Source organism: Trematomus bernacchii, unplaced genomic scaffold (assembly GCF_902827165.1).
Source record: "Trematomus bernacchii unplaced genomic scaffold, fTreBer1.1, whole genome shotgun sequence".
In the NCBI taxonomy this organism is placed as follows: domain Eukaryota; kingdom Metazoa; phylum Chordata; class Actinopteri; order Perciformes; family Nototheniidae; genus Trematomus; species Trematomus bernacchii.
Genome location: NW_022987739.1, coordinates 8,960,111 through 9,104,289, shown reverse-complemented (window position 1 = coordinate 9,104,289; position 144,179 = coordinate 8,960,111). Strand labels below are relative to the sequence as shown.

Sequence of the window (144,179 nt, the reverse complement as noted above, 5' to 3'; positions counted from 1 at the left end):
AGAAAGCTGCTTTGCCCTTTTGCTTGATATGTTCATTGTTCCTATACTGTATGAACACACATTTAAAACGTTTACTATAGTTGTGACTCAAAATAATGCTGGGAGAAAATCATAGTAATTCAAATGAGGAATTACAACATCTCTCCTTTTAGCTCCGTTTTGGTCTCCACTAGGGATGTCCCGATCACCTTTTTTTGCTCCCGATCCGATTCCGATCATTTGATTTTGACAATCTGCCGATACCGATTTTTCCCGATCCGATCTTTATGCAATGCATTAAGAGGAAAAAAAAGGTAACAGATAACGGCTGGTCATCCAACGCGATGAATTCAGCTATCTTGGCTGTTATTTTTTTGGCCTTTTCACTGTTCTGGGGCAGTTTCTCTTTCCTTTTAAAAGTCTCTGAAAGTGTTGGTTGTTTCAGTGCCGTTACCTGAGTGGCCGCTGTGTACTCGTCGTGGTGTTTGTATTAGATTGGTCATGTTGAACGTAGCTCTGTTCTTTCCACCACGCGGAACCTCCGCCTTGCAAACATTGCATCTGGCTGTTACACTGCCTTCGCTTTCAATTTTATAATACTTCCAAACTCCTGACATTTTCTCTGTCCCGACTCCCGAGGCACCAGCTGAACGTAGCCTCTTGTTAGCTTACTGCTACTATTAGACACTGCGCCCACTGTTGCCAGATTTGAGAGAAATAAGCAACCAGGTCTATGAAAACAAGCCCAAAAGAAGCAACACATACATGATGTTGTGTAATTTTAACCCAAAACTAAGGCCTCAGGATGACTTTAAGACGTGAACATGGTCATTTTTGTTTTGTAACATTAAATAAAATGTATAAAAATATTTTATAAAAAAAAAAAAAAAAAAAGAAAAAAAAATTCCGATCCCCGATTTTTTTCTCCCGATCCCCGATCACGTGAAAATCACGTGATCGGCTCCGATCCCCGATCACGTGATCGGATCGGGACATCCCTAGTCTCCACCAACTACCTACAAGGAATTAATGATGCACCTTTAAGAAAGTTAAACATAATGAAGCCTTTACATAGAATCTTGCAACATTACTGCATTTGGCATGGTTGTGAGAATTCTGTGACACTTAACTAACTGTAATGTTAATACACATTGTGTGTATTCATTTAAAGACGGGTGAGAAAAACCTTTATTGGAAAGAAAACTAACATATTTCTGTTCTGAACCTTTTTTAAATATTTGTATCACTACTCTTAAACTCAGGTGTGTATATATAAATGCATCTAATCACATTTAGGGCAACTAACTAAAACAACCCGTCATAACAAAACGGACTTTACTCTCAGGCGGTGGGTTGTAGAAATTGGTAGGGACGCTCTTTGTTTGCAAACACTTTTGTTTACATCTGCAGAAGATGGTAATTGTGCTCTAATGAATTTGTTTTTCTCAACCCATCCTCTTGATTTAACGATGCCTGTGAAGGACCTTTTAATATATCTGATGTTTTTATCTCTTATTTTAGAATTCTAAGTAACCTTTGAATAATCCCCTTCATTCTCCGCTTTCATCCACACACTTCTCAAATAAGTTCATCAAATGGAAAGGGACATTTTATTTTAAGTGACAATAAAAAATAAGTTGCACACTATTATTTATATTAGTATTATTTTCTATTCTCCTTGCCTTAACATTTACCAAGCCCCAATGATCCTTTTCTTTTTAATAAATGGCCAAAGCAAAGAAATTAGACAAACAGCTATTCAAATTAGAATTACAGTCTCTGTGGGATAAGTGTAAAATTGCTTTCACCATCTGTGTTCCTGGCAGGCCAGGTCTGTAATGTGATTCCTTTGTGAACGTTTTCTTTTTGCATCAAATCAACTATAACACTGTTGAAATTACCAAATGAGGGTTTGAAGGTTGCATTTCTTTCAAGAGTCCAAATATTGCCAAATCAAATTGAAGTTAAGGTGAATGCAACCAAAAAGCCTTCACTAGGTGGATGCAGTCTAATTGTATCTACCTATAACTGTTTAACACAGAAATCACTGTTAGCTGTGACTTAAAAAAATGTTTATCATATAACACAAAATAACAGTTTGTATTACATTATTTAGGTCAGTCAGTCTAATTTTCCAGATGTGTTATGGTCTGTGTATCTCCCTTGTTTTGACATGTGACATAAAGACTACACAAATGAAAGCCTTGTATATCACTCATTAGCATCATCAATCAAACGTGTAAAAAGGTTTAAATATACAACATTGCCGACATGTGAAACTAGCTGTTGACATAGCTCAGATACATTAGGCCCTTAAACAAACCATTCCCTGGGAAATCATTTGTTAACATCATGCTTTTGGCAAAATCTGCCTGGGTTTTCGTTGTCAGAGGGTGCTCTGCTGTTAAATCAATTGGTGACCATCATTATTCTTAACTATGCTATAATGGAAAGCTATTTGTCCTTGCCAGATACGTATATATCGCTCATAAACCACTACGCATTTTTTAAAATCACATTTTTCATAGAGAATAGTTTTCTTTTAAACAATCCTGTATTTACATCTGCATTTTCTGATTTGTTAGGAACCATTTGAGCTTGATATTGCCATAAAACAGTAGTTCTCTTATATTTTGAGTGTGTGTTTTGACACAGTTAGTCAGCAAGCAGTAGCTTCGACTAACAAACATCTCATCAAGTATTCGAATGACAAACAACTTTGTAGGAGCCCATCCTGCTGTATCACTGCCTTGTCAGTCGGTGTCTTCACAGTTTATGTGTAACGTTTATCTTACTGAGGAAACTGATAAGTAAATAAGTCTCAGGGGAGCGAGTCCTCTGGAAATAGAGTGGGCTTGAATCCTTATTGGATAGTTTGTTTTTGGCCAGGAAGTGGCCCCCGTCCTGGGGTAATTTGACCTGGGCACGGGGGTCAGCAGCTTGTCACAATTATCCTTGAGGTCCTTTAACTTCCAGATTGGAGAGAGAGAAAAAAAATAACTTGTGTCTCCTGGAGCTCTCGCTCTGCTTTGGGCCTATCAGGAGTGTCACAGGAAGAGGAAGAATCCACTTGGCAATACCTTTATCAGCCCATCAGCACCGCTGCATGACATGGGAAGACAGCCAGACATTCTTCACACAGGAGATCAGTTTCTTGGCTCTGCCTGTGTTTAAGTGGGTCCTCTGCCACTTTACTGTTGCTGATAGTAACCCATTTGGCAGCCAGACGTGACTCTGCTGCCTGCGTCAAGGCTGATGTGAAGGCAATAAGCAAATCCTGTCACTGTAAACTTCTCTGCAGTCATTTTAGGAATGTTTTGAAAGCACTCCATTTACCACATTACTCACATGGTTTCTCAGGGTTTCTGTCTTCACATCGCTCTGAGAGATTATGATGTCTCTCTAACCTCGAGCTGTGTTTTTCTCTTGAGGGATCAGAAGGTATGGTCATCCAGAAACCTGCACACCTGTAGTAAGAGGGGCTTCAGCGTGTTAGCTGGGGACACTGTGACAGGACACTTCTTCTTCAGCAGGGAGCTGTCACGGCCCAGTTATAGAGGGAGAGCCAAATCATGGCAAAGCCTCGTGTCGTTTCAGTATTTCTAACTCAAATCTAGGAGCTTCGCTTCTGAAGATCTCACTGACTAGGAAACTACAATTTGAAGTATTTGTGTGATACATTACTAGTTTTTTTTTACATTATATGTATCTGTTTTTAAATGTTAAAGTACAGCGATAAATACAATGACATTTAAAAACATTTCCTCCCCCAACAGTGAATTTAACAACTTCATGGAAATATTGTTAGAGTTTAAGGGAAATGCAAGTTGGTTGGTTTTACCAAGCTTTGGTTTTAAAATGTTGTAGTCATGCCTTATACTTAGGCTTAGAGGCATCATTATAACATAGGATTTAAAAAATGTTTATCACTACTGGACTTCTTTTCACTTATATTTTATTACTATCAAATGTATATCATTTTGCCTTTTGAGTACAGATACTTTAAAGGCCAAATTATAATGTTTCGTGGATGTTGATGCACTGATTTCAATTAATACACATATTTATTTTTACACTAAATGATGGCTTAATGATTAGTTAATTAGACTACAACATTTCATGAAAGTTTTCTCCATAAACCCAGAGATGATTCATCAGTCAAAGAAATGCAGAAAATCCTCACAATTAAATTACTGAAGAAAATAAAAAATGTTGTTATTCGATTTATCAAGTTAATACAATTGCCTAATAATTCTCTGTTGCTTCATTAATCAGTGACTAATCGTTTAAGCTTTAATTTGAAGAAATAATGATCATATTATAGTGTTACCAGTGGTAAAGGTACAAAATAAAAAACAATTGGTGGAAAATGTTTACACAATCTTAAAATAAGAAGTTATGCAAGATGATCTTTTTCAAAACACTGACATTTATATATTTGCCAATTGTAGCTAGAAAGCTAACGAGTGATCAATAGTCATTCACTAAAAGAAAAAGTATTTCTGCAAGTGTTCTGTGAGATGAAGTGGGTCACACAGAAAGCATATTATTCACTCTCTGACGAGGCCATGAGTATGCATGGCACGGCACTCATTGTTAATCGATTTACATTTCTCGACCACCCTCATGTGCGTGTGCAAATGTAAAAGAAAAGATAAGTGATATCTGTTTTATCTAGGTAGATATTTATAATTGTCTCGTTTTCTTTTAACCCAGGTCATGTTCGTTTCCATGAAACATCTGTTTAATGCATGCTGGGAAAGGCTCAATCCAGGCAGGTAAGGGAATAGAGAATCCTTATTTATAGCTTGGTTTGAATAAGTGTGTCTGCACGGGTGTGTGGGCGAGACAAAGATAGATACAGACTAAACCAACTTACAAACATAACGATGTGGCTTCTCGCTAAGAGTTTAGGTCAGTTTGCTTATTTTTGATTTATTTGAATGTTTTGTTTCACCAGCGGATTAAACAGGAAGTGCCATATCCAAAACCCCTTTCCTGGTTCAAAGCCCCAATCCAGCAAAGTACATCTCATTTTAATTTCCGTTTATTTCCAACCGATGACCACTAATCAACCGAGTTTTGCCATTTTTCATGGGAGTGGCAGCAGTTTCCTTTGAGGATGCAGTTGAGGCATTTAGAAAATCAGCACTTTGTTTGCTTAACAATTTGTGGGCAGCCTTTGTTTATATGCAGTGTGTGTGAGTAAGGCAGCCATTTGCTACTGTGATGGCCTGGATCAGTTTAGACTAAGGATGCAGTGTTCCTGGTCCAAACCACAATGACGTTTAGAAAAGCTGTCTCATAGACCAATGTACTTCTCTGATGAATCACAACATACAAATGGCAGACTATTTAAAAGGACTTAATAACAATTAGGAGGGGGAATAGAAACTGGAGATTTATGAGATTCAGGCTACCTCTGAATGTCTCCTGGCTCCACTTAGCCACCTCTCTGCTGCTCCCTGCCTCTGTGCTGCAGCTGCAGTGCCATCCTGCATCCTGCCTCTTACCTCTTCTGTCAGCGAGGTTATTATGACCAGAGCGGTGAGAGAGAGTCAGTGCCGGAGGGCTAGCCTCGGACCTTTGAGCCACACCACCTTCTCCGTCTCCTGAGCTTTGTAAATGACCCTGCTCCTGGTCTTTCAGAAACAATGGACCAAGCCAAAAGTGAGCCAAAGTGCCACTAAGCAAGTCCACCTTTGTCAACAGCAGTACATTTAATATATTTCAATGCTGTACTTGGCTCGAGTCATTTCTGTACTTTTCTCCTATGAACTTTTAATATCAGTTAAGTTCAATTCCTCATTGTGCTGTTTTCCCAAGATAGACCAACTTTGTTGTTTAAAACAAATGCAATCTTTCATTAACTGGATTTATTTAGGTGGAATTACTAATATGTTGTATAATTGCCTGATAGACCGTAGCTACATTTAGTTATATGAAAATATCTCAGTGATTGTTTTTTTGCCTTACCACTCACACGATTGTGGGTGTTAATAATTTTCCATAAACCTTGTAGTGCTATGACTAATGATAGCCTTTGAACAATATGTTATCAGCATTTTTATATGCAAAGATGGTAGAAGGGCATGCAAAGTAGTAGACACAAACAATACAATAATAGTAATAAACAAAAATCGTACGGAAATGATTGCTGCAACAAGCTGTTCATAGCAGATATATTAAATATTGTGTGGAAATTACGCTTTGTTATAGCGGAGCAGTCACAGGACTTATTTACATAGCCAATTGTGCAAAACCAGGCTAATCAATTTAAAGGTAACATAATATTAAAGAATGACTCCATATTGTGGATGATTTAAATATGTTTGAGCCGTAAAATGAAACAGTAAGGAGGGGAATGTTTACCTATTTCAACTTTAATTGAGGACAGAATCCATTAATTCTTGTCTCCACAGAACCAAAGGTGCTATAATGTTCTTCTACTCTCATGACAAGTTTAGATCCGGGACCTCTAGATCTTAAACCAATATATAGCTTATTAATAGAATTTATGTGCCATATACCGTCTTCTCGGGGACAGGCTGCCTAATTATCCCACAAGCTGAAAGATATTGGTGTGCTTTATTAATGTTCCCCGGTATTGCCAGGGACAACCAATAAATACGGCACGGGGGAATCCACCAAATGAAATGGGAATATTTCAGCCTTTTAATGAAGCACTGTCAATGTGAACCACATATGCCCTTATTTAAATATGCACAAGATCCTTCAAAGACATATTATACAAAGGATGGGTAAGTGATGGCAGCTGACTTGCCTTTTACAACCCAAGAGTTGCTTCCAAGCGCCTTGGGTCCTTTCTCATAAGAAAAACAACAGCATTGCATACAGATAAGATGCCCACATCCTTTATATCCTGATTATTATGATATTGTTCACTAGGTGGATTTAATGAGCACCTAGGGGCCCTGGTATGACTTAGCTATCTTTTTTCAGGGTGTCTGATCCTGTTGGAACTAATGGGAAAAGTTTACATTGTGAACATGGGCATTTACAGCATGGGTCAGGACATCAAAGTACCAGCCCTGGTTTCTCTCACCTTTCATTGGAACATAATGGAAAATCAAACATCATTATCAGTACATCGAGCCATAAAAGACAAATGTGTGTGTTACTGCTCACACTCTGTTTTCCTCAGTGTTTTATGTGCTCCCTTAGGAGATGTTAAGGCCTGTTGCAGATCGACCATAAATCCTAAACTTGGTTTTTCTTTTTATCACAAAGGGATGTTGGTGTCTGGCTGAAGATTGACCATGGCTCAGGGCTGGATACAGAGCTATATGACAGGCCCCACAGAGGACTGAATGGACAGCGGTGTCTGATGAATGACCCGCCTCCTCCTTAATCAGAAAGCACTCGCACCGAGTGAGACACCAACAAACACCAGCGGCGTGGCAGCATGAGGCAAGTACAATGTTCTAATTATCCCTTTGGTGACACTGACTTTTTGTGCTATATGAACACAGTTTGTAATGATCAGTCCCCTTCAGTCAGTTTAGAAACTTTCCACGTTCCTATTTGAGTTTTTTTCATTTCGTACCCATATAAAAAAATCATTTACTGGATAAAGCTGGTGATGTTCAGATATTTTTATTCCATATAACCCATGAACGAACCAAATCCAACAGTGGATTAATTGTAATAACAATAACTGTCAATCTGATTTCCTCTGCGCCATGTTTGCCGAAAAAACTATTTTTTTTTGTTGCTAAAGTGTTTACTAGAACGTTAGTGTCAGTCCCATATACACTCTCCCGCTGCTGTACATACTAACTGCTGCAAGGCCTTTTTTTTTAATGCCACGCTGGAAAAGTGTCCTTGACAAATGTATGTTTTATTCCTGACTGGAAATTGTTTGCTAAAAGATAAAGTGATTAGCTGTTTCAGGATTTTTTTTGAAAGTATTTTGAATAAAACAAATTAAAAAGCAATTAATTGGCTTAGGATCAAAATCAGTCTTGCCCTTTACAATTCTAATGTTTGAGTTTGCTTAAAAATGTGAAATTATTGTTATATGTTTTATTTTTTTACCCCAGAGTTGCAATGTGTTTTCGAGAAAAGCTTTACAGTACTTGATTCGAAAATCATATTTTATTCGGAGTCCCGTTTAACACTGAATTGCAAAATGGAAATCCTAATAGTCCGAAAAGGCTTGTGTCAGTGGAAAAAGGTGACCCTAAATACATCCTTCAGTGTCTGCACACTGATGAGTGGAAGGAAGCAAACTTGTCCTTCAGAGCCTGTTATTATTTGAGCAAGCTATTGCGATGCACGGTGCACAGCGAGCCTGGAGCATAGGTTGCATTTTGCTGTACACTCCACTGCAAAATGAGACTAGTCAAGCCCTAATGTAACCAGCAAAAGCTGGATAAAAATCTATACAAACTCAATTATGAATCAATTTGAGTTTGTGTCAGACAGTCTGGTGCCAACAGAGTGGATTTTTTATTAACTTATGGTCTGGGAAGAATGAAACACTTTTCATTTGTGTACTTCAGTATGTTGCTTCATGATTCAGAGGAAGGGTGTTCACACTTTGTCTTAGAGGGACTTATCTCTCTTGGTGGTGGACCGGGTTGAGAGGCGCAGCGTTTTGTGTCCTAATTCCAAAATGTATTTTTCTGTTTGTTACTTCACTGCTCAAGATTGTCGAATTGCAAAGATGTGAAGCGGAGACAGACAGCCTTTTTTTCAAAGCAGAAGGTAGCTCAACAGTTGATTGAGTAATTAAAATTGAACGCCTCCCACATTGATTCTTATTACCACATTGCTGTAGTACATTTGAGTTCAGATGGATTTTTTTTTTACCCTGCACCCCACTGTCCTGCTCTAGCGTATCAAACTAGGTCACAGGCTTGAATATTCATGATCCTCTATGACAACTCCCTGCTATTCCATGTCAAGACCTATGTTAATTCTGAGATTTGCACATTTGAGCCTGCTTGAAACTCTTTAACTTCACTACCTCAAATGTTGAGTACTCTTGAGAGCCAGTTTGACAACCTTAGCCATGCCGAAATGAAAATATTTAGTTGCAAGACTCATCTAATATACCAAACATCCAGAGTGTGGATTTACCAAGTTATTTATTGGCTTCAGTGGACATATGGCTGCCATACTGAAGGGTCACTCAGGATATAGCTGTGATAGCTTGAGATGTTATTGATTTGAACAAGATAGCCAGGTGGCCAATGGGATTTCCAGAGAATGCTGTTGTTTTGCACATGGACACATTGTGCTCCAGTTCGCATGTGTCACTGGAGAAATGACAGTGGAGACATTAATATTCTGAATCAAGAATGGTCAGCAACACCCACAGCTCATCAACATCACAATACATCTGTCAATCATTGTCCGTCGTTATCATCAGCCATTTGCCGTCTCTATTATATTGTGTGTACGTGCACATGCTGGGACAGAGCATTAACACGTGCACACGAAACACTCATGGGTCCCATTGGTTCCATTAAAAGTTGCCCTACAGTAGTTTGTCCTTTTCGGTCCCTAACTCACACACCTGACACTTGCCAGGAATACCTGGTCCGTCCCTGAAGGTCAATAAAACACTAAAGAATTGCCCGACAGAAATGACAGCATTTCCCCCTGACATTTACACCCAGTGTGTGATGATGACCTCTCATTAGTAAGAAAGTGGGTCGTAGAGGATCCTGTAGTTATCAATTCTTGAGTGAGGAACGGAAGCTGTGTATACTTCATCTTGGGAAATAAAGCAACCCTCTTGGTAGTCATTTACTACTTTGCTGCCAAGAGCAGCATCATTAATTGGAAATGGTGTGGAATGCTTGGCATGGTCCTTTTCTAACAAGTTGACTGAGAACTGAGGCTTCACAGCCAAACTGTGGGTGCGTTAAGCACAGAAACAGTAGGGAGGAAAGCAAATGTGAGGGGAACGTGCAATGTTTGATGAAAAAGGGAAATCATTTTAGTTTGATAGGGTAGTTGTACATGCAGCCGTCTTGAATATACTGCCTTGTTGGATTTCTTTTCTCTATCTTTGCTGTTTTCCGTCCAGATCTTTTTTTCTCTCAAATCGTTCAAAATTACAACTGCCCTGTTGATGTATCTTGAAGATGATTATCCACTACGATCGGGCTTCTGTAGCTGAACACACCCAGGGGAGCCTCATCACCCCCGCTGTAATAGACAAGAACAAAAGGAGTGGAGAGCGAAGGAGAGGAGAGAGGCAAGAATTCCACTGAGCCACAACAAAGAACACAGTCAAATCTTCACCCCCTCACACCGACTACGGCAGCCGTTCAACATGCTTGCCGTGAAGATAGCTCGATCCTCATCTCACCCTGGGAGAGAGATATACTGAGGCATATTGATCATAGTCTGCTCACAGCTGTCATTCAATCAGACAAGTCAGAGCTTAATGAGAAGTTTTATTCCGGCCTCTTCTTTGTTACTCAGTGGCATTAGATGCTCCCCCCCTCCCCCTTCAACTTAGTATCTTAGTATGACATAGATGCTGCCCCTCGCCACCTCCCCCTGCCAAATCCAACATTTAAAGATTTATCTCTTAAATGAGAACCTGTGGTAAACAGGCTAATCTGTTTGGCAGCACTCACGGTCATGGCTGAATAAAACATTTGACAACGCTAAGCTCCTGAATCTTCCTATCTCTCCCTGGCAAAAGGCCTCTCTCTGCCTCCCTTCAGGGCTCCTTCATTGTTAATCCTACCGATCGCATTCTTCTAGCTTTTTGCCGTGCTGCAGGGGTGTGGCCGGACTTTTGTCTCGTCTGACAGAGAGTTCATTATGTGATTGGCGAGGAGCTAATGCAATAACGCTCATCACGTGCCGCTACCGGGGCCAAGTCCAGCCATTCAAGCAGCACTCTGCTCCTCTTCCTCTCCTCTCTCCCCCTGACTTGTGGAGGCAGCTTGACATCTCTCCTGTGGTGACAGGTTTCCTCTGAGGTATTTAACCACTTGTCTTGCAAAACCCCTTTTAATTGAAATTACCCATTGGCTGATAAGCTTCTGAAGTCTTATCAGGGAGGAGATATAGTGGTGAGGGTCTTTCATGCTGGAAGGTTTTACTCTTGCTCTCTCTCTTTCTAATTGTCTCTCTCTTCAGTCCTCCCCTCCAGCACTTCTTCCAGCCGACCAATGGACCATGCTTTATATCTCTTCTGCTTCTTCCTCTACTTTTACCAGGTTTAAGAATTGCCCAGCCAAGCATCCTGTCTTCGGTGGTGTTTTCGTGGCTTCGTAGCGTGTAATACACTACATGATCCAGTAAGCACTTTCGTCTTATCTGACATATACAGCCCTATGAACCCTTATGACACGCCTCCCCTGTTGTGAGCTGTGAGGACTCACTGGCTAACAAAGCTATTTCTGCTCCAGACGAAGTGACTATCCATGTGTGTTTTTTTCTTTAATCGACTGACTTTCAGGCAGCCTCATCAGTCAGCACGCAAACTGCTAATTTATCATTCCGCCGGTTCAGGCACATTACACACTAATGCAGAAGTACCATAATTAGGTCAGAAACAATCTGTTATTTAAATTCTGTCACAGTCAAAGCTTGACAACTTCCCTCCCACACACACTCCTAGTGAGACATCAGAATCAGCAGCAGAATCTTGTTATTTTTTTTTCAAAGTGAGGGTATATTTTAGTGACGACATCATTTTTATTAAACAACTCATTGTGTTTTTCCCACTCGGATTCTTCCTCCACACAATGATCTCCTTGGATTGGATACACTGGAGCATGCAGACTTCTTTTGTGAAGCACAGGGAGAAGAATGATGTTATCAAGTCCAAGACTGCTACACTGCGTTGGCCAATAGAAATGCACATTCGCTCGGTTCAGTATCCCCTCATTTCTTGTTGCAGCACACTGCACTTTCGAATGGGCTCCAACTCAGCGGGCTAAATTCAATATGAAAAAGCTATCGGCATAAAGCATGGTAAACAACCGCAATTGTATCCTAACTTTCCCAAAAATATCATGAATGCATGCACGGCAGGGACAGGCTTACGAAAACACACAGCTCAAAAGACTGCTTGTATGTTTAACAAAACACATCGCAGCTACCTGGGAAGATGGACTCAAGGATTTCTTTTGTTGATATTCAAATACTTTCCTTGCAAGTCAGTAAATAAACTTGTGTCTCAGCTCTGTTGGATACAATTTGAAGGCTATGCCCTGTCGGATGTAACTTGATGAGTACTTACTATGCTGAAGCCTGCATCACTCTTCAGGCATGTGACGCAAATGAGTATTCCAGTGGTCATTTATTATGAAGAGGCTGCTTTATCACAACTCTTGGTATGAACAAATCAATGTGAAACTGGTGTCACATCTGAATAATTCATCAGCCGTTATTAGGCCCTTTCATTTACATGTACTAATTGGAAGTACTGCTGCACACATGTCTGTATGATAATAGTTATGCTTTAGCTGTCAAGAGCTTTTTAAGGCCAATAGATCTCTCATACTTTGTCATGTATGTGCTTAACCATGTGATTGCTGAAATGATGTGTCGAAGAAGGGGATGTTAGATCAGGAAACAGCACACTGCTGATATGAGCCACCAATTAGTATTTTTTATAATATCTACCAGTTTTTTTTGTTCAAAATAGTTACATACAGTCTACTAGTAGTTCACCATGTGTAAATTCAGCCTAACGACTATAACAATGAATGAGTGTATATCCAAATTGTAATGTTTTAATTTGAGCTAAAACCTGTTATAACCAAAACAAGGCAAGAATTGCACAATGAACAGATAACAACCTCCAGTTTTCCCATGTGCCTGTTCTGCTAGAAATTACATTCATATAAAACTAATTTGCAATAGCAAATACGTTTTGACAGAATTTGCTGATTACATCTACTATCAGCACAAAAAGGAAATGTCATTAAATAGTATATTTGATCTGTAAATACTAAATGTATTAGCAAGATGTTCACTGAAAATGCAGTTCAAACCTGAGCAGCTAAAACATGATTACATATGTTTTTGGTCTTGTTGTAGCACTTGGATAAGGTTTATACAGTCTATCCTTAAAGGTGGGGTAGGTAATTTTGGAGAAACCAGCTCGAGTGCGCTAGGATTTGAAAATACACAGCCGGAACAAATCTGCCACTTCCTTACAGAGCCCCTCCTCCAACACACACGAACGTGCACATGACCAATGAGGGCACGAGATAAGTTTGTGCACAGATGGAAGGCTGACCGGCAGGTAGGCCATCCAGTTATTTTAGCCGGGCCGTGCTTTTTACAGTACTACGGCTTCCACAGATGACATTTTTGTATGTATTTTTTGTCAAAGCATATTCATTGCTATTGGGATGTTAAGAGCATTCCATGGAATATAAAAAAGGGTATCTCGAGCCGGTTTCTCAAACTTACCTACCCCACCTTTAATGTTAGTGAAAGATTGAAGTCTTGGTAAAATATATTTTTTTTTTAATAAAATATAAAATGTACTGTATATCCTACCAAAGTGCATACACAGAATACAAATCAGTTTTGACCCCATCCACCCAAATTCTTCCCTTGAACAAAAACACTGACTGCAAACCTAAGCTGGGCAGCAATTATGTTTGTATTCATTACAAAATCAAAAGTAGTTATACATCATTTCTTACAGTACAATTTGAAGGTGCTTAATATTTTCATAATAAAGGCTGAATTAAAAAAGATTCTATTCCACTACATCAATCAGTGTTAATATTCTACTTTTTACTCCACTACCTTTGTCTATTAGATACTTGTTGCTTTTCGTTTTTAGTTAACAAATAATAATATTCAGCTTAGGAAATACAAGTTAAATGTTGACAAGATGAATTCCCCACATTGAATCTAGCCCTTTGTCCTGTTTCCTGTCTATACGTTGTTTTCAGATCTGCCAACGAGTCGTTATTACTAGAAAAACATCTTGCATTGGTCCATTTAGATGTTTTTTTAGATTTTAGTTGTTATTCTTTATGTTCATGTTTATAATAGTGAACTTTAATTAACTACAATATCAAATGCAATTGTCATAATATTTTCACTTTGTAGCATTCTTACTGTTACTTGAGAATATTATCTGAATTCTTATTCTACCACTGCACATACTGCAACATATAAAAAGCAGGTTCAGTATGTAATACCTGACTAGCATACAGCACAGCTGAAGCAATAGAGGGAAACTGTATTTTTGGGTGTGACCAACAAGCTAAATGAAAGCCTTGAGCATTCATATTCCAGATTTATGTTGCACAGTTTTGGAGGGCAAATGAGCATATTAAGGCTACTATATGCAGGGAAAGAGGAGCCCAAATGTGCTGCAGATGGAGGGGAGTGTGGAAAAGGGCCAGTGCTCTGGACGGGCGTGACCTGAGGAACACCATGTGGAGGCAAGAGGGCCCGCTGGAGCCACCTGAGCCTTGACTCCGTCTGAAACAGGAGTGCTTCGTTGACAAGCCATCACTCCGAGACCCCGACAGCGCTTTCAGCAGACCCCCGTCCTCCCTGGCCCTTCTCCCCACACCAGCCCCCTGACACACACGCTCGAACCCTACACCACAATGTATGTCAGCACAGTCATTAGCGTAATTGCTGATTACGCGCACAATTGTCTCACCCAACTCTTCCAGACGTCCATCAATCCACAACTAGGTTGTCTTACATTCAGAATGAATGGCCTGAAAGAAGATTGTTCAGGCTGTTGACTTCTTATTTCTCCAGCAAATTGTGTCCTTTTTCTTTTTATGGCATAATTTGTTTGGCTCTGACCCGTTTAGTGAGATATTTACACCCCTCCGTCTCGAACAGACTGAGCAGTCAAGGCAATATGACCGGCAAGACGTCACAGGCACAAGATGAACACTCACCGCAAATGCCTCGTTTTGAGGTCTGCTGATGGATAAGTGGACAATGTGTCACAGACAGGTACTGTGAAAAATTGCCCTTGTTATGCCAGGAGACAGTCAAGGTATCTGTGGAATTCAAAGCGGTAAAAGTCCTTGCAGGCTTTTTTGACAGTCTGTCCTCCTTAGTGGAGGTAACAATGGTTTATATTAGGTCTGCTAGGTGTTGCTTGTTTTTTTTCCCTCGGTTGTCCAAAGTCTATTTATTTGAGAGAAAAGCCAACTGTCCAATCATAAATCAACCTCGTTGAGACTAACAGTTAATAAGCAACCATATATTCCTTGCCTTTCTAAAGGAAACTTTGAAAGAACAAAGTCTTGTTTTGGGTATTGAACATGTGACCTTCCTGTAACAGGACAAGTTTCTATCGATGGAGATCTCTTTTGATGCAGAATAGGTTTGCGTGAATTGAAGCAGCAGCTGCTTACACTCTCCGTCCAAAACATCGGTTTGATCAGTTGAAAAAAAAAGAAAAAAACTCAGCCGCAGTCACTCTGATTAACATTTCAATTTGTATTTGGGGACTAAAATCAGCTCTCCTTGTTAAAAATGCATGATTTTATAACAGCTCTGTGATAACAATATTAACCCATTCAAACAAAGGCTCACATTTGCAATTACACCAATCAGGAGGGATATCAAAGCGAGGGCATGCTGGCTCTGGCTGATGTATTCAGGCAACATCTCACTTCCTTTATCATGTTGATTTCAGGTGTTCCCACTGAGTTGCCCTTTATATGTGTTATTTGTGAACTTTACTTGAGTAGAAAAATGGCTCCTTCCTCATACCTTTGGTGTATGCTTGTGTAGTAAGGGTAGAACTGGTGGAGGTGATGAGGGCAGGCAGATAGAGATGACGGTGTAGGTGAGTGGTCCTCCATCAGTACCAGGTGATGAGTTTATGCGTCCTCACTCCCCTGAGGCCCCAGGGCCATGACCCCCCATCCATACCCTTACGCTCTCATTCATTTCACTTTCATAAGCACCAGTAATGACTTCGCTCCAATGAAAGGGACAGAGAGGAGGCCGAGACACTTGTTAGGGAGAAGTGGGATCTTCTTGCTGCAAAGGCAATTGGTTGTGCTCTTAGAAAACACTGCAAGTGGATATATAGCTATTACTGAGGTCATGCAGGACTGGAACAACAATAATTTTCACCTTCTCATGTACACACACTGCTTTATGCGGCTGACACTCAAACAGATTGACACATGCCTAAACATACACAGCCATGCACATAGACTGGCAGCACACACACACTCACACACACTCACACACACTCACACACACTCACACAGTGGCTGCTGGACCGGCGGCTCTGTGCATTGTAATATGCTTGGGAGCCTGTACAGGGATTAGCAGCTCATTTCAGTGGCTGCACAGTTGGCCTTCACAGTCTCCCAGAGGACGGAGACAGCTGTGCGGGGGTGCTGTTTGGAGAGCGGTTAGCAGTGTGTGTGGGTGTGTGTGTGTGTTGAGGGGCAGGGGGGGCACGGCGTATGCTTATCTGACACCAAGGGGCAAATTTGTGATGGTCCAAAACCAGCTTAACCAATACACACCATTGCACTTAACTGAAACGGGACCACGCCGCTGACTCCCGTCTCTCAGGAGACGTCTTATTATATTGCTCCTCACTTAAAACAATCTACAAGTTTGTGAGGATTTAGAAAGGCTTCACCACAGTCATGTGACGAAGCATGAAGGCATGTGAGAGGATTTGTGATGATTAAAAAAAAAAAAGACAACGACCCTCAGAGATCCAAGCTCATTTTAAAGTTGGTTCAAGCTAATTCGAAAAGATAAACACAAACATTGGTTTATTTTTTCAACAAAGTACTCGGGGCACACAAGGCCAAGACTTTGTTGTGATAATTACACGTGAAACCACAAACTTTAATTACATTTTTCCCTGACAAAGCGCTCTGGTGACTTGTGGTGATGGGATCCAGGTGGACCTTGTTATGAAAATGCGAGAAAGGTCTTGAGTGACGAGGGGTCATGTGAAGATGTGCCGCCGTTATCTTACACAAACCTCGTCTGGAAAGGAACAGCAGGTATATGCAGACACCTAAACACAAATAAATATGTAAGTGGAAGTGAACTCCTCTGTCAGCTGGAGACTTAGTTTCTTGACTTATGGCTTCTGAAGTGATGAGGTGTGAATTCTTGGATTTTATGACCTGTGCTTGAGCCTCTTTGGCTCTTTCTGCACTTCTTTTTTCTGTTTATTCAGCGTTTTTGCGCTATTTGCATTCCACGTCTGTTTTTAAAGCCATGCATTGGAGAAATCCAGCTGCAAAACGCTTTATCCTGATTAGAAATAAAGACGTTTAAACTTTTAACATTCCAACATGTTTTTAGCTTCCATGGGCCCGGTTGTCATTGCTGCCATTAGCGAAAATGCTGATCATAGCGACTTTGTTGTTACAGGTTAAGATTTCATGGCTGCTGGTGGGCTGACTTCCGGAATTCTCAAAAGTCAACTGTCAGCTCCAAAGCAAACACCGCCGAATCCAGGACGGAAAGGAAAAAGGAAACTGAGAACAAATCCGCTCCAAGAAAACCTCCAGAAGAGTAACGCACTGTGACATGAGACAGGGTCCTCTCCTCTGGTTATTTCCCAGACACTCTTAAGTTTTTTACAAAAATGGAAAAGATCACACCAACTGATGTCACCGTCTGTAATTTTGCAGACAAAGAATCCTTTGCTGTGTTATATCCATTCTATTATCCAGGGCACCATGAACTGTTGTGGCATTTACATGAGAAATGGGACTGGTGGTGAGCCTGGGCTCCATCTCAGTTAGTTGTCTCTCTAATCCAATCTAGTGCAATGGTGTTGGCCTTGCAGTACCAAGGCGGCAGCAGCAGGGGTCTGCCTTTGTGAAGAACCAAAGGGGGTTATCATTTTGAGACCCCCAAACCCGTAGAGGTCAATGGCATTGCTTTGCTGGCTTCCTCTTACTGTGTCGACATGAGGCGTGGAATCAAGTGGGATTTTGAATTGAAAGGCGGGTTAGCTTTGAATTACTTAAGATATGCAGACAGGAAATGATACCGAATAAAAACAGGTACATAATAAGATAAGATAGTACTTTATTGATCCCAATTTGGGAGATGTTTGTGTTGCAGCAGCATAAATAGACATGGCATTCTACAATAACAATTTAAAGACAAGAAATTAACAAGAAAGTAGATAATATACATGTTGAATTTACAAATTAACAATAACAAGATATAAAGCAAGGTATTATATATACATAAGTATGTGACAGATGGAATATTAAATATTAAGCTGAATATATAAATGTAAAATGTAGTGTGATTTCATTCCAAGAGAAACTATGGAGTATCAAGTAAAGTTTTGTCCATTGATTCTGTACTTGTCTATTGGACAGGTGGAAACCTTCCTGTTTCTAACAATTTCAAAAAATCTGGAAATCATACAATGGATGTCTCCCATATGTTTTTCAGAGCTATCATGATGCTTAAAGTGGGAGGCTCAAGCTGTCGCCATCTTTTCAGTGCAAAGGCAAGCAGAGTGTTGAATCAGAGCAGATTTCAATACACAACTTTAGGCCTTATTATGATCTAATCTGGGTTATACAATAATTCCCAGTTGTCATTACAGGGAAATTAGCTATTGAGACCAAACCTTTTTTATGAGACCGTAAACCTTTTTATACATGCTGTAAAGTTGGGAATTTTAATACTGGCCTCTATGGAAAATCACTTTTGGAGCCGGCCTCATGTGGCCATTTGAGGAACTGTTGTTTTTGGCACTTCCGTGTTGGCTTCATTTCCAGCACTGGTGGTTGTTGCTTGAAAAAAAACTCATAAATATTTATGAAGTCCTTAGAGACAAAGATAAGATACAATTACTTGTTGCCATACCTCCACCCATTGTCGTCCCCCCTGTTTCTACAGCACATCCTCAGCTGAGTTTAATGTTTGGGTGCTGGAGAGGTTTGAGAAGAGTCCCTGCCTCATTGTTCTGAACACAACAGCTGTGACTTAATGAGTCCATTTCAGAGTGCTCACCCTTTGCCCAAGTCTGAGCTGCTTCACTGCTGCCTCCTCATTGACCACATGACTATTGTCACCAAGGTATTCACTGGGTCTTAATGGTAAGACACACAAGAATGCAGCGATGGCTGAGCCTTTGCCACCTCGGAGCGATGGTGGGAAAGCTCCTGAACTCAATTCCAACGGCTTATGTTTACCATGACAAACCACTGACCTATGGGTTCACTATAGTAATTTGGGGAGAACCTCCCACACACACCAACACAGACATCACCAATCTCTCTCTCTCCCTCTCTCTCTGCAGGTCTATAAAAACGCACTCAAACAGAAACTGGGTCCTCTGTGATCTTGGCGGCTGCAGTTTGTGTCAAGCTGAAAAGGAGCAAGACATGTGATTAAGTACAAACATGCAACCAGACAGGGGAAGTTGGGATGTTGCCATAGCAATTGAGATGAAGCATCCATAAGGTTGAAACTCCATCATTCGACACATTTTTGTGGAACCATGCAAGTAAATGCATTTTACTTCCACTCTGAGGCGATTTAACTGGGACTGGAAACAATCTTTTCGTGAATGAATTATTCAGACAGATGTTGTGATTTTAGCTCATAGCGGAGGTTTAAAAACAGAGTCTAACATGACCATAAACCCTTCTTACTGTGCTTTATTTTACATTCACTTCAGCTGAGTTATAGTTGTGTTACAATGCTAATCGTGCTGAGTGTTTGGTTCCCATTTATCCTTGTGGACGGAAAGTAGCGCCTGTCAGCCCGTCTTATATGCATACAAAGTGGTGTGCTTCTTTATTAAGGACTATACAAACACGACTGTATTAAGAGCCGTGAGCAAAGATTGTGTTGAAGAGCCTGGAGCTACACGCCCTTAACCCCAGGAACAACACAGCATGGAGCTGTCATTCGAGTCAGGTATCATTAACACGGCAGGTCTGACTTCTTATTAAAGGCTGACAGCTTTATGATTTGCTTCACTTGTGCTATCAAGTAATTAAAAAGAAGGGGAAGCCTCGGAAATACTCGAACATGAAAAGTAAACGACTGAAGAGGTATTAGTGCATGTCCGTGTTATGATCTGTGCTGTAAATGGATGTCATGACAATTAATTCATTGAAATCCCTTACAGGAATCTGTTCTGTTACACTTACCTAACAACATGCTTAAACTATATTCATAATTACCATTTTAAAGATATATTAATTAACCTTGCCGGTTTTCGATCCCCATCGTAATGTAAGATCATGCTGTGGATTGGATTCCAGTCATGTGTTCTCCATACATACTTAGAATTAGCAGGGGCAAAAGTCAGGGTGTTTGACCCTCGACACGAACCTCAGGGAGGAAAAAGCTTGTTGAAAACCAGACGGGCCAAACTCAAGATAACCTTTCCCCCCCTTGAGGTTGTTCCTGTGAGGTACTTCTCCCTGTCTCCCCCGCCCTTCATCTCCTGGACATGCCATGCAAAGGGAATGACATGATATTAAAGCACTCGCTCATCAAGATTGAAAGGCGTACATTATTTTTTTGCCTTCGAGCAGTCAATTATTTGACAAGTACACATAATGAACAATGCAAGACTAGTCAGAATTTAATCAAAAGGCAGAGACAGGGGCTTAGTGCAGATGGGAAATGATTAACACAGTTAATCAAACATCCCAGCGTTAGGTTAAACATGGCAAGCCTATCCCATCATCGGGGAAAAAGGGATGGGTTCCATTGCACATTTCCATTTTTCCATTTCCTTTTGCCTGAGGAACAGTTATTGCATTTATTATGTTGACCCCTATTTATTCTGCGTCTCTCATGAAGGTATTTATGTTAGTCCTCTGACTAATTTCCTCTCTTTGGGGAACTAATGCAGAAGAATGTGAGGAAGCTAGCTTTGAAGAAAAGGAAAAATACCGTCTAATCCGAGTGGTACTCCTGTAAAGGTTGTTTGATTCTAAGATATTGTGACTGTTGAGAAACTTTTGTGAAAAATCACCCACAGAGTTTATAACACTAGCTCTTCTATATGAGACATTTGTCTTTCATTCATAATTGACCGCAAATTAAAACTATCAAGACCTTAGGTATCTTCCCAGCTAGCGGGGAACGTTCTCACAACTTTGGCTAACATTACCTACAGGTTCTAATAATGTTTTAAAGAAACGTTTTAATCTGATGTTCAAAGAACCTTTTTAGGATGTTTATTATTTCAAATAATGTTCCAATAGGGTTTAAGGTTTACTAAGACATAACGTTTTAACTGCAACATTCAGAGGATGTTATTAAGGCCTGAGATGACAGAACGTTTTTTTATAAAACGTTCCTTTAATGTAATATGTTAACAAAGGTGGAACGTTTTGCCTGCAACATTCTAAGGATGTGTTTTGGACGTTGTTGGGGTAACACATTAAAGATGTTCTTTATAAAACGTTCCCTCAATGTTACATGATAACAAATGAAGAACATTCTCCAAGCAACTTTCTGAAAATGTTTTCAGGATGTTATTCTTTTTTTATAAAACGTTCCTGTGATGGCAAATATTAACACGGTCATGGTCAACGTCAGATTTATTTCTAGAGTGCTTTAAAAAACAAAGTTGTTGCATTTTTTTGAAAAGGATGTTTTAAAAAATCTGATGTCACCATATTTTCCTTTTGAAAAAAACCAAACAAGCACGTAATTCATGATAAGCTGTAAGCAGATATTGCATGTTTGCGGTGGCATGTGTGAGTTCCCAGTTAGACATTTGTGGTTCTCAAAAAATTAGTTAAAAGTTACCATTCATTGTTCTAGGAATGTTTTCAGCGGGACGTTTTATTTTGGTTCCCAGAATGTTCTTCTGAAAGGTAGGATAACGTTCTTTAAAAACATTCTTGAAATGTTTGGTGATAACCTTCTTAAGATGTTTTTGATAACCTTCTTAAGATGTTTTTGATAACATTGTTAGAACATTATGCCCTACTGTTCTTAAAACGTTTTCAGCGGGACGTTTTATTTTGGTTCCCAGAATGTTCTTCTGAAAGGTAGGATAACATTCTCTAAAAACACTCTTAACATTTTTGGTGATAACTTTCTTAAGATGTATGAGCGCATTGAGACAATGAATAGGACGTATAAAAACGAATTGCATGCCAATATTCACTCGCATGCACTTATAATCACACTAAGGTATGTAGGCCCACAGTATTCATAATATCATGTGTAAAATATCAGAAAATAATCACACTTTTTTCTGACTATAAAGGTTGTGTCTCGTATGTAGGTTCTAACTGTTAGATAAGCTATTGGCCGTGTGTGGTTTGTGAGGGCTGCGTATAAACAGTGTCCGCTGTTTATGCATATTGGATAAAAATAGTTATTGCACCCTTTAGATTTGAGACCGACAGACATATGGAAGAACGGACCGACTGTCACTGCCCGTCCCTGAAACCCCTGTTAGTGTTTGTATGTGTTTGTTTCTACTGTGCCTGCTGGTCTGCTCTACACGGCTGGGAGAAATCTCCAATCAACCACACCTGCAACCTGCTCATCAGCCACACTATGAAAGCCTGCAGCCTGCACTCATTCCCTGCCGGATTGTTGCCGTGAAAGGTTTGTTGCGTGCCGCTCTAGCTTTTTGCCAGCATATTCTTTGACAACTTTGCCTGCTTTTGCCTCACACTCATTTTTATGTCTCTCCCAGGAGGAATCCAAGGCCTTCCACACTCCCAAGACCAGCCAGGCCTCTCTACCCACCCTGGAACAACTGTTTCCCACTGCCGCCATAAACAACCTCCACTCCCAGCTTCCCTTTTCTAATAAACAAATGTTACTTTCACCAGCTGATTCCGAGTCTGATTCTGTGTCCCCTCCAGTACATGTGACACCGACAGTGACTTGTACTAGCTGCTGGTCGCATTTTAAAAAAAAAAGAAGAAGAAAATACTTCTGATAAATCGGAACGATAAAGCACGTTATCCTACTCTAAAAATAATAACATTCTGGCAACATAAAAAAATATAACTTCCAGCTGAAAACGTTTTAAGAATAGTAGGGCATAATGTTCTAACTGTTTCAAACCGGCAGTGGTTAAAAACATACCATACAATCGAGTACAGTACTAAAGTACACATTTGAGGTAGTTGTACTTTAACGTAGTGTTTGTATTCCTCCATCTATTTCACATCTTCTTTCTTACAAGCATTCTTTACAATTGTTTTTACACAAAATAGGAACTTAAAAACATGAGTCACTGTTATAGATATAGATACAGTTTAATTGAATGGTACAGAAAATAGTCTCTTTGGACAATAAATCATAAATGTCACCTACACTCCTGATGGATTGATAATAATAATAATACAGAAATAGAAATACACAGCAGTCCTTTTACTTTTAACATTAACACTAACTACTGCACATTCATATATTGAATCTTTACCAATAATTGACTGTCTGGCAAATTCCCGAAGTGCAATTGTACTTATCGTGTTGTTTTGAATATCAACAGTTAAAAATGAACAATTCAATGAAGATGTGTTTTTACTTTGCACTCACTTTCAGGTGTTCTGTAATAGAACATTTGTCAATCTTCAAAATATTCCTTAATTTTGCGAACACGAGGAAAGTTTGAGCAACGACTATTGTTCCTTTCCCACTTTACCATGCAACAATAATTAGCTGTGATTACAAAGTATCTCTTGAGAAATTGGGACAGAACAATTTAGTTCATTGTCCTCAGAAAATGAAGTTGCCCGTCTCTTTTCCCCCTATTGGATTCATCTGTTCTTCAGTGTGCTAGGAAGAACACACCACTAATCAAGCAAACTATTTGATTGACTTGGAAAGATTTCATTCTGACTAATTTGGCTTAATAAACAGTCATCAAATGATTTGGACGAGTGCAATTCCAGTCCTATTAAAGGGTGTGTATTAAAGGATGTGATTTCCATATTGGCAGTATTTGCATACGACCTTGCACATTTTCTAAAAGCTTGTGCTTCTTGAGGCATGTGACTAGAAACACACATTTAAAAGAAAAAAGTAATCAGCAATCAGTTGTTTAGTCATATGAACAAGTTTTGACGAATTGAAAGACCTTCAGAGATTGTTGTTGACTCGGTAATAAGCATCTACAGGACTAGCCAGGCCATTTGTAATGCCTTGGTGAGCAGCCTCTGTATTTAGAACAGTAATGTTTTATGGAAATAAGCTATATGTATTTAAAACTTATAATTGTGTTCTTTTATACTAGCACAAAGCAGTTACTTTTAAATTAGTGGAATTAATCGGAATGCGAAATTGAAGGGAGGAATGTCTGTCCACAATGATGAATGCTTAAGTGAGATTTTGGTTCAATTAAAATTTCAGGCAATTATTATAAAAGATTATTGACCTCTAAAGGGACTGGTGAGGTCACATATTTCCCTCTGTCTTCACAGGATAGTATTCATCTTCATTAGAGAGAACAATTGAAGGCGTCTTCCTCTCGTACTAGAGGGTATTAACGCAGACAGATTATCCTCTGCACACTTCACTAATAAAGTTGATTTCTATTATTGTCTGTCCAGGTAAAGGCCGATTTTGAAGCATTGTCCTGCTCCTCCTTTTCATCAGTGCTTTTCAGACTTTCTTTTTCTTTGCCAAAGGAAAGGCATTTTTGTTTTGGTTGCTATGGGGTTGTTGTTGCTGACTGAAGGTCATTATGTAGGGCTCTATTGAGTTAAAGTAGGACTCTGATTATATATCCATTACTCTATTTATAGGACTATTCAAAATTGGGTCATGTTATGAAGCTGAACTACAGAACCAATCTTTTATTTGTATTTGTAATGCATCTGATAGATACTATATTGCATCTGGCCTAAAATGTCTAAAGTCTTACACTCTCTCAGCTCTTTGGGAATACGATGATGATATATTAATTTTAAATCTGTGTAAGACAATTGTAAAATAACAATGATGGGAAAAAAACGGTTAGCTTATTATTTCAGACTTCCTTGAAAAGATGATCACAGATGTTCTCTGCTGCCGCACAACTCGTATTAAAATAAATCAACTTGATGGATTATAATTGTGATAACATTGTGCTTGAGAGGAAACCTGTAGTTTCACATGTGTTGCGACCCTGAATAAATGGATCCTTCTTTCAACCCAGTCATTTCAGAGTATTCTGAGCATTCACTTGGTTTACAGTGAATGCCACATCTTTTGCTTGAAAAATGTGTCTGCATTTACACAACACAGAGCACAACACGGCAAAGTGAAGCAAATTGGAACCGTTGGCCTCTGTTGAACCGTATTACTTGTGACCATAGATCATTTTTTTATAGGTCACAAGTGAGGCACATCTGTTTCCACTTGGCTAAGTTTCCATACAAAACATTTGAATAGAGATTCTTCACCTATATCCGCTGCTCCACTATGCTTGTTTAAACCAACATGTGTCTCATACATCAAACCTCAGAAAGAGCAAAAGGTTATGTACCAGAGAGTGTATTTCTGAAAAAGGTTTGATTACACAACACACTTCAGAAAATTCTTTAGTGTTTACTCCATGATACCATTTATTTTTAAAGGATATGTTTATGTAGTGTGGTCTTTTAACACTCAACTTATTTGACAGTTGTGCAAGCCAGAGCCCAACATGCCCACACTGGACCTTGCTTTTTTCAAATTTGATCTCAAAGCCCCTCATGTGTTTGACTTCTTTTTAATTGTTTCCTGTCTGCTGGGTCAATTATAAGTCCTGGGCTTTTTTAGGGGGGACCGACTATGGCAGCATTTTTGGACGGAGTGATTAAATAACTGAAATTTGAGCAGAATGATGAGATCACTCATTGGGACTTGATTTGATAATATTGTACTTGGTGTGCATGTCGCAGCATACATATGCTGATATACGGTTAGACAGAAGTTGATGGAATGGGCTGCCTTTCTTTTTGTTTAGTGAGGAAAATAACAGAGAAAAACCAACACAATCTTACTCTTTTATCCATTATTGATTTTGAATCAGGTTCATACGTGTGTAAATACCCATTGATATTTTTATCTATCAAAATATGGGATTTGAGACAAGCTCAAAAGAATCGCCAGTAATCAGCAAGCAAATTAAAAACGCATACAACTATTTTGTATTTACATACAGTAATCCATTCCTTTTTACTTAGCTAAACAAAGTAAAAGCAAAACAATGTCCGTGTTAACCTAGGGCTGCTCGAATATGGCAAAAATCATAATCTCGATTATTTGGGTCAATAATTGATATCACGATTATTAAAAACGATTATCCATTTACTTTGAAAACATCAATTTATTGAAAATAAAAAGTGTGAACAGTATGTTTTTAACAGTCGATTACCCTTTTTTTTTTAATTATCGTTTTATTTCGATTATGTTGTTTTCATAATCGTTGCAAGCCAAAATCGTAATTGCGATTCAAATACGATTAATTGAGCAGCCCTATGTCAACCTAGTTTCACTTGTGAAAACAGTGACGGTTGATGATAGTTTTAAAAATACTTTAAAGGTGGGGTAGGTAAGTTTGAGAAACCGGCTCGAGATACACTTTTTGTTATATTCCATGGAATGCTCTTAACATCCCGATAGCAATGAATATCTTAAGTGCTTTGACAAAAAATCCATAAAAAAATGTCATCTGTGGAAGCCGTAGTACTGTAAAAAGCACGACCAATCATTTTAGCCGGCCTGGCTAAAATAACTGGATGGCCTACCTGCCTGTCAGCTTTCCATCTGTGCACAAACTTATCTCGTGCCCTCATTGGTCATGTGCGCGTTCGTGTGTGTTGGAGGAGGGGCTCTGTAAGGAAGTGGCAGATTTTTTCCGGTTGTGTATTTTCAAATTCTAGCGCACTCGAGCTGGTTTCTCCAAAATTACCTACCCCACCTTTAATATGCAGTCTTCAGATATTACTTTAACAAACGTTGTTATTCAATGGATAACATATTAATGTCAATATATTAATAAAATTATTTATGAATCAATCCTTTTGGAAAATGCTAATATTCAGCTGTCCCCTCCTGTCAAAATCCATATTTACAAGCAAGACTAAGAACTGAATTTCAGTCCAGAGCTTAAAATTGAATATTATTTATAACCTGACACAGGAAATTGGCCAGCTTCATGCAGAACTTACACAAAAACGTTTTTTAAATATTCTTAAACTTATAAAAAATGTAATGACAACGAGGCTACATTTTTTTGATAAGTCTATGCAAGCCCTGTGGCTTCCCTAAATAAACTCAGTGTCCAGTTCAACCAGTGCAGAAACATGGCCGCTGCGAGAGGTGCTGCTGAAGTGAGGTCAAACTTCACACTGCACGGTTGCCCATGGCTACATAAATATTAACCAAGCCTCCACTGTGTAGAGAGGCCTTCTTTGATTATGAGTCTACTCCGAGGGTTTGATATCCAAGGAGACCACCAGAGCCAGCTTGGGTAAATTGATGAGAGAATACGGAGAGAGTCGGTGTAGTAGCGATGTGGCGGACTTTCACTTGGTGAGGAACAGATCAAGCTGCTGGATTTCATGCAAACGAGGCAGGGAACGAAACATCACTAGTCTGCAGTTTGCATACTTGAAGCTTCACTTTGAACTTATGTGGCTGGTAGAGATGTGAGAAAGAGAAAATAGAAAAATGAAACCCTATTTCAGAGTCCTTAAGATGAGTCTCTGCGAGCTCACAGCAACATTAAGTCAACTTGATGTTTAAATGATGTCTCAATTACAGGAGCAGTTCAACACATTTTGTTTATTTTGGTCACATCAATAAGTAAATGGCACAGGCAAACTCTGTAGGTGTTGGTCAAGCCGGGTAAAATTCAATAGAGCTTTAATAAAAGGTCAACAACTCTTAATGAACAAACGATTGAGTGATCAAGGTTAGACGTGGCTTTGTAAATTGTGCTCTGAAGCATATAACCTGGCCAAATCTGTGTCCGTCATCAGGCTAAAGGACTCAGATTTGTTGGGGGTCAGCAGCGGTCCTGTGACTGGTCATGTGTGCCTGAAATGTCAATCATGTGCAAATATTTTTGGAAGGAACCAATAAGCATTGTTTGGTGAACAATTGAAGGTTAAGAAGCAGGCTCAGAGCCACATGGGAAATGGGGAGACATGTTTGCTCTCACCATGGATGACTGAGGTCTGTCTAAAGCATCTGCCATCATTTTCAACTGATATAAAAACAGAAAAACACTGAGGTTGCATTTTTTCTATTCTGCAAACACACCGTTGAATTTGTATTTTTTTGGGGAAAGTATATATATTAAAAATTCTGCCATAATTTAGTTATATTTTCACCTTTTTGAATGTTTTCTGGACTGCGCAAAAGAGCCAGCATTTATCTAGCACCATTTGGTGAGCGATTACGTGCAATATTGTGCCGCCTATGCAAGACATGATTATATCACAGTTTATCATAAACACTTGCACATTAACAATTTATGTGTAACCGCTGTGACTCGTCAAAGAAACGACTGCAAAAGCCTGGGTTTTGCACACAAGGTGGCCTATAATTTACAAAATAGTTGTAATTACCGTGTGAATCAAACGGGTATCTATGTCTTCACCTGCATATATTGAATCTGCCTGTGAATTTTACAGTTCAATGATTTATGTTCATTCAGAGAACAGCAACACAAGTCTAATGCCCTCTGTTGACAATCTGAGGAAGCAGATTCAAATGAATTCATGCAAAATGGCTGTTTAAGCTGTTCAACACTGCAGCCATATACACCACATGTGTTTTTAGTCTGGGCTTATAAATAAACATTTTCTCCACGTTTTATTACATCTGTTTTCTCTTTTTCTGTCCCGCAAAAGAGATGGCTGTATTATTATGTAAAATTATGCTTATGAAAACATAAATCTGCCCCTCTGCTGTGTTCACCTTCACCTGGCAAGCATGACTCAACTTCACATTTCCACATTGTGGGTGAAAGACAGATGTTATTGAAGCCAGGTGTGTACCCACGTCCTGCCTGATAATGTTTCTGGACAGAATTCCTCAGCCAGATCATAACATGCCCCGAGTCTTCCCCAAATGCAAAAAGAAAACTGCACGTTTTGTTTATGTCTAGATATTCTGATTTAAAGATAGAGGCCCTAATGAAAATATTTCTTTAAAAAACAGCAGCTGCTTGAAATTTGGATTTTCTTACTTTGAGAAGAATATTTGAGTTTTGAGGGTTTTAATAAAAATGTGAATCCCATACTTATATTGCACAGACTGAATTGTAATCACCTGCATTGTAAAGTGAATATGAATGGTGGACCACCAACGTAACATGCAGCTACAGTAATGAGTCAAAGGGTCAAAGCCACAGCAGCCTGACAAAAATCTGCTTGACTGCCGAATGCTATCATGAATCATGTAGAAGGAAAGTGCAGGGAGAAAAAAAACACACCCACAATTGAGGAGAGACTTGGTTAGAAAAACTGCTTGGCACTACACACACACAATTGGCTCCACGCACCAGCAGCAGCTTGACCACCGCTGCCCGGGCCAGTGTGTTATCCTGTGGGGCCAGTTGAAGTGAGCAGGGGGGGGGGGGCAAAAAACTCTCCCTGTACTTCCATGTTTCTTTTTAAGCTTGGTAGTATTACAGTAGAATAAGTCCTCTGTCATTGGTTGAATGGGCCGGACTGCCTACTGTGACAGAGCGTGGGCCTCTCATGCCCAAAAGGAAAGCAGTGATGCATTTCTAAGCAGAAAAAGGGAGCAAATAGGAGAGGAAATTATTGATAACCTCACTGTATGACGTGGCTAAATATTCTCTTGAGTTTAAGAAAAATACCTGAACTGAATTCTATCGGGCATGATAATAAGTCGATGTGATTAGTCTCCTTGCTCAGAACTAGACTCCGAGTCAGTGCGGATGTGGATTCCATGTCAGGTTTTGGTGGAGTCCTCCGCTCAGACTGCTCTGCAGACGGCAGCCTGCTCTGCACTGGCGCTGTTTACTGGAAGCCCGCTCCGCGCCGCTTCCACCAAGTGAACACTGTGAGCGGGATCTCTTCCACAGGCGAGCCGCTGAAACTTGTCTACACACTCAGAGGAGAGCAAGAGAGCAGCGTCGGCGGTTAAAGTAGCGGAGAGCGGTGTTTTCCCCCCAACAGACACTGAAAGCCCCACACTGTCCCTCTCAGCCACTCTTTTTTTCACCTAGTGGGTCCCCGAGCTCTGCTTCTTGTTTGTTGTCGCCGCTTCGGGAGGCACGAGACAGCCGAGAATAGCCGAGCCGCTCAGAGGCGCGGATGAGTCAGGACTGAAGCGCACCTTTCTGGCCATGGAAGTGTGTGTCCGGAGCAGGGGGATGTACGGGCTGAGAAGGGGACCTGCCAGCCTCTGTCCCAGATAAGGAGAGCATGCATCAGAGCTGTAGACTCAGTCTCTTCGCTGCAGAGGAGTTCCCATCAGACTGTCTTTCCACTATCTGACATTTTTACTTTTCACATCCCTTCTGACTTCATTTCAGCGTGTTTGGCCTCGCTGCTTTTTCAAGAAAGGTACGTTCTTCGTTTGCACCTTACTCTCATCGACACTCAATTGGACACGGCCATCAAGTTGTTGGTGGAGTGTGTAACAACTTTTCTTACGTCTTGCATTTGTTTACAGCACTCATTTAAATAATAGGCCTCTCTAGATATCATGCAAGTCTCGCAGTGTGTTTTAACTAGGACTACTTTAAAAAAATGTTTGTATTAGGTTGAAACTCAGTTGGTTTGATCAATGGACACAGCTTCAAAACTGGACACCTCTGTCTGTTGTAGTAATTTAAATGGTCCGAGAGCTAACGTGATATATTGAAAAATGGTTAATCAAACATAACCAGATGTGGATTGATATGTTCGGCCGCAGAGTTTGGCTGTATAGAAACTATTATAAAAAGTGGAGAGCTGCGCATTTTTGTGACCCAGAACATGTAAAGCACCATTTAATTGGTCTGTATGCCCCCAGAGTTGAAGTGTAGTTGTTGGTGGTGCTGGTCACCGAGGCTTTTTTTTTTAATCCACTGATGGTCTTGTTGGTATGAATAGGGATTTATGCTGGAAGCTTTGACCTTAGAAGCGATGTCGGTGTGATTTTAGAGAGCATTCACAGGCTAATCCATTATAATTGGGACCGAGCTATTTGTCCAAAGAAAGAAAACCAGTCAAGGCTCGCCTTGCAATGTTATAATTACTTTTTTTTTGCCAAACAGAGAACTCGTGATGCAACAAGCGTATATGTTATGGAAATCAATCACAAAAATGAGAACGTGTCACAAATGCGTAATATGTGGCTGTTTGATTTAACTCGAATCAAGCCGTCGCAGAGTAGCAGTAAAATTAGATCTTTTTACTGCACATGTATAATTTAGGCCCACCGATTCCGAACGCGTCTTGTCAACCATGTGTTAAAGAGTAGCCCGGGCGGCAGGAGCGCACATGCGGTGTGTGAGACTCCTCTGGCCCGGGAAACACAGCGCGGACAGCCGCTGGTGCATGGCAGCCCGGAGCTCAGCAGCAATACACAGAGATCGATCAGCGGATTGCGAAAAATGTAGTCCCAGTCTTCACATGCTAATTTTTTTGTTGTATGTTTGATTTTAAGAGAGAGTGAGCTACGAATTCCTGCCTGGATTAGAGTCCATGAATGTGTCTCACTTCTCTGTTTGGTCTCTAATATCCTTGTACAACACATTCATCATAGGTGTTCACCAGAGGAATTTACACTTACACTAAAATGTGATATTTGTTGAGCTTTTTTAAATGTAATTGTAATTCAAATGAGCATTTGCAAGTCCTGATTGAATAGGCACAACCTTCGAGTATTTTCTTTAGAAGATACAAAGCTAAAGAACAGTGGTTGGAGGATGAATTGTCTTTATCTGTCTCTCCATGCATTACAGCTAAATACAAAGGCTATTTGTGTTGAGTTTTCAGGAATGTGTCAGAAATAAGCTAATACACACTTTAATCAGGCTCCAGGAGCTGAACTTCCTTTTCAAGCCTCTTCATTGGGAACTCTGTTTTCATGTATGTGTGCAAAAGAAATGTTTAAATTAATGCAAGTGCAAATTCCAGCTGTTTGGAAGGAATACATTAGCATATCAAAGTGGTCAGAGCCCTTACACAATAGAAGGACGGGTTTTTTGGCTGAGCCTGAAAGGCTTGAGAATGAGTGTGAGATGGTAAAACTGAAAGACTTGTGTATCTCCCCCCTTTCTTGTAAGTACGTCCGTATGACATCTTGTGTATAACATAATCTCGCTTGTATTTGTTTGTGCGTTGGTGTGAGAGAATATGTCAAAGCGTTCACACAACAGGGTAATTGTATGGTGACTCACAAACAGTAAATAGTGGGGGGTTGAAAAACCTTTTGAATAACACAAAATGATAAATTCTTAAACATTATTATTTTTCATAATTAATATAGTAGCAATCGTATTTCTTTGTCAGCGCCTGTAAAAAACAGGTGCTCATTGGAAAACGTACAAAAATAGATAGCGGAATAAAGAAGGAAACTATCTGCTCGGATGTCTTGGTGTTTGATTTCTTCAGCTCTAGTATGCCATTATGAGTCCCATGTGAGAGAGAGTACCTTTTCAGTCTATAGCCTCGTTTCAGTTGTAGTGCGTCCGGTTTCAAAGAACTGCAGCTGCTCTTGATCTGCCAGAGCACCAGATTGCTCCTCTTTGCTTGTGCGTTCATCTCTACTCGTAGATCAATACAGCCCAGCACACTTCTATATGGGTCTGGGGGAGACAAAGTGATACATTTCCCTGTATTCTCAACTCTTTATTAGACACTCGCAGTACACAGCACTCTAAAGGCTCAGTCAGTGTGATTGGGTGAGTAAGGATGATCACATCTGAAAATGTGTGACATTGCGTGTTGTTTAATTTCTCGCTGCTATATCCCCCACCCTCAGATCAGCAGCTGAGGTTTTGTGCAATGTACAAATATTTGACTGATGCATTAAACAGATCATAACACAACTTTCGTATTTTGAAATTATATCAACACTTCCACTCTGGCTTTATTAAGGTAATTTGTTACTGAAATAATTCAGTAAGAATGCGCGCACAGTGACCGTTGGCCACATTTGCTCACTTTGTTTTAGTGTCGCACTCTCTCTCTCCAGCGTGGATTCCTCGCTGTTGTCTTTGTCTGTGCAGCGATTGTCAATATGACTGATTTAAAGGTGGCACTGTTGCAGAGTGGATTGTTTGTGTCGTGCCTTTATTCATGGTGAACATCACCCTAGCTGCTCCCTAGCAAAATCAAGCAAATTATGGAGGTTGTGAATGCGTCAGAAGTAGAGGATTGCATGGAGTTCAATCATTTAGATTTACATCCCATTTCTTATTTGGCGTGTACATTGTGGGTTTGTGTTTTCAGATGCAATCTATTCTGTTGCTAAACCACCTACATGGAGTCATACTGTGCGGATAACTGCTCGCCATTAAAGGGAAAAAACAAGGCAGTAAAAGAAAGCTATGGCAAATTTGATATAACAGGCAGGCCTTTGGTGGGCCAAAAAACCTCCCCTTTCATGACTGATTTTATTTTACGATTGGCAATCAGTAAAACTGTGCACCAGTGTGTTTCCCTCCCTGCCATTTTGTGAAACATTTGTTTCCACTTGCCAAAGGCCTCTGGTGCGGCGGGGGATTTGGTGCCCCTGAAATGGCAGGTGAAACTTTCTGCTTGCCTACATAATTTCGTAGCAGAACATTACACAGCAAGGACATAGGCAGCGGAACGTAAGGGTCAATTCAAACTCTGGTGACAAGAACAACAGGGATATGAGCCGATGGCTCTCACTGCTCTCTGTGCTGGTTAAGTGGCAGCGTCCCTGAGCCTATCTGGCATCTCTTTCTTTTTTTTGTGCGTCACTCATTTTATGCTTCTCTGAGAAGTGTTTAGAAGAAAAGGAAGTGCAAAGTGCAAAACTATGTCGTAAAAACGGTCCACTGGTCATACAACAATTGGGTGTAGCCTATTGGCCTGGTCGTAACTCTGTATCTTGCTTCGTGTTGAAAACACCACCTGAGTTTATCATAAGATATGCTGTGTGTTCTTAGCAGTGTGTGTTTAGGGCATTTATATTTCAATAAGGTGTTGTGCAAAAAAACATATTTATCTTACACATTAAAAATAGAATCTGCTAAAATTTGTATTCGTCAGTTGGATAATTTTTAAATTGATGGAGAAATTACAAATACATTTGTAATCATTGAAACATTAAAAAAAATATGATTATTACATTTTCTTTCATGATCGTTTTTTGCTCTCCTTAAAAATGTTTCATTCATTATTTTTAAAACTAAATTGAACAATAAATATGACACACACTCACGTACACACACTCACGTACATGCATACACAATGACCCCGTCTTATTCTTTGTGCTATGTGAACAGGACTTTTCCTTATCTGTGCGCAGCTGCAACCCTATTTGGAAAAATATTCAATTTCTGTGTGACAGAGAGAACCTAGGAGGCAAGTCTCTAAGCAAACAGCAGTTATTGCGGCTCTGCTATAGCAGCCGAGAGCAAGGCCTGGCTGGGAGAGAGGGGGGATCTGCGGACGTCTGCCAGGGGAAGGAGTAATGTCTCGGCTGGATTATAGGAGAGCGAAGCACTTCCACACTTAAAAGCCCCTTTTCCAACAAGACAGGGCTGTTATTTAGGGATGGGGAGGGTAAACACACCAGAGCAATATATTTCCTCTATACAGGCTGCTGCTGTCCTTGACAATTGGGACTGAATGCAAGTAAGATAGGCTTTACTCCTCGTGGCTTTTTTTTTTTCAAAGATAATTTCATGTTGGGCTGTGGATGTTCTTCAGTATATTCTGAAATTGTTCCAGTGAGGTGCAAACATGGTAAGCCGTTTTCAACATTACAGTATCATTTTATTTTGTTCAAATGGCAGTGTTTAACTGGAACTGTAGTCTATACATTGATGTACGTACCTGTGTTGAGTTGCTTACTATATGGCCATCAAGCGGGCTACGGCACTCTTTCAGAATACTGAATGCAAAAGGAGGAAGTAGCAACAACCAACTAAAATGCATTCATTTTTTTAATCCACCAATAGTATGTCTTCCAATGGGTGACATTGGAACTGAGAGTGCTTTGTGATTCGCTAGTTCCTCTTACGTGTGTGCATATTAAAATACTGAGCGCTTTGATTCAGAAAGCTACAGTAACTGCTCATTTATATTCAGGTCCGTATATGAATGTAGTTTTCAAAGCAACATTGATTTTTGAATGATCAAAAACACCAAACAGTAAAGTCAAACTGTAAATAAATAAATAAGCAACATGCAAATAAATGCACTTTTGACTGGTTACTTTGCAGCTGAAATCCTGCCAGAGGCATGTCAACATCTAATGTTTATGCTCACTTTTTGAACTATTTGCATCGCCACATACTTTATTATATATGCTTATTTGGTCATGCGGTTGCTTTGAAAGTCTGAGGCTTTGGAAAATGATATTTTATTGTACTCGATTTAGTTGGGAAGTGTGGAAGCTTTGTTCTTGCAAAGTAGTTGCCAAGTCAGATGGAGTTGAGCGTCTGGCCTGGGAGTTTCAGAGGAATATCACAGGCATGGTAACTTGCTAAAAACTAAGCTAATCAACAAAATAATTGTCTGTTCAATTGCTACCATGCCAGAGACATCAAACACAGCCGAGGTTGAAAAAACAATCAAATTATCTCTTAATGATTGCTCACGCTGACAGATGAGCGCTTGTGTGTTGGGTTTGTTTGTAAGAGACATATGTGGGGAAGAATGCACTTTGTGGTTGCTCGCTCATAAATTCTGTGTACATTTTCATAATCTGCATAGATATCCATCATCACCTGTAATGAAAACAATTTTATCTTATTATGTGGTTTTTGGCACTGAAACAGAGAGAACTGTATTAGTCTATTAATTTCCTGCAGAGAATCATGATTCCCGCTGCTTTTATCCTCGCACTACCCTCCATGTGTGGTCCACAAAAAATGTTTCTGTTTCCTCTACAGACTTAAGTTTGGCCCCTATGTCTGCTCTCTCTCTCTCTCCCACTCACTCTATCCCTCCCTCCTCGTCTCCCCCCCTCTCTCTCTTTCTCTGTCTTTCTCTCTGTGCGTAGATAATGTCTCTGCAAATGATTTAACCGCCCTCGTTGAGGCTCCTTCCAGTAATTGAACAAGCAGAGACTGGGTGCTTTACAGGAAAACAATAGTCATATTATCTTAGATCTCCACTACACCACCTTGGATTTGACTGCGCGGACTACATGGAGGGTCTCAATGGAAGAAAGAAATCAGGTTTGCTTTCTCTCTGCAAAATCAATAGATAAATAAATAAATAGGATGCCATGCATTTTGTGTAGGCGGGATATTTTGAAAGTGTCGCATGATTGGAATGCATGTCTTGCGAGAGGCACCTGGGGGCAGAGTGCAGCATTGGGTGGTACTTGGTTGACTTAAGAAGCATGCGCGCACGTGAGGCTTGGTAATAATTAATCAGGAAACAGAGGCAGATGTTGTTGCAATAATTATTAACAAAATGTGTGATAAATATGTATTATTGAAATTATTCAGTCCTTTTAAATCAGCACATTTACATTTTTGTAGAATTTACGCACAATTATTTTTTATTTCACTATTTATAAAAAAAAAAAAAAAATGGTAAGACAAACATTTTTACATGAAAATATGGCTCTAACCAACATATTTCAGCATGATTTTTAGAATTTGTTTTGTTTTTTGGCCGAGCAAGGGGCGCTTTGATTGTGTTGCTGTGGAGCAGAATTGACCTTGTGTCTCAGAATGAAGTTTTTCTACGCCTTGTTTCATACAGAGCACTCTTAGACTGAAATGGCCTTAGGAGGAGTTGTTCTTGACAGAGATACATTGTTTCAGGCAGCCAATAAACCACTGCACTGAGTGGCTACATCTGTGAACCTCATCTTGACTACAGTGAGGGGCTAGCAACAACACGGCAACTGTCACAGCTGCACCTGCTGCTGTCTCAGTACAGAGATCCCCTCTCTGTTGCCCATAGAACCGTATCACTCTCCTCTCCGTGACAAGCCAGAGGCAATGGTCTCTGCTTGGGTCAACTGGAGAGAAGCTTCTTGGGAAAACACTTGAAAACAAAGGACAAAATGTCAGTCCCGAAAAGAGATGTTAAAGTAAAATCTCTGCCCTGAGGGCCGGGATTTGGCTTAGTTGGAGCTTGGGTATAAAAATATTGTCTATGAAGCGATGGATTTAAGAGCGCTGGCTTAGTAAAACTGACCGCCACTTGAGTGTTCATTCTTCAGTGAATTTGTCGAGCTACAGAAAGAGTCAGGTTTGATATGACGGCGAGCTTGTCTCTCCCTAATATTATAAATGATGAATGGAGATAAATGGAGCTGACTCTTCTGTACACACACAGCCCTGCTTGTGTATCGAGGCCATTGAGAACATGATCTGATCAGCTAAGAAGAGATTCAGGAGCATTAAAGGCTTTTAAATCTCATATGTACTCATATGTGCTACACTGCTGATAAAAGTCACACAGCTAAGGTTTAGTATTAGCATGATTAAACCTCTATTTTTGCATACATTTGATTGGTTCCAGTAAATACCTGAAAGAAGAAAAACAAGAGGAATTAAATATATTGCAGAAAGAAATGACTATTAGATCACCATGCTCATCTCAGAAAAAGATTAGAGGAGGGGAACAATGCCGAGAGGATTTTTCAGCAAACAGAAGTGATGCAACATGTCCACTCTCCTGCCAAATTGAACTTAGGAGTGTGAAAAGCAATGCAAGGACATGAGGAGTAGGGCTGACGTGAATGCAGATATGTGTGGGATTAACACAAGGGAAGATTGAGCGACAGTGGCCGGTGACGTCTCTTTACAGCTTTGCTTGTACAGCTGTGCCAGGCCTGGCATTCACTGCTGCCTTTTGGATCCAACGCCAGTAATGAACATCTTAAATACTGCAGATAAGTTGTGTGTGTGTGTGTGTGTGGTGTGTGTGTGTGTGTGTGTGTGTGTGTGTGTGTGTGTGTGTGTGTGTGTGTGTGTGTGTGTGTGTGTGTGTGTGTGTGTGTGTGTGTGTGTGTGTGTGTGTGTGTGTGTGTGTGTGTGTGTGTGTGTGTGTGTGTGTGTGTGTGTGTGTGTGTGTGTGTGTGTGTGTGTGTGTGTGTGTGTGTGTGTGTGTGTCAAATTATTCATGTATTTATAATGACGATTGGAATGCTGAATATTGACACCTCAGTGTGTCTGTAAGATTTGATCTTCTTGGCATTTGAACAGGAAAAATAGCGTATACAGGCTGCCTTAGTAATTCATCATGCCTCCTTCTAAATGAGGTGTGAGGCGGCTCTGCTGGTGTGAATTCTGCCATAAATCACACATACCCTGACTGCTTTATCCATTAGACCGACCTGTTTGTTTATTCAGCTATCTCCAGGAACTGGTTTTAATAATTAAGATGAGTGTTAGAACTGCAGCTTCTACTTCACACCTGGTTTGACACATTGATGTGAAGAAGGAAGAAAAAATGAAATTAGCCACAAAATGACAATCCCGTTGAGTATAAACTTAATTATAGATTCCAGCAAATCAGTCTTATAGGAAGGTCATTATTTTTAGTCTTGACTTGCTGGTCACCTTTATTTCATGACAGTATTAGTTTGAATTTCAAAGATATTCTTTATTGCGTAACTGTCCTTTGAAGACCAGGTAACTCCACATGTTGGCTTTTTTTCATGTTTTATTTAGCCAATACAATATAGAAAACTGTTTATCTGGAAAAGTAAAGATCCCCCAAATGTTGCGATACATGGCTTTCCTAGGATAGCAAATAATGTATCACTTCATTTTTTGTCAAACCATTTTTTAAATCATTATTTTACACGTGTGATCAGCCACGTTGCATAGTGACCCTTTTAATGAGCAATAAAACGAAGTTCTTTACTCGTACTGCTGTAAAATAAAGTCAGGTTTCAGGTTTAACAGACTGTTTTATGTAGCTGACTGCAACTGCATAAAAACAGTCTATAAAAACAGAAATTAGTTTTTGAAGAACCTTCATTATGTGGAGAAGGATGACATTTATAGGCCCACATCGTCTAACAAATGAAACATTGAAAAGCCAAACTGGGCACACAGATATGACATTTTAAACTTCATCTGCAATATACCTGTTTACGCTCTCGTAAAAACAACAAATAGTCCCATTGAAGCTGGGTTAAGTGAGGACAGGACAGGAAGCTCTGAGCAAGCTGCACAAATTCTCAAGTACTGCATCTGAGCCCGGCAACATGTTTCATTTTTAGCTTCAGCATCAGCAGCTGAACCAATGTGATAAGTGCTCTTCTCTAGTAGTTCATGGAAATAGGGACAAAAACAGTGTAAAGAGGACAGTCAAATATGGAGGGTTTTTTGTCGTTGTAAAGAGTGGACCTAGTTGCATTTCCGTCACTCATCAGCTCGGGCTGATTACACAGAGTCTGAAGTGAGCGGACAGGAAGCGGCTCCGGCAGCCATTACCATCAGAAATAGGTCCAGCAGGCCCGGAGGTAGACGAGCAGCTGCAACTCGAAGAGGCCGAGACCTGCCTAAAGGATACAAAAAGTTTGCCATGTCTTGCCTGAAAACGTCCATCTATAAAGGTGAGGTAGTACATAAGATATTGGCTCTAAAAGATTTGCCGATGATGAACCCTAGGAACCGATGCACTGTAAATGGTGCTGTTGAAATGTAGCTAGCAGAAACTGAGTCTAACAATCAGCCAGCGATGGTGAATGTTGCAGACACCGCAACGCCTACTCGCATTACTGAGACGGCCCAAAAAAAGAGATCTTTTATTCTCTCACCTGAATAGGCTCGTAGGCTTCTGTGCATAATGGAAGCAGTGTAGCTCAGGGAAGAGTGTGAATACTTCACTCTAGAGCGATATTCTGTATTCTCTGCCACAGGATCCTCTCTGCTGCAGAGTTGGTATTTAAACTTTAACAGAAGTCAAACATTTTGTGCCAGGACAGAAATGTGTAATGAAGCTTTCCTAACACGATTCTTCCAACTGGAGCATGCAGTGATCGCCCCAAATAAAAGTGCTAATTGACGCTGAGGGTATTATGGTGTATAAAACATAGAACGATGACAGAGATGGGAAATATTCACAGGACAGAGCTGAATATTTATAAACTAGATAAGAATATCTCCTTTGAAGTTACAGTGAATCACTTCGTTTAACCTATGGTTGTTATTCATGTCTTTTTTTTGTTGAGTCACATTTGAGTTAAAAGTTATCTTGAATGTGAAAATGTGACTAACGGAAGGCTTACTTTTGCTTTTAAAGCTGATTTGTAAGATTTCTTAATTTTTTAACCCAGTAAATAATGAATTTTGCCCGTTTTATACCATTGTATTTGAAAAACACATTGGGTGCTCCCCGTATTGAGAATTGTAGATCCACTTTTTCACACATTTTGAGCCTAAAATATAAAATGTTTACTTTGTATTATAAAGCACAGTCTTAACACACAAGTGCGTTTTCTTATTTTTCATGTTTGCTTTTCAAAAAGGGCGGCAAAAGCTTTAACTCTGACTATGTATGAATCAAAGTGTCTTCGTATAACAAAACAATGTTAATATTTTGTAAACTCTTTGGACATGAGGTTCTCCTTTTATCGACGTGGCTTTGAATGCAGCATAGTGTTAAGAAACCTCCTCACAGAGACGCTTGTTGTTCAGAGGAGAATGTCCCTTCTCAGCAAGAGCCCTTGTCCAAGTATTGCCTTCTCTTCCAACATGGGACTGTTATCACACTCACTTCATATTCATAGTGAGCCTTCTTCTCCTGTCATTGTTTTGTGTAACTTAGAGCTGTAGCAATTACACTTCAGTGGATTACCTATGCAGAGATACAGAGATTAAATCTCTGCTTCATACTACCTCCAGTGCGACGGTTCAAAGGTACGACCCGTACTGCAATGCGCTATCGTTTGGCAGAGCACGAAATTGGTCAACCTTTCAGAGTTTGTTTGGGAATTTGAATCCCTTTGGTATTCAAAACAGGAGGGCCTTATGACAGGGAGATAATTTCCTAGTGAATGTTTTATCGCAGTCTGCTTGACAGTCTCCTGTATCCGTCTGCTCGCTCTCCTTGTGTCTTTAGATTCCCAGACTTTGGTCCAGCTATTCAGAGAAAGAGAGGGAAAAAAAGGAACAAAAAAAGAAAACCCTGTTTGTTTTCCCCCCCTTTTGTTATCACAAAAGAGCAAACACATATTAAACATACACAAGGTGCAGAAGCAGTGATTGCTGTATCTGCTGTCCCACTGTGGGTGGCAGAGGACGATAACATAAGCCACAGACCCATTTCCATATTTTTTTTCAATCATGTCAAACCTGAATCATGGTCAGTTGGAAGCGGGCATATTCTTAAAAATAGATATTTTGACTATGACAGATAATTATATTTTTTAACCTACCGTTTTGATCATATTTCTCCTGTGGCAAGCCATATGCTTATATTTGTGCAAAGCTCAACTAAAGCAGCTTTCACTCTCATCTATTGAATGTAAGCCAAGTGTTTGCTTGATGACATATCTGACATTGAAATTGAAGTTGAAACTTATTTTAGGAAATAGTCTCAATCTCTCTCTCTCTCTCTCTCTCAGTCCCAAAGAGTCTGATCTATTGTACAGTGAGATCCAGTGGCACCTTAGTTATTAAAAGAGGGGGTTGGAATGAGCCAATCTGGGTTAGTTTGCATCACAATCCCCCACACTGTTCTGATGTTATGCTAATGAACACTATGGAGAAAGCTCAGCCCCAAAACTGTCCTCTCTCTTTCACAGCTGAAAGTGGGGAGAGGGCAAGGAGTAGTGACACCGAAACTCTACGAGAAAGTCTAATGATGTAGCCTTGAAAATTCAAAGCAGCTCAAATGACACTATTTTGTAATGTAGCTGTGTATGAATGTAGTATTATATGCTTGGCTTTCTTCTTCTTTTTTTTTTAAAATCACTTTTCGTTGAGAATAAGTTTCATGTTATTGTGCAGCCTTGCGTGTAAAGCCTTCATTCTCTGAGCAGCGGTTAAATGCCTTTTTAGACATTTTTCTCTGTCTTTGAAAAACACTAAAACCATTGCTAATATGCCGTCATCAGGTTGAACAAGCACCATTACCTGTCAGGACAGTAATGATTGAAGATTTAGGGCTGACAAGTGATTGCATTCAGGAAAGGACTACACCCACTTCTTTTGTCTGAGTTTCCTGAACGAGACACAGTGCTATACCTTGTTTTAAGTTGACATACGCCGCTTCCCCTGTCTCACAAAGGCATTCAAGCTATCTGTTAGATTGAAAATAGATACGACAGCGCATGGGTAGAAATGTGCTAAGGTGAAGTAGGCTACAGATCCACTCTACTGCGGAAATAATTTGTGTAGGGTTGCTTCTGCTGTAAGGGTAAGGTCCTTGTGCTGATTTCTATTTTAGTGAGGACTGAGATTGTGTCCCTTATTTTGGCTTTGTTTGTCCTTCCTCCGAGCCACAGAAAGGTTAAAAGCCTCAATTAGACACTGAGCTAAGGTTGGCCACATTATGCACAATGCCTCTAATTTCAAGGAATTAGCCCCCTTCAAAAATCAAAATATACACCACTTTAGAAACAACAACCACTGTTGTGCATTTTAAGCATTATTCCGGGTGATTTAAGAAACATTTAAAGCGCATCTTTCTCGATGCTTGAATAAATGTGTACTGAGAAAAAATATAAAATGGTGCATTGATGAGGTGCATCCTGTTTACAGCGAGTACTAAGCCATTGTTAAATATACGAGTCACAAAGGAGGAGATATAACTGAACGAGCAAAGCAAACAAATAGGCTCAATATCAGAAGTGTACATTCAGTGTAAGCCGAGGATTCACTTCAGGAGATAATTGCTCAGTTTTGTTTTGGTTTTCTCATAGCCAACACCACATGACATGGATAAATGGCTTTTCTTAACGATTTTGCTCCGTTGCCACTGTAAATGCATCTCTTCCATTAAGTCATCTTCTCCGTTACTTTCGTCATGTTTTGTGTTGCTGCCCACTACCTTAAAAATTAATCATCCTGTTTATTAACGCCTCACGATCACAGTGCATTATTGATGGTGAGGGTCCTTAATAGAAGGATCGAGCTGGGTTTTTAACCATTCGGCTGCTCATTTTAAAAGGGGGAAGGGAGTAGGGTCACAGAAGCGGCTTACTGGTGCGTATCCGAGTAAATACAGCACATTATTATCGTAGAGTAAAACCACAGTGCATCCAAAAGGGCTCGGTGCCTTTTCTGCAAACAAACATTGTTGTTTTAGATGAATGGCAACACTCAAAATAAATAAGTGACACAAGCTGCTGAACTCAATAACACTTTTTCTGTGATTGTGACCTCACAGAGCAAATCTCTGACCTCAACTGTTTATTTGTTCGCCATAGTACAGTTTCAAGCATGTAAACACCATGAATGGCTCGGACACTTTTACCACACACGTTGGCTGTGTGTTGATGTGAATGTGCAGTGGCTCATTGCCCCCACTGCTTGACTTTGCTTGGCCACATTGTATTATTTTTGCATGAACGCAGCAATGATCGTACTCATGCTGAAATAGAGAAGATGAGTTTGGGAGAATATCTGGGCCGACTGCCGAGCTCAGTTTGTATAATCCCTGATTTATTTTTGACTAATTTAGTCATGGCAAACTGGATCACACAACAAATATTTTCTTTTCTGGTGTCCTAATGTTCTCTCAGACAAACAACCCTGCAAAGTATTTATTGGATTGGGTTTCTGGACTGGGGAGTATACGCTACATATTGAATGCACTCTGTGTATTCCAAGGTGAATTTGTATCGTGTCAAGGAGTTATTGGACTTGATTGGCAGTTGCTATCACCATGAGATGCCCATATAATGGCAGGGCTCCCATTCCTGACCTTCCTATTTATCTAGCTGTATTAATGTCAGCCTATTAATTCCTAAGCGGAGGAACATTTGGCAAAGACACCGTTTAACGGCCCTGGCTGAATCGTTCTTATCTCAACAGACCTGAAAGGAATAGTTTTGTGCTATCAGCAAGTGGAAATGACATTTTGAAATTTCATTTGAGATAATCCACTTCACTTCCCAGTAAAACATCAAAATTTCAACAAGAAATGTATGGAACCTGTATTCAAACTTTGTTACCGTGGCAAATGATCTGGCTATAATCCATGTGGACAGACAGGTGTAGGTATCTTTCAGCGCTAATAGGATTTGTGTTGCATTGCTAAAGTGATTATGATGCTAAAGATTAAATATATATTCAGGCAGAGGGCAATGTAGCACTCAGTGCCTGGGGTTACAGTTGATAAATAACACGTGAGACTCAAAACACACATTATTGGCGTTTTTAAATTAGGAAATATCCACATAAACATGGGATTCTCTGATTTAAAATTAGACCTGAAATAGTTATATATTTCATGATATCGTTTTTGACACTGCTTCCATTTTTGTTTCCATAAATGTATTGACGAGTGTGAGTGTTCCAGCGTTTGGCTTGTGATTGCTTTATTTAGTAGCCTTATGTCCTGAGGGGTAGTACTCTAATCGATTAATTGAGTGGCTCATAAATATGATCAATGGTGCAAACCCTAAGAGCAATGAGCATGACAGCCCCGCGCTTATGTCACACTGCGGCTCTCTTTAGCTTGCTTCGTATTTTCTTTGAAAATGTGGCTACAGTAGGTAATGATTCATTAAATCCAAACATTACGATCCACAGATTCAAAAACAATTGTTTTTATGTACTCTCAAATGTTGAAATGGGTTAGCTTTTGGCTGAATATAGTTAAACAAGGCATATTTGTCCTAATCAGACATCTCAGAATATGGTTTATTACCAAGGAGGTTTTTATATACAAGGAATTTGCTTTGGTGTAAAATGGTGCAAACATGAACACAGTTACATTCAAATGTCAAATAAAAGCAAATATTAAACAATCTATTATGAAATCAAGAAATGTGTAAAAAGAAACATTTATATATAAAAACAGAAAGTATTATAACTACCAATTCTTTTGTGAAGCAATGTGAAAATTAAAGTATGTTTGACAATTAGGAAAACACTTTTTTTGTCCCTTTTGTTCTGATAATATGTTGATTAACATCTTGAACAGAGAAACAATGAACTAGAAAAAAAAACTATATTTGCACAGTTTCCCCATTCTCTCCCCTTTACCTCCTACACCACCCCACCCTCAGCCCCCCCCCCCCCTCTAAACTCGCCCAACTGTCCCGCTGCGCAGCATGCATATTTGACCTGGTATTTCTCTGGCTGAGCCCCCGTCAGGGTCAGGGTCTGCGTCGGGGGCACCAGCAGTCACACAGGGTTAGGTTGGGTGTCATTCAGCTCCTCTGGCCCGGTGCTGCTCTCAATCATTCCCTCAACCGAGGGGTCATCCTGTGATTCCTCCCCGCCCCACATCTGACTCAGTGGGGCTCCGGACTCATCCCATCACCAGCCCAATCTCTCCCCTCTGGAGTGCGAATTTTCAGATTTACGCTTGCAAATTGTACATCTTCAGCAGTGTCAAAGTAGGAACACAATCTCTTTTGGGAATATATTTCCTCCACAGCTGAGGCTGAATGTTCTGTGACTGAGCCCAGTGTCCCCAGGTAGTTCAGCTTTTCCCTCAAAGTGGGTAAGAGAAACAGAGATAAGAGGAGTCTTATAGTATGTATGAATTCATGTATGAGTATGCTGTTGGGAAACCCAACAGAAACCGAATGTCTTGCTTCCATTCAACATGTGGTGGTCTGTTGGTTCTGATTTACATTTCAGTGAATCTCCGGCCCCATATTTCCCTTCCTTTGCATCCCTGTGATGTTCTGTGACAATTAACATCCCAACTCTTTCTTGAGGTTTGTTGAAAGCTCAGGGGCTAATTCAAGGGTCAAGCAAGACTTGCAAGCTGTCAATCTCTCATTGTAACTCGACTCCCCCTCCCCCACCCAGGTTCTTTATTCTTAGCCCCCCCCCTCTATTCTCCCAGACTTCGTTTTATAGAATGGCCCGACTCTTCTTCTATTCTCCTGTGGCCCTCGAGCAGCTAGAGAGGGACAACCAGGAGCTTTGTCTAAGGAGCCCGGCATTCTTTGACATCTGCCTCTTGTTTTCAGACCCCCGCTGCATTCAAATTTCAAACTGTCCTTTTCAATCAGCCCCCCTCCCCTTCCCTCTAATAACCCCCTTCCTCCCAGTTATCCAGCCTTTTATTTTTTTTCCTTAAGAAGTCCAACTGGGCTCCTGCAATTCAAAACTTCTGCCACTCACTTGTCGATTATAAAGCATTCTGTTGTTTTGCGAATATTTAACCCACACATATGTTTACCGCCTCTGGGCCCAAGCCCCTGTGGCTTCTCCATTTTTAGAGTACTTAAACACATGTCTGCAATGACTTCATATTTAGCCAAAGCAGTGCGATACATTTTAGCAGTCTGTGCTTAACAATCACGGGAAATTGCCTTCATTATCTGTCTGGTGCATTAGAAGCAGCCATGTTGAACATGATGCGCTTCATCATCTGTCCACCCACCCTCCCTCTCTTATAAACTCCCAATCCCTGCACAACAACACATTCTTGCAGATGCTAAAACCTGTTCTAAGATCACACCCAAGTCGAGGGCGATGTAAGAAAACAGTCGAGACATGATCGCCGTCGGTTTCTGTTTCAAGGCGGAGAGAGAAAAGAAACCCCCAGCTGAGAGGGGAGACCTCGGCACGTTTAATGAGAACGGCAGTCTTCCTTCAGTCTGCGCCTTTGGTGTCTCAGCATGTTAAACACTCACAGCATGATACAAAATATATTAAAGTTTAGGACTGTTATCATCGATTTACAGAACAGCCGTCCCCACGTACTAGGGATCTACATTCTGCATTTCTTCTTCGTAGCAGGGGGTCTCGACTGCCTGGGAGGCAAAGCTGTATAATCGTCTTTGTCTCTACATTCTGACACAGGAGGTCCGCCGAGCACGTTGCCTCTTTTTTCACACTATGATGACAGGCAAGCAAGAATAATCATAATGATTTAACACTATTATCTCGGGATAAGACTTATAATAGTTTGTTTACATTTGTAAACCCAAGTCCCTGCAGCCACCGAGAGACACACATGAAATGCACACTTTTTCACCTGCTCCTAATATAATTAATATTGTAGGTATAAGGTATTTCATTTGCAAAATAGGAATGAAAATACCACCTCTTCTAATGGTTTGGAGGTTAAATAGGTAATGTGTTTTGATGGAAGACTTTTAATTGTCAAACAAGTTATGGGCACAGCATGCGTCTGTATTGGGACTATCAGTGTGTGTCTGTGCACTCTAATCATTAGATTACAACCAGAGCAAGGCAACACACTAATTACTGCAACTACCATTATAGACCTTAACCAGGTTATCTTACCCGGTGTCAAGGTCGTAAGCCAAGCAGGCGTAGCATCAGTCTTTGAAATTGCACTTGGCAGGTATATCTGGAAGTGCCTGTGTTTTGATTCTCCGCACGCTCCACAGAGGTCACAGAGTGAACCTGATGCAAAGTGAGACTATATTCGATAAAAGAGTGACAAGGCTGGGGTTGGTGGGAAAATGGAAGTAATATTTTTGAGTGACAGTGATATAAATTGTATGCTGCTAACACCTAAGGTTCCTGTGAGAATGTTAAAACAATTATTACAGAGTATATCTCTTCATTCTTTTATTACATTGCTTTTTAATGTTCGCCTGTTAGTGAATTTAGTTTAAGTAATTTATTTATGCCTTTGGAAATGGGGTTATTGTGAACCAAGTAAACAAACTGTTACGCTAAGGTAGTATATTATTTTGTCCATGACAATATAATGAGCGACTTTTGTCATTAACAATTAAACGTATGGGTGATCTATGTATTGTCTTAGTGGACAAAAGAGTAAGAGCTTTGTACGCACGGATGAAGCTACTTAAGCCTATATGTGCACTGTACAGCTTATTTGTAGAGACAATCTGCTTAAATCCTTGTTATACTGTATGAACCTGTGTAAGCTGTAGGCTGATTATTTGTAGCCACTTGCTTGATGAACTTAACTTGTGACCTGTGCACTGATCAGCCAAAAGACTAGGCTTAGGGTTTTGTTTGGTCTCTGTGATCAACTTTCATTTGTCGAGTCTCATGACTGCATATTATTCCATTTAGGCTAAATACATCGTGGCTGGCTGTGCTGTGCTCCCGTTAACCTTTTTTAAATGGCTCTAAAATTAAAGGTCTCAGGTGAGGCCCAATGTCATACTAGATGAGCTGATTATGGCAGGCCTAATTATAACTTTGTTGGCTGATGTGTTCGCCCTGCATTTCTCGGCGATGAATTATCATGCTGTCTGAGAACTCAGACAAAATAGATCAAAGACTCTTCAGGCCGTGGATCATCTCTAGAGTGGAGGAACAAGCCGGCGCTAATTTGTGCAGGTCTGACTGTACTGTACATGACATGACAAACATAATTCCTCTCCGTCTTTTCAGTTGAGTTCTCCTTTTAACTCCTAGTGTGATGGAGTACACTATGTCCCTTGCTTTTTAACAAACATTTCCAAGCTGAATGCACAAAAGAAAAATGGCATGTTGTTTTTGAATGACTAAAAATTATTTAAAAAACATTTTCTAATGGGGTCCTATGTGCCTTGTTGCCAGAGTGATGCCAAATCCCATGGTGAATGTGCTAATGGTTCATGGGAGTGAGAGGACTGAGCTAAGCCCAGCAGTGTAAACATGCAGACAAAAGGGAGCCGTTAGTCGTGTGAAACGCATGCCTGGGAGAGCAGGTAGGCATTAGGTTTCACCCTACATAGCCAGAGCACTGTATCCGTGACTGGGAGGAGGCCATTTGCTTTTGTAGCAAAAGAAAGCAAAAACAAACACTCAAACAGACGAGTACTAAAGGGACAGGTATGGATGAGGTGGGGAGAGAGGAATTCTGGTGAGTCGAGTTGTAAGGGAGGGGATGAGGAGGGAAGGGGCCGGGGAGATAAGGTGGTCAGTCACAACAGAGAGAAATGACCATTTGCTCCGCAGTGTCTCTCTATTTGTTTGTTTGTTTGTTTGTTTGGCTAGGGCACGGGGGTGGAAAGAATCACAATACATCAGTCAAATAGAAGGACTGTTACATTTAAACCTCTACTGAGGGAAAGGTAGTGGGAAAGTCTACTTAAATAAACAGTATCATGTAGCTAATTAAAAATGTTGTTGTTTGATTGACCATGTCTAAAAATAACTAAACTACAAAAATGATATCAGTATTTGACCAGACAAGACAAAGTGTACATCCTCCGCTGTTATTAAAAAGTTTTTCCTTTTATTACTCAGACATCAACAAAGCTAATGCAGACCAATGCAGGATGAAAAGCTTTTTGGCTAATGTTCACCAAGCTATTCCCATCGATGTTTTTAGCATTTAATGTTGCTGTCAGTTAATTTAACATTTCCGCCATGTGGTTGGAGAGTTTTGATGCCGTGTCAATTTACAGTTGCTCAGTTCCTGAAGCAACTTTTCTGGCTAGTTGACAAAACTTTTTTCTGTAGGGCTGATTCCAATCTGTTGGAAGCTTTGTTCTACAATGGAGGGACTTTTGGTGAGAAGTATTCGTAGATGGAGATCTCCAATCAAGATCACTTTAAAATCCTTACTCATATGTCAATTTGAAGTTCTCATCAAGATACACATGTGTTCTTTGTATAAGGTACAGAAAATGTAATTTGACACAGCACTGATAAGGTTAGCATCACGAGGAGACGGACAGGGCGGGCCTTATCTGTTTGATGACAGCGCTGATCCCGCCCCTCCCTGCCAGTGAAATGGTTAGCATTCAGCAGCCATTAAGGGATTTCCCCTCTCAGGATTATTGACCTTATGGGCTTATTTTGGTGGCTTTGCATTGGTTTGTAGCATTTCACAGCTTAAGGTTTGTCACATTTCTGCAGTGGAATGTAAATGCAGCATCAAGTGTGACAGGGTGGATTCCTGTGTGAAATCGCATAGGGACAGAGCTCACCACGTGGAATACATTTCACCCCTGAACTGAACGTCTCTCTTGGTCTGCTCCACAGGTGACAGGATCAATGATGAGCATCTCTGAGACGGGTTGGCTTGGACTTTTCTAATCAGAACCTTTTTACTCGCAACACAATCCTGCCACAAACCATCAACCCCGGGCGCCATGGCATGCTCCCTGTTGAAACTACAGACCTTCTGCTGGTTTCTCATCACACTAGCACAAGTGCACTCCACGGAGGGTAAGTACTCATGAAACTTTTTCCTTTCTAAAACTGATTTTTTTTTTTCACATGCCACTGTTCTAAAAGCATATTTTCAATGAGTGTCTTTTCAGGCTCGACAAAAGCAATTGCCAGCATATTATTTGTTATTGTCTTATTTAGAAATATATCATGAGCAGTGAAATTGTGACTGAAGCCGGAGCTGCTCCTCTGAGTGCAGGCGGTGCTTGTGTAAGTAATGCAGCTCTAAAGACAGTGGGCACAGGCGGATGGGGGATAATCTTGAGTGGTTTCATTAGTTGGTAAATTGTGATTTGTCTGAGATTTTCTGCTTGATAGCGTCAGTTGTTCCCAGTGGCATCAGAGCTGGATCCATTTGTAAATTCCTCTCTGGAATGTCTCATGGCAGACACACACAGATTTCACACTTCGATATAAAGCTTGAATGTGTTTTAATCATAGTGCATTTAACTTTGATTAAATCACTCTCAGCTGTCTCATAATAACAAGATTTATGCAGCCAATCCATATCTTATAAAGTGTATCCTGTACATGTTAGTGTTTAATCACGAGAATAGAGGTGATGTTTGAAGATTTGATTTAGAAAAACTAGAGTTGGCATCTTTGCAGTGCAATACATCAAAAGCATGATTAAGGTTGTTGGTGCCAAATGTTCACTATACCTGTTTTACTGATTTTTTAAAACACTCAATAATGTAGGATTATTGATTGAAGTTTGAAAGGTAGTGATTCATCACGATGCTTCATTTACACTGCAGCAAGTCACACTGCCATGATGTGTTTTACCATATGTTCTCTTCTATCATCTGGCTTGGATCTTTTATATAAGATTTTTTTAGCACGTGGTCTCTATAGGCTTCAGTAATACACATTATACAGTATGTTTGCACCCTGACATATCATTTTAGTTACCTCACGCAAAGATAAGAGTTTGCCATTTCAAAGCCTAGGTATCTATACGTAAGCTTATTCAGGGGGCAGGAAAGATAGTACCCACCCTAGAGAGTTTCTGTGCATTGCAGTGCTTCTGGTTTCACCCCACACACCATAACAATCAGTGTTTTGAAAGATGGAAAGCCAGTTTGGGATCTATATGGTACATGACTAACTCCCAGTGATTGGTCAGGGCGCATACTGCCAAAGTGGATGTGATAAGGTTAATCTCTGTATGGTATGAGACTGTTTGCTGACAGGTTACATGTGACTCACAGGGGACACTCCTCTGGTAAACGGAGGGAGTTAGCAATCACTGTCGCCCAAGAAGAAAGGTTTATTCCAAATCAGGTGGAAGGAGAAAACGCAACAAAGGAATACACCAGGTTATTGACGACATTTATCATTCACCTGTTCCTCTTGTTGGTTCCGCTCCGCCCTCACCTCCCTCCCATTCCCCATCCCAGCCACAGAGATCAGCCCAGAAACAGTTCATTACAAACAATATCCCCAAGTTACCATGCTTCATTAAACTGCGTCTACCCCTAATATCTTTTTAATGCATTTCTATAATTGAATTAAATGGGTTATTAGAATGCTGTAAATAGTCCTAAGTTTGGTCCTTTTTTTCTCCCTTCGCTTTCTTTGCGTTTGAAGGAAGATATACACAGCCAAGATTGAAACTGTAGCTGTGGGGGATTGTGTTTCTCTCTGTTCTCCTTCTATTCAAATCATGCCTCATCCAGCACATTTTACTGCATCAGCCCGACAACTTTTTACATGACTCTGATCTGTATTTGTTCAGCCTACTCACTGCCATTCCAGGCGTTTCATCTCCCATTTTACTTATTTTATTCACATCTGGGAACAGAAAGGCTTGTATGTATCCACAATGGAGGCAGCCTAGTCAGTGACATTAGTTTCTAAAATTGATTTGGCTTATTATTCTAATTATGCTATATATAGATGAACTGCATATATGTCACGATGTTATACATATCAAAGTGTCTCTGAACCATATAATATAGAATTAACCATGCTATACTGGAGATATCATTCTATGTTTCTGTCCCTTATGTGAACAGCTTCTCCTTAAGTGCGACATTGTCTACAGTCATGGTAAAGCAGCAAATATTATAATAACTATTTAAAATACAGGCCTGTTTTATACCCTGTGATTTGATCTGGGAACATACATTTGAGCCAGTGCTCTCGCAGTATGTCCGTGAAACTACAAAATCCCAAGAGGGCCTTGTTGTGACATAGATACTGTAATCAAAATCAATATCAGTATGGACATAATAATTTGAGAAGAAACACTATATGGGATTCCGGGTATGACATGGAACTCAACATATTCCCAGTTCTAAGGGGTTGTCACATTTAAAGTCTAAAATTCAAGAAGAAATGTTGTTAAAGGACACATGAAGTTCAGTTTGCTCATTATTAAGTAGTAAACCCAGGCTGTTAAAACAGTTGCATCATGTCTTCTGTGGCTCTGGAGGGAGATTTCCAAAGTCTAATGATGCCATCCGAGGTTATCTTGGCTTGGACTTGAGACTTTCTGCTTCTTTTTTCTCACCGAGTTAGGTTTTTAGTAGAAACTGGGGGCAGGAAGTTCAAGGGACGTAGGTATTTAGCAAACAGGGAGAGTCTTAGCAAATATATTATGTGTTGCATTAGTCAAGGGGCAGAAACCAGTTTTGCCGAAGCTTGACCCATAATATAGACTAAAATACAAGATATCTTGGCCTCTGCTCCATTGATTTTTCGGTAAAGCTTCTTATGAAATATTGAATATTTGGGAGGCCTCTTTCTCAATGCACTACTTTCCTCTAGGGCTGTGCAATTAATCGTATTTTAATCGCAATTACGATTTTGGCCTGCCACAATTACGAAAACAACATAATCGAAAAAAACGATTATTTTGCTTTGCTAGGTTGTGACAGTGCACTGAAACATATTTGATCAAATGTATTTGTATTCATCATATTTATATATGTTTAGTAGCTTGTTGAAGTGCGCTCCAAAATATTTGTTGATCTTGTTTATTGGTATTTATTATTTTTGATATTATTTATTTAAATGTAGATATAAATGTATCATTTATTTTATTTATTTTTGTATTGGTTTTTCAGTTGAATTATACGTTCAGGGTAATCAACAGTTAAAAAGATACTGTTCAAATTATTATTTGTATTTAAAAGTTCAATAAATGGATGTTTTCAAAGGCTATGAATAATCGTATTTAATAATCGTGATATCAATTATTGACCAAAATAATCGTGATTATGATTTTTGCCATAATCGCACAGCCCTACTTTCCTCTATTGAGTAGTTTTTAACACACATTTTCAGACAAGTGGACAAACAATCTACTAACATCCTGTTTTTGTCTTAAGTGGGAAAGGATTCTATTGGCATTCATTCCAAGGACAAATCACTCTGAAGTATCACAGGCAATAGTCAAAGATTTCCCTGCGTAAAAAAAATTCATATACACGGTTATTTTGTTTGAAAAAGAGAGTATCACTTTAATCAGTATGTTTTACTCCGACCAGCTTTGATATTGTTTGCCCTCTGGCATTCAGAGTGATCTTCTTGATGCTGCAGGTTTATTTCCTTTTGTCCTACTAGTGTCCTCTACGGATGTCACCATAGCAACCCACCAGAAATGAGATGAAGGTGTCATTTTGTTTTTTTTGCAAAAATGTAAAAACTGTGGTCATTGCCCCCTTGCAACACATGGTTAAATTGGCTCACATGTCTTCCAAAATAATTACGTGAAGTCTGGTTGGGTTGGAGGGATTTGTCTGTATCAGCAACAGAATAACAATTCTCACCAAGCTCAGGCACACGCTCTTTTCAAAGGATTACAGGGACAGATTTAGAGAGCAGATCAAGATTCTTTGTCAAGAGGTAAGGAGGGCAAAGTGTGCAGCTAGCTGGACATGCTTGAAAAAACAAGGAGAAAATGTGTGTGTTACATTGTTTATGTGTTGATGCACCACATTTTACTGGGATGTTCTTTACTGTTTTGAAATCAGTGTCAGTGATCAAAAAATATCACCAGCTTCTTTATCATGTGTCTTTGCTGTATGGCTTTTACAGTATGGAAGCTTTACAGTTATTATAAAATCAGTCTCTATAGAAATACAATAAAAGCAAGGCAATGTTAAGTAGGTAATGGAGACTTAATGAAACAATGATTCAACGGAAATTGTTTTCCCTAGATTGTATATTGTCATTCTATTACTACGGAGCCTGGGGTGGTTGTATCTGTAAGGTTTGGGGGGTACATGAAGAGTTAGCCATGATATAAAAGCTGCGTTTCAGTGGCACGACTTGTTTGAACAAGTCTGACACTGAGAATGTCTGTTCCGTCTGTACACCCTGAAACCACACTATTGTTTCTTCTCAAAGCTTGAAATATTTGAAGTACTTGAGATTTCTCAAGGGCAACAGGGAAGGGCACCTTTAAAAGTCCTCTTTTTGTACTGTGTGAAAGGGAAAGAGAAGAGACTTAAAGCCTTCATCTCAAAGTGAATGGAGAGAAATAGACAATCAAGGTGTTCTGAAAATGTAATTACTGGAAGTAAAAGCCAAGGGCTTATTGTGAGACAGAACCTACAAGGACAGGACCGGCGCTTCCCAGTGCCGCGCCAACACCTATTTGCTCCGGTTAGCCTTTTCCTTTAACCATGAAAGCATATTTATATAATTTTCTGAAAATGGCCAATCCCTCAATTTTTTACACTCAAAAAAAGACCTGTGCTTTTTTCAAAATCAACTGTTAAAGGGTTCATACCCAGCAGGTAAATCCAATCAGTTCAACATCCAGATATCACAAGCCTTCTCTTCTGAGGCAAAGCTGTATCTATGCTTATAGGTGATATACTTTTCATTTTCTCCACAAGGGGCCTTTTTCTCAGCAATTTGGCTTGTACATGTTATCTTTAAAAGAAAGAACATCTAAATACTATCTGTCAAGTGTCAATATGAAACCACGGGCAGTAGGCCTGTTCTTTTGAAGTACTAATTTGTGCCAGAGTTGTGTCTGTAAAAAAATCAAATGAAAGCACCCCGCTGCGGCACCACACACCACTTCCCTGACCTCTTTGAAAACGCTGGCCCATAGCTCATTTGTTAATACAAACAAATAATTTATTTGGTAATTATTTTACAAAATGGTTATTTGCCAATTTAGCTAGTTTTTCTACAGCTTCCAATGTATTTTATTCTGGAAAGGGCACTAAACAGTTAAGGCTAAAGGGGTGAATCTTTCCTTTGTCTCATGTGTCTTTAGTAAACAACTTCTGTCGGTTTTGTATTTCAACCTTCCGCTTGATGTCATCCTGGTTGTTTGCGGCAGACTTAGGAATCTGGCTTCCCGTGGAGCCAGGCAGGCGTGGGGCCTGTGTACGTAGGCCCACCATGCTGTCATGTCTCTTTTGTCGCCAGCCAGGCTTGGCCAACAAGGAGACAATGACAGGGAGAGCAAGCAGTGGCAAGGTGTAACCACAGCCCCTGGGTCTCCTCCCTGCCGAGCACTTCAAATCCTCATTAGGATTTTCAGCAAAGGAAGGAGGGATTTCCAGGATTAGGGCTTTGTCACTCGTGGCTCCAGGTTGGTGTTTGTCATGCAAGAGCATGGCGGAGCTCTTGACATCTTGCCACCCTCCCACCCAAACACAGACCCTCCCTTCACCCGGCTACTGAGGCAGTTAAAATATGTTCCACTAACCCACAATGTATGAATCTCATAATTATTGACTCAGTGCCCTTGGCAAATGTTTTTTAATGCCATCCTAGAGGCCTATGTTTTGTGTCTGTGGGTTGCTGCATCAGCATTCTTCTTAATGGTTATTTATGCAGAGATAACCTTGGAAAGCATCATTAGTTTGTTGTGGTCTGTCGCCGTCCATAACTCAGGCTGGGATCTCGGCCGTGACACAGATACGACAGTTCAGACAGGAGGCACGGTGCCTTGTTGCAACTCCAGTTGCACTCCTCCACTTGCTGGTTATATAAGGGATACTGTAAATAGTATTTTATGAGGCTTTTTATCCCTTAACCTCTTACTTAATGGAAGTTTCCTCTGCTGTTTATTTTTACTCTTGCAAGGATGTGGCCATTTGTTTAATTAAGTCTTGCAGACTTCTCACACAAAACAACAGGACTGTGTTGCTTGACATGGCGCTCAACCTCTAACATGCTCCCTAATTGGGTTTCAGACTTGTCTAGGAGGGTGTTTCAGCGTGACAGAGCCTCAGACTTAGTGTGAAACCTACCTTCTCCCATCATTCTCGGTGCTGATCTTTGTGGATAATGGGCATTCACACGGGTCTCACGAGGCCCTCGCTGGGTGGGATCTCACACACCCTAGATTAGTCATCTACCCACATGTCCCTATTTGCGTGGTATTTTACCGTCATGCTTTGTCTCACTTTGTTTTTGCTCAGGTAGAAACATGTGGGCCCCTAACAAGTATATCCCAAACAATCCACCAAATATGTTCTTATAACCCATTGAGTCTCCTCTGAATCCAAAATACAGATACAAAAACAAACATAACTTATCAATCTCCAGTGCACTGGTCTATAACCAAACAACTATTATTCATGGCACATTTATAGTGTTGTTCTTTTGTTGGTTGTCTCTGATCGAGCCATGGCAGATGTGACTAACAGTATGTGGGCATCTTTTTGTAAGTAGGCTTCAATTTGTCAGAGATGTGCCTCAAGTTTTAAACTTTTTGTTTTCTCTTATGTTCCATATTTGTAACTTGCTGAAGCAGAATGAAAAAACAGTGCCGTTAACTTGCTGCATGATCAGATTTGAAAGGGGCTGGTATCTGTACCATGAAAGGCATGTGTATTGAGAAACTAGCAGTACGATTCTAGAAAAAGCAAAGGCTCTTTAGTTCTGATATATCTTCATGTTGCTAGAGCCTGTGTAGTTGACATCAAGGACTCCAGACAGACCTCACGCAAGGACTGCTGATGAAGTCTGGAGGGGGCAGATGAGGAGAATGTTTTTGATTATCCAGTCTAGATGTTTTTTTAAACCAGGAAGCAGTGTGTACCCCTACGCCAGACAAATGAGCAAGCTCAGCTGGTTTGCTTCTGTAATACTTTTGAATTTGAAGGTGATTAGACTGCAGTGTTCAGGTCACACGGAGTGCACTATTTCAATTTCTACATGCATAGGCCTCAGCTTCTTCTCTGAAATGGAGACGGATGCCAAGATTGTAAACTGTTATGAATTAACTGTTATTGTGCATGCTGTGTCATACTGTGAATAACATGTTTTTATCAATGTGAGCATTTCAGTCCCTCTGCTCCGTCTGATTTGAGCAACAAGCGCAACAGAGGGATGAATGCGTTGAAGTGGAGTGGAGAACTGCTATTTATGAAACCATTGAATCATGCCAGTGGGTTTTCCATCCCATATCTGCGGAAATATCTAATGTAAACAGCAACAATCTGCAGGTGTTCAAGGGGTATGTAATCACGTTTTCATTGTGAGGATGCTGTTGAAAGGCATGTTCTCTGAAGCTCAGGAAAGAGTGGTTTTGGTTGAGACGTCATGCGATGAAAACCGATTGCGGAACTCGTAATGAAAGATTCTGTCAGGAAGACAAAATATATCCAAAGGCTTAAGATTTTACAGTTCACTCTAGAGAGTCAGATGCAAGATATCCCTGGCTTGCCCTTAGTGGAATCTTCTTTGTCCTCGTGCTTCAGTCCTGATTTAGAGCAGCAGTAAATCCTGAAGAGGCTCCTGTAAACGAGGGTTGGTGAATCTACGCCCATACATATAAAGGATTTAGAACCAAGGCCTTTTGAAGGAACTCTGAGTGCCCATTTATGAAGCTTGTTAACTTAAAGAGCTTCACTGGTACATTCAGTATTTTCCGCTTTTGTTCAAACTTCCTACATCCTTTTCTTTGCAGTAACGATTCCCCCAGTTTAAGTTAAAGGTGGGGTATGTAATTTTGGAGAAACCAGCTCGAGTGCACTAGCATTTGAAAGTACACAACCGGAAAAAATCTGCCTCTTCCTTCAGACTTCCTTATAGAGCCCCTCCTCCAACACACACGAACCCGCACATGACCAATGAGGCCACGAGATAAGTTTGTGCACGAGATGGAAGGCTGACAGGCAGGTAGGCCATCCAGTTATTTTAGCCCGGGCCGGCTAAAATAATTGGTCGTGCTTTTTACAGTACTACGGCTTCCACAGATGACATTTCTTTATGTATTTATTGTCAAAGCATTTAATATATTCATTGCTATCGGGATGTTAAGAGCATTCCATGGAATATAACAAAAAGTGTTTCTGAAATAAATGACATACCCCACCTTTAAGCAAGGCTGCTAATACTTCAATAATAAGATGTTACAGCTCATTGCTCCATTTTTGTCGGCCATCATTAAGAGCGAAGAAGTTATGTAGTGTGGGTTTACTTGCTGACACACATAATACACGTCAGGTCCAGCCATTTAGGACCTGGTAAATCACCCCGACTTGACCGTGAGTGACTCGGCTTTTGACCTTCTGAGTCATAATGACCCCTGAGTGCAGCCATATGTCAAGGGCTTGGGCCTCTGCTCTTAAGCCCACCTCTCAATAAATGATGGGGCTGAAAGAAAAATAGTCTTTAAAGGCATGTTTACTTGGTGGGAGATGTTATAAATCAATATGTGTCCACACTTACTTGGCCATTAAGCTGATTCTGATTATGGATATCCGTCATTTTGAATCAGCCCATTTTACTATGTAAGGATTTCTCAGATGGACTATTGCCTCTTGCTTAATTGTTGCTCTTGTTATTTCCACCACCCCTCCTCCCATTCCCCAACAAACACACAATTCCCCAAATTATTTTTTAATGGCTTACAAGCAATAATTAAGGCCGATAAGCATGAGGGACATCTGATAACTTCAAAGTACCCCTGCTGTGACATGTGAGGGCTGGCATTGTATATGGATTGGACCAGATTCAAGCGAGGTTAATCCAAATTTGAAAATTTCTAGTAAAAATAAATAAATGGGGAACCTATATTTTGTCATAATAATCCATTCACCTCTAGGAAAAATACATATGAGATAGACCTTTTTTTTATATATTTTCCAGCCTCTGGAATGAATAGCTGCCTTGATGACATAAAGAAATATAATTTCACTTTGCTTTGCCAGATTCTTCTCAAAGTATTATGGGGTGGAATCCTTGGCACAAGAAATATTAAAAAAAAACTCCTTCATCCAAAGAATAAATAAATACTATTATTTTTTTTTCTGGCCACTGTAAAATAGAGTCACATAGAAATCAACCTAACCTAGGAGCAGGCAGGTCTGCAGTCTAGTCGGAATAAGAGCTGCATAAAGAATTCAGTTGGAGCAGCAGTCGTGTCATCAGGCCATGACTACCCTGTTGGTCAGGGAATTTAAATGCCAGGTGGGGGTCAGTAGAAGCACTAGCTGAATAATGTGGCACAAATGCATACACATGAGGGCCGAGTGTCGGTAAGAGGAACCACTGCTGTGGTCTGCTTGAGGAAGTGCACTTTGGGAATGCAAACCAAGCAGATGGAGCCTTCCCATTTGTGTGTTCTGCCACTGGTGACCCATTGGGAAATGCTTCCTTATTGAATCGAGGAGCATCAAACGCTTCATTGGAGCAGAGAAGGAAGTCTGCGCTACCCAATGAATGTTTGACCATTGTTTTTCATTACTTGAAATGGAAAATGTTGAAATAAAAAAGACCAAAGGAAGAGATGACAAGCGCATAGCCATTCCATTATGAACATTCTTTAGAACAAAAATATGACTCACATAATGTTTAAACTCTAGATCTCTTGATATCTTCGGGAATTGTGTCAATGATGAGGCTGAGTAATGAGGGCCAAAGGGCTTGCTGTTGCTAAAAGGAAGAGACTGGGACTGCACTATATCAGTTCTCCTGAGCAATGACTCATAGGATTAGTCCTCTGCTAACACACTGAAAGTGCAGGCAGCACAACTTTAAATGTAAGAGTTAAATACTCTATCATAGAACCAAATGTACCCTAAACCAATGGGCACAAAACCTTGACCTATCGTTCATCATTTTAAAATGTTTTGTAATTTAAGGCTCAAATATGCCAGTGATCATTTGTTTACTGTTACTCAATTTACTGTTTGATGGTCATCACAGCCATTTCATTACCAGAAGGTGTCCTTGCTTTTTTTGTGTGACCTAAAAAGCGCTCCCCACTTCTCCCTCCCTCGCTCTCACAAACACACACACACACACACACAAAACACACCGCCTGGCCCCAGGGCTATCCGATATTAGACAGTGAGATGACATTGTGTGCTTGTGTGAGTGCAGTCAGCCGACATGTGCAGATGATGTGAAGTCAATAATGCATTATGAAAAGAAAAAACGGATTTATGACCTTGATGAGCCCCATAGAGCTTAATTAGGCCTTAAGGTTGATTTACATACAAGTGTACATGGAATTTGATGAGGCTGTGTTCTCATGCTGGTGCAGCGCATTTTCATTTTGTCTCTCGGCAACACTTGATGCTTATATTTGTTCAAAGTCTTCCGGATTAGAAAAGGGAAATTAGAAACCTTTCTTTCCTTTTTGACTGCCAGCCTGCTGGTGTCCATGTTGTTTCTCTAAACACAGTAAAATGATAACAGCAAAAAAAAAACTTTTCTTTTATCTATGCAGGCTTATGTGTCTACAAGTGACAGTGATAGATGAGGAATAGCGTTAATCTAAGAAACAGTCCCTTTAGAGAGGACATTTCTGCTTAAAGAAGCCCACTTTAACACCAAAGGAGCGATGCGTGTCTGTGTCCTGGGGAGTCTTTTTTCATTGCGTCTTTTCAGAGAGAAATGACAAGATATTTTTCAGAGTCATGTACCTATTTCAAAGATGCTCCTGATAGCCCCCCTGCTGTTGCTATGGAAGTAGCGGAGATGTAAATGAACTGGAGTGAATTGGATGGTGGAGAATACAAATGAGGCTGGAATACTCGTTCCCCTGCTGCTCTTTGCCTCGTCTTCTCCCAATATCTCTCTTTTCCTGTCTCCCTCTCTCTGTGCGAGTAGGTTTCAAAGACCAAACAGTTCTGAGTATTCCACATATTTTGACACTACATAGCTCGCAGCCCTGTTTCCTACAAAAAGAATATCAAAAAATGCAATAAACTGCATTCTCAATGATGTATGCATGGAATTATCATGATAAAAAAACATCACCCACTTATTTCTTAGGTCTAGTAAAAGCTCATGGTTTGTGTTAAGATAAGTATGTTTCTTGCATTAGCTCAAACATTGGCTTCATCCGATTATTAACCCATTTTCGAAACGTCCCAAAAATGTATTCCAGGATAAGTACATTTATTTTCAAACGTAATTTATTTTCAAACAATGCAGTTTCAGTTTATGAAACATTTTTAGGAGACTAAACTGTTATGAGGGATGGGTGGATCTCCTTTTTATATGATTTTAATTTTTTCAAATGGCTAGAATTTCCTTAAAAATGCTATTATATTAAACAGGACCACTATGGCTTTGTACACATTTTCAGTGTGGTAGCATTTAGTGTGCTGATGGATATTGATGCAATACAAGAAACAGTAAAAACTATATTTGTTCCCCCTACAGCCCAACTGTGGGTTCTCACTGATCATCTCTGATACAACATGAGCTAATATGTCACTTCAGTGTAATCTGTTCCGCAGAAGTCATAGTTTTAACATCAGTTGTCCAAGCGTTTAATCCTCTACAGATGTTATGGTCTGAATTACAGAGGAGAAAAAACCTCTACATAAGTGACTGTCGTTTGCTGTTAGCCATGCCCAAAAAATGACATCAGCTTTCATCACACAGTGGAAAAAATAGAAACACAGTTTTGAGTTAAAGTTAATGTTAGGAAATTCAAAAGAATAATATCTTTCGAACCCATAGTGTAATTCTTTTGCAGAACGGCCACACAAAGTCAGCAGTCTATCTCATACCCTGCTGTTTGCAGGATATATGCAATATTTTCTTTCTTCTCCTCCTCTGTGTGGACCTGACTTCTTAAGAATACATGCTGTTGTAAAGGATATCTCTGGATTATAGAATCAGCCCTGTTGGAAGAGTCTTGACTTAAAAGTTTCTTTTCCTTCACAGACTTCCTTTGCTTGTACCATAGAGAGGAGGGGGTAAGGGGTGGGGTGGCAGAACCTGGAGGACTCAAGCTGCGTTTCCTGTGGCTCCTAGCTAATGCTATAGGCCACACTTTTCTTTCACCCCAAATCCCCCCAGCAAGCGACCTTGTCGGCTCAGGACTGCAGAATAATGGCGGGCCAGGCAAAAATGCTAGCTCATTTACAAGCAGCTGTTTAGTTCTCATCAGCAAAGAAAAATCAAAGGGGCCGCGTTAACGTTAGGCGACAACCATCCGGAGCGTCCCCGTCACATTTCTCATTGGCTCTCCGACAGAAAAATTATCTGGTTTCACATCAAAAATAATCTGGAGACCTCTTTTGTGCTCCGGCCACAATGATGGCAGCGTGAGTGGCTGAATGGGCCTTTTGATCAGCCTCTGCTATGCCCCTGGACTCACTCTTGAAGCATGTGTAATTCAAGTTTCAAAGGGTCATTTTGATAAAAAAAAACATTTACCGGAGGCAAGATAGTCCTGATGAAAAACGTATTTTTATTCATGCCGCATAAACAGCAATAGGAAAAAGTGGGATGCTTCTTGTTGAGAAAGATTCAAGTTTGTTGCCCTCATTAAACATATGGCTGTTCAGAGGCTGCATTTTATCAGTGTGTACTCGACATGTTCTCTATGTCTGTTGTCCCTTTGGGTTTGATCATGGTAATGTCTAGTTTCAAGGGACTACATGGGAGAAGGTCTCTGCATGGCTGATGACGATCCTAATGACACCTCGTTTGTGTGAAATAGGAAGACATTTTGTTCATTAACTCTGCTTCACTGACACTCATATCCTACCAGATGGTCACTTTCCAATTGATTTGGCTCATCTGCGGGAAAAAAAATGAATTAAAACATTACAGCACCAAAGAGACGGAACATAATGGATCCACTTTACATACTGGAGTTTCATGCGGTTCTTCAGCTACAGATTCTGTACGGGTTTAATGTAATCGCAAAGGTTACACATGGTAGTAAATGCCATTCTGGGAAGCTTTAAATTGAGGATCCTCATTGGTGTAATAAAGTGCTATAACCCATGAAAATAGAGGTCCTGTGCACCAATCAATGTCAATTACTATCATGTACAATAAGCATGTGTCAAAAGGTTGAATGATCATGTGCTTTCAAGACACTAAACAGCTGCTTCCTAACGCACAGAAAAGTGTCTCTAATTCTAATTTCAACGTGTTATTAAAATGTAATTTCAGTATGTGGGTGGAAAGAAAGAATAGTTAGGATTGTGCAATGGCACTGTCCATTGCTCCGCTAAATGCTCGCTACATAGAAGATGAAGAGGAATTTAAATGCTTTTGTAGTGGTGGTGGGTGGGATGGGTGACCAGAATGCGTGATTAGTATTGGCTTGGCCATGATAAGGATCTGACCAGAAATGTCTCTGGTGCACGATGTTGCCATGGTCACACAATGAGCTTCCCACATAATATTGTATTGACGATGCCTTGATCCTTTTGCTCCCTAGTGTTTAATTAGTGTAGAGAATGTAAAACTCCTCCTTTTCAGGTGTTCGATTGATAAGCATCGCTCCTTTAAGCCCTTGTCATTGGTTCGGATGCACGATCAAAGAGTAAAGGTATATCAAAGCTAGTGAAATAACATCTCATATTTCAAGGAGGTCTGAAATGTGTGCTTCCGAGGAGAGGAGGGTGCCGAGTTTCCCTTTGAGTCTGTGTGTATGTGTGTGACAAACACAAGTAAAGATTCCTCTCAGTCATGCGGCTCTGTTTTTGCACCCATTCACCAGTGGTGCGCGCCATTTTGTTTGCTCAGAAGCCTCTAAAACACGCTATAGCAACAAGTGATCATCAGAACGGGTGCAAAGGAAAAGTGATGTTCCATATTTTAATATCCATCTCATATTGATACTCTTGGCATGGTTGACTTTTACCGTATTGAAAGTAAATAATTTTCATATCATGCATTCATTGAATAATTATGCTAATGAACCCATGAGCAAAATAATGATTACTTTTCTGGCTCATTAGAATAATTAATTAATTTTGTTAAGTGAGACAGTAAGTATTGTATTTTGTTTGTGTGGGATTTACTGTGATCACATTATTCTCTTGTAATTGCAATGCCTTGCCGTGCCAAAAAATGATCAATGGTGTTTTTGTGTCTTCATAATGTCTGTATGAAAACTGAGGAAGAGGATTTATATGAAGTTGTCACATTAACCCTCCATTATATAACACAGAAAAACTTATACAAAAAATCATTATAGCAGGAGCTGATTTAGATTTGTCAGTGTAGCAGTATCAACTATGTTTGCCTTTTGCCTGTTTAACTAATGGATACTTCTGAATATAAATGCTGTGGTGGAAATGATGTAGCTGGGTCACACAACCACAGTGTGGAGAAGATATTTTCTGAGGAATCTCCAAAATTAAATAAATAATTGTACAAAACATGGTGAAAACACCAAAACATTGCTGACTTAATTGCAAACATTAACTTGAAGCCGTTGTTTGCTAAAATATTGGGTGTCCTGTATAGATTTGTCCTTGTCACTCATCTACCATGGACCAAAAATACCATCCGACACCAGAGTGAAAAGTAGTCCAGCCTCGGGTCTAATCAATGGGGAGAGGCTTTTTGAGGTTGTTTACGAGTGTGCTTTGGTCCATGATGCACCCACCCAGCTGGCTAATAAAGTGTGCCTAGATGACAGCAATTTAGTTTGATTTCCAGAGATTTGAACACAAAAATGCACCGTTATTACAGGGCCTGTCACGGACATGGTTGAAAAGTTGCTTAGTGCATTTCAGTATCCTTCAGTACACATTTATCTCCTCATTGCACCAGTCTGTTTTCCTACTCAAGCAGAGAGACTGCATTAATTCTAAATCTTTAAACCAGAAGCTGAGATTGTGAAGGCTCTGCCGAGGGATTTAAGTGTTATAACAGTGTTCCTGGGACGCAGAGCATCAGTGGGTTCGGCTGCGGATTTGGAGATCAAACTCGGAGGTCTTGCATATGGGCAAAGAACCAGTTGACTTCCAGCCTCAAAATAGGCCAGTGCAGGGTAATGTATCCCACCCAGTCATACGTAACTGCTGCACAATTGATCCATGTGTAGTGTATCTGACCTCTATAGCAGTACAACAAAGGATTCAGTCAACTTAATAGAAATAAATGCACGGTTTGTTTAAGAAAATAGTTATATTTAAATGTACATTCATTGGTGGGATGTATTATGTGTATTTATTTAGCTTGTGCATTTGATAGCTATTTCAATTATTACAATTTAATTTTTTCACTATACAAGGATATGAGTATTACAAATGTTGCTGTGCCATGGATTAATGTTTTACATAGGTTGTTATAGTAACTTCCTAAACAACATATTGCTCACTTTTGAAGGAGCTTTGCTGAAGTGCATCAACTCAAGATTGGCTGTCAAGTCTTGTTCCAAACATGTGGTGTTTTTATATTTCTCCTCCTGGGTTTTGTTCTCTCAAGACAACATCTTTGATACATTGTGTATCACCTTAAGCGTTTCTTTTTGACTCTAGAGGGAAAAGTTGCTGAAAAAATGAAATATGGCTGAAACCTATCATATGTGAAAGCCTTTATCTTTTCATGCCTATTGGTCACAAGTTTGCTGTCAAAAAGAACAAATAGAGAAGACTTTTTAGAGTGTTGTAAGCTCTCGGACAAATGAAGTCTTATGGAGGTTAAATAGGCAAGCTGCCCTCCTCTATGCAGATATATCCTTTGTTCACCCTGAGAGTAAAATGTGTGCCTGGTTGGTGCACAAACGGAGGCTCATGCAATACAAACTGACATTTATCTTCCATTATAAAATGCCACAGTAGTATTTCCTGACGAGGGATACAATACAGAATGCTAATCTAGTGCCGTTATACCATAACATTTAATCAGACTAAGATAATTATATTGGTAGTTAATTGATGAAGCGTCCAACAGGGGAAAATAAACCTGGCCTTGTTAGGTCGATTTATCAGACCTGGAGTCAGAAGCTTTAAGTAAACTGTTGTCACACTGAGAGTGTCTCACAACATGGCAAATATAAAAAAAAAAAGCTTTGTAATTGGAAAAACTGCATAAATTGATCAGTTTGACTTCTCCAGGTGCCAAACAAATGAGTGCACAAGAAGTAGAGTAAATATTTTATGTTCTTCGTTGTCCTGCGAGAACTAAACCTCATTCTGGACATAGAGGCTTTTGAGCATGTTTAAAAAGCTGTATTTTATGTATGTAGTTGACACACTCCGAACTCTCAATATCCCGCCCTTCGATTGTCAGCACTGCAAGCTAAGTGGATTGAATTGCAGTCATGTTGAACAGATGCTTGCTGTACTTTTTCATTTATGGTGGAAAAATGAGCTTTTCAAGATAACCACAAGTCTCTAGTGATGTGCTTTGTGGTCCCTTACTGATATGAAACACAGGACAAATGACACAACTGGGGTGGCAGATTGTTTAAATAAATAAATAAGTAAGCACAAAATGAATTCTTAATGAAGTTATATATTTTTCTCCCCATCACAGCAGCTGTTGGGTTTTCTTATTAGTGTTGTGTCAGTGTGCTTACTGTACATAAACGGTCGTAAGGGGTTACAATGCTCCAGACATTTTAGCCGACAAACTAGACTTTAATGACAATTATCGATTTTTCCAGGACCAGTTGGGCGCAGGGATGACATACTAACACCATTAGCTCACTGGTGCGGTTGAGATCTAAAATGTTCACTCAATATACTGATGTATGTCAGGCTGGTGGTCCAATCCAAGGTTCACTATCCTCATATCAGCGTTAGTCATCTTGCTAGTAACAGCCTTTTAAATAAAAAGGGTGGCACATGCACAAAATGCTGCTTTTTAGATATATCTGGCAAATCCAGCTCTGATATCCTGTGTCTTCTCTCTTTCATGCCGTCTTTCTCTGTGTCAGCTCAACCACACAGCTCCCTTCGATTTGCCCTGATAGAGCTCTTTCTCTCTCTTCTCCCTCAGGGTTTAGCCGAGCCGCCCTGCCATTTGGCTTAGTACGGAGAGAGCTGTCTTGTGAGGGTTACCCCATCGATCTGCGGTGTCCAGGAAGTGATGTCATAATGATCGAAAGTGCCAACTATGGCCGAACGGACGACAAGATCTGCGACGCTGACCCTTTCCAGATGGAGAACGTCAACTGCTATCTTCCAGATGCCTTCAAGATCATGTCACAAAGGTAAAACTGCTGAGATCTCAGTGCTGGACCAAAACAAATTATCACAAAATGAGGCATCTGCCAAACTTACAGGACTCAGAGAAAATAATTGACGGGGCTAAACACTTACAGTTTCCTAGTTGCCCTGAGCAACCGTATACGGACCAACCATTTCATTTTGTCTGGTTGCCTCTGTTGCCCATCTATCTTTCATTCTCTTAAGAAATCCTCCACATTTCTTGCCTTTGGAGTCAAATCTTCCTGCCAAGGAGAATAACACGGCTGCAGCTGGATTGATTTACTCCATCGAATATAGCAAAAGGGAATGTTAGTGTGAAGGAAAAAAAAAGGAAAAAGCAACAGTAGGCTGTCAGCATCCATAACCTAGAAGACATTAATGTTAGTAAGCACCGAGATAGCTCAACTTCAACATGAGAGAATTAGCAACTGTTTTTGAGTAGAGCATTTTATTTATTTTTTAAAGAAATCTGAGTCAAAGAGCAAAGCAATAAACTGACAATGGACATTAAATTCACATTTCAAAATATGAACATAACAAATTAACCTTTCAACAACATTCACTACAACTAAAAGCTATTTTCAATATTTCACTATTTGACATGACTGCAGATCGGATCCAACTTGCTGGAGGTAATTATTCTGCCCACTGTAATTTACTCTGTTGAATACATTACCTGACAAAAGTCCAATCTGGATGGAGTATGCTAACATTAGTCTATCACGGTTTGACTTATTACTGAAGCTGGGCCACTTGCTCTTAGCAGAATCCATTTAATGTGTGTGTGGTGTGTTAGAGTAACAGTGTGTGTGCTTTTGTGTATCTGTAACACAAAAGAGATAGAGACCGAAAAAAGTAGTTCATGTTACGTGAAATATGTTAACAATTGTTTTAGTTATAAATTCAATCATAAATGATTATAACACAGCAGGCATCCTCTCAACTCTGGCCACCAAAAACGGATGGCTGTTGTCCAGCTGCACAAACAAACCCTCTGGCTCCTTTTATAGAAAGTTGACTTATCGTGGTGATGTTGAAAGGATAATTGGCAACTGCTATAGCTTTTATAGATTAGATGATCAAAAGTTCAGGAATACATTGTAGGCATTGTCTTGTTTAATTCGTCACATCAAAAACTAAAAACAATTTATTGAACATCAAATGCAATGACAGTATTTACCTACATCTGCCTTTTTTTGAGCCGAATGTGATTTATTATTATTCGGGGCATGTGTGGTAAAAATAACAAAGCAATTTAAATGAAATACTTAAAGGTGTAATTTATTTCAGAAACACTTTTTGTTATATTCCATGGAATGCTCTTAACATCCCGATAGCAATGAATACATTAAATGCTTTGACAATAAATACATAAAACAATTTCATCTGTGGAAGCCGTGGCGCTGTAAAAAGCACGACCAATCATCTGAGCCGGCCCGGCTAAAATAACTGGATGGCCTACCTGCCTGTCAGCCTTGCATCTGTGCACAAACTTATCTCGTGCCCTCATTGGTCATGTGCGCATTCGTGCGTGTTGGAGGAGGGGCTCTGTAAGGAAGTGGCAGATTTTTTCCGGTTGTGTATTTTCAAATTCTAGCGCACTCGAGCTGGTTTCTCCAAAATTACCTACCCCACCTTTAAGGTAGGTACCATCTTAAGTAGTTATACTTTTACTCCACTAAATAGATACTAGATTTTACTTTTTAAAGCATCACACGTTTTTAAATTTTTTATTATATTTAACTGTTACAAATGTAAAATATTCAAAACTTGCTCCAGCTCAACCAACTACAACATTAGGACTTCTTAGATGCATATACAAAAATCATAATTTAATTAAATAACTATGAATATAAATCGGCAGACTGATTTCTAGAGTTTTGCAAGCGATAAAAAACTTTAATAAGTGTTTATTGCTACTTCATTTAAGTAAATTATTTGAATACTGTTTTCACTACTGGCTTTCCTTGACTTTAAGGATACTTATTTTCTACTTTGGTAAATCCTGTTGGTCAGATTAAGGGCAGGCTCTTGGCAGCCCAGATTTAAGGATTGATCACTGACCACATAAATGGCCCATATTTGAAAGCTGCTGTCTCTGTAGCTATCACTCATGTGCAAAGACGGATGATTGATGGTGGAATTGGAAAACAAACCCACGGAGGTGCATGGATTTGCGCGCATGCCTGCAACTCAGTAGGGTTCCACTGGTCACACACCGTATACATGAGACCTTAAACACGAGAACAGTTGTCACATAGGGATGCCATCTGAGCCAAAGTGCACGGGATGGAATGACATACGAGTGCCACAGAGAGAGAAATTGGTTGGTATGAGACCGTCAGCAACTCTGGCAAGCCGCCTTGGGAAATAAAAAGAAATAATGAAATAAAACAGTAAAGCCCCTTGTATTCAGGGGGTTTGTTGTCAAGCCCTATTTGATAAAGTCAGATAGCTGACTCACATTTTCTGTCTTGAAAGGCTGCAGCCCTCCTGCTCTCCGCTTGTGGCCCTGTGTATTAAGCTGCCCTCAACCTCGCTCGTACAGAAACAGCCCACTGAAGCACAAATAGTGATCCAGCAGGAGCCACCTGACAACAGGCTCGTAGAAACGCTCTCCACCAGCGCCCGCAGAGGACGGCTGTGCATACTCCGGCTCATTCCTCATATGCATATCCTGAGTGTGCCAGAGGCCGTACATCAGATGTTTTTCTAAATGTGATTTTAGCATTTCAATGCCACTGCTGAGCTATTGTACTTGGAGAAAAAATAGAAATATGTGTTTGAAGAAAAAGTCCTGTGATACAAAGGGTCCCTGTCAGGTGTGTGGGTTCAAAAATCACACAAGAAAAACCTCATGAGTTCTCGTGTGACACAAAAAAGGCCATCAAATGTTAAAAAGTGGCAGGTTTATATTTACATAGAGTGGTATACATAGATAACTTCTTTGTCAGTGTGAAAGTTATTCTGAGGGATGTCAACATGCACCGTGTATGTTTTTATTTAGCTGAAATGAAGCCATACATTTTAAAATTAAGGTGCAATTCAAAATGCTTTTCTTACCCCTTTAGCTCACACAACCGGTGTTATTGTCCACCATATTAAAAAAATAAAATAATAATTTATCCAAATTATTCAATTACATTTTCTAAAATAATTACTTTTGTAAAACAAAATATAACATGTTCTCATCTAAGATAGTTCCCCACAATTGTAACCAATCATATCATGACACCCATCGATTGACCCTTCTTGAAACTGTACACTGCTAAGATAGACCGTATAACTGGGGAATCACAGTGTCGAAGACCTACATTCATATTTAGGTATTTATCAAATCAAATCAAATCAGGTTTTATTTATATAGCACATTTAAAAGCGATTTTTGGTCGAGCCAAAGTGCTGTACATGTAATAAAAACACATTACTACAATATCAATAAACGACAATATGTTACAACAGATATATATAAAAAACAAAATTAAAATAAAAACACAAGGAAAAGTCAGGAGTTTAAAAAACAGTGTTTGGGTAATCAGAAACAGTTTATTGTCATGGAAATAGATTCAAGGACAACTTGACAAATGTCCAAGATTGCATCTGGGACTAATTACTGATTTGATTTGATTTTCTATCTCTTAATTTATTTACAGGAATAGACTAAAAAAGGAAGGAAATGTAATACCTTTACTGTCAAAAAGAATTATCCTCAAATGAGAAAGTGGTGATTTATTTCCCTATTTGGATTGTAATGTTTGTTTCAAGGCCCTTTCCTTCTCCACAAGTCCAAACTCCGCTGTGCGCCCTTCATTCTGCTGAGGTAATCCTGCTTAAATGTTCCATATATGGAGCAACACACCGCACACACTCTGTATGGAGAAAAAAAAAACATTTCGTACTGTACATTCTCTATCAAGAAAGGAAAGAAGAGCTACAATTATTTGTTGCCGTAATTACCCTGGCCTACTAGTTTAAGTGTGTGGGAAAAATCGCATTAGCACTTATGTGGAAAACTGTGTTCACTTTTAAACATCCAAAATTAATGTGGTCCTGAAGTGTGGAGAATTGGATTGAGGCTTCACTGAGTTTGATAGATCCCGTTGGCACTCCAAGTTGTTTTTATATCTTGCTGGCATATTATATTCATGAGCACAATGATTTTATGAAAATAGCCGTAGGACAGTTGTGGCTCAATTAGAACGTTCAGCTGCAAGCAATTAGTCGACTCAAGTGGGTGATAATCTGTACAGGAATTTTTCACGTGGACACCTCCCCGGCAGATGTGAAACTGCATGGCAGTACAGTTTGAAATAATTAATTCATTGATAATAATATTCAGCGTGGTGATTTCTTAATGTTGTCTTCTTTTCAAGATTTCAGTTTTTTAATTATTACATTTAATCATCTGCGCTGATAATAATGATAATGATCGCCACCACAACACATTCTTGCCACACAGACAACATCTTCTAGATTGGAATTTAAATGTATCTGAACATTATTTAGTGATACATTATGTTGTACTTGCCGTGAGCATCTGGTGCTTACTTGTTATTAAAAATCGGGCCAGTCCTTATCAGAGAAACTTGATGTAGAAAAGATGACAATGACACATCTTGGCAAATCAGTGTCACAAAAAGAACATATGATGAAATGGAGTATGAATAAGTGGCTTTCATCTATGGATTTCTCCTTGAGTAATGAGCTTACTTGTCAGTATTCGATAACAAGAACATTGATTGCTGTAACATAACATGGCTGGGTCCTGCCGTGCCTGTGGATCATGGGTTTCAGAGGAGCGTATCATTGACAAGAATGATCAAAGCAGAAAGCTCTCAAACACACGATGTGAAATTCATTAGTGGGATTAGAGGACAGCTAGTTGGTTAATAATGATCATTAAAGCGATCATTACCATTCAACATTGGCTATTTGGAAGTTTGTATTTTTTAATGATGTCATCAGCTTCAATGTGACAGATCTTTACAAACATTGTTAAGTTAATAGGGTTGTTAACAGCTGACTTGTAATGTTGAAATTATCCAGTAATATTAACATGTAATTGTCAATAGATGTGAGGCGGTTCTGGAGACTAAGTGATGCTGCTCACACTATTTATATCAGTGACAGGACTGCTGGCGAGGCTCTCCGAGGAGCTCCATCGCTGCCGCCTGACAGCACGTCGCCTTGTTCTTCCCCTCCTTACACACTGTGTGAGTGTTTATTTAAAGCGCAGTAGATTAAGATTTCATAAAGATCCAGATTAAGTTAGGGGTGTACACAAATTCATGAGCCATGAAACGGCTCTCTGGTCTAGATTAAATTGGTGATGATGTGCGTAATTTAAAAAGTGTATAAACCCTCATCAGTGATCCTCATTAGCCAAACTACTGCTTACACCAACATAACACTTGGAATGAATTAATTAAATGTAAAATAAATATTTAAATAAAGAGACATTTATTAAGGTAGGCTTACCTACAAACATGTTATATCATATCATATTTACATGCCAATATTGTTAATAAATATTCCCGTTTATAATGTTAACAATCATACCTGGCCCATATTTCCCCCAATAAAACATACATGCCTGGGTATTTTATCCATAAACTAAGTTTTATATTATTTTTACCATTGTCATAATATAAAGTATCATATAACCTGACCACCCCTATTTGACAACAATTAAAGTATAGATAATATCTATAGTTGCAATGTTTTTAAATTGTACCCTTTAAAACTTGAAAGAGGCATAAATCAAAATGTTGGTATTTCAGTGTGTTTAAAAAGATTACATACAGTGCCAGTATAAAGTAAGTATCCCTCTACACGTTTTTATCATTTATGAATTTGAAAGGCACAAATGTAATATTTTTATACAAGTATTCACCTTTTTCATATCCGTTACAATAGACTTAAGCAGCAATTTCAGTCTCATGTCTCAATGAGAGCTTTGCTAATTTCTTTGTCATTCTTCTCAGTTAAACTGCTACAGGACTGTCGAGTTATAGCGGGGGGGATTCATGAGTGAACATCCCTTTTCGAGTCCAGCCACAAAGTCTTGATCTGGGCTGTGACTCGGCCGCTCCAGGACATGATCATTGTTGTTTTTAAGCCATTCTTCTGTAGCTTTGGCTTTATGCGTGGGAGTGCTAGCAGCGTCTTGTAAAGGTCACATTTGGACCTGCAAAATGTCACAATAGTATTTCCATTGACTTTAGTGGCATAGCAATATACCTTTGCTGGATTGAAAATCAATAGGTGAGATGGACGGATGTGAGTCAGACAGCCATCCTCCTGAGTCTGTAAGAGGCCTGAATCCCCCTGTTGAGCCCCGTTGTCAGCTCCAGTAAATATAGCATAAACACAGACATATGACAGTAATTACAAGATTCTGGGATGTCTTACCCGGATATTGGGTCAGACCTTAAGTTAAAAGCAGGATAATAATGGATAATTTCTAAAGACCCGTTTCCTGAAACAATAGTGGGCCACCCCGTTAGATAGGAAATGGTCTAAATAAACTGATATTAGAGGTGATTGTTGTGTGTGTGTGTGTGTGTGTGTGTGTGTGTGTGTGTGTGTGTGTGTGTGTGTGTGTGTGTGTGTGTGTGTGTGTGTGTGTGTGTGTGTGTGTGTGTGTGTGTGTGTGTGTGTGTGTGTGTGTGTGTGTGTGTGTGTGTGTCTGTGTCTGTGTCTGGAAATGATTTAATGTTTCAATGGCCTGTCTGCTATCAACAGGCTTGCCTCTTGAGAGAGATGTCTGCCTTGATAATTGTGGCATGAACCTCATCAGCATTTCAGATGAAATGGAGCTAGACGGGTCACTTTGAGTTTAAGAGACGCTAATTTGATTGAAATTCAAACTGGGAGCACCAGGAAGTAGATTGTGCCTTTTTCTGTAATGTGCTCCCTTCACTCATGTCACTTTTCTCCTCTAGTTACACAGCAATTGTCTTCGCTGCTTATTCTTTTTTAATATTCTGAATTACAAGTGGCTGCTTAGGCTTCCTGAAAGCTATGGAGTGTTGAGGGATAGAAAATTGAGCAGTGAGTGCAAAACTATCTAGGATACGACAATTACATTTCTTGCCCTTAGTCTAAACTGGCCGTGTCACATGAGCAACAGAAGCCGTTTAACATCATGAGGAACCTGCATGACTGTCTGTACAGGTTCTATTTAAAAGCAATGCATTTAAAAGCATAAAGACAACACTATTCAAGGTTTTTTTCCTTCGGACATACAGTACATATGTGTGTGTGATTAAGTAAGTAAGCCTTTTGCTTACAAAAAAATAGTTTAATTATATTATAGGGATATTTGAAATGGTAACATGTTTATATTGGAAAATCATGACCTGAGCATTTTACATAAAAAAATGAAGATTTGTCTTTATTTTCAGCTTACGGTCAGTGTGTTTGCTTCCCTGATATAGAATACATCCCTTCTTGCGTACATTTCATATAAAGTAGCATTTCATTTGAAGAAGGGTATACATAAAAATACATCTTAAATGAAATATACTTCAAGCTTAAATGTCAATATGGTTAGAGTCGCATTTCAGCAAAGCAGAGTTGCAGCTAAGCTGATCTACTGTACGGAGCAGCAATGATTAAAATGACTTATCTGTACTTCGAGTTGGATTAGTGAGAACCAGATGTAGATTAGTCTTTTATGGTTTCGGCAGGCTTACACCTTTAACTACGTATGTTAGTGGAATAGAGTTAGTAGAATCTTTTATACTCGAGTCAATTAATTATTCACTTAGCACATTATCTTCATGTCCAATTATTCCTCTGACATGCTTTATGATGGCAGTGGAAAAGGTTAAATTGCATATGGCTACATGGTTTCAGGAGAGCTCTCTGTTACACCTTGTTGGCATCTTATCGGAGCCCTTCTCGCTGTCAGCAGGGAGTGCTCATTTTTAAAGGAGATTTGCATCAAATCCAAGCAGCATTTTCTGCGACACTCTAATTGTACTGATGTCTGCCTCTCCCAAAAGGTCAGAGATGTGATGGGATTACATTTAGAATACTTCAGTGTGATTAACAGGCTGCTAGGGAAATGGAGGCAATCAAAGCAGAAAGTAGCTCCATACTGCACTTATTTTTGTCACTAAAGATTCTGACTACTGTCCATTTATTACCTAAATATACCATAAAGTTATGATTGATCAATACAGCTTTAGGATTATAGCTAATGTTGCTGCTGGTGCTTTTAACACAAAACCAATTTGTCAAAGATAATGATAACATGGCGCTGTATATTTCCTTGATACAATTGGCGTACATTTTTTCTTTCCAAACAGTTGGGTTATGTCATTCCTTTAAGGGGCACTTGCCTCTTTACTTTTTCATGAATCTCATTTTCCAACTGGCTAATTATTCTTTCTCTTGGATTGTAAAATACATGATATTGTGACTATTTCCACATTTCCTTCAGTCGAATCATGTTGAGCAGTCAAGGTATTTATAGAACTAGAATGTTTCACTCTGGAGGGAAGTGGAGAAAATTCCTTTGACTTAATATTCATTATGTACATGATTAATTACTATATAGCCTCAGACTATCAAAAGATAGTCAGAGATATGATATTTTACATGTATTTAATTAGTGTGCACTTTGAGACCTGTGCCCTTGCAGGCCCAAATGCTGAACTTTTTATTGGAGGAATTTCAATTACATGCTCTCTCTCTCAAATGGAGGGCTAGGACTATAGCAGAAGTCATTAGGGCTTTTTCAATTGGTCTCAGGAGATGCTCAAGGTTTCACAGATGAGAAGAAATGAGAGTAACACAATCCCGTAGATCAGGGCGCTCCTGCTCCACAGCTGTAAAATTAGGGCGATATATCAGAAAGAGCCATCAACACTTATGTCAACATGGTTTCAAAAGATATATGAGCGTTTTTTCCCTAGTGCTTATATCCTGTTGTTTAATACGTTTGCCTGAGAAACGATGGCAGGCTTATGTCTCATTAGTGTCATGAATTTTATTTTTGATATCATTCTGTTTCATATGCCTAATATAAACCAGGCAGTTGATTCCTGGTCTCATTGGGATCTGTTAGAAAAAGCACTGTAAATTATATTGCTCCTGCATGACATGCTTATGCATGAGCAAGGGGACAGAACCATCAAAGTGACCATATAATATATGGAAAGTGCTGCAGAGTCATGAAATATTACCTAGAAAAACAAGCAGCATATTATGCGCCCAGCATGAGGTGCATGTTTTAATTCCAAAACAGTAATTCATTTCCATAAAAACAAATACAATATGCTGATTTTCTCATCTGTTATCACACGTGAAGGTCGTTAATAAAGTGGAACGCCCCTTGGGACCCCCACTAAACACAGATATAGACACAAATATGTGTCATTATGGCTCTGTAATATAATACACGGCTATAATATTACCAAAAGCAAAAAAATCTTTTGAATTGGCACACAGGAGGATTGGGTGAAAATAGAATAGGAAGAAGAGGGAGATGAATTGTTTCTGTGTGTGTGAAAGACAAAAGAAAAACATAATGTCTTATTCCAATTCTGTTGTTGCGATGTTATGTTTTCTCTTTCTTTATTATTAGAACACAGGAGCTGTTAGTCTTACTTGCTAAATAATTTGTGGTTGAGGTGGTTTTAAATCTGGGACCTAAACAATTCCCCCACCCCCCATACGCCTGTTCAATGCTATCTCAACAGTAAGCGACAGTCCCCCCCCCCCCCCCCCCCCCGCTACCTAATATTATTTTAATAACATTTGGACACACAGCGGCCCAAAACAAAGGCAAAACCCAAAGCACAATACAATGCAACCAGTAATACATTTTCCAATGATCTGCTGGAAGTGGGCGCACTGGTCCGTGATGAGAAGAAAAATATTATCTCTGGTCCCTGCTAAATCAGCAGAACAGACTTATTGATCTGGCTCCTCACGTTGCCAATAGAATTTTAAGTCCCCTTTGTAGCAGAGAAGGCTTGCTGGGGGTATAGATGTCATTATCATGATTTCAGTACAGCGAAAGGGCGGTCACCTGCAATTCCCCGGGCTTCAGAGCACACCACAGGCTCAATTAGACTGTCTGCTCTCCAGATGTTAAAGGCAGTCTACGAAATTAACTTTTGACATCGCTTCGCATGGCTGCCGAAATGAAGAATAAAATGTATAAACGTGATATCTAATAAAACCTTAGGTGCAACCTTTGGGCAAGAAAGTACCATAAATGACACAGATTTTGCTAAACCGAGAGCTGGTTATGATTATTTAAATTAAAACGTGTATTTTTTTTTTTTTTAAAGCTGCCCTAATTTGTAATTTTGGCTATTTCTGCTCTTTCGGATCGAGAATTACGGAGGCTGCAGTAGAAATCATTAATGAGACCTTTGATGGCATTTTGGGTGCACATTCAAGAGCCTCATCTAGCCACTCAGCATGTAGAACCATTCAGAGAAGGAGCAAGCTCAAATCAATAAGACGGGACATTTGAGTGAAACACAGACTTTGTTAATCCCGTTCAAATGCGCCTCGTAAAACATACATTTGGGGTGTCAAATAAAAAAATCACATAAGGTCCCCATGAATTGTAGTTAGTTCAATATCTTATTTTATTTATAGTTTTTCAATTTCAAGAAGGTTATGTGTAAACAACACACACCAGGTCTGCTTTGTAGTAAATCACCACTCTAAAGGCTGAAGTTACAGAACAGACGGAGCACAAACTGTGTGTAATTGCAAGATTCAATGAAAAAGTCTGAACAAGAAATGTAATAAAAAAGTGATTGACTTGACAGGTAATATTGCAAAGCCTTTTTGATTTTTTTCATTGGCCTATATACATTCAGACAAATTACCCTGGTACACACGGACTAGCACAGCGCAAAAAGGGATCTCTTAACCTTACACACAAAGCAGAGAAGACCTTACAGAAGGCACGGAGTGAATAGTGAGTTACCCTTTTAGCTAACAGACTGCACAGCATTGTAATAGCAGCATTGTTTGCTTGTTGGGAAATGTTATTGTTTGAAAGCCAGAGCAAGAGTTAAGAACACATGCTCTTCTCTCATCCTGCATTTACGCATTTATTTTCTTTGAAATAAGGGATGTGTTTATGTTGCTCATTTGCGTTTTTTGGTTTTGTTTTTCAGATGCAACAATCGGACACAGTGCATTGTGATCACTGGTTCAGATGTCTTCCCTGACCCCTGCCCAGGGACCTACAAATACCTGGAGGTCCAGTATGAGTGTGTGCCCTACAGTAAGTCTGACCCTTGTGTCATGAATTGAAACTCTCCCTCCTCCCTTCCCCCACACTCCCATCCTCTTCTTTGCCCTCTCTCTTTCATTAGTATCACACCATATCCTGTCTCATTTCTTCCTCTTGCCTTGTCCAGACAGTCTGCTCTAACACCTTCCAGCACCATTTTTCCTCTATCTCTTCTTCCATCTGTGTCACACCATGAACGTTTCATGAAATATGACCTGTAAAACCCTTTGGTCCTCTTTCTGTACTGCCTTTATTATTGATGTGCTCACCGTGTTTCCAGCCGACCGTGGTATCTTGTTATGAGGTAGCAGAATAGAAGAGGAAGGGTAGAAGAAGACAAGCTGACTCTCAATGATGTTTCATTACTCCAGTCTCGCACGGAGAAGTCTATCAGGCGCAAAACAGCTCACCTTGATGGCTTAATACACATCCGTACAACAGGTGTTGGAATATGTTAACAGATGTTTCATTATGTAACAGAACAGAATGGCTCTACTCGTAAGTCAACAAGGTAATATTTCACCTAAAGAGATAGTGTTAACATCTTTCTGCTCCTTGGATGCTTAAATATTCATAGCTCCCAAACAATCTTTAGATTGCCCTTTGAATTAAAATTCCCCTTTGTCCTTTAAGCTGCCATGTTCATTTGCAATCTGCGAGGGGAAATTCCCCCATTTAACCTTTACAACCTGATTAATAAGAAAGATTAAGATGAATTGCCAGAATCACTAATCAGTTGTACATCAAATAATGAGATTGTGGATCATTGAAGATAGTATGTTGCAGCTGTTCTGTAGATTTAAATGTATTGAGTACTCCGATGTCTTTAGATGTGTTTATACTCTAAAAACACATTTCCCAAATATAGCCCACATTTAAATAATGCAAAGTTCATCTACATATTACATATTTTATATTCAACACATTTCATCTACATTGCTAATTAGCGGTATACCTGTCCAAGGCGTCCCCTCAGTGTTGAATCCGAATGCATTAGCGAGCATCATTAAATGATGAATCCCATTACAACTTAAAGGTTAACCTCGTCAAGGCTTTAAAGACCTGTAATTAAAAATGGAATAAGCAATAATGAGTCGTTGAGTCCACCTTATTGAACAAAGACAAATCCTGTAGGTTTTACCCTAAACACCTAACAGCTTGGTTTTTTCCTTCTTGTTTTTTTCCCCTTCACCTCATAGTTAAGTGAAGTATTGATCCTATGTCTTGCTGTGTTACCTCAAACCTCAATAGTAGGATTAGCCTCAAGGTGCACTCTTTTCCGCCCACTGTTATGATTGTCTTTTACCTCCTTCTTGCACCAAGGAAACAGTCAACAACAACGCATTGTGGTGAAAAATAAACTTCTGCCCAAGGACTCTCAGTCCTGGCGATGTCTATCAAACGAAAGATCCCAACAAGTCGTCACTTCACTCTCAGCCATTTCAAAAATGCATATCTGTAGCCCCATCTTTTTGCTTCTCAAGGTCCATGCCCAACCAGAATAGGACCAAGAACACAGCATGTATCCTATCGCGACTGCCCTGGTAAGTGCTTAGTGTTCTCCCAGTCTGATCCAGTCCACACAGCCCAGCCTTTCCCACTCAGCCCTCATGTAAACTGTGATAGATTGTGATTCATAGACAAGTTCGTGTCATGTTTTTTCCCCTCTGGCCAATCCTTTGTCTCCTCTTCCCCCAAAATAAAATCAATATACATTTCAGCGTCAGAGTACTCCAGAGAAAGGAACATTTTAGTGGATTTACTGAGCTTTTCTACACCAGAGCTAACCCTTTCTTTAGATGGGAAAGCATAGACCCTTCCTACAGTTAGAATAGATCCTATGCCAAATGACTAGATTTGTGATTAAAAACATTGCAGTGGTTCAGGAGCTTAGGATCCCCTGGATTTGCTGGGTTACAAGACTTTAGAAGTTGTTTTGCAAGACAACATATTAAATCCCCATTAAGCTGATCAACGACGGGACAGTGTCCTCATTTTGACTCGTAGCCGCTGCCCCTCAAAGTCTATTTGTGCCATGAAATATAACCAGCAGCTTAATAACACAATATGATAAACAGCTGTTTTCCGTCTCTGTCACTGACCGAACATAATGTGCTACTTAATTATTTTTGCTCTATTGTCTCAGCCTATGCATAATTACACAGGCACATTTGGAATTGTTCTCTTCTGCGCAAGTGGCCTTTGCAACAACATTTCCACGTTTCATCCTCTTGGCTTCATAATTTGGTTCTTGTCATGGACTGCCCTCATTAGCAACAGTATATTCATGTTCCAGCCAAGGATGTACATTTCGCCTTCACCTGGCACTGAGTCACCCTTTGAATTGGCTTTAGTAATTGCTTGAATCAGGCAACATAAAAGCAGAGACCATTTTTTATTAAGACTGCTCTGTGCAAGCTTTTTGGAAAAATGCTTTTTGGAAAAAAGTTGCTCTCCCTATTCTCACTTTGCAGAACTGCAGATTTGCTGCCAGAGGGCATCCGCAGTCCTCTTTGCTAAAGTTTTCCTTTTTCATCACATTGCAATGCAGGGAAACCCCTCACTCCATGTGACAGTGTTAGAAGGATTATGAAAATTGAAGTTAAGCTGTAGCAGCATGATCTTTAGGTGTCTTCGCTTTTGTGTTCAGATGTTCTCCCTCATTAATTCAGTGTAGCTCGCAAAAGGCGTTAATTGAAATGAAACACGCCGAGTCGGCAGGTGACAGCAAAGCATTGGTTCAAGTGAAGATGTAACATTTGATTATCTACAGTGATTATTACAAGTTAATATCATTTGATTTGTAACAGTTATAGGATGTAGATAATCCTTTGAAATGCTGTACTATGTAGTGGAGAAAGTTTAGGGTCTTAGGGTTTAGTTTGGGATGTGTCTCATGTTTGTTTGTTTCAATGTTGCTATATTAAAAGTGACTGACTCTCTTCCCTTCCCCTGTGCAATCTGCAGGAAACCTCCTTGGCGACCTGACTCATTCTCTTCATCCACTGACTGATTTCTGATCACACTGATTGCTATTTTCTATTTCTTACGTTTCTACTAATATCATCAGGTCTTCGTGTTTTCCTTTTCCTTCCAGGTTTCCTTCACACGGCCTCTTCTTTCCTCCTATGTTTTATTTGGCGTTGGTGACTTCTGAGAACTCAACTGTTGTTAACTTGTTTACCTCCTATTGTGTTTGATCTCTTAGTAAGATGCAACAGACTTGATTTTCTTTCTGCGTGAATTAATTGACGGATCTTTCAGATTCTCTAGTTTCAACTGTCTTTGTCTGCCATTGAAGCCTAGGTCAGACTCAGCAATTAAAACTGATCCAAACTTTGATATGAATCTAAAGCTGGAGGGTTTCAGCATTCAAAGGAAAGCTAGTTTATGGTTGCTCACATCATCCCAAGCTACAAAAGCTGACTGCAAATATATACATTAGGTATTTCAACATTGATCCTTGCAGGCTCGCTGTAGCGGATCCTTTGTGTTGTGAAGCCCCTTGAGACTGAAATCTAAGAAAGACAAAAACCAATAGAAGTGTAGATCAAGGGCAAGAGAACTGACGCTGTATTTGGGAGATTAAAAACACTATGAGTACAAAGTTGCATTTTAAATGAAATGTTATGCATTATGCTTCTGCCTGTACCGATTCAGTCATTACATAAATCTCCCTTTTAATTTCAGTTTTATACTTTTAGACTATTCATATAATAATGTAAGTGGAGACAGAAAATGTAAATTCCTACATATGTAATGCACAATGCAATGTGCCTGAATCAGTTCACAATTTTCTTCTTTTTTTTTTAACTGAAATACCGGTATGTTTATTACATTTTAAGCTTAATTGCCCTGTTTTCTTTTTTTAATAATTCATTTATTTTAACATTAGAGTAAGGAAATCGAATCAACCAGATTTTAAATTCAACAGCGAGCAAACTCAACTTTTGCAGATTGGAAAGACAATACTTTTGAGCATTCTTGCAGTCTGACCTAGGCTTTAAAATAACAACTTTTTCTGATTCATTTTGGTAAATTTGTTATAAAAAGATTTCTAGAAATATTCCATCTTGTTGTTGCATATGGCATTATTTTCTAATTTGTAATCATCATATGTTGTTTTATAATCAGCCATTAACATCAGATGAATGCTTCTCGGTGCCTTGTTTCAATGAATTGAAACTTGTTGGCTAATTTATTGCAGACTTCTGGCATAGATCGGAAAGCACCAAATAACAAATTAAGTGAAGTCCTGTATTGTGAAATGTAATACACGCTCCGACAGTGAGTGCACATAATATATTTTTGCTCCAGTGACTTACACTGATTACCTGCTTCCTGCCTAAAGCCAAAGTTAGTTAATTTCTTTGTACGCTTGAGGCTTCAAAATTGTGAAAGAAGTAAAGTTCGATGAGAGTTTCAGGCCAAGACTTTTTAAAGATATTATTCAGATGTTGAATGATGAAATGGCACCGTAATTGTAATAAAATCGGCATGTTTGTCAGTAGAGATAAAAAAGTTATCATACTGCTTTAGTTAGCTTTATTTAAAAAAAAAAAAAAGTATAAAACAAAAAGACAAATTACACTCTTTCTTCATTATTGATTGTGTTTGGTGGTGGGTGGATTAAAACAGGCCAGAGTTTAAAAACAAAGTCACAACTCAATAAAATGCTGCAATGATTTGCATTTTACAGTAGTTTTCACAGGCTGGCTTTAAATCTAAGAAAATAGTTTGCATCACATTATAACTACAACTAAAGAAAGATCATTCTTGTGTGTGAATCACAGAATTGCCTGCCAATAAAAAACTATCTAAAGATGTTTTACTTGTAAATGTCAAAAAGTTATGCCAGCACATAAATGCAGGCAGTTGGCAGTGAAAGATACAATCCACCCACCACTGTGCCATTAACTTATTGTGACAATTGATCATTTTGTACTAATCTAATCCTTTTTCTAAGACAGGACCGAAGCGGCTGTATGTCACCGTTCTCACATTTGTCCTGCTTTCTCTGAATAGGTCTTCCCGTCTTTGTCTCATAACGTGTTTCTGCATGTGTAATCGTAGCGATGACAGTTAATTCATATTAATCTTTTTTTTTTCCCCTTGCACCCCTTTCATTCTCTCTTCCAACGCTTAAAATAGAAGTGGAGCAAAAAGGTAAATAAAAGACACGATCCAAACCCTAGCTCCTTGTTTTGTGGCATCTGGTTGTAAACTACCTATTTTCCCATGGTGGCCCCTACAAACACATCGCAAACGTTATCTTCAGCATCCCCCCCCCACTGTAATGTTAACGGCCAGTCTAGTGGAACAATGGAAGCCCTGATATTGGCCATAAAAAAAGACAGCACATGAGCTGCCATAAGATGTAAATGGGCTGTATTGGCTGCAGTCCACAGGGGCTTTCTCTCCTCATTCTCCCTGGGTGCTTAAGCTACTCAGCAGATTCTCATATTGCCTGGCTTCCAAACCCTTTTCCATAGCATGCCATGGTTACAGTGTTTCTTGGCCCTTTTTTCCAAGCTATTGCTTTCCACTGTCCCTTTTCTCTCAAGGCCCCCTCCTTTCTTTTCACAATTCTCCCCATTATTCTCACCTGACCACTTGCTGCTCTTTTCTCTGTTGATTCGTATGCCTCCTATGCCTCAGAGCACCAACCATAACACCTCAAGAGACCCTTACTGAAAGTTTTTTAAATGTTAATGGCTGTGACATTTGCACCACATCGTAATGACAAGCCACTCGGGTATATACCGTAGAATAGGTGGTGTAACCCAGACACGTCTAAGTACACACAAACATTTTGCAGACTGTGTTGACTCCTGCTCTCTCATAACCCGTCTGTTGCCAAGTGACTTTAGTTGGCTGCAATTTTTTTTGTTTACAGGACCAATTGTTTCGTTAAGTTTTGTTTCTGTTCTATTTCCCCTCATTTGTGTTCTACTCCCAACAGTTAATGACTATGAGGCCCAGCTTCTTTTTGTTTCTGACTACTTTATATATTTAAACATTATGCTTAATAACTTTCCTATTCCTTTTTTTCTTTCTATGCACAAAACCAAAATCCTTATTCTGCTTGTGAACATTGGCTGTAGCTGTTAGTTGTGTTTTGGCCACTCTTTAATGTTTGTCTGTCCCCACTCTTCATGGACAACCTGTAAAACAAAATGAAGATATTAGAGATTATATGGATATTACATATATTTTTGTGTGTTTTTTATTTTTCACATGTTAACCTGTGTCCGTTTTTTTTTTTATTCTACTCTTCTCCCATTACTAGTTTTTCTTTGTCCTGGGACTCTGAAAGCTGTCGGTGATCCTTCCTTTCTATTTGAAGCGGAGCAACAAGCCGGCGCCTGGTGCAGAGACCCGCTGCAAGCTGGCGACAAAATCTTCGTTATGCCTTGGACTCCTTATAGGACAGACACTCTCATTGAGTATTCCTCTTTTGATGACTTCCAAAATGCCCGGCAAACCATCACCTACAAGCTGCCCCACCGGGTGGATGGGACCGGATTTGTGGTCTACGATGGGGCCGTGTTTTTCAACAAGGAGCGTACCCGCAACATTGTGAAGTTTGACCTGCGGACTCGAATCAAAAGTGGTGAGGCGATCATCAATAATGCCAACTACCACGACACATCGCCCTACAAGTGGGGTGGCAAAACAGACATTGACCTGGCCGTAGATGAGAACGGGCTGTGGGTGATCTACGCCACCGAGCAGAACAACGGCATGATCGTAATCAGCCAGTTGAACCCCTACACGCTGCGATTTGAGGCTACCTGGGACACGACCTATGATAAGCGCTCAGCCTCCAATGCCTTCATGGTTTGTGGAGTACTGTACGTGGTCCGCTCCACCTATGAAGACAACGAAAGTGAAGTCAGCAAGAGCATGATCGATTACGTTTACAACACCAAACAGAACCGTGGGGAATACGTTGATATCCACTTTCCCAACCAGTACCAGTACATTGCAGCTGTGGATTACAATCCGCGAGATAACCAGCTCTATGTGTGGAATAATTTTTACATCCTGAGATACACTCTGGAGTTTGGCCCACCTGATCCAGCACATGGTAAGAACCTAGCCCCCCGATCATTTATTTTTCTGACAAAATTATTAAATTGCATTCCCTGAAATCGTGATTTTAGTTGCTGTCAAGGGCGCTTTGATATTCCTTTGGTATTTTCCATCTATGTATGAAGTGTCACAGCTGACTGGTTTTTAATTTAGAATCTTATATGTGCTAGATATGTTACGGAAGCTTTGGAGTGTAGGAAAGCATCTCAGGGGGTGAAGTGAGTCAGACTCTGTGGTAAACAACACCTCGCAGCCAGTTACCATATCATAAGGGATCAGTATCTTGGGGATTTGGGGAGGTTTACCATCCGGGCATTCCCTGAGTCTCTGGTGCTAAGGCTCAAGGGACCCCTGCTAGCATATCTCGTGTTTTAAAGAGAGTATGACAGGGAAAGAGATATATACTTTCACCTCTGGAAACATACATGCCCGGACAGGTGCAAAGTCTTGCCTGGGGCAAGGTTAGATCATTCCCCAAGTGCTGCTGAACTCCAAATCTCCATCGGCCATTAAAAAAAGTATTTCACTCTCTGTCGGCAGAGTGTGAGGATTCAAGGTTCGGTCTAAGAGAGAAAGAGATGGTAGACACAAGGGAGAAGGATCAATCATCCGGGGTCACATCAGCAGTGTATGTTTTTAATTTAGCTGTCAAGAACTGAGGGGAAGCTAGCCTAGGCCTGCGATAGTCCATACCCTGAGAATATAATAACAGTAATTATCCTAATCCCCTCTACACCCAGAGTCCTAAGTCCACGTAATGCTCAACGCAGTCAGTGATGAGCCGCAGAGGTCAAGCAACTTTTCCACAGATTATCCCAGAGCTCAATATTTATTAATGTGTTTGCTCGTCCACTTTTGTATTGATAAGACGTGGGCTATGGCTGCTAAATAGGGTTCAGCCAGTGGAGCAGCATCAATCCGGCCAAGACAGGCTTAACTGTGACAAGTAACGTAGTGCAGGTTGGAAAGCGAAATGAATATGCCGAGGGCGCATTGAGAGGTATACTGCAACAATCATGGGGAACAAGATAAAAACACATTTTATTAAATTTTCCCAACTCTGAATAACATGTTTGAAGTTTCTCCACTGCCAATAAGACAGATAGTAGCCAGATTTTTTAATTAAATATTTGCATATCACAGGCACATTTAGAGCAATTGTGGAATATGCTTCAGCCAAAAGGTGTTTGCTTATTTTAGTCATGCCCAAAACATAATGTCACACAGAGCAAATTCAAATGAGCTGTTTCCAAGCAGCACCTTGCAGACAGCTGCTGTAAAAGTGGTCATGATATCACCTTTTCTGCTATCTAGTAAAAATAAATTGGAGCATGTCTTTACATGCCATCATGTGTTTATATAATAAACGCTAAACTGATTATAAGGCAGTCAAGCTACAGCCTCCGCAACATCCTTTATTTTCAGTTTAGCTGTTATGGATTCTTGGAATAAGCAGTGTACAGACAGGCTGCATGCTCAATTGATTTATTCATTTGCTGAATGAACACTGATTACCGATAGAGAAATCAGAGGCTTTAACAGGATTCGCCCTGAAATAAGAGTAAAATCTAGTTATTCCAATCCAATCCAATCCATTTTATTTCTATAGCACATTTAAAAACAACAGAGTTGAACAAAGTGCTGTACATCAACAACTATATAAAACACATAGCATAAATACATGAAAAACAGACAAGACATGAAACAAATGTAAAACACGAGACAATGAAACCAGATCAGAAGCCACAGACTGAAAAACTCTCCTACATGACGTAAAAACAATACAAAACACTAGTAAGATAAAAACCCAAATGTAAAAGCACAAGTGTCACCTGGTCAGTAAATGCCAGGGAAAAGAAGTGGGTTTTTAAACGAGATTTAAAAACAGGCAGAGTTGGAGCAAGTCTAACCTGGAGGGGTAATTCGTTCCATTATTGAGTGTGTGTGTGTGTGTGTGTGTGTTTATTCAGACAGTCAAGCTCCCAAGCACCCGATGGATTCCCTTCCTGTAGTTACTGTTTGGACACATACACTGACTGACATACTGCATTTGCTTCTTGGAGCTTCTGTACTCACACATCTTTATTTTAACCTCAACAAGGACTCTGTTCTCTCTTCTTGACAAATGAGACGTGAGCCTGCCCGGCGCTTCTGACTAATGTATGTTGAGTTTCCGTCGATGAGCGCAAGGGGGAATGGTCCATGATGATCATCAAGATGTCAATAAACTTGTCCTCCCACATGGCAGATGTTGACACATAAATGATGGCACTTTTTTTTTCTGGCTGTCACTGGATGCCCTCTCTCTGTGATATCTTGATGTTCGTTTCAGAGCCTGCGTCACTGGGCACTGAAACAAGCTATCAGAATGCTTTTGTAATGTGAAAAGTTGAAGGCACATGTTTTGAACAGCAGTAGACTAAAAAAAGAAAAGTAAAATGAAAAGAACATTTCAATTTTGCTCAAGTCATCGCAAGCACATGTGAAAGCTTAACACATGCAGGAATTTGTGTTTGTACAACAAAGCACGGCTAATTATTCATGTAGATGCTAGAGCTGTGTTAATTGTTTGACTTTTTTCAAAAGAAAACAAAAGGATCTGCAGGTTTTTCATTTAACACCGTTTTTCAAAGCTTGTACGCTGTCCACCGCAATCATACTCCCTTTTTTCACAAAAGTGCACAAACAACTCTGTCACATGATTCGCTCCGTCATGGAACGCAATCATATCAAAGTGATGTTTAGACCCTGTGTGGCAGACAGCTGGGTTCTTGTCAAGTCCAATAACGTTGCTCATGTCGGGGCAAGATCATCTCTTGTAGGATTATGGGGCAGAGGATGGGGTCACATCCAACATGCGGCTCCACTGGAAGTGGACATTAAATGGGTCAGTAAGTCCCACTCTCGGCTTTGACCAGCAGAGCCATAATCCACTCATTTAACCATGGCTCCATGCCTGTTTTTATTTTTGCATACAAGACCTCATTAAGTACATATTCCTTTGTCGCATCTTGTAAGTTAGATGATTAAATTGATTTAAATTAGGTATTCCTAGAGAAAACTCATTATGCCCCATTTCTATGGACCTTTTATTTATGCCAAGCTCTGATATTTGGCCTCAAACCACTGAGTAAGCATCTCGAAATCTGTTTCTTAGCAGAAGTATGCACAAACAGACTTTATTCACTGCCTCAATGGGGCACAGGTGAGACTCACAAACCTTTTATTTATCCCCAGTTGCAAAATTAGATCCTGAATCACTTCCATATAAAAGCCCCCGGTGCTGCAGTTTACACCCACACAAATCAAGGCCTGCTGTTTAATTGTTGAAATGTCAATACATTTGCATACAATTTCAATCATTGCTGCCCCCTCAAATTACACATTTGCAAGTGGGGATCATAAGGAAGGGAATGACCCAATTTGTTTGAAATTATAAGGTAGGCCTCACTGACACAACTTGCCAATTAGCTAACAAAACGCTGCATGTGGTCAAAACAATGTAGTTGGTGTGTTGTGAAAGTGCTTTGCAATGCAAAAATGCTCAGCTGTTACAGACGCTTGTGAGTCATGTGCATTAGCAGTCACCCCAGAGAGCCTACCTCTTATAGTCTGATGAATATACGCCTCACTATAAAGCTCCCCTATGATTCATTCCTGTCTTCTGCAGTGCTTACATAGAGGTCAACTCGTGCGTGGCAACATTTAGAGAGACAGCAGAGAAAGTGGGGAGAGAAAGAGTAGGATGGATACTTTAAACGTCAGCATCAAGCTTTCACAGCCAACTGAGGTGCTCAGGTAAAATGGCAGAGACGTCTTGTTCCTACATGCTCAGCAGTGGCGCAGGGATCAGGATGTGTTAAAAACGGCCAATTTGTTTGTTTGCCTTGACAACAACCCCCCCCCTCCCTCTCCCCAGCCCCCTGTCAGCTGCCCAAGTGGACACAGCGGTTTGATCGGAGACTGTATTGATGTGGAAAATCACCCTTTTTTGTTTTTGTTTTTCTGTCCTCCTGTCATATTCTCGTTGTTTCTTTTTCTGCTGCTGCCATTTTATCGTCTCTCTTTTTTGTATTTCTCTATTGGATCAATCTGTTTCTTTCTGTATCTTTTTGCCAGCCCCATTACTTTTTTTGTTCATTTTACTCTTGCTGCCAGTAGTCTCTCACTGTTTTTGTAGTACCCCTCATCCATGATGATCCGTGAACTGTGCCTTCAATCCAGATATTTTCATTTGTGTGCGTGCACGTCTACACATATACGCCTCTGTTTGGCTTCTCTCCTGAAAACAGGCTAAATACATCATCATTCCCAAAGAGAGCAGTGCACACTAAATGACAGGATTTGAGTAAATCCTCATCCGTGCCTTCTGGGAAACTGTACACACATAACAGCAGGACAAAGACGGCCATCACGCACATGAAGATCAGGGATCTCAGACTACCCAGTTTTGTCAGAAATATGTGTTCACCAGAGGAACAGTTTGTATCAGGTTTTAGATTTAACCATAATTATTATTTGAAAAAAAAATGTATGAAGCTTACTGTATTTTAGCTGTGCTTATATACATTTTGGATTGATCCACATTTAGCTGCTGATGTAAACCAGCTTTTTGATTTAGGCTGTTGTTAAAAGCAACTGATCTGTGGTTCTTTCGCACGTTTATTCCTGTTGACTTAAACTCCTGTTGGCTGTTGTCACGATCACACTAGTGTTGACCGACAAAACAATCCCTGCCAGACCAAATCAAACACCTCGCTGTACACAACAATCTGCAGAAAACAGCTTTGCAAAAATCCCCAAAAGGGACATATAGCCTAAAATCTGTGCGTTGTCCATGTTATGGTTTAACTCCACTTGTCCCTTATGCTCTTATAGCACTTAAAGGTGTCCCTAAATCCCCAAATTGTGTCCGTCTTAGTGATAATGTTTTGAACTCGGTAAGCTTGGAATCATTTCTTCTGAGCTGTTGGTGCACTACTGGGAGTGTTGCTTTATTTAAAGGCCTCCCTCTTTACTGCTGGCCTACAGGATCTCCCTATATGCCTTGCTTCCATTTGTATTCCTCCCATGAAGGTTTTTTAACCACGGTTTTATGACAAACTGTGACGGTATTCCGTCTACATCATAACCCAATGGTCTCATTCTTGTTTATGATATAAGGGTACATTTAACCTGAGGCGATAAAAAGGGGTGAAATCCCACGATGGGAATTTACAGTCTTGTTCACAACGTCTGATATTTCATCGTGGGATAACACCTAACAACCCAGCGTCTGGTAGCGTTAAAGGCCATCCAGCTCATGATGTCAGGAGGTCACCGGTTTCTTTCACCCGATCTCTGCCGCTCGTCTTAAAACGCGATAGCCGTGCGTTGCAAAACAAGGAGGTACATTTCACCCCTTATCCACAAACACATCTTGTATTCCCAAGCTGATAGTTACCTTTTCTCCTGATGTTAAACTACTGTACACAGCCGAACGGTATCCGCTGACAGCGTACAATTATGTGGACAACAAAACCCGGGGTTATGATTTAGAATGTCACAGAGATGTTTTACATAAAAGAGAGAGGAGGGGTGATTATGCTTACACTGAGCCCTATGTAGCCAAGGGGATCCATAGTCTCTTGTTTGATTACAGTCTGACTGTGGAACAAGGCGTATTAAAAGAATTATTACTCAGACATCACAATGGTCCCCCATCACTCCCTGACACACGCCTTTAAGGAGATTTATTTCGCACAGGCCTGATTATTGTGTCTGTGTGTTTCTCTAATCTGTGTATATGCAGTGTTACACAGCTGTGAGCGTGCTTATGGAGTGTATCTGTGTGTGTGCGGACACCCCTGAAACAGACATCCTCCTGTGCGCACAGCATTAAATATCAGTCTGCTCGGCACACTTGGAGTTAATGCTTGAAATTTGAGGCACGTACAGTACAGAGAAAGCTGCAAGGAGGAAAAAAAGCAGGCTCTAGTCTGGCAGCTGCTGCGTCTGTTCTCTATGCTTTGGTGTCATTCTGTGTTTGAGGGTGTATATGAATGTGTACATGTGTTTATAATCGTGCTTTCGCGCGTGTGTGGGCCTGCCGTTGTCCATAAGAATCAATGTGTTTGTATTGTTTGAAAAAGAAATATTGCAAACAGCAGTAAATAACATAATCCAGCTATTAGGTTTTGTTCCCTAAGACATGGACGTATACTGTACACACCCTCACAAGGACATGACACATGGGAAATTATCCGAATTTTCACTCAGCTTTCTTCATATTTACTGCTGATACCCAAGCAATCATTCGCCGTGTTCCCCCCCCACAGCTACAAATGCAGCGCACGGTGAAAGACGTGTAATCCAATTTCCTTTGTGTATTATTGTTATTATTGGTAGATATCAAAATGCATCACAAACGTATTGTAAATCATCACACTATTTCATACTCAAGAACAGCTCCATTTCCATGTGAACTCCGAAGGAAGGCTGCACCCAGAGAGGACTGAGTGAAATGCATGTTTGTGACTGAGACAGCATTTGCAGAGGAAATAATTTACACTTTGTATTTTCGCAGTCTGACACCTTATTTCAATTAACCTACGCTTAGTTCCAAATGACTTGAAAGCTGATGGGTTATTCATTTATTTTCCATCCTCTAGATTCATCCTGTTCCTCAAACAGTCTGAGGTTAGACTGACTGTCTATTCCTCTTCCATTAGGAGGTGATTGCCACCTAGGTCCCAAATGTCAGACTGTACTAAAGACATGATTATTTTACCTTGGCAAGGTGTGACTCTCCTACAATATGGGAACAAAGAGCTAAACCTCCTTGCTCCACATCATTATGAGATTATTCCATGACAGAGTAGGGGATAGAGCAGAGGACAAGTGAGATCTAATAACTCCTTTCACTTTTTACTTGGCAAATTAGCTGAAACAAGTGCTAAATGGTTGTTCACTTACCCCTTTTTTCCCTCCTTCGCAAGATAAACAGCACCTGGTAATGTGTATGAAACATTACCCTGATGAACAACCATGCGGTGCCTACTGAAACTGAAGCCATTAAGCATAATATAAAAGACACACATGCTGTCGGTTTTCATTTGTCACCGCGCCATTACTACTGAGTCCTGGTAAAGAGGCTCATCTGGGTACCGTGTGTGTGCATCTTTGTGTGTGTGTGTTCCTTAGTGCTCACGACGTGTATGCATATGCTCTGACAACAGTCGGCAAGCATCACCTTTTCCTCTCCTGGATTCCTGTCTCATTGTCTGTCATCAATCCCAGACCTATAACCCCAGCGGTAATAACAGAACCACCGTGATACATTCAAGTGCAACAATGTGTAGGCGTTGAATCATACAAAGAGGTTATGAATATGTCTGTCCAGACTATTGGCAGCTCTTTGGAGAATATCACTCCATGCGCTCACACTGTGTGACAGCTAATTGAAGGTTCCCTTGGGCTGAGTGCAGCAGAGACATAATAATCAAGGATCCTGTCCCAGTTTCCATATAGGCCATATATGGGATTTGCTTCTTCTGTCATAATCAAAGGAGTATTGCAGAGTGAAGGCATTCAGTTGTGTCAGCCAATGTGTTGCCACCGTGGAAAACAGAAATATTTAGTTCATGCGTTGAATCACAAAAAGTATGGAAAAGGCTGCTGCAGCACTATAGCAACAGATCAATACCCATCCCTCACTGTGGCTGCTTATAAACGTATCCACTTAGACATCTCTGTGAAGAAGTGACTGCCTGAGAAGAGTGTCCATTTGAATACCTATGGGTTAATTCCTCCCAGCTTTCATTGGATCAAATTAAACCAAGCTATGGCATAAAGGTAATGAGATTATTGTGTTGCTGGCAGGATTAGGGGCCTGACACGCTATGTACACTGGAACAGCAGTGGACAGAGATGCCGCATTGTTTATGCACAAATCTCCCTGGGAAGAACAGCATACATTCATATTAGCCTCTTTTGCGCACAGTAAAGAGGATTAGTTTGCATCATAGACATGACATGAATCTCCCAACAGGATTATTATAGCCTTTTACTTAACTCCTTTACATAATATGTAATGTTAATGAAGCTCTTTAAAGTATATTCTATGACTGTGCTTGCCGAGAAAAACAAAGCAATGCCCAGACTTCGGCTCAGCAAATCCACCCCACAACAATTTTCCAAATCCCTCTCCAATGGAATGCTTTAGGAGAGCCAAACACATTAGTTGTAGCCTGGTATTAACGAGGCCTGAAATGAATTACTGCCTCAATTTCACCGCTGATAGTAGGTAGCAACAACATAAATAAAAACTTCAAAGAGATTTAATTGTACATGTAACTAGAACATGGAGCTCAACATCCCTGCAAGCCATGACACGCAGCCCTCTTGGGTGAGAGGTGTAGACAAGATACAGTTGTTAGTTGACATGCTCAAGGAATGCGCTTGGATTACAGCAGATGCCTCTTTGATTTATTGGCTGTAGTAGCGGCCCTTTTATCTTAAATCATTCTGTCGAGCGGTGATTCATTTTCATTTTATTTCTGTCTGCATTCTAAACGCCCCATAGACGGAGACTGCTATCTTATCTTTATCATCTTTCATACTTTGGAAATGAGAAACCTATAAAGGGCCCCACAGTTTCTTAGGAATCTTCTGGACGTTTGCCAAGCAACCCAGACCCAGATGTTTAAATAGAAACAATGATAATTAATTCACGAATTATGTCGACACATTCATTTTCTTTGGACTTCAACATTACATGCTTTCGTTTTCAAACTCAACTGGACATTTGCAAACGCTTTCTTTATGGTTATTACTTTCACCTCTGAGTCTTCTCCAGTGAGTCATGAGAAAATAAGCGTTGTAGCAATAGAAAGGTATTGGTGCAGAATGGAGACGGGCATTTCTCCCAGCCAGCTAAATGCTAGTGCTGAAAAGGCCACGAAGCCCAGGTTGTCTCTCAACCGCTGTGACAGGCCGTGCAGCGACAATTTCACTGTGTTGAGTAAAAGGATACAGGTAGGGTGGGAGGGACGGGAGAAGAGGAAGGCTGAGTTGAAATCAGCCGAATCTGTCTTCAGCTCAGTGTCAGAACAGCCAGTCAGCTGTGTACACCTTCATGCCACCTGCTTGTGTGTGTGGGTGTGTGTTTGTGTGTGTATAGAGTTCTAAAGCCCTCAACAGGAGGGAGCACAGAGTCATCTCCTCTGGTCAATAGAGCCTAATTCGCCACAGGTAGCAGCCAGCCTCAAAGCCGATTTCCCTTCAGCTCGACTGTGCCGAAGCCTCTCATCCACACCGGGGGGCCTATGGTGATAGTAGTGGCGTGTGTGTGTGTGTTGTTGTGTGTGTGTGTTGTGGTGTGTGTGTGTGTGTGTGTGTGTGTGTGTGTGTGTGTGTGTGTGTGTGTGTGTGTGTGTGTGTGTGTGTGTGTGTGTGTGTGTGTGTGTGTGTGTGTGTGTGTGTGTGTGTGTGTGTGTGTGTGTGTGTGTGTGTGTGTGTGTGTGTGTGTGTGTGTGTGTGTGTGTGTGTGTGTGTGTGTGTGTGTGTGTGTGTGTGTGTGTGTGTGTGTGTGTGTGTGTGTGTGTGTGTGTGTGTGTGTTGGGGGTGATATCAGCTAGACCCATTATCCAGTGGCAGAAATAGATATGGAGGTGTTGCTTCCGGGGGTCTGGCTGCCTCTCCACTGGAAGACAAACTTTCTCCTACCTCTCCTCTTCAGTTTGTCCCCATTGTTTCTGAACCTTCTTGCTATTGTGTTTTGTTTTCCAACATCATCCCCCCTTTCTCTATATTTTTCCTCCTCCTGCCCCTGACCTGCTATTCTCTTTTACTCTCTGTAGCTCAGCCTCTCCGATGTTTTCACTACTGGTCGTACTGCTGAAAAAGACTGTGCTCAGCTCAAGCAGTGTAACAGCACCTCTTCACATTCTCTGCATGCTCTACAGGCAGCCTAATGGAGGAAATCAAAGTACTCAAATGCGATTAGATTCAGTTTGCACATTGCATTCCAATCGGTGCGCTTTTGATTGATACAGCCCTTCCTTTTAAATTCAACCAATGTTTTTCTTACAGAGGGGGGTCATGTTTTCTTTTTGTACTCAGTGGATGTGGACCAGATTTATATCAAATAGTTTATGTTTATCAACATTTCATCTATAAAACTCCCTTCAGTTTGACTTTTGTGAAATGTAATTACAGTGCTTCTCACTTCTCCGGTGTATCACATGAAAAATGTCTTCATAGTTTTTCCTTAGTGGCTCATGTTAAATGTAAGGAGTGCACTATTTTCTTTTTTCCTGGGACTGAAACATATTGTTTTTGCCTGGGGCATTGCATGAGTTACTGCACACCTGCTTTATCAGAGTATGAGTTGTTGCAAGAAACAACTGCAAAATGAATGTTCAGGCTCCATGGCTACACATACAGATTCTGTGTTACTCTAGTGAAACTTAATCAGCCATGCCACAAAATCTCCCAGCCAGGAATGATTGCCAGGCAGGAGGATGTTACTGTAATTATTGTCTTGTTCATTGCAGACTGAGTGCCTTGGATAAGACATAGTCAACGGGAATGCAAATACGCTTGTTGCACAAAGCACTTAGCTGCAATGTACACAACGGGATACATGTGATATGTTAGTTGCAGGGGACATCGTTAGCGGTATATGAGGGCATCTGCCCACCAGAAGGTCAAGTTGAATAGCTGCCACAGTTTTCTAAGCTCAACCCTTCATATATCCATATCATGCACCCCAGGGATGCCACGCTAATTAGCCAACCTTACATGTATACAACAACCACAGGTCCAACTACCATTTGATTTGTATTCCTCGTATATATTTTTATTCCATAGCACTGGATCATGTGTTCATTAGCACCCATAATAAATGTTTCCTAGAGAGAATCAAGCTCCATAAATCGTGGAGGCGATAATAACATCACGTAGCTGTTATCCTCATCAACATGTTGCTTCTTTCTCTTCACAGCTCCACCACTTTCAGAAGTCACCACGACCCCTCAGCCTCAGAAAACGACAACCACCACCACAACAACCACGGTGCACTGGGGTGTGGCCAACACAAGCTCCACAACAGGGCTCAAGGACGGCAGCAGGGGAGCGCCCAAGCCTCCTCCTGTGATTCTGCAGACTACTTCCCCTCCGCCCCTCGAGTCCTTCCCTTTACCCGAGCGCTTCTGCGAGGCCATCGAGAAAAGAGACATAATGTGGCCTCAGACCCAGAGGGGCATGATCGTGGAGCGACCTTGCCCCAAGGGAACACGAGGTAAACAGCACTTCTGTTCCTCTCAGGGCCGTGTGCTCGCTGCTTTCAATATGACCCGAGGCGTCCCCGGAGAACATGCCAGAGTTTGTTCAGATGTGTCTGATAATCTTGCATACAACTTTTGTATCTATAACAGGCCTCAGTTGAAGTCGGTGTTAAGGGAAACGGTGACGGCAGATTATAAAGCAGTTTTTTTTAGCTGTGTCACTCCAGGTCGGAACATGATTTAGCAATCTGTAACGGCTGTGTTGCGGAGCAGGCTCAGCTGTTCCTCCTGCAGCCTGCGTGGAGACGTGCCTCCCTTATTTGATTGTGTGTGAAATCGTGTTAGTGCTCAGAGTTCGTCAGGCACGGGGATAATTAGGACGAGGAAAAGCATATTGCCACTCTGAAGCAAAAATAGGAATGAGCCGTTTAAAATATTTTCTGAATTAATTGCAGAATGTTCATCTGCCTGAGTTTCCTGTATCCGGCTATTTTCTTTCCTTTAGAGTCTTTAAAAAAGAAAACTATATTCTGAGGCCTTTGTTTCTGAGTGAACCACAGGCAGTCCTTCTCTGGCTTCACATTCATATGAGATTTATCAATTTACATGTTTGTATATTTCTTGTTCGTGTGCAGTTATCTTATCTCTGTCCTTGTCCTGTTTTGCCCTGTCGAGGACTTCCTGGGAAAATAAATCTGATATGACTTGATTTAACTTAAGTCTTCTGTGCTTGTTTTCCCTTTCAGGCACAGCCTCTTATTCATGTGTCCTTTCCACTGGGGCCTGGCACCCGAAGGGCCCTGATCTCAGCAACTGTACCTCCCACTGGGTCAACCAAGTTGCCCAAAAGGTTTGTATAAGCTCTGCCTCAATGTTTTCCCTGTGTCACTGCAATGTGTTTCTTATAAACATACAAAGGGTAGACAAATAATAGAAGCATGTCCTTGTTACTAAGATGGCTGCAAAGCTGGGTGAGATTTGCTTAAAAGTTGCATTTATCAGATAGGAAATCGGTCTGGAAAGTTGTTTATGTTTTCAGAAAACAATTATAAACTATAGAATAAAGCAGAGGTGTCACAGCAGTACATGTGTATATTAGTTGTAACAAAGAGCTCTGTGTGTTTTTCTATCTTACCACACAATTAAAACTGCCACCATGGCAACTTCTCCTATGTGAAGAAAGACAAATCTGGCATTTCACGGACTCATTGAAGTCTGATTTGATGCCTGAAACAGGGCTGTAAATAAACCTTTTCAAAGTCTGTCTTCTTGCATTCCTGTGAACATTATTCACTCCCTCTCCCTGCAGATCCGCAGCGGTGAGAATGCCGCTAACCTGGCCAACGAGTTAGCCAAGCACACCAAAGGGCCCATCTTTGCCGGGGACGTCAGCTCCTCGGTGCGCCTGATGGAGCAGCTGGTGGACATCCTGGACGCTCAGCTGCAGGAGCTCCGGCCCAGCGAGAAGGACTCTGCCGGACGGAGCTTCAACAAGGTATATTAGTGTTCCCAAAAGTAATGCAGTAATGTAGAGTAGCTGTTATTTTGTCACATGCCTTTCTGTATTTCATCTTTTCAAGTTCAGCTAAATTATGAGACAAACAGACAAAAAAAGGTTGTTATATTATTTCAGACTCTGGCATCTATCAGAGATCTTAAGCACTTTGAGCTCCAGGTAAGCAGGTCTGCGGCACATGAAAAGGGGAGTGGCTGGATCATTCAGTAGTTACTTTGTAAATCGACCGATTCAGTCAGGGCTACAACGCCTATACTCATCAAATTGTGCAAATTACATGTCTCTATTTTTATGTGTTCTTTTTCTTTTCTAATAAAAAAGCTTCAAAAACGAGAAAGGACATGCAGGGCATACATGAAGGTACTGAAGCAATGCCTCTGCCCACTCTGCTTGCTGCCGTCCCCCGTCCCCTTTATTTCCTGTACTACTGTATCTGCCCCAGCCCCAGTTCAGCAGCATGTCCCCTCTGCACTGTCATGTTCTCCCTCCTCCCTGTGCTTCCTGCTTTTTTGAGTAATTGCCTTACACACAGACACAATCGTACCTTAAGTGCTCTCTAAAGTCAAAGAAAAGTCATCTCCTATTACAGAGATGGCTTCTTTACATGGATGTGTCTCTGTGTTGTTCCCCCTCTATGCGTTGGCAGCAATGGTGTATTTCGTTTTTCATTCTGTTATTCCCTATTATATGTTTTCTAAGTGTTGACTCAAGATTGCACGTCTGGATGCATAACATCGCAACTCAAACAAACACCCTGTTCCTACATCCCTCTCATTATTCATTTGCTGAAGGATTTGCTGCTCTGTTACATTTTTTGCTTTTATACCATTCAATATAAATCCCTCTTGAATATTGCATCAAACACAGCTCACTTGTGATTTATTCAAACGCTCTTTTCTTTTTTTTTTCAAGGACCATTACCTGACCTTTTACTGCATGTAAAATCAAAATTGTGGCTCTTGTTTCACAAGGACATAGGTTTTTAGGTCATACAAGTCATTGTTTCTTAAATTAAACTTGCAAATCTTAAGCTCTATTTGGTTAATAGGGTTAGACGGGTTAAACCATTTTTTCCCCCTTCTTCTTGAAAGCTAACAGCCTAGGTTCCTACATCAAAGTATTTTGGCCATATATATCCCTCCACCATTAGGGAGATCAGTGTCCTCCACCTGCCACCAAAGTCACCCCCCTCAATCCAAATCTCTCCTTCGGGACGGTATTAAAATGGATCGGGCTAATTAACCAGTCAATGGTAGTGCGCTCATAAAAAGAAAAGAGGAAAAGGGAAAAAAAAAGACATGTCGGTAGTCACACGAGCTCCCTAAAGATGACTCATCATAATTTGTTGTTTAACGTCACAACATGTAGATTTGAGGTGAGAGAAGAAGTCGGCCGCGTTAGAGGGGTGTGTCGATGTTAATGGTGGCATGCGAAGATTTAGGACAGACATCGTTGAGTCAGCATTATCTGACATCTGCCATACTTGACGCAACATCACTAACAGCTGCCCCCCCCCAACCTCTCCGCCAGCCGTGCCGACATTGATTCCCTGATTAGACTCATTGATTTGATTATTTCTACGAAGAAAACTCAGCCTGGATCTTACGCCTAATTTATCTGGTGTTTTTGCCCTAAGCTGTTCAGGTGGCAGAGAGTGAGAGGCTGGAAACATGTTTGCGTGAAGGATACACATCAAGTGAAATTCTTACCATATTTATTTTTGAAGTGCTTTTTGCCGGGTGTCTTAATGACATTTATACAGCTAAGTATATGGCATTGACGACTAGAAGATAAAGTGTAAGAAAAAGTTAAGAAAAAACGAAATCTACATACAGACCAATTTGTAATTAGAGAATTTTAATTGCAGCTTTTGGCTCTTTAATCGGGCCATTTCTTATTATCCTGTTATTGGACAGAGCTGATAGGCTGTGACCCTAAACGTCTGCCCTGATGCCGCGTCCTTGAAAAATAAATTGAATCCGCACCATCTCTCGTGATGCTCCTGTTTTTCCTTTCATGCAGTTCATCCTTCATGATCATCGCAAAAATGTTTTTCTTGTTCTGTAAATGGCTCTAATTAATCTATCATGTCATACTGTATATACACCCAACACACAGTGTCCTCTATGACTTTTTTTTCCATCACATTGATTTATTTGAATCCTCACAGAAGTGATGCTTCTCCACAGCATTTCATCTATTCAGTGTCTGCATGCTCCTGCTAATGCTTGCGCAAACTGTGTTCTTTTCTCAGAGTTACTCAAGTACCTTTGTGTTTTTTGTGTGTGTGTGTTTGTTCGTCTGCTTCGACACAGGCCATTGTGGACACGGTAGATAACCTTCTGCGACCGGAGGCCTTGAAGTCCTGGCACGACATGAACAGCACGGAGCAGACGCACGCCGCCACCATGTTACTGGATACTTTGGAGGAGGGGGCGTTTGTCCTCGCCGACAACCTCATGGAGCCTGCCATCGTTAAAGTTCCTGCAGACAACATAAGTAAGTAAAGCAAGAGTTTGTGGTAAGCAAATGACAAGAGCTCTTGATTGATGCAAGCTCAGTTAATTTGATTACTTCCAATTCATTGAGAGAGTATTTGTTGTGATAGGAAAACAAGGCCGCCACATAAAAAGGGACTTTGTTTTCATAATAAGCATTTAAACCTTGGGGGAAAAGGAAAGCAACGCATATTAGGTTTAACGAGTCGCTTACTGACAAAGTGATGAATATCAGACAATTAAATAGACTGGATTCTCTGATTACGCACGCTTAGTTTATAAATGTATGAGTCTAGACCTTGAAACTCTATACAATAATGTGAACATTAGCCTGCTGTGGAGTCAGAAAAAAGACATTGTTTATCCACAGCTTCCTTTTTTATTTTATTCTGCTGTTAGACCATATAAGGACGGCTTTTATTTAGTTCCTCTTTTCCTCAGCAGTGTTGTTTTATTCATATTAGCAAGAGTCTCTCAGGGATGAAATGATTACTTTGTTTGACATTTTTATTGTGCAGCTCACTCTCTTGTTCTGTGCCAACATTTCAGTTTGTGAAGAAAATGTCAGGAGAAATGCGTGGGCATCAATATACTCTCCGGTCCATTCTCTCGTCCTTTCACCTTTCATCTCTAACCCATCCTCTTGTCTTTCTGCAGTTCTGGATGTGTATGTGCTCAGCACAGATGGCCAGGTCCAGGATTTTAAATTTCCACAGTCCAGCAAGGGCGGTATCTCAATCCAGCTGTCGGCAAACACTGTGAAGCTCAACAGTCGGAATGGTAAGCTCACTAAGACATAACAAAACAAAAGAAAAGTAAAAGAAACTTTGTGCTAAATGTTCTGCCCACTCTCAGAGAAAACTGCTTATTCAATGTGTGTTTAACTATGGCTCTCATTATTGTTTTTGTGAAAAGCTAAATAGTTGGTTTGAGTGTATAAGCACAACAATGGAGTTTATCTAAAAAAACTCCAAGCCCTGTGAATTGAGCTGAAAATGACAGGCTTTTCAAAAGATTTCTATCTCTATCTCATCATTCACTCATTTCTGCCGTTCCTTTGTTGAATATTTTAAATGGAATTTCATTGGAATAAATGTAGTTTCTCAATCTCTGATGTCTTTCGTCGTCTTTCACTCTTTACAGGAGTTGCCAAGCTGGTTTTTGTGCTCTATAAAAATCTGGGCCAGTTTCTCAGCGCTGAAAACACAACCATCAAGATGGCCAACGAGGCTTACGGCCGCAACGTGTCTGTGGCTGTCAACTCTGACATCATCGCTGCCTCCATCAACAAAGAGTCCAGCCGCGTATTCATTAACGACCCGGTGATTTTCACCCTGGAGCACATCGATGTGAGTCTCATGGAGAGGTCATATTAAATAACACCAGGAGGGAACATTGAGAGTAGACAGAGATCTGCAATTTGAATTGTAAATGTCGGGCTAGGTCAGTCTGCAGTTTATTTAAGTCATTGAACATCAAATTAAAGGAGTCTTTAGAACCTAAGTGAATTCTTAATGAAAACTAATTCTTTAATCAACATTGGGATATAAATTATACCCATTTTATTTTATAGTGCGGGAAATTAACTCCTAGATTAGCCGTACGATCTAGGATGAAATTACTGGAGCACCAATTATCTTTCGTCTTTTAAAGTTGTCACTAGAGTTCCCAGAGGGCCATGCGTGACTCCATTCTTTATCAGAGACATTTTGCAATTCCAAAGACATGCCGTCAAACAATTATGCTCCTCCGTTATTAAGGCCTCATATACCCAACTATGCTTCGGTTGATTTGGCAAGCATGTGCCAAATGAGATACAACATATGAATTGCTTCATGAGAGCTGTGAAGTGAAACATTCTCATCTATATCAGTGCGTGACATACTTTGTATGAGTAGGGGGTAAATGTCCTCCGTGTTCTACATGTACTTCAATTTCAGGCAGTCAATTATTTGGACACTTAACCATATCTCTTGTTATCTGCAGATTGAGCACTACTTCAACTCCAATTGCTCCTTCTGGAATTACTCTGAGAGGAGCATGATGGGCCACTGGTCCACCCAAGGGTGCAAACTCCTGGACTCCAATAAAACCCACACCACTTGCTCCTGCAGCCATCTCACCAACTTTGCAATCCTCATGGCGCACCGTGAAACTTCAGTATGTCACATCATTTTTTTTATATCAATATTTTAACTGATTACTCTTTAAAACTGAAGTTTAATATTCCTAACATGTTTTCCTTTCTCTTAAGCAAAGCTAAAACCCCAAGCATCACCATTTCTAGATTACCAGGATCAGAAAAGAATAGTGGAAACAAAAAAATGTTCAATAATAAATAGCTGGAATCTTTTTTTATTAATGAATAAATAATTATAATAACATGACTATTTTCTGTTGTTGCAGCTTGCAATGCTGTCCCCGTAGATTTTTTTGTAAAACACACATCACATTTCCTACATTAGCAAAAAATATGCATTTCCTAAAAAGTACTAAACTTAAACCAACCCTACGGTTACAAATATGGCATGCAAGAATCCCAATATAAAGTGGGTTACACTTCATTCAAATATAAAACTTAAAGTAAAATGTCTTACCTTTTTGATTCCTGAAACTTGTTTGCTATTTTGTAAATTGAAAGGAAATTGACTTTTCATGTAAAAAAACGAAATCACTTAATTTTGATGAATCCATTTTGTGGCCTCATATATGTTCATTGGGGTTGGAAAGATGAGCAATTTTTTGGCTTAGTTTTTTTTTTTAGCATAATTGATCAATTTGATGTAATAGAAATGCTTCTGATAAGGTCAAATTAGACAAAGACAAACATAACACTAAATAACAACAAATGAAGTATTTATGGCAGAACTGAAAGAAACCCATATTGTCATCTTTCTTTTTAGAAACTCATTTTTAAAATGTTTGCTGTTTACCTTTTGTTTCCTCCAGATTCACGACAGAGTGCACGAGCTGCTTCTGACGGTCATCACTCGCGTTGGGATCGTGGTGTCCCTCGTCTGCCTCACCATCAGCATCTTCACCTTCTGCTTCTTCCGGGGCCTGCAGAGCGATCGCAACACAATCCACAAGAACTTGTGCATCAATCTCTTCATCGCAGAGTTAATATTCCTAATTGGTATCGATATGACGGAACCCAGGGTAAGCTGGAACGATTTCACCCCATTGATTTGAGTTTGATTCATTCCCTCTCACTTCATCTCCTTTCGCCCCCCCAAACAAAACAATAGACCCTTTCAGGGGGAAATTGATGAGTCGTTAAGCATTGTTTGTTTCTATCCTTCTCTGCCTGTCCTCAACATGACATGAGTGGGACAGCAACATTAATACACATTACTAAAGGGCCGTGTCTTCCACTTGACAGCTCGTTTTTCCTCTTTCACTTAAAGCCAGCGTTGCCATGGCTGACCCTGCATTCATGCATATTTTCCTTTCTTTTTACCTACACTTTCTCTCAAGCACAAAAAACGTTTTTTTGCAAAAAGCTGGGAAATGTAAGCTTGAAATCCTGAGCTGCATGATTAAATCTACTAAATGTAACCCTACATCCAAATGGTATTTTAAATTGCTGCCGTACTGATGGAAATCTAAGCCTGTGCATAGTCAGAGTCCATGTGGTGAATGAATATTCATTACTTCTTTCATCAATTTCGCTGAATGGGTGAGGCAGCAGTGGTGTGTTTTCAGCGGGTTTTAATAGAAGACATACGGTTTATGATATACAATTTTCAATAAAAGAACCGCTACGAATATCCCTCTTGTAATATATAATAATTGTTCAACTTCAGGTTAACTTAAAAACCTTTTATTTTTTTAAATGGATTGCATTTTTTTCCTTTTAAAAATGTTCATATGATCGTCTAAATCGGTGTTGTTTTCTCTCAGATTGGATGTGCCATCATCGCGGGGATCCTCCACTTCTTCTTCCTGGCTTCCTTCTCCTGGATGTGTCTTGAAGGGGTCCAGCTGTACCTCATGCTTGTGGAGGTCTTTGAAAGTGAATACTCTCGGAAGAAGTATTACTACGTGTCTGGTTACCTCTTCCCTGCCATCGTGGTCGGTGTCTCCGCAGCGATCGACTACAGGAGCTACGGGACCAAGAAAGCGTGAGTGCAGCTTTCTGAACACATCCTTGGAAATGCAGAGCAGACACACGCTGGATGCAAACTGTGTGGGCCTACCTGCTGTGACTGTATGTGGTAGCTTTTGAAAATAAATCTACTCATCATTCCTGCCAGGGCTTTTTTTGCGCATCCCCGTAGACTACACCAAAACATTTGAGCTCCTTTTACCGGAGATGGGGAGCTGTTCAATTTTTTATGTCATTTGAAAGTGGCTGACAGACTCAACACTGTGGTTTCAGGGGGAGGCGGGCTACATTAATGCCTTTCTGCTTAAAGACCCTCCTGTGACCTCTTGTTTGTAAATGGTCTCTTAAAGAGAAGAGCACTGTGCCGAAAAACCTTTTACGTAGATTAATGGCCATATCTCGGCTAAAACCCATCTATCAAGAGAGGTTACACGGGGTCTTCCCTTTGTTTTGTACAACTGTATTAATGTTCAACCTGTGAAAAGAGCCTTTGAAAGAGCTCCAATTGAAGCTAGAAATTACACACTCAATATCTACAGCCCAAGTAACCAAAAATTAATTTCCTTGAATATGTTTTTGGCCATTAGAGCAAGAAGACAAAGCTGATTTTGTTTCTGTACTGTGTGCTGAAGTGTGTGTTTCTTTGTCATAGGTGCTGGCTAAGTGTGGACAATCATTTCATATGGAGCTTTATAGGACCTGTCACCTTTATCATCATGGTAAGCGGTTTTTATTTTTCTCTGAATACTGCGACTGACAGAATGAGGAAGGGACTGAGAGGCTGAGATGAAGGAGGGAGATAACGGAAGTGAGAGAGTTGAACTGAAGCAAAAGTCAGCAGGATTTTTGCTCCGCAGCGATGACAGGTTAATTCTGCGCCAAAGACAGATTTGGAAGCATCCGACAATTCTCTCTGCCTCTTAACACCTGACAAGGATCAGGATTTGTTCGTGTACTTTCACCCCACTTTCGCACAATTCCCATGAAGTCTCACATCACAGGCATAACCTAATGGCCTTCCAGTTACACTTTTTATGATAAAGGAAGAAAATAGATAAAAAATTGCCTCAAGGTGTAATTTTTACAGCACACACTGTTAGATGGCAATGTGAGATTTTATAGGTCCTTTTTGTCCCTCCTCTGCATCTGTGTGTGTGTGTGTGTGTGTGTGTGTGTGTGTGTGTGTGTGTGTGTGTGTGTATGTGTGTGTGTGTGTGTGTGTGTGTGTGTGTGTGTGTGTGTGTGTGTGTGTGTCTGTGTGTGTGTGTGTGTGTGTGTGTGTGTGTGTGTGTGTGTGTGTCTGTGTGTGTGTGTGGTGTGTGTGTGTCTGCCCACAGTAAATAGCAGATGACAGTGTTGGGGAGAGGAAGAAAAAGAAAAGGCACCTTTCTGTTTGATGAAGGACCATCAGGGGTGAAGGACATATAGCATCATTATGACATATGTCCCATTGAGCCATGCAATTATTTACTGGTCATGACATTATTATCTCCCGCTCCATCAGAGAGGCTCAGAAGAATGAGTCCTCGGGGATCCTTCCCGCCCTGATCAAAAAAAGAAATAGCAGGTGGTATTCCTCCGATAGGTCCTCTCACCATCTATTGCTTTGCCCTCGTGCACACCGAGGGATGAGCAGGCCCTGCAAACTTGTCTTGCTGCTGTGCTGGGAGGACGGGTGGTATTTGTTCAGCACTGTGTTCATTATCCAGCATTATGGCTGCTACTGTATCTACAGATGCAGTGACCTCTGTTGAACACCAAACTGACACTGAAAATATACCGGAGCGAGGGGGCACACATGTCAAATTCCAGCGAGTCTTTGCACACCATTGGCAGACCGCTAGCCGCTTTCAAAGTAAAGCTATGGTACAACTCTTTGTCTGTGTTGTAACAGAACGGATAAAAGGTGAATCTTTCACAGCAAGAGACATTGCCACTTGATGTAGCTTTTTTTTAAAATGTCGGAGGAAGAGCACAGGCAGGACTACTGTCGGCGTTTGATTGAAATGTTTTTGATGAAATGGTGAAAAGCCTGGCTCTTTTTGTGTTTTCATTGATTTTCCTTTTTCCTCTCAGCACCCGCTTTGAATGTGTGAGCTTATAATTGAGGTGGAGCTAACATTGTATTAAAACAAACACACATTTCTCCCTGTCTCAGCAAATGCTCTGTCAGCCCCACAGGAATATGTTTCCTTTCCCTAAATTGGGCCCTCATTGTTTTCCAATCTCGCATTGCCTTCATAATGATTTGCATGAAAAATGCGTCTGCAGTGGAAATGGTGATCAGGATCCCGGTGGTGATGACCGGAGAGATAGAATCATGACCCTGTGAGGAGCTAATGTATTGTAGCAGAGCTAATGTGTGACAGGAATGAGCTTTTTGCAGCAGTGGCTCGCGCATCGCACACTGCTCCTCTGATTCCGTGCAACAATTGACTCAAAAAGACAAAGTACTGTGGAAAGGGGCATCTCAGGGGAGCATGCAGGAGCAAGGTTTGTCTACACCATCCGTGACCCTGGTTTCTCTACAAATTGGCTTTGTCCTTGTCAATGAGGGAGAGAGAAAGGAGGAGAAAAGCAAAGAAAAACTACTGCTTTGGCTCATGTCTCGATCCCCACCTGCCGCCCGGGCCATGTTTGTGCCAAATAACATTGTTTTCGAACTAGGATGGTCATGCTTTGTTCTCTTCCTTTTCTTTATCCTCCCTATTTCTTGCTTTCCTTTTCTTAGTTTTTTTTCGCTCCTATCTGAAAGAATGCCCTAAATACTGACGGAAAACAAAAGCCGGTGGAGGGTATTTAGATCCTTGTTCTCCGGCAGAGGTTGCCCTGTCTCTGGGCACTGGGGGTATTAGCTCCATGAAAGGGGAACATGGAAGTAATGAGTGGTGGGGGGAGCCATTAGTATGCTTGAGATAGCTTCAACACAAGGCCTGTTGGATCATGACACGTCAGGAGCAGTTCTTATCATCCGGACAGCTCCATCTGCACCTTTAATATTTTATCCCGTGCAGTTCATCTGGAGTTCAGTGTATACACACACAGTCCACTTCAGAAGAAAAAAAAAAAAAGCTTTCTCCTTAGTCCCAGTGTGGCGAGGTGCTTCTGCATGGCTTGCAGTGATGATTCAGAGACAGAGTGAAGGATAGAAGTAAGGCAGCTTCGCTCAGGCACAGGGGATCCCCGAGGAGGGCTGCGAAAGCATGTCGGTGGGGGGGGGGGGACATGTGCCGTGCTGCTAGGTAACTTTAAAGTACTGTGTCCCTCTCCTCTGTCTCATTGGATCCATGTCACCACTCAAGGCTGTGTGAAAGGGTTTTTCAAAGTCCTCGCCCTCCACCCCTCCCCCGCTGTCTGACTCATGCAGGCGGCTGATAGAAATAATGGCTGATAGCTGCGAAACAAAACATAGTTTCAGTGCCGTCTGTGATATAAAAGAAGGTTCATGATTCAGGTTTTTTTTTTTTTTTCTCCATTTGCCCCTCTCCTTGCGGCCTGGGTTATTGTGAGCGGCTCCATGAGTTGATTGCATGTGGAGGGGTGATGTATTGATCACAGGCAGTCTTTTGATAGCAGCGTGCAGCAGAACACGGACAATTTCTGTTCAAGAGTGAATGGCCACAGTCTGTAAGTCCAGCTCCAAAAGGCCACTCATTTATTTCATGCCCTTGTTCTGGCTATGCATCTCTTTCTCCTGCCAACGTTTTGCTGTTTCTAAGATAACAAGATAACACTGAAATGCTCTGCTTATAAGGCTCACCTGGAAAAGGCTAAGGTTACAGCAAATGCTATGTTGTTATTTGTTTGTGTTACTCACCCTCTAATACAGTATCTGCTGTTTTTTTGGTTTGTTTCTGATCCTTTGATATGCTCTACTGGAGATACATGTTTCAAATTCAGTTTTTTAGATATTATTTATACATGCCCAGCTTGCAGTACAAACGCAGTCCAGTTTCTCTGCTGTGAGTGCATGTACATGCTGTGTTAGGGACTAGTTTGCCCCAGAATAAATGTTTTCGAAGTAGGCCTAAATTATTTGGAGCGGCTCCTTGCTGGTCCACCCAGCCTTTGTGTCTCTAAATCACAATATTGATTTTTAAGGTAGCGAATAAATGCGCTCGGGAACGAAGCACAGAGTATCCTTGTCTGAACGTGATATGTGCCGCCGCCTCCCTTAAGATTTAATACATTCAAACCAGAAAGAAACGCCATCTCCTTCCCCCTCTTTGTCTTTCTCTCTTTCCATCTGTCCACACAAGAATCGAACGACATATACCATGTTCCCTCAAGCCTTTTGTAGCTGGTTACACCTTATAATATTTCACTATGTGCATAAAATGATATGCAGTTGTTTTGTACAACAAGATGGTCTCTGATTTCTCCTGCTACTTTTCATTCCCTTCTGACTTCTGCCAGACTGCTGCTGTTTCTTTTTTTTCTTTTCACTGTGATGGATTTTAATGCGTTTCCTTGCTCTTATTGATATAGAATGACACTAAATTTGGCGCCAGTCGGCCCGTCTGAGCCGTCTGGAACGATAGATGTTTATTGGATTAGTCTGTGGACATGCAGAGATTTGAAGGCTCTCCTATTTTAATACTTATAGACAAATTAACAGTTTTTTTTCTCTCTGTCTGCTTTTCTTGCATCATACATCTTCATGTATTAACACTGCCATTACTCTGTTTTGACAGCTCAATCTCATCTTCCTGGTCATCACAATGTACAAAATGGTGAAGCACTCCACCACCCTGAAACCAGACTCTAGCCGACTGGAGAATATAAAGTAAGTAAAGGAATAAACGCAGAACCCCGCTTTATCCTGCTTATCAGCAATTTAACACTGGTGATATTTTGGAACAACCCTCAGGAAAACTAAGGCTATTTTACTCATGAGGTATTTTATTTATTTTGTTACCTTATAATGTTTCATGGCAAAATGCATTACCTCCCCCCACCTCCTAACCAAGATACACGCCTGGACTAGCAAGTGACGTGAGAATACATTTATTTTTTCTCAGTGTGAAATTATCCAGTTCAAATGGAACTTTTTTTCAGAAGAATTCATTATTCTGACTCTGGAGATTTCAAATGTTACGCAGTTTTTTAATGAGACATTTGGCATGACTTAGCTGTCATGATGACTACACAGACTTTGTGAGTCCTCTTTACATCCTTTGTTGTTTTGCTCGCAGCCACTAGCCGCAGAATTGCACAGACATGACACAGACACACACACACACACACACACACACACACACACTCACACACACACATATCACTCTACGGCTGCAGCTTAACTATGCGCTGTTAGCTCTGCTAGGGCGGGGTACAGTGGAACAGCTACCATGTGTGTTTGCCGCTGGAACATGTCGAACCTTTTTTTATAGATCCCAGCGTCTAATCCCAAAAAAGAAAAATTCCTTCCCTACACAACCGCCACCACACGACCACCACCCAGCACCACCATCCCCATCAAGTGTAGGCTTCCTCAGTCGCCTCAACATTTATGACGTGTTCGGTTTTGGGAAGGGAAATTATGTTTTTCTGAAGCACTAATTGTTTTGTTGTTTTTTTTGCACTTCTGTGAAAACAATATTTATTGCTGTTCTCTTACATTTGGGGTTATATGGTTTTGTAGCTCGCAGTAGCACAGCCTCATGTCATTTTGCACAATTATGTTTCGTATTTCGACTTCCACCACTTTGTGTTGGAGCAGCTATTTTCAACCAGTGTTTGTTATTTCTCATGTTTCCTTAATGAATGTTTGCAACATAACAGCACTGCGGTGAAACTGCAATCAGGAAGAACAGTCCGAAAAAAAGCTTATTTAGACTTCTGGGTTTATTTGAGATAGACTACTCCCTTATCAAGGAAACCACAAACAAACACATTTACCCAACATGGTGACATTCAACATGGGGTTATTTGTTCTTGGATGTTAAAAATGTTTAAGCTTGTTTATACTGCAGAAATACATTGTGTATTGATAGCTGTTTTCTTTGTGGTCTTTTTTCTGTTTGTTTTTTGTGCCAACATTTGGTCTGAAAGTCAGTTTAGCACCAGTGTCACTGCATGTTGCATGTAAAGGCAAAGTTAACGCACAGCCTGTCCTTTCTCCTCTCCTCCCATCCTCCCCCTCTCTCTGTCCTGCGATGCGCACCAGTAATTATCGCGTTTGTGACGGCTACTATAATACAGATTTGCCTGGGTAAGCTTCCACTATATACCTCAGATAATTTCACCCATACAACACCACCACCCACGCATACAATAGCATAAATGCAAATTCAACCACAGACAATGTGTTCCGACCAAATGCTGTACACAGACATTTTAATTGAATCATGAACAGCGAAACATACAACTCTCAGTTAGACCCTTAATAATTTCATTGCCCCAGTGATTTCCCTTGGATCAAAGACATCTATACTCCACTGCCGTCTAACCCCGCTGTGATGCGCTCTGATCTAATTGTGTTTCTCTTTTCCTGCTTATCATGCTCTCTAGCTATGAAGATAATAAACGGTTTATCAAGTAAGGACATGTTGCCCAGAAGTCTCCTCTTCAGCTTGTACAGTAGTTGATCCTCTCTCCTGGTTTATTCTGTCTCTCCTTTATTTGCCTTCCTTTCTTTCGCCGGTCCATCCTCTCCCAAACTGCAGCTTCAAAGCTACTCATCCAGTGTCGATGTGATTGTTCACTTTCACCGTGTCTTTTCGTCTTGAAATACAGTGTTGTTGTTGTTGTGTGTTTGAGCGCTGAACTGTGACCGCTGCTGGTGTCTGAAGGCTCCACAGGACCTTCACACACCAGGCGGGGTGTCTCCTTGAACTCTTTCCACATCTGCTTAGTTCTCCAGCTCTGATAACACAATCACTAGATAAATATTTAGTGTATGATAGTATCAAACGCCTATTTGGAATCACGCTGTGCTTTTTGATTATGCTGTTCTCTATGTTCTAACACGTAAAAAGTTATTTACAGAAAACCAGATCAAGGTTTTGCCTCCTTCCTGTCTGTTTGACGACAGGAGCTGCATTGGACTCTGGGCTGAGAGTGTGTGTGGATGGAGGGGCGGGAAATGTGTTGATGATGGCATAGGTGTTGTTTCTCATTTTATTGTTTTCCTCTTGCCTGGTTTACAGCTTTTTTTCCTAGTTTCTCATAGTAATGGTGATTATAAACCCACTCATCATCCTCTCTGATAACTAAATGCCTCTCATGCTGGATTTGTCCTCTCTTTGTCTTTTTTATTATCTTGTACTTCAGATCCTGGGTCATGGGAGCGTTTGCTTTGCTGTGTCTGCTCGGACTCACGTGGTCCTTCGGCCTCTTCTTCATCAACGAGGCCTCGATTGTCATGGCTTACCTCTTCACCATATTCAACACCTTCCAAGGAATGTTCATCTTCATTTTCCACTGCCTTCTCCAGAAAAAAGTAAGTCAGCCGCCAGTGTTCAAAGACAAAGTGATCTTTCTCCCAAGGTGAAACGCTGGTGTGGAAAAACCTTTGCTCCTTAATGCAGAATTCACAGAGCACCACACACTGATAAGAAGAACAAACACTGCTGGCTCCAAGATATTGGTTAAGTCATATGTAAAGTCAACAATGTACTGTAGGTAAACATTCGGCTGTTTGCTCGCACAGGTCCGCAAAGAGTACAGCAAGTGCTTCCGCCACACGTACTGCTGCGGAGGGCTGCCGACTGAGAGCTCCCACAGCTCTGCGAAGACCTCCACCACCCGGACCAGCGCTCGCTACTCCTCTGGTACCCAGGTAGACCCCCGCTTCATTCACTCAAAGACTCCCTGAGCACCAAACCAGAGGAACACAGTGTTAAAACTGTAATACTTTCATCATGAGCATGACTAAAGAAAATGCAAATCCTGCATTTTAGCTTCAGTGGTAGATCAAGTGACACAAACATTATACCACATTTTACAAGCAGCATCCTCTGTACTGCATGAGAACCTTTCTTCTGTTCTGCCCCCTTTAGCACTTGCTTTTATCTTTTTCTCACTAACGTCATGTGCATGGGATACAGTACTGCACTCTTTAAAGAGCATTGCAAGCACATTTTACTGCAGGAAAAGCCTGAAATTCCCCCCCCCAAAAAAAAAACAATGTTATCTTTATGCCTTAGTTATTAAGGAATAGCCCTTATGAGACAATACGTCTTTGAGCATTAGGAAAAGCGCTATAAAAATCCAATGTAATATTATTATTATTATGAATACCTCCAGATGTATTGGGCTTAGAGAGGAACATCCCAAAGTCGATCAAAAGTGGACTCGCAATGATTAGTTTGAAAACAGACATACATAGAAAGTGAACATTAGCACTGCCCTTGCTTCACTGGAGGAGTGGTAAAGTCAGTAGTATGTACACAGAGAATAATGAGAGTTGGTCTGAAAGGTGAGCGGGCTTGTTTGAAGTCCTAATGACTGTCCCTTGTTGACCTGACAGAGTCGTATCAGGAGAATGTGGAATGACACCGTAAGAAAGCAATCTGAGTCCTCCTTTATCTCAGGTGACATCAACAGCACCTCCACCCTTAACCAAGGTCAGTTCACACCTCATTTCTCTCCACATGCACACCTATGCACACATTTCATCATCCAGCTAAAAATACCTCCTTCAAGTACAAATGATCTCAACCTGCCGTAGAGGATCCTAATCGTAATAAATGCCTTCAAAGATGTAGACTTTAGTCTAGGCTCCCTGTGCTGCCAACCAAGGATTACAAAAATCCGTCCTCAAATACTCTGCGCTGTCATTCTGGCTGCTAACGTCAGACTCAAATTGGGGCAAGGCTAGAAAAGCGTTTTTATTTAAGTGCTGGCTGTCTAAAAGTCCATACCCAGGATCTGGGGAAACATAAACACAAGTAAAAACAGGGAGGGCAAAAAGAAAAGTTATATTTCAGGAAAATCTTAACACGCAGAGAGGCCATTTGTTGCCTGGCATGTAAGGTGACCTCTGTTACTTTACAGAGGGATTTATGGGGGCGGGAGAAAAAAACTGTCATTTATTATTTAGCTTGAGCACAAATATGATGATGAGAAGATGATGTTCAACTCTGACTGACCTGGAGTGCTTAGTGTTTTGTTAGGCTTTCTGCTGCCTCTGAAATGGCTTTTCAAGCATGCGAGAGAAAAAAGGGTTTACAGCGAGGTGGTTTTACTCCCCTTCCACCCTCCTCTGACTGCTGTCGCTACAACGCTCTCTGCCTTCGCCTCGCTTTTTGCTTTCACTCACACAAGGCAAAACATTACACCTAGGGTTTTAAACATAGACTGTATATATTAAAAAAAAAAGCACATTTTGACTTGCCAACACAACTGTAACAATAAGGAAACAGTAACACTCTCCTTCAGTAACACTTCCTGGAGATGTTAATGTAAAGGTTGGATATTGATCACTCCAGGGTGTGTTAGCCTAGTTACCCCGGAGAGTCAGTGCACTAAAAGAGGGCTCTATCTCCTGGAAGCACTTCCCTGTCATAAAAAACATCCCTGGAGACTTCCCAACATGACAGATGGCATTTAACACAGGTGATAAATGGCAGTGGAAATACTTCACATCCTTAAAACACACCGCAAGCTGAGGAAAATAAAACGTAATGTTACATGAGGTTTGGAAAGAATAGTCAAAATGTAAGTCTAAATAATGATTTTCATATGCAATCTGAGGCGGATTCTGCTCTTCAGCGAGATTAAATGTAGGCGTGATTCAAATTGTCTAACCTTTGCACCAGGTCAGTTCGATTTTGAAATGTTATACAAAAACATAAGTAAACATAACCAGTGAATACAAATTGATGAGCTTTAGTAATGGTTGAAACATGTGTTTATAGTTATAAAAGACCTGCAACACAATTAGAAGTTGCCTGGAAATTTGAAAATGGTACCTAAACGTTCTTAATCATCTGAACAAAAGGTTGAATAGTTGTTTCTTTTTGCTCCCTGGTTGCCTCTCAAACCTTAATCTGCCTTCTCAACTTCCAACTAAACATCCTGGGTGACACCATACTCCTCACATGCACAAAATTCATTTCTCTTCTCCATGAAACGTTCAATCACTGTCCACTGACTGCGCCACACTAAACTGCTCTTCTGTCTTGCCACTCCAGGAATGACCGGGAATTATCTACTAACAAATCCTCTTCTTCGACCACAAGGCACTAACAACCCTTATAACACCTTACTGGCTGAGACAGTCGTATGTAACACCCCCACGGCTCCAGTGTTTAACTCGCCAGGTGTGCTTACCTAATACTTTCACCTGCTTTCAGGCTTTTCTTCTGCCTTTGGCTCTTTTCTTTCCTTTCCTCTGTGTCTCTTGATTTGAGTGTACAGCAGGCCACATTTAAAAGCAGGATGTTCTGCAGTATCGCCTTTCCTTCTGAATCATTGTCTCCTAAATACTTGATACAGTACATAGTGTGCGCGCACATGTTTTCATGTAGAAAAGAGATTTTTTGTGGCTCTTCTCGGCCCACCCTCTGTGTTCTCGTGTTTCTCTTATCCAAACTCTAAACGGGACATAATGATTGAGATGGGAAAGAGATACTACATGTTCTGCCTTGAGATAATGTAAACATTGGTTTAGACCTGAAGCTGTAGTATAAACTGCATGATTATTAAGATTTATGCTCCTGAATATGTCAGGTGATTAGTTTTTTTGTGTGTTTTAGAGGGAGCTTTCCCCCTAAAACATGTTCAAGTGCAAGCACAATCTATGTTGCCTAATGCAAATTGACGTAAAGCAACGTTTGCATTACGTTTCCTGTGTATAGATACATTTTGTAATAGCTGATAAACATAAAACCTTTTTAAAAATCACCACATCTCAATAGCACATGGCACTCAAGCATTTCTCACACTGTAAAGACTGTGCTGCAATCATGTTTTCTATTCTACTTTGAAACTGAAATGGCATCTTTTGTCATGTTTTGTGCTTTTCCCCTGTGCTTCCTCTAGTGACCTACAGAGAGACAAGTATGGGAGTAAAACTTAACTTTGCCTATCAAATGTAAATTGATTTCAGCATGCTTTTTAAAAACAACCGAAACCCTGGCACTATCACTTGGTTTACTTTAGGCCATTAACACACACTCAGTGAGCAAGTGGTTCACAAACGTATCTACCCAAATTCGACTCTGATCTGACGACTAATAAAAGATTTATGCATCCATTTGAAGTGATCTTCAAGATCTGACAGCTTTATCGCAAATGCCCATTACTCTGCTTCTCTCTCTCCTCTGCCTAATTTGTGATGTTGACAGACCAAAAATGTGTTGCTTTTACCGACACAAACAAGCATTTATCAGAGAGGTTTCTCTTTTCTTTCTTTTCTTTTCTTTTCCCCCAAATGATCTGTCGTCCTGTGGCTTTCTGGAGTCTCAGTGTCCAGTAGTATTCCCCTCACACCTTTGTAGAGAGTACCTGTCTGGACACTAAATTGCCTCCTAGCAGGCACAAGCACTTAGATGTCATGGCAGCAGCTGTTTAATTGTCCCTTATTCCCCTTTTTTCTTTCTTGTCATTTTCCCCGAATTTTCAATAGAAAAAGTAGAAACTGCAATTTTCACATGCCTCCTACACTCTCGATCACTCCCCGTTTTTTTTTAGAGAAGACAAACACCGCTGTAAAATATCCATTAGTCTTCTTTGTAATTTGTTACGTCTGTTGTTCTTCAAGGAGGCATGTTATCCATAGCAGAGCACATGTTCCTTTATCAGCTCGCTCCATCATAGAATAGCTAATATTTATCTTTTTTTCGGCTGTTTTCCATGACCTCCATGCTTTGAGAAATTCCTAACATGACTGCGCGTGACCTCTGCAGCGGCTGTGTTATTCTTGAGCTGTTCTGCTAGTGACCGGGGTCTCCCTGGGAACTGTCACTGTGACGGATGCCAAGTGCTGGGCTGCAGGCGAGCTCTGACCTCTGCCAGCTTTGGGTGCACAAGCTGCCAACTTATGGATAGAAAGTGTACCAACACAAGCAGAAAAATCTAAGAAAAAATACCAACTACAAAAAAGTAGCTGTTGTCTAAATTCATAAAAGTAAAAAGCTATTTAACGCTTGTTTGTTTTATTTGCTGAACCCTTGCTCTTGCTAAGTTGCAGTTAAGACTTTTACTTTTCGTTTTGTTGTTCTTTTCAGTGATTCTTTTTCATGTTACAATAAATCATTTTACTTTCTTTTGTACATCAGCTGCTCTTAGACCAGATAGCCTGAGCAGACAGACATGATGTGAGTTGTATAAAGTGAGTCTTTTCACCTGCTGTGTGTGGTGATGGTGGAGTGCTGCTTGTGGGCTCCCCTTGTAGTGAGAACAAAGATGGCTGTCCTATGTTGATACATGACTACTTCCCCTCTGTCTGTGTCACTTTTTACCCATCTCTGTCCTTTCTTTCCCTTTGGCACATCCAACCTATTAGTTGCTAGAACAAACCTGTAAGTGTTGTAGCCTGCCCCTTTGTGGCTTCATACCTGTTGACATCTACTTTTGCCCGATGTGTTGTGATGGTCATTACTGTGTATTAATGTTGTTTGGGATCTTTTTCATTGCTGTGTCACTTTTGTGGCAGACTAAAACACACAATGCTCTGCTTAATACAAAGCCATTTTTAAAAGGGAAAGCCAAAATGTACCTGTGAGAGAGTAAAATGATTTCTGCATGCATACGTTAAGGATTGTGCCTAACTAACGGATTTATGGCATGGCTTGATTTGACTTGAGTTTTCTGTGTGAAACTGCATCCTAAACAGCATTAAAGTTGTTCCTTTGTTTGATAGTTTTTGGTGTTGACTAATGTAAAATCCCCTCACATCTCCCTCTCTTTGCAGGGCACTCACTGAACCACGTGGTGAGGGATACAAGTGCAATGGATACACTACCGCTAAATGGTAACTTTAACAATAGCTACTCGCTGCGCAATGGGGACTTTGGCAACAGTGTGCAGGTAGTGGACTGCGGCCTCAGTCTGGACGATGCTGCCTTCGAGAAAATGATCATCTCTGAGCTAGTACACAACAACCTGCGTGCCTGTAACAAAATCCACCATCAGCAACAGCAGCAGCACCACAGTTTACACCACCCACCCCACCACCAGCAGCCCCCGCAGTACCACCATCACCACCACACGGAGCGGGCTCCGCCCAAGGTGACGGTGGTAGGCGGCAGCAGCAGCAGCGAAGACGACGCCATCGTGGCCGACGCTTCGTCTCTGGTGCACGTGGGCGAGGTGGGCCTCGAGCTGCACCATCAGCTGGAGGCTCCGCTCATCCCCCAGCGGACTCACTCGCTTCTGTACGCTCCCCAGAAGAAGGTGAGGACGGATGGGGAAGTGGAAACCTTTGTCAGCGAGCTGACGCCCACCGACCCCGACGACAGTCTGCAGTCCCCCAACAGAGACTCCTTGTACACTAGTATGCCTAATCTGAGAGACTCTCCGAACCCCGAGAGCAGCCCTGACGTGGTGGAGGACCTGTCCCCCTGCAAGGGGAGCGAGATCGAGGACGTTTATTACAAGAGCATGCCCAACTTAGGGTCCGGCCACCAGCTCCAAGCCTATTACCAGATAGGCCGAGGGGGCAGCGATGGTTACATTATTCCTATTACTAAAGATGGGGGCATCCCTGAGGGCGATGTACGGGAAGGACAGATGCAGTTAGTGACAAGCCTTTAAATGTATTTAAATCATCCCCAAATCTCTTCATGCCCTTTAGCAGTCCTGTCCTCTCTAATGAAGTGAAGGGAATTGTTTGTTTTATTTTTGAAGAGAGCGTAGAAGCCCCGTCATACACACTCTCCATTTACAAACATCCTCCTCGAGCTGCATTGCCATCTCCTCCTCCCCAAACACGCCACTCCCGCCCGCCCCCCTCCCCCCCTCCCTGCAGACCTACAGACTTGGTGCACAGTGATGGCAGTGCAAAGTTTTAATGAGACTGTACATACATTGCAGAGATCAATTTTAAGAGACAAGCCAACTATGTATTTAAATGTGCTGCTGCTGTTAAATAATTGAGACAAATTTAAGGTACGAAAATACAAAAAGAAAAAAAAAGAAGCATTACTGGCTACATCATATCAGCAATTTCCTGTTCAAAAGGTTGTACATACACTTTCCAACATCCCCGTTGAAGCCTGTTTTTTTTTATTATGTAAACAATACAACACCCCTGGACCAGGACGTGGACTCGATGTTCCTGATCAGACTGTTGGAAAAGGAATATAAGGTCCTGCGTCGCTCTCCTTCACCATGAAGTTGGATTGTATAACCACTAGCAATCAAGCCCTTGGCCTTATATTTTCTCAACTGTACATTGAACTGTTGTCAAGGAAAATGGCTCAAATATATATTTTGTTGTATTGCTAGTGTAAAATAAAAAATCATGGGAAAGCGTAAATATGAAGAAAACTTTTAATTGCAAATGTTAACGTTTGAGAAACTATTGTGTAGAAGTTGCACATATGATATACAGTGTGTTTATGGTTCCAACACTTCATTCATGGTAGTATGTTTGAACGTCAAGGCTTATAAAAAGAAAGGAGGATTCAACAAATTACAAAGATGCATTATCACTTTTTCCCACTTGTGAACAGTGTTTTTTGCTTAATGAGTTCCATTGATATCGCCCATCAAAATATGTCTATTTAATTTTTGCCAAAGTGGCATTACTTCAGTAGTATGGGGATGCAAACACCCAGGTAAAGTGATTTATTAATTGCACATTGTGGTGTAATTCTGAATGAAATAGATCTTTTTTTGTGGTAGATTGATGGGCAAGCGCAACTGAATTGAAACCGACTTTTGACAATAAAGTTTCTATCATAAACGTAGTTGTTCCGCCTGGGTTTGGACATTTTATTTATTAAAATCTTTCCAAAAAATGAATGGGAAATGTGTAAATATTTCCCAGCACTGGTAAACATGCTGTACTGTAGCTCATGTTTTTTAATGTAAACATGTTACCAAGGGGCTCATCACTTAAGACTGATGTAAAGTTCAACACTTGTATAACAAATAAAATAAATGTGAGATTTTTGGTCAAATGCCAGTTGCTTTTTAATGTTTTGTGTTTTTGGTACTATTTGAGTAAACAGGTTTTAATTATTTTAGCTATGGACAAAATACACTTTTGACTCCGGTTATAAGTAAGTCCCAAGCACCTTGAACGATTTATTTTCTGTTCTGCTTTTTTCCTCAACCGCTGCAGTAGAGCTCATTTCACCGTCTGTGTTAGAGAAGCCAAATCTTTCCATGTGATTCAAAGATGAGAAACTCAGGTAGGAAAATTGCATTGTAAATGTTCCTCTGTGTGGTTGTAACACTAATAAAGGTTAAAAAATGACACTGGTTCACAGCATTGTCCACTTAGTATATTTTTGAATGAGCAGCATAGTCCTGGCTCCATTAAAAAAGCCCGGCTGTTGGCTTTAATGCCGCGTGGGAGTATAAATGCGTCCACGGAACTTACAAGGGGTCAATGTTACACATGGCTATGGTTGTAGAAATATTTTACATATATGTCGACTATGACACGTATTTGCTCTAATTAATGTCTGCTGCTGCTGAAGCCCACAGTCAGTTCCTGTACCGTGTATGCCTCAGGTAATGCTAATTTACGATTCGCATTTTAATACAACACCAGTTGTGGCGGAGTGACAGCTCTCAGCAGGGTAGCTGGAAATTGCAGTGTTTACCATTTGGCATTGAAGGAAATGACTCAGAACTTAGCGAAAATGCACTTTATGTCAGAGCCAGTGCACATAATGCTGTGTGGGATGCATGTTGTTTTGACTTTTCCACAATTATGTGACATTTTGTGCAATTATCGGAGGCTACAAATTGTCAGAGAAGAATTATGTTCTTTTTTTGTGATCTCTTGTATAGACCCCTTAAATGTCAGTTAGGAATCAAGTGTTGAGGTGATTGTTGACTGTTGGAAATGGCAGACATAATGACGTGCATAATAATGAGAAAGAAAATCATATTGATTTCTATCCTGCGTTTTATCCGTGAATGAGAGCCCAAAAGTTTGATTTTCTTATCCATAAAGAGAAACCTTTGTTAATATTAACAAATATAAAAAAAATAGTTTGACAGTCACACAAAATAATTTGTGGGGCTTATCCTACACAACAACTTTTTTGTGTGCAGCATGCTGTGTTAAACTTTAAAAGCTTCTCTGCAGTAAACACTAAAATAAATGTGTCCTTGTCACAAGTTATTCTAACCTTAAAGTTTATCTTTGTTCATTGTTTTTGAGAGCACAACTCACAAAAGTCAATTCTCACCAGCATTTTCTGTTTACCTGAAATAGAAAAGATAACTATTCAGTGCCGGATTCAGTCTAAACAGTCAAATATAAAATCCACATTAAAACACAATCTAACGTTTCCACACCACAAGGTATTAGGTAGTCAGTCTCCTCATATATATATAGACAAACAAATAATTGCCAGACCTTTCCTCACCCCTGTCTCTAACTGCAGTTTGTTTATCCTCACACCGTGACCTCAGACGGGGATACACTCGGCTGGTAAGCAGGTTTATTTTCATTATTAAGGGCTGAGAAATATGAGCTTGGATTGGCTATTTGTCTGTGACAGGGAATGTAGACTCGGCACCCTCTAGCTTTGCGTGTGGCCTTCTCTCCAGGCATGAGCCTCTCTAATTCCCCGTCTCTTGCTCAGGGAACGACTCGCCCTTTGTCAAACATTGATTCAGAAGTAGGCCAGGAGCCGAGGGGCTGAGGGCCCGGCTGCTCCCACAGAGGGGCGCGTCGGCCCCTGGACACCGAGGAGGAGAGTCCCGTCAGCAGAATCGAGCTGGAGCAGCCAGAGATGGATGTGTTGTTGAGTAAACAGAGGCATGAGACTAATGTGTGTCCAAACATGGATATTTATGATTGTCGAGTCAGAAGTAATGTACAGCATCTGAGAAATTTCAGTAGGATGTGATGCAATTACATGAAAGATTTCCCGCTTGATGAAAGATATTTTTTGTTAATCCTAGAATGCACTGATGGTCTTCAACTTGTTCTCTGGGAGACAGAATGAGACTTTTCTTTAAACCACTTGGTATATATACACAGAAACTTCCTAAACATTAAATGAACTAATCATCTGTGTAATACTTTTTGAATGTTTTTTTTTTTATAAAAGTATGCTGTTCCAAATTATCCAATATTTTATTCAAAAATGTGCAGCATTCATTTATTAGTTGAAAGTGGAGTTTAAGAAGTTCCATCTCAAAGATTGTTGTGGGGTTATCAGTAGCCGCTGCAGTAACTCCTGTGAACAGAAAACACAGCGCCAATTATAGATGCCATCAACGTGGATGAAAGTGATTGTGTACATGCAAAGGAAAACCTCTCAAGCCACAAACACTAACTGGCAGCGCAAAAGTAACTTTCCAAACTCTTGAAGTCAAAGGGGACCCTTTAACGGCTCACTCTTTTCTTCCCTCAGCCTCTTTTGTCCTGTCCCCAACTTCAAATGTGCAGATTTGCGGCCCATGGGCGACTTAGATCCGGTCTCGTCGAGGTGAAAAATCCAATTAACCTGCAGCTCCAGCTGCCTTCGTTATAATTCCCTCCCATAATTATGAAATTACCAGATGCAGGATTTCAAATGAAAAAAGGATGAGAGCGAGTGACTCAGAAAAAAAAGATGAAATAAACTATTCCCTGCCAGTACACAGAGTCCCAATCTACCTCAAGGGGGAACAGCTAATTTGTACGACTGGGTTTCAAGGTGAGACCTGCAGAAGCTCTTGTAATCAGAATAAGAAATATCTTAACAAAGGAAGAGGAAGGATGGATCTTGAAATAGCCATTTAGATGAATGTATAGACCAGCAAGTTATGCATGTGTACTGTGGCAGTTTATAAAAAACGTAAGACACACCACATGTGGTTACCCCTCAATAATGCCCATACTTTTGTTTTTTTCAAAGAGCTACCATGATTTTAACTCACTAAACATTAAAAACCTTGAGCTATAGCACACAAGCAAATGCCATTGATTCCTCTACTATTCATTTAGGTGCTGGTTTCCTGCAAAAATAAACCATTTTTATCCTTGTGTAGTGATTGCATTGACTGGTCCGTCCGACAGGAAAGAAACAGATAATGTTGAAAGAATATTTCAAAATCTGTAATATTAAATATTGACTCATTTATCAGAAACATATCGTACTAATGTATGCAGCACATTACACATCAGGAACAACCAATAGAGTATAACACAATTCCCCCACGTAATGTTATGAGTTATCACGTTGTTTCTCAGTAAATAGGCACGATGCATTCTTTACTCGTGTTCAGTTCCTTTGCAGCAGAGAGAGAGTCTGTCTTATCAGTAAATCTAACCATTGTCTGATAAACTCATTGGCACTCGCTGGAGGGAAGCCTCAAGCAATAACGACGGGATCTGCCGTGTACAAGCTTCTGCAGGCCAATATAGATAACTCCCACACTGCTCCCCTGTATGCCCAGACTCATGCAAACTAATCCATTATGCTGCTTTATCACACAGCATCAACATCTCCATTCATCATTCAGCAAGAAGAGAAGGAATAAGTAACAACTTAATGGCCGCTTACCTTCACTTTTTGTTTTGCTAGGGTACCCACTTACGTCTTAACACTCAAAGCGCTGCTGTTGTTGTAATAAGCAAGTTTGGAGTTATAAGAAAACACACTTCAACTTCAAATTGAAGCGGGCCAGCAATCTCAGATATCTACATTTGAACAAAGCCTATCACAGACGCAACTGAAGTTTGTTACCTTTCCTCACGGGAAGATATGATTGTTCCAGTTGAAGATTAGATTAAATGTAACCGGGAGTGTCATGTAAATGGAAACTCAATAACCAATGGGTATCTTTCATATCAAAGAAACTTTGAACAACATGCTGAGCCTCTGTATGTGCTCTGAAAGCCTTCATAAGAGCAGGTACTGCTTAAAATATGTATTAACAGATTAAAAATAACTCACAATCATATGGGGATTCATGAACGAAGCAACTGTACTCCAGAGCTCTGAATAACATCGCCCACCATTTGAATCATCCTGAGGAATGGAAACATCTTAATGTGAAGGTCACTCCAGTGCATATGTTTATACTTAAGCAGAAATAAAGGAGAATCAATAATAGAACAAACCCGGCCATGCTCCAGTAAAATATAATCATAAATTATTTGCTAAAACAGATTTTAATACTTGTAACTGCAAGCTAATAAAAAGTCTAATGAAAACATGGATTTTTGAATTGTACTTATTAATGCAAAAATATGCATCATATGTTCTCTTTCCAATGGTTAAGGCATCAGGATCTATTGACTGGAATGGCCATGTCTCATCAAGCCCCGCGCCTATGAGTCGTTCGCAGTGGGACAAAAATGAGATCCATAAATCCGGCGAGGGGCCGAGGTACGGTGTTTATAATTGATAAGTAGAGGGAAAACAGTTGACCTTGACTACAGGTGTGCAGTGCAACTGAATATTGATTCAGAGTTTCCTTGCTGGTGGCGAAGGTGCAAGGAGACTATGAAGACAAGATATAAAATACATTATGAATGTCTCTGTTGGACTGTTTCTCATTAAGATTCAGGAGGGCCTTTGCTGGAAGAACCTTGTCATGCTAATCCTGGCCAAGTGGTCCCACAGGGTCCCGCAACTGTGAGCGAGCATACATCTCCAAGAACATTTTTTTTTGTCTGTGATCTTTCTCATATTGCCTCCTTCGCCTTTGTGTTGTCATTGTCCTATTTGTGTAGTAGTTTGTCTTAGTCAAATAATCTGTTAAGACGCCAAAATGCAAAGCGTGCTCCACTTCTATTCTCAGCCTAAAGAGAGAAATCATTTTCCCAGCATGTATTCTTTTGAGGATTAGTATGGATTCAACAAGTGTTAAGAATGACTCTTGGTTATTAAATCATTTAGGTAGAGCTTTTTTTATATAATGAATAATAATCTAGTTCACATGCTGGACCTAAAGCAATGAAGGAGATAAACCCATCTGAGAAAACAAAGAGAAGAAAACACTGTAGGTTTGCATTTTAATTTAACGTCTAGAGCTGCAGGTCACTTTCAATATAGCATGAGTGAAGCGTTGTGAGATCTAATCTGATTTCATTTTATTAAAATGAGAATGCATCAATGAATCAAATACACTTTTTCAATTCATATTAACAGTTTATTTCACCCATGGCCGCTCTGCTGCTGGACTATTTGTGCGTATAGATTTGATTGAAGGTCTGCGAATTTGAAAAAAAGCAATTTTGAAAATATAGATTTGAGAATCAGCTTTGAGTAAAGATTTAATACTGATCATTCACTAAGTTCTTGCTTTCTGAAGCAAATGTGAGATTGATCCAAGGATGTTATGAGTATTATACTTACTTTACGTGTCATAAGCCAAATGATCCTGAAAATCTTCCTGCATTTGTTTCATTGTTAGTGGCAAGCCCTGAAATCTATCCTCAGTACATCTCTGAGCTGATGAAATTACTGGCATGACCTTTAAAGCTTCCTGTTTAAACTTTTTGTCTGATGTCTTACAATAAGATGTCTTGCCAATCATGTAAATTACATCTCAGATTCAATGGATCACATTGCAGATAGGAAGAGGGGAAAAGCATTATGTTGACCGAAAAAGGGAGGACAAGCAATTAATGATATCTGAGCTGGGGTTTCATATCTCCAACAATCAAAAATAGATCTAAATTATCAGGTGGTCTGACGTCAGGGAAGCTTCCACCTTCCCAGACATTTCTCTGCTAATACTGAAAAGTAAATTGCTTTGAGCTTATTTGTGATAATCATAGTATTGACACTCAGCGCTATGAATGGTGCCCATTACATGTTCGAGCAGAGGCCCTGGAAATAGACTTTTAATTTGAATGTATTTCAATAACGTTGAGTGTAATGGATTATGGAGGCGCTGCCGCCTGATTGATTGCTTTCACCCTTTACGTACAGCACAAGTCGGGCCGCCGCTGCAGATGTCCTTCCTGGGATAGCTTTTTAATGACGGGCTGTGGCCTGACTTTGCAACTCGATGCAGGAGCCTACGGTGCAGTGCAGTCATTATGCTAAATGAACATAGTGCTGTCTGTCTTGTGGGGACCTACGATATTTCCTCCCTGCACACGCACTGTTCAAACGCAATAAAGCAGGGCCAGGGGGATCCCAACAGATGTTGAATGGTTGTTTTGTCTTGAGTACATCGGGGGCTTTTTAACTTGAAGGTGATATCAAGTAGTCACATTACGACTCACGATGATGTTATAGCTCACAGCTGTGGCTGGCAGATCAGTGAAATTAGCTCTTTCGTAGATATTTCGAAGGACCATCAGGTCTTTTGTTGTTGTTGTGGGAGAAACTATGTTTGAAATCAAACATTCGTATAAATCTGCAGGTCGTGTTAAAGGGTTCATTGGGGTAGGGCAGGAACAAAGTGTGGAACAAGACTAACAAACTGCTTTTTAGCCCGGTAGGCATGCAAGGTTAAGCGCCTAAATTCCAGGGACCACCGAGGCCAAAAACCAGATGCTGTCACTTCCCACACAGAAAAAAGTGTTTTGGTATAAAAGCAGTGACTGATGGGCATAGACTGTTCACGGCTGATCCTCAACTGGGCTTTAAATGGGGCCATTTAATAGCATAACTGCCAATGCACCTTCTACATTAAGTTTGTAAAGTTGCTGATGCCATGTTGAGATTTGTTCTGGGATGGAAAGCTAAGCCATTTACATTGGTATTCACAGGGCAGCCGCTGTATCTGCAGGGTCCGTCTTTATGTGGCCAGTGTGCCAGCAGCACTGGAGGACAACCAGATGCAGAGAATCACAAGTTGAACCCAGGCCACAGCCAAGGTATCATCATGTGTCATCTGGGTAGACGTGTCAATTGAAGTGTGCCGCATGCAATGTGTTGTGCCTTGAGCAGCGCTCCCTGCATTAATTTCCTGTTGAGTTCAAAGTGTTTGTCACCCTGTGTCAGTCACATCGCCGGCTTCCTCCTCTCTGCTCAGGGACCTCGTAGCGATTGCAGGAAACGTTGTTTTCCCTCAACAGTACACTGGGTCACTTGGTCGATAGTGGCAGAGGTCCACTGGGGTCAGGGCGGCTGACAGGGGTGCCCACTGTTACCACGGCATGATCAAATGCTCAGAGGACTTACGACTCTCTAAGGAAGGAGAGATGTAGAGACAGATGAGTGAGGCAGGAGGTAAAAGCAGTCAAGTCTAACCAAATCTCCTCTCTGCTGGGATCAATACATAATGGCCATGTGAAAGTGCAAGGCTGGTGGGCAAACTAGACGGCTGGACGAAACAAAAGTCCACTTGATTGAAACAGCACTGCAGATTAACCAGACCCTCTTGTACATATTTGCTCAAAGGCATTAATCAACAGTGGATAGTCTACTCTGAATAATAAGCAAGGTGATTATGCAGCATTGAAACGCCGCTCCAGTTGGTGATTCTTGGCATGAGCTGGTTCACAAGCCACTTGTTGGTTGAAAATGATATAACAACACCAATTGTACAACACAATTGTAAATCAGTGAGCAATCAGTGTGTTTCATATACCTTGAATGTTGTGCCCTTTGTGAAAACGTGATATAATTAGTGGCTTTATTTAGAATCTGCGAGAAATCAGAGATTGATGAGATGAATGAAGCTAGAAAACAACATTTTAGTATTCGAATCACTGTTTTGAGAATTTTAACTTAATCAACATGCCAAATTACTGTGTCATTACATTTGTCTTAAAAAAAAAGAAATATCAATGATATCTCGGATCTTAAATGTAATGTTTTATTAGTATTACCATGCCCCACAAACTATAATAATCATTGCATGATTTATGGAATGTGCTATTTTCGTAATCACTCATTGTAAAAATGATTTTGTGCCTGACAATACTGATATTATTCTGTCTTTCCTTGTAGCCACTGAAAAATGTTCCTCTGTTGACAGTCAATGCAATGATTTATTGTGTATTCACCTTCACCCAACAGCTGTCCCCACAACTCATTTTATCTTTTAACACCCAATGCAAGCTGATTCACAGTGAAAGTAACAAACAGTAAATAAAACACTGTCTGACAGCAGACTCGGAACAATTTAGTGTACTTGTAAAGCACCTCAGTTCAATAAAAGCACAAATCTGCCAACCTCAGAAAAAGCATTGACTCGTAATATCTATATAATTGGCACTGATTTGTAATCCGACACCTTCCAGTGCTATTTGTTATTCGACAGTGGGCATGATAATGAAAAGGTATAATTTTAACACATCCTGTAATTAACCTCATGAATATATATTGGTTTGTTAGTTCTTTCAGCATCTTAGATTTTCACCTTTGCATCTAATCAACACCCTCAGCAGCAACTCAGTGTTATTAAGCCACCACCCAGGAGAAGAAACTGCTGACTTGTCTTTTCATAGTAACACCACATTTCTCTGCATACAAAAATGACTTTTTATTACGAGTAAGCCAAATCTCTCAAGATAAAGTTGACGGACTGAGACAGTGTCATTCTCAAAGTTCCCTGACTTCTCATACTGACTGACAATGATCGTCTCAAATCCGCCCCATGGGACTGCAGCGCTCGAAGTAATGGAGATAAGCGCTAATTGGGGTCATATACTCCATGCTTAATTCCCAAGCCTTTATAAAATCATGTACACGGTATCATGAGTCTGCTCGGAGACAATCTGGAGAATCCATTACATCATTTAGAAGACGTTGAAAGCAGTCAATTAATATTATAACAACCATGCTGTGAGTTAGCCACCTAAAAGAGAATCGAAAATGAAAGTATTAGCAGGGATTATGAAATGAATCTTGTAACAGAGCAGGAAGGTGACAGGACTCTCCCACAACTCATTCCTAGAATATGTAAACTGGTGGTAGATGATTGAAAGAAAAGTGAGACTTTTTGTGTTTCAGTGCACATAACCTTTTACAAAAAAAGGAAATATTTACATGTTGGTGAATACATATCCATCACTGTTTTTATTCAACTTGATGGGTAAGTGGGAATTCATCAATACTTGGCACTGGAAAAGGGTGTTAGCTTGTCCTGTCAATTAACGCAGATGCTAGCTGGGGAAGAATAATATCTCTGAGGAGGGGTCTCTCTCTCAGAACTGCAGGCGTGCAATATATGCTGTGTGTATACATTAAACAACATGTGAGAATTATAACATGGAAAATCCAAATAATACATTATTATAGCTAATATACCTTGCTATTCACAAACTCAAACTTGTGTTGATGTGTTTTCCTGCTTCATTTGAATCAGGAAAAATGAGTTCAAGACCAACAAATAGTATATTTGCTTGATTATCCAACTTTATTTCTAAACTTGGGTTCAAATTAAGAAGACATTTAAGATTTTGAGTATTTATTTTCTTTATTGCATTTAGTTTTTAAGTAGATTCGGTTGGCTCATTGAATGTTGTCAAATGTGGGAATGAATAACCACTCTATGGGTTCTGGTTCTACGTTGAACCTGATTTGACTCACCTGTCACACAGTAGGTCAGTCAGATTGCTAGTTCTGAAAGTGGAGTAGATTGAGTCTTTAAGGAATATAAAACTAAAGAAACAACATCAGAGACATCTCTTCAGGTACACAGCAACACCTTAGAAGTGGTATGTGATCTCCTTTTCTTTTTAAACTAAATTATAAATGTAACTCTTATGTTAGCTCAGTTCAGTTTTTAGTTCCTTTTTACCTATGACATATTTTTAATGTTAATAATAAACCCTATACCAAAGCATTAACATTGAAAAAACAATAAAACCCAACTTATTTAGTCAACATCAAATGACTTTCCCAGTTTCCTTCAGATTTGACTCTCTGCCCCAGGTAGCTCCTCTGGGTCAGTCAGCGTCCATCTGTGCCCTCTGCATGTCCAAAACCTCCAGATTCTCTGGCGTTGTGCCTTTCAATCACTGTCTCATCATGTTATCACAGACAAATGGCTCTGTGGATACCACAGGATACTGCTGCTTCTGCTTACAACAATAATTACCACTGTCGTCATAAGGTATAGAAGTAGTATCTAAAATAAGAACAAGCCAAGGATTGAAAACGTGTGTGAGATATTGGTAATATTACATTTGTTTCATTAATAGAAACATTTGTGGCTTTCATACAGAAATGTATTGAAATGAGGAGTCATTTGTATTGAAAATAACTTGTGGTGATATTCTGTGTTTGACTTTTAAACAAATCATATGACAATTCAAACCAACAATGAGTTCAGCCTACAAACATTTATGTGTTCACCGTCTGATATAGTTGAAGTTACATTTGGAGATTTGATCAGTCTCCAAAAATATAGATCATCAGCAGCCTTATCCTTCAATTACAGAAACCCAGGCTAATCACACTACTTCAAAATCTATGCAAAAAAAAGATAACCTGCCAATTATGATAAGTAGCAAAAATGTCACAAAATCAAAACTACCCCTTTTTAAGGTTACAATTAGCATTAGGTGAAGGTCAAGGTCAGAACCTGCAGACATTTGCAGGTGAAACACAGCAAATCACAAGTGAAGGCATTGATTTTCATTAGAATTTGCCTTGCAAAGCTTTGCTGGGGGGGGGGGGGGGGGGGTCTCTTCTGTATAGCATTGTGACACTGCCACAAGCCGGAGCACAACCTGAAACCAAAGGTTATATTGTTTTTGAATTAAGGGTTAAAGAATGTGACTTGTTGTTTTAGTGCATTTAAGCTGCAAATGTCTGCATGATTCTGGATAGAGAATAGACAGTCCTCGTAAGTATATTAATAAAAACATGAGTGTGTGTGTGTGTGTGTGTGTGTGTGTGTGTGTGTGTGTGTGTGTGTGTGTGTGTGAGCTTGTGTCTGCAGCCGTCACAGGACACAGATGAGCGGGGTGTATCGGGTCACTGTGAACCCACAGAGAAAAGTGAGGAGAGGAAAGAGGGAGGCTAATGTGGAAATGAAGTGTCATTGTAATTCACCTTCATTAGCCAGAGTCACCACACGTTCTCACCCGGCCTAAGTGTAGTTAACCATCTCAGCTGCCGCCGTGCATAATGACAAAGTGCAGCAAATGGAGAGAGACACAGGGTGACACTCGCCTTGGGAGGGAGTGACTGTTGCAGAATATCGTCCCTCATCAGTCATTTATTAGCCGTTTTATCATTGCTGTCAGAGGGGAAAAAACGACGGCAACTTTAGTTCTTAAAGTTTGTCTGTTCTGATTCAGACTCGAGGTCACAGTGTACTTACTGCAGTGAAATATTTGTTAAGATAATGAAGGAGCTCTTTGGTTTGCATTTAGTTTCAAAATATAGTGTCGACCAGGGTTTTAATCTTTACGGTGTGTGTGTGTGCGTGTGTGTCTACAGTTCAAGTGTCCTCTCATCCGTCAAAGACATGAGGTCCTGGGCTGAGGTGTTTTCCTGTCCATCGACTGGATTAAGACAGATGTGCAGTGGATACAACCCTGAACAGGCATAAGCAGATAGAGACAGTGTGTGAATGGAATGATAATTGTGAACAAGCCTTTCTTCATGAAAAATCAAATGCAGTATTATCCGTTCCTTAATCTGTTGTAGATTTGAGTAATTTTGTCTTTAGGAAGTGGTCCTTGACAGGAAGGCTGGGATATTCAACATGTTTTAATGTAGCATCTATAATGAAGCCAAAAATCCATGGTTAGATTTCAGCAAATTTGAGAGAAATAAGATTAATTTACACAAAAGAAAAGGCTTCTGGTGGCTTAGGGGTTAAAAGGGCCACATTAGGCACATTTTCAGGTTTCATATCTGTATATTGTGTCTCTACTGTGACAAGTTTACATGCTTAAATGTTCAAAAATACTACCTCTTTTCACCCTTTGTCTGAAACCAGAGCCCAGTAGTCTGCTCTGATTGGTTAGCTTTCCAGATCTGTTGTGATTGGTCAACCGGTTAGAGATGACCCTTCCCTTAGCCTGTCACGTACAATGTTTTGGATAGCGTGAGTTTTAAATAATGATGTACTATGTTACGGAAAGGAGTCCAAGCGAGGCATTAAAGGCAGGGGGGGGGGGTGGGGAGTGTGTGAGAGAAACTCCCTCTAGCATGAACGTGATATTATCCTTTGCAGGCCATTTACATGAAAAGAAAAGTCTCACAGGGCCCCTTTAATGCAAAATACCTTTTAAAAAAGATGTCAAATATTAAATATAAGTTGGGTAATTATGTTGGAAGTGGAAGTTCATTAACTGCACTGTCACCATGTGCCATGTATCCCTCAACAACTGATGGTATACTGAACTGCAATACTACAACAACAACAACAACAACAACAACAACAACAACAACAACAACAACTGTATGTCACATGTGCTGTTAGTTTGTCATTCACAAATGCAGAGAACAGTGCAACATGACAAAGGAATAGGCTGCAAACAGTTTGAGCGGATGGAGCAGTGACAGCCCCATAGAGGACCAACATCTCTTTTCTAAAACCTGCATTCACTTTCTGAAGATGGTCTTCCATCTGCCAGCAGCTTGTGCGAACATATCAAGCTGATGTATCTTTCTGAGCATCTGGGAGTATGCTGTTTATAAAAATACCATCATTATTAAATGTGTCGTTTTTACGACACCTGGATTCTTGAGAAATATGAAGCTGTCACATAATGTTGTGTATTTTGTTGACCAATATAAAGATGTTGGATTCTTCCTCAGTTATTCGTTGTGTAAATGCCCTAAAGGCAAGGTAAAAAAAACACAACATAAAAACACTTCTCAAGAGTGTTAGAAAGGGCATTACACACATGGAAACAATAACAATTAAAAGCCAATAAGATAAAAATAAAGAAGACATGAATGAGATAAATGAATTAGACAATTGAATACACAAGACCGAAACAAGCAAGTGCAACAATAAAATGGGCATCAAGTCATTGAGATGACATTGAGATACTCACACACATGTTTAATGACGAGCCCAGGCTTTTCTTTTTTGCACATTTATGTATCCTTCTTTTATGGCAGAGGGTTTTATTGCTGCAGCTGTTGTTTTCCATGTCATTTGGATTAAGAAATGAGGAAGCATCTTCTCCCATCATTGGAAACACTGACACCGCAGTGATTTATAATCCCTGTGAATAATTTGCAAAACATTCAATCTCTTCCCCTCTCTCTCTGTGCACGAGATACACTGATATAAACCTTCTCATTTAAAACGACCCGTGGGATGTTTAGGACAGAATCTCTTTCAACACAGTCGCTGCAAGCTGAGGGCACGGTCTGCTGCTTTGGACTTGTTAGAGCATTGTCATTAGCTGTTCACTTTATTTAGGGAAATAAGACATTCTGGTGGTAAAGTTATGTTTCCAACTGTTAGACAATCGAGGTTTTTTGCTTGCTTCAGTGCTATGCATCATGAAACTATAATAGGAAGTGTATTTCAAAATGACACGGAAATGTTTGTGTGGACAGATATGCAGACCTCGTTCTCAAGCTGCTGGGTATGTTTTTCTTTATTTGCATTGCCGCATAGATAAATCACTTGACACCTTTATAGTTTGTGCTATGGACTACAGAGAATTGCTTTTTCTGGAGGAATGCAGTACCTTTGTGTACATAACCGCGTGCTAGTCGATTTATCATCAGGCAGCAATTTAAGTAATTAGGGCAGTGATAAATCTCATTTTTATTTAACGGTTCAGGGACAATTTTACTATTGAATAGCAGTTCAAAAAGTGTTTTACACAAAGTGAAGCCTTGACTGCAGTTTGTAAATGCTATATATCAGAGGTCCCAGCTTCACATTTATTTCTGTATATTTCTGTTCAAGCAAATGAAAATAGTAAATATGTTGTTTACTGTACGGATCAAGATAGCACATCAGCTCAAGCGTTGTATCAAATGTGCTATTTTTTGCTACCCTATATTTTGGAGGCAATTCGCGCATACAACAGTTCTGATCTCCTTTGAGGCGTGCCCCAGATGAAACAAAGCATACACCTCAATAGGTCTCCGTGGGACTGGCGGCTATCTGACTGGCTCTTGGAAGATTGACAAGTGAGCATTATTCTTCACAAGAAAGTGGCAGGCAGTCCCTTATGTGATATGGAGGCATGCAGAGGATTGCTCTCTATCTTTCTCTTCATGTGTCTTTCTCTTTTTTTTTTAACACCTCTGCTTTTCAAGCGCCTCTGAGCATTTAAATTATCAGAATTCTGCAACATGGCTGTCTGCCCCCGCACTGTCAAATTTGGACGGATATGTTTCAGCAAGTGAGAGAGGTAGACATGGACGGTACACATACACTACACAGCCCGAGATACACACACACACACACACACACACACACACACACACACACACACACACACACACACACACACACACACACACACACACACACACACACACACACACACACACACACACACACACACACACACACATATTTGCACACAAGTCCAGCGTCACTGCTCCAGACAGGCAAGCGCCTCTCGGCATACCCCGCAGTTGAGCCGGGCAGAAAAGTGGAAAAATGTGCTCCTCAGTGGAGATGCAGTCAGTCATACAGCTGTCCAAAACCAGCAGCTATCTGTTCAGTTACAGACTAGAGGGCAAAAGGTCAGTCTTTTTATTCAACTTCACTCAATCGTCTACAAAGAACTCCAAAGTGAATAACTTTTATTATACAGTGTTTTATTGAAAAATGATGAAAATGTCCCTCATTGTTTTATTTAAAAGGTTCTACATATGAGATTTAAAAAACCTGTACTAAAGAAAATACCTCTTTGTTAGTTAGTGCATGCACGTCCCTCGCTCCTTTTTAAAACACTTGCTTTCTTAAAAATACTATGAGAGTGACCTCCAACACAACATTGTAAAAGTTAGTTCTTTTTGTATTACGTCCCAAGATTTAAGATGACTTGGTTCTTTGATATAAAATGTTTTTCAAAGCATAACTCATCAGTTTAACAAAAGAGAAAATAGAAATCAAAAGGATTTGATAGTCAAATGGCTGTAAAAACATTGTGCTCTCCATAGACATCTGAATCAAGCTGTATAAGAACATATGTAACTATACCCCACAATAGATGGTCAATTGTATCTTCAAACACAAATTTCCAATTATACACTGCAGCCGTATGAGACAAAACTAAACAAATATGTACATGGATCTTAACGGGTAGCATTTGGATATTGCTGAGCGCAGATGTCACTGTCAACACAGACTGATTAAGGCTGATAAGAAAATAAATAAGCCACAGGCAGTCATTGTTATTGACAACACCATAGTGTGCCTCTAGTGAGCCAGAGCGTGCCAATTTTCAGGGAAAAAAGCACAATTCAGTCAGCAAGGCTAGATCTGTCTACGTGCCTGCCTGCTGGCACTGAGGGGAATATGGCTTCCTCCCGTGCTCTTATCGGTACTCATTTGAATAAAACATGTTTATGTCACTATGCTAAATAGTAGCATGCTCAGGAACTCATTTTAAATGGTGATGATCTGTCTAGATTTTTGAGTAAATAAGAGACTTGTGGAAAATTAACACTTACAGAGCTGGACTATGACAATCGCTCACAGACACGCTGCAGGGCAGGTGTAACCCTTCAGCATTAACCATTTTAAGTGACGTGACTAAAACAGAGAAGACTGTGAGTATCCCTTTATTTTAAAACAAGTTTAATGAAACCTGGCACAATAAACAAATTCTGGGAGACACCCTTGTGTCACAGGGAAGTGATTTCATTTAAGGAGCCAATAAGTCTTGTCTTTTCTCAATTCAGACAGAGGAGCAGAGGACAGAGGAGCTGACAATGACTGCATCTGCCTGCCTGCTCCAATATACATCAGTCTGAGCAGAAATTCCTTGTGAAAAGTAGATACGCTCGCTGTGCGCTGGGCTGCTGCCAGCTCTGATCGATCTGGCAATGTTATCTTTGGCTGATTTATCTGGAGGCAGCTATTTTTGTCTGCATTCTTCCATTATTATTCTAATACCTTAATGAAATCTGGAACATCTTTCATATCTTGCCTGACTGATTTGAATTTAGGCAAATATAACAGTGACCCGAGATAGCATAGTGCATTTCAGTTCATTAGTCAGTCTTTTTTTATATTTTATCTCATGCATATTAATCACAACTAGCATAATATCTAAAATACTTTAGTGGATTTGTGCTGCAAATCTGATGGCAGGGAGCAGTGCCACGCTTCAATATGCTCCGAATGTGAGCCTGCTCTTAAGCTGACCCTGTCACCTGGACAGGATGTTCATATATTGCTGCAGTAATCTCTCCATATATAAACGTGAAGCTTTCGCTGGTCAGCAGAACATGTGTCCGCATGTGTGAGAGATGTCAGAAACCGCCTTCCCTGCCCCTTGCAAACAGACTGGAAAAATTGACATATTGGTTACAAATAGTTTCATCTGCCGGGGAAATCCAATATCCCCGGGATATCTCTGGGAATCATCCGTTTCACAGTGTGCACGGGATTCTGAAGAGACCTTAGAGTCCTGAAGCAGGATATGTGAGCATTATGATGGCTATGATACACAACATTGACATTCTGAAAACGGCCTGTTCTTAGGATTTTCACTGGGCTGAAATTGAACAAATCAAATATACTGTATCTTGACAGTGATCTAAATCCTCAGAGCCCTTCTCAAACTATTTGGATATGAGATGCATCACTAACTTTCAACAGAAGTGCCTCCACATGTCATGCTGTTGACTTTGACCCGATTGTAACTGTCTAAAAGGAATAAATTGAGTTTCATTTGATGGAAAAGTTCAATTTTGTCGGTGGAATGCATATTCTTCTGAAGTTTGGAAGTTAAAATCACGCCATGTTAATGGCTTTGTATTTGTTTGACTTAAATACACAGGGAATACATGTTCTTGCATAAACCCTAATGCAACCAAGTGTTAGGTTTCAGATCCATCGTAATAGTTGGCAGGGTTGAGGAAGGGGAACAGCTGTAGACTCCCCATGTGTGCCCAACAAGCAAAGTATGTTCCTGCGAAATAAATACAAACACAAAGGATCCTTGAAAAACGTCCTTCACAGAGCCTAATTCACAGAGAGACCACAAAGGAAGCGAGGTCTGACATGACTAATCTTCTAATTCTCTGACAAATAGATAATGTGTGGCACATAAAGCAGTAAGGAGGATTGAGTACTGAGGCATTCCAGTAGCACTTCAAAAGCTGAAGTGTTTCTTTAAGTGTTGCATAGATGAAAACAATAATTGTCTTTTTTTCTGTAGCAAAGAGCTCAATGTCCAAGGGCAAGGCCATATTAGTCTATCCAAGATGTGGCAAAACATTTTCGGACAGATGCAACTCAACATTTGGGGGAAGCTGCAATTGAGACGAAACTGCTTAATTTGGGGAAAATAGCAGACCAGCATCCATAAAAAGTGGTGTTTTTCTCCACTTTTTATTCAAGACTCTCAACACTGCACACTTCCTTGTTAGGGGAGGATCAAAGACTTGGTGCTTATTCATATTGTGTTCAGGGGTGTACTTTACCTGGATGAAAGGCTTGATGATTAGGAATTATCCTTGTTTCATGTGGAGGAGGTACATTCAGTACATGGAGCACAGCCATGTTTACTGGTAGAAAAAAAAACAAGTTTTTGTGTTTTTAAAAGGTGCCGTATGAAGGTAAGGAGAATAAAAAGTAAAACTGGATTTGAGATTGTTGTCAGGAGTTAAGTGCGGCTGAGAAGTGCTTCTTTTGAAATACAGTAAGTATTCAAAGTCACATTTTCAAGTACATAGTATTCGACATAAAAGAAAACAATTTTCTTTTTACCTACGAGACGAGCTTGCAGTGTCGCTCTAGGGATGAAAAAGTCAGTTTGGCCTTCAGGATACCACTTTACAGACTGAATTATCATGCTCATCAACAACCATGGGATGGGTTCCATACAGTAGCAGATGTTACTGGGTTTATAGATTGCTATGCAATAGATATTCATGTTTATGGTTTATGATCAAATAACTTCCCATTAGCCGCCACTAGTCTTTATTTGTATTGCAAATTATCAAATGACCATGATCACAAGCTAAATGAATATGTTAAAGGGGACCTATCATGCAAAATGCACCTTTGTACGTCTTTTATACATGAATATGTGTCCCCGGTGTTCCAGGGAACTCACCAAGTGTCAGAAAACACAACCCTCTCTCTTTTCCTCCATACCCAAAATCTCTAAAAACGGGGCTGCAACGGATCTGATACAGACTGATACAGATTTGAAAATAGTCTGACGTCAGGACGGAGGAGCTCCGCCTATATGGCCAACTCTCCACCAATCAGGGGAATGAGAGGTTGCCGTGGCATGGTAACAGCATGGTAACAGCATGGTAACAGCATGGTAACAGCATGGTAACATGACGCTCGTAACTCGGCCCCCTCCTTTGCAGGGGGGCGTGGTCAGCTGCAGCGCATGCAAAGACAGGGGGTGGAGGAGAGCAAAATAGAGCGAAATGAGGCATGGCTAAAATGCATGATCTGTTTGGTATTTTGAAAAAGAAAACGTATAAATATCCCTTATATAGGTATGGCCCTACAATATATTATTCAAATATTGCATGATAGGTCTCCTTTACACATGTTGAACATGTTGAACACTATAGGCCACCCTAAACATCAGCATGCTATCTTTCTCATTATGAGTATGTCCTTACTCATATTTATCTTTATAATATACCATTTTTTAGAAGTTGGTATACAAAACATTTGACAATTTTCTACTAACAAGAATGACCTTTTATGTGTGAAGATGGACATTAGTCAAACTTTTGAAAGAATTGAATGAAAATTCACCAAAATAATTTAGTTTTTCCTGCCACTTTATTTGTTTTATGGATTTCACAGTGTGCATCACCAGCACACTACATAATGTATTGGATTTAATATGCATAGCTTGTCACTTTTGTGGTGTGTCTAGTGTCTTTTCCTAGTGTTGTAGTGACTATATACTACACAAACCTGTTTAGAATCAGTGTGTTGTTTAGATTTGTTCGTATTTACTGAAGCTTTTATTTCAAATAACCTTTAGCCAGGAGAGAGGTGTCATTAGGAGTAGATGTTTTTCCTCAAGGATGTATGGAAGTTAATAGACACAATTACTGTTGTTGAGAGCTTTCACTTACATGAGAGCATTTCTAACCATCAGCTCACCCTGACACACACACATAGCCATTGTATGCACACTGACAACAAGCACAAATACTGAGAAAACACATTTCAGAGTAGTGCAGCAGGTTACTTTTCTACATGTGCCACACGGAAACATCTTTATACAAAAATATGCTGTTAGGAGGCACACATCCATCACCCTGACTGTGTTATCTTTTGAGTCATGCGCTTATATTCTGAAAGAATTTACCGCAAAGAAGCAGCAGGAAGAGAAAAACATCTTCAATTTACAGCTGCGATACTCCCCTGCTGGGTCTGCATGTACAGCATCAATCCATTCACAGTAGGGGAACATTACACAGCCAACACACTAGGAAACAGAGAAACAAACATGCTCATTATGCATATCAGAGATTTCAACCAGTCGCTAATAGAGCCATGACTTCCCAGCTTCTCCTTTCTTGTTCTCTTTTTCTTTCCTTCTCTCCACGACTCTCTATGTGCTATGTGTGATATGTCAAAGTCTTATTTCCATGTCCTGGCGCCACTTATACTCAAGGCAAACACAGGGCGGTATGTGTTGATGATTGTCAGCCGTGGCCATTTATCATCTGTCAAGCTTCTGTCCTCTGAGGAGGTAAATACACCCAGTGAATTATGGTTGTTTTAGTCTGCAGGCGGAATACCACATGACAGCCAGCAGAAGGCCGTGACAAAATCGTTTATGAGGAAATAGTTTATCATGGCCATGGTAAACATTGTCCATCACACATGTGAAGACGATGGATGTACGACTTTGATGGGGAGAATCTTGGATCGGAGACATTTGGGAGCTGAAGTGGAGGCATGAAAGATGCAATTCAATGTGATGGGGGGGGGGAAAAACAACATAATCATCATGTTTTTGTTGTGTCCCATTTGTTCTCTGTTGGATCCATCCATGTGTGTGAATATTGGTGAATCTGTCTTGAAAATAGGGATGGAGTACGTTAGGGATTATAATTCATCTCAAACTCAAAGCTGTGTTTTCCTCGTCAAAGGGGGGACTGTTTGTGCAGCTTCAGTATGCCTCGAGTTTCCACTTTACATACACCGCAGATTTGACAGACTTTTATTGTCTCAGATTTTCTTTGTTGTTCTTTTCCTGTGAATCATATGGGGTGAAACGTGCAGTGGTGGAAGAAGAACTCGAATCCTTCACTTAAGTACAATTGTGAATTGGTATCCAATGAACTTTTCTCTATTAAAGGCTAGACTTAAAGGGGCCCTATTATATTATTTTTTAGGTTTCATAATTGTATTTTCCCTCTACTGTGACATGTCTCCATGCTTTAATGTAAGGTATCATACTGCCTGTGCTGCAGCACCTCTTTTCACCCTCTGTCTGATACCAGAGCCCAGTCTGCTCTGATTGGTTAGCTGGCCGGCTCTGTTGTGATTGCTCAACCACTTAGAAATGTCCCGCCCCTTAGCCTATCACTTACAATATGTCGGAGCGCTAGCAAATAGAAGCATGAGTGTAACATAGTGATGTCACTATGTTACGGGAGTAAACAAAGGAGTCGAATGGAGGCGTCTCAGGCAGCGGGGGAGTGTGTGGGAGAGAAAGGTCCTTTTTAAAAATGTTTTTAATGACTGTGTCTTTGATACGTTGCTTGTTATTTAATGTTCGCATGTACGTTGCTTGGGATTGTACATTGTGATTTTATACAATATGTTTTCTGTTTTAAATGTTTGATGGCATGCCGTCTAAAACACTTTTGCTGTCTTGGTCAGAGCTACTCTGTGAAGACCTTTTGTGAGCTTGATTATCTGGTTAAATGATTAATAGATCATATTTATTGCAGAAGTAGCATAAAACTCAAATGTCACCCAACATGTTTTATTTAACTTTAAAGTGTCTTATAATGTGATTAACATAACCACATCTAATATATATAAGGTTTGCGGAGCAGAGACCTGAACAATGATGCACTCTGTTTCTCACAGAAGTTCCAGCCACAGTCTGGTAGGAAGTATTTTAGTGTTTCAGCCAGATGGACAGCGTATTTGAAAAACAGGGCAGTTTGGGGGAAGTGGGGGCCAGATCCACACCTCGTCCAGCGAAGTGGGCCAATCATTAACAGATTTGACCTCTCTCTTCCTGACTGTAAGTAGAGTTCTGGCCGTTGCGGCATTTCTCTAACAGCCCTCAGGCGATCGCAGCACATGGCCCCAAACATATGGAGAGATGTATGTGCCTGAGAGCAAAGACCTTTAAATATGGCTTTTCGAAAAGCACTAAATGCTGTGAGGTGCGGTTAAAATGATGGCATGTCACACTTGTGGTTCAGGACAGGGCATTTGAAATTTGCAGATGTCAAATTTGGTAATCTTCTAAATCCAAGTAAGAGCTGGCATCGTAACCCTAAACTGTTGCAACATCTGTATGCTGGCAGGTGCTTGTCAAGCTAAGACCCAGTATGGTCCGCTCTATCATCCAGCCCACAAAGAAAGTTGCTCATCACTCACCAAACATTACGATGCCTCATAAAAAGTTCTGTGAAATGACAAGACCTTCATAGGTTCTGTCCTAATCTCCTGTTAGGCACCAATTCAAAAAATATCTGGGCTCATATCCAGCGGCTTAAAAATAATGACTCTCTCCAGCAGTCCTTCCTTCAGTCCTTCCTTCACTCACCCAGTCATTTGGGCCTCACAAGTCTAATATGTTTTGCAGTGCCATTTGCTTTGGTAGAACCGTGAAAGTCGCCTTTTTCTGTTTCGACAGCAGCCTAATAACGTGTTGAAAATTGCTGCCCGCACTGTCAAAGTCTTGAAATTATATTTCAGATGAAGGGATCATTAATGACGACGGAGGCTAATCAGGCGGTGACCCGTGAATGTCCAGGTATTGGGAGGAGTGTCTGCCTTGGCTATCAGCAAATGGTGTGTTCAGGCATTTGAATCACTTTATATTCCATTTGGAGAATAGGATCACTCATGAATTAAAGAACATCTCGTTACAGTTGCTTTTGAGGTGTCTCCTGAGAATTGCAACCGTCCAAATTGAAAATTAAAAATAATCGACAGTATTTCACACGATTTAAGACATTGTCATTGCTCTTTTAGTCACATTAATTATTTAGAATAGATCTAATATCCAGATAAACTTTGTCTTTTGTTATGTATATATATATCCATATAATATAAAATGCGCAATGGCAACTGACTCAATTAGTATTTGTTGTCATTAGTAATTATACTGTAGGAGGCTAACTTAAAGTGGACCTATCATGCTATGTAAGGGATAATGTGCAGCGACGCGGTCATTATGGGGAAAAGAACACCAACAGGCTGATCAGGAGCCCGACGCGAAGCGGAGGGATCTAGATCTGCCTGAATGTGTTCTTTTCCCCATAATGACCAAGTCGCTGCACATTATCGCGCTTATTACATGGCCACATTCTCAACAAAGTAATGATATGACTCCCACTATTCATTGAAATGCTTTTATGGATTTAGAAAATGATTTTATTGATTTAAAAAATAGTTGTATGTATTGATTTAAATTGACATGCATCCGCTAAGGAAAATAGTCCGTTGTTACCGTTTGAAAAACGTAGCAACGGCAGGAAGGCGGAGCTTTTTGATTACAGATTTGAAAACATCGTTGCTTGCTTTAAAAGTAGCACAATTCATTATGTCAAACCTTGGAAAGAATCTAGATATCCCTGCCCTAATGCCAAAGTAACTGGCAACTGAATATGTGTCGCCGTTTGATGTCTATGTCTGGACCGCTGCGTAAAAAGGAGGGTTTCTGCCCGTTACTTCTCCGCTGTTTGCTTGTCGCTCTTGTCTTGTCAGTTAGAAAAGCAAACTGCATGCAGTTTGCTTTTCGGCCAAAACTGTATACACAGTTAAATCGAACGGACTTCTTTGTGCAGATGTGAGCGTCCTTAACAACGGTCAATAAGTCCTTGACAGCGGTCTGTCTGTTCTGGATTAACAACGTGTCACGTGTTCTGAATTGACCAATCAGAATCGAGTATTCAACTAAGCCATGTAATACATTTGAATAATATATTGTAGGGCCATACCTATATAAGGTATATTTATACGTTTTCTTTTTCAAAATACCAAACAGATCATGCATTTTGGCCATGCCTCATTTCGCTCTATTTTGCTCTCCTCCACCCTGTCTTTGCATGCGCTGCAGCTGACCACGCCCCCCTGCAAAGGAGGGGGCCGAGTTACGAGCGTCATGTTACCATGCTGTTACCATGCTGTTACCATGCTGTTACCATGCCACGGCAACCTCTCATTCCCCTGATAGGTGGAGAGTTGGCCATATAGGCGGAGCTTCTCCGTCCTGACGTCAGAGAAATGTTCAAATCTGTATCAGTCTGTATCAGATCCGTTGCAGCCCCGTTTTTAGAGATTTGGGTATGGAGGAAAAGAGAGAGGGTTGTGTTTTCTGACACTTGGTGAGTTCCCTGGAACACCGGGGACACATATTCATGTATAAAAGACGTACAAAAGTGTATTTTGCATGATAGGTCCCCTTTAATAACTGGTGTCACATTTACTTTCCAGTTTGACATTTTATTTATTTAAA

At 40.4% G+C, this 144,179-nt stretch overlaps 1 protein-coding gene across 14 annotated transcripts; it reads left to right on the top strand.

The window, feature by feature from the left end:
• The first annotated feature begins 29,811 nt into the window (after positions 1–29,811).
• On the top strand, positions 29,812–119,295 carry adgrl2a (adhesion G protein-coupled receptor L2a). Of its 14 annotated transcripts, XM_034147398.1 has the most exons (26): positions 29,812–30,446; positions 50,099–50,284; positions 67,427–67,640; positions 78,792–78,901; positions 84,062–84,076; positions 85,200–86,000; positions 96,990–97,286; positions 98,019–98,122; positions 98,582–98,767; positions 99,110–99,148; positions 101,104–101,287; positions 101,944–102,066; positions 102,430–102,635; positions 103,273–103,446; positions 104,236–104,445; positions 105,190–105,410; positions 106,047–106,113; positions 110,089–110,180; positions 111,561–111,605; positions 111,905–111,931; positions 112,667–112,835; positions 113,046–113,174; positions 113,865–113,961; positions 115,531–115,659; positions 116,381–116,398; positions 118,254–119,295. In XM_034147398.1, the coding sequence occupies exons 2-26, from the start codon at positions 50,209–50,211 to the stop codon at positions 119,093–119,095; spliced, it is 4,575 nt and encodes a 1,524-aa protein (XP_034003289.1). In that variant the 5' UTR covers positions 29,812–30,446; positions 50,099–50,208; the 3' UTR covers positions 119,096–119,295. The 14 variants fall into 14 exon arrangements, with proteins under 14 accessions (XP_034003289.1, XP_034003282.1, XP_034003278.1 ...); XM_034147391.1 differs by lacking the exons at positions 111,561–111,605; positions 111,905–111,931; positions 115,531–115,659 and adding an exon at positions 117,619–117,657 and having other exon boundaries at positions 29,813–30,446; positions 118,254–118,497; XM_034147387.1 differs by lacking the exons at positions 111,561–111,605; positions 111,905–111,931; positions 115,531–115,659 and having other exon boundaries at positions 29,813–30,446.
• Positions 119,296–144,179: the final 24,884 nt, after the last annotated feature.

What these genes read in the sequence shown, in the direction of transcription:
- adgrl2a (XM_034147398.1), top strand. Translation starts at nt 50,209, where the DNA reads ATGGCATGCTCCCTGTTGAAACTACAGACCTTCTGCTGGTTTCTCATC. An exon ending in AGCTACGGGACCAAGAAAGC is followed by an intron (nt 105,411 to 106,046) that starts GTGAGTGCAGCT and finishes TCTTTGTCATAG; the next exon opens with GTGCTGGCTAAGTGTGGACA. An exon ending in GATAATAAACGGTTTATCAA is followed by an intron (nt 111,932 to 112,666) that starts GTAAGGACATGT and finishes CTTGTACTTCAG; the next exon opens with ATCCTGGGTCATGGGAGCGT.